The sequence below is a fragment of the Lutra lutra genome, chromosome 8 (assembly GCF_902655055.1).
Source record: "Lutra lutra chromosome 8, mLutLut1.2, whole genome shotgun sequence".
Classification (NCBI taxonomy): domain Eukaryota; kingdom Metazoa; phylum Chordata; class Mammalia; order Carnivora; family Mustelidae; genus Lutra; species Lutra lutra.
The window spans coordinates 109,513,231-109,657,409 of record NC_062285.1 but is presented as its reverse complement, the minus strand read 5'-3'; the positions used below and the strand labels follow the sequence as shown (position 1 = coordinate 109,657,409).

Here is a 144,179-nt window from a genome sequence, read left to right as displayed (position 1 = left end):
TAGTACTTAGAGCTTACATGTGTTCCTTCAAAATTGGAGGGAGAAGGGAATCCGTTTGTTAAAATTACCTATGCCATAATGTATATGCTCTGCTGTTTTTCACATTTACACTCAGGATTGCTCCAGTATGTTTTGATTGAACTTGCTTGAACTTTAAAACTCCAAGTGCCCTGTGACTTTTCATCCAGACACATGAAAGCTGAGAGTTGTCAGGAACACCTATATTTATGCGTAGCTTTCACAAGTAATTTCAAGTGGTCAGGTGAGAGCAGAGGTTAGCTTATTTAATATTTTCCATCGTATATACGTAAAAATACTCTTTGGATGTAGGCAGAATTGAACAAGCTATTATTGTTATTAGAATTAACTGCTGCCATTAAGAAGAAGATACATTTTGTGACTATAGATATATTGCAGAAACCAGGACATACTGTATTTTTAGAGCAAATGAAATGTTTCCTACATGTTTAGTTTCTGCTATTTTGGTATTTATAAGCATCTCATTCTTAATTTAACATCAGTGACTTTATTATACAATAAAAATTTATTAGCAAAAAGCTTTCAATGAAATCACTTATTTTTGGTCAAAAATGTCAAATAGCCAGCCAGCTGGATATTTTCTATTTTGACACCAATTAGTGTATTCTCAAAAGCAATAGTTTTTAAGAAGTTCAGATGACTCATTTCACCATGTTCATTGAAAAACATTAATTAATGAAAGACATATTATAAAGGAAATTTTCTTTTTAGTTTCAATTTGATTGGTCTTTTACCAATGAGTAATTATGTTGATGTTCTATATACCTCATGCTCTACAGTAATTGCGAATTATATTTTGACAGAATGGGAATCACTTGTCTTTTGAAGGCAGTGGGATGTAATAAAACAAGAAGTGATTTTAAAATAAGACATATCCCCTTTTTAAAATTTTTGTTTTATGAAAATATCAGTTCTCAAACTTTTATTTTTTATTTTTTTTTAAAGATTTTATTTATTTATTTGACAGAGAGAGATCACAAGAGGAAGGCAGAGAGAGAGAGAGAGAGGGAAGCAGGCTTCTTGCTGAGCAGAGAGCCCGATGTGGGACTCGATCCCAGGACCCTGAGATCATGACCTGAGCCGAAGGCAGCGGCTTAACCCACTGAGCCACCCAGGCGCCCAGTTCTCAAACTTTTAGTACCTGGTGACTTATCTATGAAATGGTCCTAATGTATGAGAATTTAAGATAAAAAAGATATACACTTCCAATGATAAGATAAGTACTAGCAAAGATGAAGTCTAACATGATGACGATAGTTAATACTACTGTATGATAGGTAGGAAAGTTGTTAAGAGAATAAATCCCAAGAGATGTCATCACAAGGAGAAATTTTCTTTCTCTTTTTTCTTTCTTTTTATTATACCTACAAGAAGGTGGCTATTAGCTAAACCTGTTGCAATCATTTCATTTTATATGTAAATCAAACCACCATGCTATATGCCTTAAACCTATACAATGATGTATGTCAATTATTTCTCAATAAAACTGGAAAAAAAATTAACGGGATTTTCTCACATTAAAAAATAATACTTTAAAATGTATTTAGTAGTATGTATTAAAAAATGCCTTTTCAAATTTATAGAAAAAACACTCAGAGGTGCAAAATCAAATCCATTTTAAATATTTGTCTTTAAATAATTCCTGTGGGCTCCTGGGTGGCTCAGTCAGTTAAGAGGCCAACTCTTGATTTTGGCTCAGGTTATGATCTCAGGGTCATGGGATCAAGCCCTGAGTGGGGCTCTCTGCTTGGCAAGGAGTCTGCTTGAAATTCTCTCTCTTTCTCTTACAAATAAATAAATACAATCTTAAAACAAAACAAAACAAAAAAACAAACTCTAAAAATTTTCAAAAATAAATAATTCCTGAATTCCTCCATGCTCTGTTTGGTGTCTGATTTCTCATCTGACTATATATGTCAGGAATCAAGGTTAGCTAGGTGTTCTGTAATGATCAGACCCATTAATTATTCAGGAAAGTCCTTTCTGTCATTTTACCTTGCAGGGTTCTCTTGTTCACTGAATTTCCATTTAAATATTAACTAAAGTGATATAATAAAAGCAGGCAATTCTTTGAGCATCTTCATGTACAACTGAATACTGGAGATATGAATACATCAAGGTTAAGAATTCTCTGAGTGTCTTTTCTCTTGTTTCAGTTTGGCTTACAATCTTTTCAGTTTTGCTGGGATATGTTTAAGTTATTTGGTCACCCATGATATATTTTTGTAAATAAATGGATGCTATTAAGTTTTTCTCTCTTTATGCTGTCTTTTGTTGTTAATTTGTAATCGAGGGAACAAATTTATGTCAGCATTACTCTAATTAATTCTGATTCTATAAAGTTTAGAGTAGAGATATAGAGTTTGTAAAAATTTTGAGATACACCTTTCCTTTGTTTCTTGTTTCTTTGTTTTCTTGTTCTGTTTTGTTTTAGTTTTGCTGGTTTTCGCTCATCTTTGCATTAGCCATGCTGACTTTTAAGCTTTTTTTTTTCTTTCCATAATCCCACTATTCCACTGAAACTCACTAAATCAATGTCACTAGTAAGTTCTATTTTGACAAATCCAACAATGAATCCCTTTGTCTGATTACCTGACCTCATAGCAACATTCTACATAGATAATCACTGCCCTCTTTAATATAGTTATGTAGAAGAAACACCTAATCATTACACTATCTGTGCTTTCCCTTTTCTGTAGTAATAAAGTTTTAGCTGGTCACATTGCCATTGCCTTAAAAACTACATTTCCAACTTCTGCAGGAACTAGGCAGGGATGTGAAATGAGGTACTTGCAATTAGGATGTGTGCAGAAGTGATGTGGGGCTCTTCTGTGCCATGGCCTTAAAGAAAGGAGTAAACTCCCTTTATCTTTTTTCTCTTTTCCTCCAGCTGGGAGATGATTGATTCAAAGAAGAGTAGACACATGGACCCAGCAATGGGAGCCACACTGAGAATGACAAAACCAAATGCCCTAACAGCCTTAACTGTTAACCCTTGGACATACATTAACATGATTTTTCTATTTAACCCAGTGTGTGTTTAGCTTTTTCTACCCTACATAACACAAAATTCTTTACTACATGTACAGGACAACTTATTATCCTAGTTTTTCTGTTATTTATTGGTCACTCTGTCCATGTTTCCTTCATACAACCTTCCCCCCTTTATATTTGCTAAAAGATTCAAGCTACCCAAAGTTCAGTATCCCGCCCCTTTCTCTACTTTATATAATCCTTGGCTCTAGGCTTTAAGTGCCATTTATATGCTAATATCATCTGTAGACTATTTCCTTCAAAATATCACTAAGTGATATGTTCACTTGAAAAACTGCCTACCAGGAATCTCAAATGAAACACATGTTATAAAAGAATCTTGATTTCCTCCCAGGTCTTCCTCACTAATGTCTCATCTTAGCATCTGGCAGTGCATCACCAACATGCTTACAGATCAGCCTTGTACCTCCATCTCTCACATCTAAGTCTAATCAGGAAGTCAAAGTGAATTTTTCATATTTCATTAACAAGCCCTTAACCCAGTTTCCACCTCTTTGACATTAATAAAAGTCATTATCTTCTCTCACCTTGACAATGTGGTCTTTTTTTTTTTTCCTTTCTTGCTATCCTGCAAAATTTTCTGTTCAGCAAACATCAGGATATTTCTAAAATGCCTATCAGGTTATACTATTTGCCTGCTCCAAATCCTCCAAAGTCTTCCTAAAATAAAATCTGAATTTTTCAGTACGTACTACTGGGTGGTATATCAGATGTTCCCTGGCAGTGATTTCATTTCCTCCCATTCATGGCCTTATCTTACTGACATTGTTAAATCCACACTGCATTATAGCCTATGGCTCTATTTTGATCATAGCTCTCATCACCACCAGATTTTACATTCTTTGCCTGCCTGTGTTATAGATTTGTGTATGTATGTACGTGAGTGTAGATGTGTCTCCACCCACTCCACTGTGAGGTCTGTGAGGACAAATCTTTATTCTGCTTAACACCATATTCTGAGAGTCAGATGCAGTGTCTTACAAATAGGTACAGGCCCTGTGTGATGAATGAATATGTCAATGAAGAAATAAAAAATAAGTAAGATGTAGCTGAGAAGGTGAAAGCTGAAACATACTGATATAGAAGAGTAGAGCGACAAATGCAGAAAGAGGCATATGCAAAGTGTAGAAGTGGATAGCACATTCAAGAAATTGTAAGTGCTTGAATATTGCTGGACACACATGATATTAGGTGGAGAGATGAAGAAGTCTCTGATGATGAAGAGATGTGATACATATTTAGGACAAGGGATTTTATTGTAGGGGAACTGGGAAGCCAGGTAAGGATTTTACAAAATGATTCTGAATTGAGTATCTATAATACTTAAGGCTTTATATGAGATATTTTACATATATTCAAATTTGCATTAAATTCACAAGGTACATATTCTGATTCTTATTTGATGGATGACATTGAACTCCTCAGATTCCAAGATTCCAAAATTAACCCCTAGTAAACTTAGGGTTCTAAAACATGTCAATCTGGCTATAATCTGAAATTATAAATCACATGCTTTTACTACTATATTTAGTCTTAAACATGCAAAAGAAGGTCTCACATTATTGCTTTGAAGATTTGAGAAGCATTTCATTTACATATGCACATTTTATGTATTTAATAATATTTAATAGTATAACATTAGTAATAAACAATTCCCTTTTAATTTAGAATAAAATGATTAGAAATTTCTTCGCAAAATCAAAATTATCCCTAATAACTAAGTAAATTGTGTGTGTGTGTGTATACGTATGTGTATATGTGGCTCTTAGAACTGGCTTTCTACTTTTTTCTTGCTGGTTGTTTTTCATGAGGAAGTATAGATCAAGTTTTTATACCTCAGGCCATTTGTGCTGTGAAAAAGAATCCATCTTCCCTTTGAAAGCCATTTTGTTCTTTATTACTAGGTATTATTTTATCCAGAAAGAAAGGCAAATCACTGTATGTGTATAGTTATTTATTTTCTTATAAAATTACTAGTTGATCAAGAATAATATTTCCTTGTGGCCACCTATATTTAAAAGAAAATATTCCAAAATAATATTAGATTTTAAATAGTACTTAATAATTTAATAGTAGTAATAAATGCCTCCAGCTAATTCTTTAAGGAAAAAATGCAAATCCCAAAGTTATACTATATAACATATGCGAGTCATTTGATTTTTTATTTATGCTGCTTATACTCTGTAGAGCTATTAAAAAGAAGATACTTGTCTCAATTCAGTTCTAAATTTCCTATATCTTTTCCATTGGTAATACCATATTTCTAACTTTCAATATTCATTTCACTTGGGTCTTGGATCTTTTGGATCAATCCTCTTCACCTCTTATATTTTTTCTCACGTATTCTCTTAATTTGAATTTTGCTTTTAAGTTCTTCAGTAATTTCTTAACTCTCATCTAAATCACTAAATTCTTAGAAATCATATATATTTAATTTCAAAGAATTTTCTCTTTAACTATTTGTCTCATGCTAGACAGTTGGGTTGCTTCCAGTTTGTAGTTATAATGAATAAAACTGCTTTCAACATTTTTTATGCAGGTCTTCCTATGGATATTTAATACATAGGGATAGAATTGTTAAGTGATAGAATTTTATCAGAAACTTGTATACAGTTTGCCACATGGTTGTTATCATTTTATACTGGCACAGTAGTATATAAAAGCATCAGTTTTTCCACATCCTCACCAACAGTCGATGTTATTAGTCTTTTTAATTTTAGTCATTGTATGAAATTGTAAAAAATAACTAACAGCAGTTTTAACTGGCATATCCCTGCTTATTGTTGATTTTGAGCACTTTACGTGTGTTTGTTGGTGATTTCTGAAATATCTGCTCAAGTTCTTTACCCATTTTATTTATTTTTCTTTTTTCTTTTGAGTTGTAGGAACTCTATATTCTGGATTAAGTCTTTAGTCAGATAGATGTATTGAAAGATTTTCTCTCACTATGTGGCCAGGCTAGCCACTTCCTTTTTTGCTTCCATATGTGATAAGCATATATGTTTTAATTTTTGATGATGTATTATTCAATACTTTTTACTCTTAAAGTGTAGCCAACCATGTATTTGTTTGTTTGTGCAATATTTCTTCAGAAGATCTCCATTTTGGATGATGTCTGAAGTTGTTCTGCTACATAATTTATTTGTCTATGTCAATATCATATATCATTCACAATTACTCTGTTTTTAGAATAAACTGTGATATCGGTAATGAAAGTATTTCAAATTTGTTTTTTCCAAAATTGTTGGACTTTTCTAGGTTCTTTGCATGGATATAGTTTAGAATCAGCTTTCAATTGCTTTAAAAATGTCTGCTGTGATTTCAATTGGTATTACATTTAATCTGCATATCACTTTGAGGGGAGGTAATGTCATAATGATATCTAGTCTTCCAATCCATGAACATGGTATACATTTATTTTTAAAGGTTCTTTTTCAATTTTATTGAGAAATAATTGACATACATAATTATATTAGTTTAATGATGGTTTCATTTACATATATTCTGAAATGATTACCACAAGAGATTAACATGCATCTTCTCATACAGGTATAATAAAAAGGAAAAAAAAAGAAAAAAGAAAAAAATATTCTTGTGATGAGTATTCCTAGGATTTGTTCTCTTAACATCTTTCCTATATAATGGCATTAGCAATTTAACTTAATCATTTTTATTCTTATACCATGTTTGTTAGTTTGTTTTTACTTTTCACTATGCACATTTGGTACATTTTTGCCTTCTGTTCTTTCTACATCCCTTGGTTATTGCATTTGATTCTATTTCCAAAACAATTTAAATTTCCTAAACAATTAAAATTAAATATTAAGATTTAATTTGGATAAATTTATAAAGACCTCTCTCCAAAGTCTAGATTAAATTATAAAGATACCTACACAAACTTCTCTTGAATAACTTCTATACATCTAAATCTCAACATGTCACAACTGACTTTTTGTTTATTCTTCCAAAATCTAATCTGAACATATCTCACCAATGCACTGTCATTATCCCAGACTGAGCCACTATCATTCTACACTCTAATACCCTGTTAAAAGGTCTTCCTGTTTCTATCATTTCCTGTAGTTTATTTCATTTATTTTCTTTTTTTAAAGGTTTATTTAAATTCCAGTTAGTTAACATACAGTGTAATATTAACTCCAGGTGTAGGATTTATGATTCAACATTTCCATACAACACCAGGTGCTCATCACAAGGACACTCCCTAACCCTCAATCATCTATTTAACCCATTGCTGTTGAGGTTAATGTAGAACATGAAGTCATCCATAATACCTGGCTTGCTAAAATGTAACACGGGCTCTTGGGGGCAGGGAAGGTTCCTGAGAAGGGTGTAGACCATTGGAAATGCTGAGGCCTATGCAACAACTCCGCTATAGGAATGCTGCAGGGAGCTGCTTTCTCCAAAACTTTCTTAACCCAAACAGCCAGCCTCTGATCTAAGAGATGTATGCATTGTCCCCTAGGCCATGTTTAGCAGAACTTGTAGAACATGCAGATTAGCATATCATATCTTTCCCGTAAACAGATCCTCCTAGTTCTAGTAAGACTCCTTGTCACACATCCAGTGTTTGAGAAACAGTGATAAATATCTATGATTATCCTGAAGAACCAATAAAGGTGGGAGCAAAGAAGAGCAAAGTGTCTTCATCTGTGAGGGTTGACCCCCTTGCCTTCTCTCTTTCACTGGGAAGTTTGGAGTAATCTTTATCCTTTGGTACAGGGAGTGCTGGCTATTCTCGGCACATTCCAAAACAATCTACACATTTAATACCATCCCTAGGAAAAATAACAACAACAACAACAACAGTATTTTTCACAGAACTAGAACAAACAATCTTAAAATTTGTATGGAACCACAAAAGAATTCAAATAGTCAAAGCAAGCTTGTAAAAGAAAAGCAAAGCTACAGGCATCACAATTCCAGACTTCAAATTATATTACAAAGATGTAGTGATCAATACAGTACAGTATTGGCACAAAAAATAGACACATAGATCAATAGAACAGAATAGAAAACCCAGAAATGAACCTACAGCTATATGGTCCATTAATCTTTGACAAAACAGGAAAGAATATCTACTGGGTAGAAGACAGTCTGTTCAACAAATGGTGTTGGGAAAACTGGACAGCCACATGCAAAAGAATGAAACTGGACCACTTTCTTACACCACACACAAAAATAAATTCAAAATGGATTAAAGATCTAACTGGACAGCCACATACAAATGAAACTGGACCACTTTCTTACACCATACATAAACATAAATTTAAAATGGATTAAGGACCTAACTGTGAGACTTGAAACCATTAAAATTCTTAAAGGAACACACAGGCAGTAACCTCTATGACATCAGCCATAGCAACTTCTTTCTGGATATCTCTCCTGAGGCAAGGGAAACAAAAGCAAAAATAAACTACTGGGACTCCATCAAAATGAAAAACTTCTGTACAGCAAAGGAAACAATCAACAAAACTATTTCATTTATTTTCAAAAGAGCAGAAATAGTAATCCTGTTAAAACCAAGTTAGATTATGCCCCTTTTCTGCTCTAAGCCCTGTAATGCTCTCTAATTTTTTTCAGAGTAAACAAACAAACAAAAAAAACAAAACTTCACCAGTCTACCAAACCCTATATAACCTGCCCACTCTTTCTCAGATTTTTATACTACTCTATTTTTCATTCTGCTCCAGTCACTTCAGTCTTCTTCTTCTTCCTCCAATACACCAGACACATTTTTGTTTTGCTCCAAATGTTCTCTTTGTTTTGTACATTCTTCTTTAACATATCCACTTCCATTGTCTCACACTTTGCAAGTCTTTGTCTAAACCTCAGCTTTTCAAAGATTACCCTGACCACCTCTTTTTTTTTAAGAAATATTTTATTTATTTATTTATCTATTTATTTATTTATGTGTTTGTTTGTTTACTTATTCTTTATACCCAATGAGGGGCTCAAATTAATGAGCCTGAGATCAAGAGTTGCATGCTCTACCAAGTGAGCCATTCAGACACCCCCTACCCTGACCATCTTATTTAATATTATACTGGTAGTATCTCTCATTTGTACTACTCAGCATTCCTCATTCTCTTCATCTTGTTTTCTTTTTCCCTTTCCAATCTTAATCACTATCTACCACCACATAAATTTTACTCACTTATAAAATTTATTGTTTATTTTCTGAAATTTAGCTTCATTATCTATTTCTCCCAATAAAATGAAAATTCCTTGAGAGCAGTCACCATTATTTTGTTGTTATTATTGTTTACTGATGTATCAGAAAAATTCTTGGCACTAGTGAGTTCTCATGAAATGTTGATTGAATAAATAAACAAATAAATAATGAGTAGTATATTTGTCTTTATCTGGTTATTACTCATATTTTTATGAGATTAATTCTTCTTGAACTAGCTATTTCCATGAAGTTCATATAGAGGTGAGCCAAGTACTTCTTTGAAGGAAGCATAAATTGTTTTTATAATAATGTGTATATATTGTGTATATATATACAAGCTAATTCCTAGTCCTTGTAACTAAATTCCACACTCATAATTTAGAACTCTTTCTCTATTCTACCCTGATTAATTACTCCATCTTGCATAAGTGATTTTCTGAATGGTTCCTAAACTAGACCCATACTTTAATTTCACACAATATCTCAGGATGTTCTCACTTCCAGCCCATTCAATTTTATCCCAGTTTCCCAAACTGAGTATTGTTTTATTTCTTTAGACTGTGCAACTTGAGAGAAAAAAATAAAATCAATAATAATAAAAGGAGCTAATATTCAAAAGCAGCAAGAGTAATAAAAAGAACATCTAACATTCCAATAACCCTTACATGTGACTGGCAAAATTCTAAGTGATATATGTATCTATGCAAATATACAGTAACTCTGCGTAGAATAGCTAATGAAATAGGTAATGCACTGAAGCCTATTTTAAGTTGAGATAAGCATTTTAGGTACATTTTCTGAAGTTCAAAAAGCTTTTAAATGTTAGAGATGGGATTTGTAATCCAGATGTAATGGCTGCAGAGCTAATGTTTTTGAATGTCATGGAGAGAAATATCCTCTGCCTTATTTTTATAGGGTGTACATCTTTGAATGTTCCCTCTTTCAACAACCAAAATAAAACAAGGAAAGTAATTTTATTCAAGTTATTGCAATAGGAAGAATACCTCAGATTTGAAAATGAGAGTGTCTTGGCAGGAGGATGCCCTCTTATACTTTTATAAGGAGCAGTAGATGAGTCATAGTTGGAGTGATCTACTATTGGAACTGAGTTTGTAATCAGGACATGTCTCAGTCAAATCAGCAAAACAGGGACTATTCATTTCTGTGTCCATCTACTTTAGACCTCAACTACTAATCATGGATGATACAAAGAATGGAAAGTTGGAGGGTCTGTATCTGGCCTTGTTAAGTTAAAGCAGCAGCTTAAAGATCTGTGTTTACCTTCTCAGAGGTAAACAAGTATGTCTTCTGTGAGTCTTATAGGAGTCATGAATGAGTGGACAGCAAGTCTAAGAAACTATACAGAGAAGGATGGTTCTTTGGGTAAGCCATTTTCTAGGACACAAGAGTTGTGTATGAGGTTTTATTTACCATTGCTACTCACAGAGCTTAGTTCAACATCGTCACTTCTTAGGGACCTTTCACATCTCTACTTAACCTTCATTGCATTTGGCTAGTTTTTTGTTTTGTTTATGTATTATGGTTTAGGGCTGCAGATGTGTCTTTTTTTTTTAAATTTTTTTAAAGACTTTATTTATTTATCTGACAGAGAGAGATCACAAGTAGGCAGAGAGGCAGGCAGAGAGAGAGGAGGAAGCAGGCTCCCTGCTGAGCAGAGAGTCCGATGCGGGGCTCGATCCCAGGACCCTGAGATCATGACCTGAGCCGAAGGAAGCGGGTTAACCCACTGAGCCACCCAGGCGCCCCGCAGATGTGTCTTAATAATACAAACCTTTCTGAGAAGAGAAGGTGGATATTTTTTCTTAATTGTGCTGCTTAAAACTGGAAAGTCTAAAAATAAATATTAGGTCCAAAACCACAGAAGAGATACTTAAAACAACAAAAGTATTTCCATAGCACATATGTTACCTATTTCTATTGCTTTTATATTGTTTCTTCCTTTGGCATTTTATTTTTTATTTCCTAGAAATTTGTCCTTATTCATGTAGAAATTTTATAGTCATATCAGTTATAATAATTTCATTTTATGCTCAAATAAAAATTCCTTTATGTAGATATCTTTCTATTCTGCTATTTCTTTAGAATTAAAACTAATAAAAACATTTCCAGATAACTATACGAAAATTTTATTACTGGAGTGAAAGTTCTTTAAAGTACTACCAAAAAAGGTTAGTATTTAATTTATTGTCTAAAACACAATGTAATAATAAGCTATGGAGTGAAGGACAGGACTGTGTGAATTGGCTGAGGCCGTTTATTTGATTATCATTGGGTAATATATTACAAATTTGTTAAATGGTATGCTTATCATTGTTTTTCATTACTTATAAGTAATATTTGGCTTCTTTATAGAATAAAGGCCTCGTAGCCAAAGAAAAGTCCAAAAAGGACTCCAAGATAATAATGATAACCTTACAAGGAAAACATAATGACTCCACTGACAATTTACCTTTCTCAAATTGATCTAAGATGCTTAGACTTTGCTAAAACCAATAAGAATGATATTGATTCTCTCATCAAAAGTTTTGTTATCATTAAAATAAATGTGATTCCATTTCAGGCTATATTATATATATTTCTTATATACCATTAGTGAAAAATAAGTGTGAAGCCTTTTAAAATACTATTGATCAATCATTCCAACCTCAAAGGAAAGCTAAATTGAGTGCATAATAATAATAATAATAACAATAATAATAGTGGGGGAATATAAGAAAAATGATATGTAATTACATCAATATGAAGCTTGACACACATTTTCCCACTTTGGAGGAATGGAGTGTAGCAGATTACCATAATTTATTTGAAACAATAAATGAATACCAATTAAGGTTACTATCAAGCATGCGTCTTAAATATTCAAAATGAATCTATTACCCAGAGAATATGGAAAAAATAACTGATATTGACCTAGTCATTATTTAAATAGCGTTCCCAAATTCAATGCCTCAAATTTAAAAAAAATAAAAAAAAATTAATTTGAACACTCAAGCTTCTATGGCAGCCAATACTTAAAACTCCCTGTTGTACCTTTATGAACGTGCTTAGTGCCCCTATAAGAAGAAATGCAAGAGAGATGATCACTTTCTGTCATGGGAGGACACAGCAAAGGCAGTCAGCTATAAGCCTGAAAGAAGGTCTTCTCCAGACCTCAAATCAGCCAGCACCTGACCTTAGACTTCCAAGTCTCCAGAAGTGTGAGAAATGAATGTTTGTCATCTAAGCTACCCAGTCTATAGTAATTTTAAGGCAGCCGAAACTGGCTAAGCCTCAGTGCTTCTTAGGGGCAGCCAAATGGATGAATGAGGAACATTTAAGCCCTTAAGAATAAAAGCTTGGAAACAATAAAAGTAATATTATAGGATACACAGAAACATCTAATGAATAAAAGTTAATGAATATTGTACATTATACTTAAGGCTGCACAGGAATTGCATTATTCAGATAGAGGGTCAGCTATACCTACTGTACTTATTTTCTTTCATTATGGAATCACATGCATCTCAAAAGAAATATTGCCAAATATAATTAATATTAACAAAGATAAAAAGAAAGAAAGAAAGAAAAAAACAACAGAGACAGCATAGTGGGGGAAAAAAGAGAGATGATTAAAAATAAAATTAAGATAATAGGTAAGACCTCAAAAATTGTTTGTGTGACTTTGATAAAATACAGCTAAGGAAAGAATCTAATAATAGCATACTATGCAGTGATGTCAATGATCTGTTCTATGGATAGATGAACACCTGTTCTCTCCTTGCTCTACAGCAAGACCTTAGAATTGAACTAAATTGCAACAGGAATGACTTGGGCTAAAAATTAGAAAATGCAGGAGCTATTACTCTAACCATTGTCTTAAAGTTTGTATCATTCTCTATAAAATGTCAAAGAAAGATCACATGGATTTTTAAAAGAAGGTCTATAATTAATTAGTCATTTAGTCTTTCTAAATCTAAGTTTCCTCATCTATACAAAATAGATATCTAAGTATATTTTTATAACAATTTATTCATTGTGTTCTTTCACCATCATTATCTCATTTTTCATCACTATGACAGCTGAATGAATTAGATGTGGCAAGAATCCATATTTCTACTTTACAGAAGACAAGAAGTTTCTGGAATTCTCAGGGATGTCAGCTTAGCTCCCAAGATTCTTAAAGCAGTTGTATTTCCCCTGAACCGTGCTCAATTGAATGCAGCTTATTCATCTTGCAATTTCATCTTTTAACTTTTATTGTATTATTGTATAATGAGCAGGGTCCAACATCAGACAGGAGAGCAATATAAAAGGCCAAGTTAGTATATCTCTCACAGTCACCTAATCTCTATTCATAGTCCCCCCCAAAAAAATACATAGTGACAAAATATTACTTGAAGTTAATAGAAAATAAAATAGAAAATAGAAATAATAGAAAATAAAAAGTATGCATCACAGAAAATAAATAGAAAATAGAAATAAATAGAAAATAAAAGGTATGCATCACATTGTAACATAATGATAAAAATGGAATTCAATGGCCCAAGGACTTATTTAATATCTTTAAATTTCAATACAAAATATGTGTTTTTATGCTTAATAAAACTTCATTTATTTTATTGATAAATTATCTAATATTTTAGAAAATTTTGATTGTTTCTATTGCACTAATGAATAGTTGATTAATTAATAGCAGCATAGTAATTACACTATATTGGTGAAAAAAACTGAAAATGTGGTATTATCTATAGGAAAAATGTTATGTAAAAATATAAAGCTTATTGTCTAAGCGGGAAATGTTGTTTGTGTTTGATATCTATCAAATACTGAGTTGAAACACCTAATATCAATTATCAACTTTAATGGATTTTAATACATTTTGATAGGCAGTAAAAATTTTATATCTGGTAAGCAATCTCTGTCCCAAGGAAAGCAATGGTAAAAAGATTCATTACTAGATTCACTTTTTAAAAAATTAAATAAATATATATGTTGAATTTTCACTAGTCTGTAAGGGAGCAAAAGATGAAATACATGCAAAAAACTAAAGTCAAAGAGATTTTCCAAGTAATATGGATACCAGTGAATAGAAAAGAAGACTTATTTATAAGATGACCACCATTAGAGTTCTCAAAAAAAAAAAAAAAAAAATTACCTGACCTTCTGCTGGACCTACTATTTGGTTAAACTGTATGAGACTGCATTTTCTTGCAGGTAAAAAAGGATCAGACGCTGGCAATTTCATATCACCCACCAGATAGAATTCTGGAGGGACCCTAAAGACATTGCTTTCTCTGTATAGCTTCTTGTCCTTACTCCAGTGAATTTTCTCTTTGAATCTGTCATTCTTGTGAGTGATGGATGCAAATTTTGTTTCCAAGAAATGCTAAAGAGCAACTAAATATTTTGAAAAGGAGGTAAGAAACTCATTTTAATACAAAATAATTAGCATTCTCATTCTATTCATATTTTATGTTTATCTGATATATTCTAGAGGTGTGGATATATTATATAAAGCAAACCCCTGTCTCCTTGGCAGTTACAGCATACTAAGGAAGGAAACCACAAAGAATGGGCTTTTTCTATAGCAAATAGGAAAGAAGGGTAGTAGGAATTGAGCAAAGCATAGACTTTGGAGATATAGAAACATGATTTCAGTTTGCTTTTCCTTGTTTGATCTTATCATTGCACCTTCTCACATGCTTTCCCATCTTAACAGGACCATCAGTAATACAAGCTAGAAATCTAGGAGACATTCTTATGTCCTTCCTTATTCCATATGTTTGATCTAAATACTTTCTATAGATTCTATAATTGATGAAGAAAAAAAATACTCAAATTATTAGAATATGAAATGAAAGTAAGGACATTAATAACAAGTTTACAGAAATAAAAATGAATATAAAAGAGTACTATGGGGGGTTCCTGGGTGGCTCAGTGGGTTAGGGCCTCTGCCTTCGGCTCAGGTCATGATCTCAGGGTCCTGGGATCGAGCCCCACATCGGGCTCTCTGCTCAGCAGGGAGCCTGCTTCCTCCCCTCTCTCTCTGCCTGCCTCTCTGTCTACTTGTGATCTCTCTCTGTCAAATAAATAAATAAAATCTTAAAGAAAAAAAAAGAGTACTATGGGCATCTGGGTGGCTCAGCCGGTTAAGTGTGTGTCTTCCACTCAGGTCATGATCCTGGGTTCCTGGAATCAAGCACCACATTGGGCTTCCTGTTCCATGGAAAGCCTGCTTCTCCCTCTTGCTCTGCCTACTTTTCCCTCTGCTTGTGCTCTTGCACTTTCTCTCAAATAAATAAATAAATAAATATTTTTTTAAAAAAAATTAAAAATAAGAGTATGAATAATTGTATATCAACAAATTAGTTAACTTAGGTGAAATGGAAAAATTCCTAGAAACACAAAATCTACCAAAACTGAATCATAAAGAAATAGAAAATTTGAACAGACATATAACTAGTAAAAAGAGACTGAGTCTGTATAAAAAACCTACCAGCAAACAAAAGTTCAAGACCACATGGCTTCACTGGTGAATTCTATCAAACATTTAAGAACTAATACCAATCCTTCTCAAATATTTCCAGAAAAAAAAAAAAAAAAAAACCCTGAAGAGAAAGGGATAATTCCTAACTCATTTCAAGGCCAAAGATACTACAATAAATGAAAATTACAGATCAATATCCCTTATGAACACTGATACAAAGATCCTCAACAAAACACTAGTAAACAAAATTCAGCAGCATATTAAAAGAATTTTACACCATGACCAATAGTATTTATTTGTGGAATTCAAGGATAGTTCAGCATCAATTAATCAAATTGATTAATTCAACATGCCACATCAACAGAATGAAGGAAACTAAAAAACCCACGTGGCTCAATCAATGTAGGAAAAGCATTTGACAAAATTCAACACAGTTTCATGATAAAAACACTCAACAAACCAGGAATAGAAGGAAGTCACTTCAACATAATAAAAGTCATATATTAAAAATGAACAGTGAATATCACACTCAATGGTGAAGAACTAAAAGTTATTTCCTCTAAGATCAGGAATAGGGCAAAATGCTCCCTTTTTCCACTTGTATTCAGCATACTACTAGAAGTTCTAGCCAGAACAATTAAACAATAAAAGACATTAAAGCATTAAAAGACATTAAAATTGTAAAGTAAGATATAAAATTACCAATGTTTGTAGATAAAATGATATCATATGTAGAAAACCCTAAAGAGTCTGAAAAAACAAACAAACAAACAAACAAAACTGTTAGAACTACTAAATAAATTCACCAAGGTAGCAGGATACAACAAAAATGAGTTGCATTTCTCTGTATAAAAAATCAACAATCTGAAAGAAATAACAAAAACAATTCCATTTATAATACTGTAAAAAAGAATAAAATACTTGGGAATTAGCTTAACCAAGGAGATAAAAGATTTAGGAAATGAAAACTATGAAACATTGTTACAAACTGCCCAAAAAATAAGAGTCCAGAACATGATAGATTCCCCGGGGAATTCTACCAAACATCCAAAGAAGAAATAACACCTATTCTCCTGAAGCTGTTTCAAAAAATAGAAACAGAAGGAAAACTTCCTCTTTCTATGAAGCCAGCATTACCTTGATTCCCCAAACCAGGCAAAGACCCCACCAAAAAGGAGAATTTCAGACCAATATTCCTGATGAATAGGGATGCCAAGACTTTCAACAAGATTATAGCTAACAGGATCCAAGAGAACATTTAAAAGATTATCCACTATGACCAGGTGGGATTTATCCCTGGGATGCAAGGGTGGTTCACATTCGCAAATCAATCATTGTGATAGAACAAATTAATAAGAGAAGAGGGAAGAAAGACATAGTCCTCTCAATTGTTGCAGAAAAAGCATTTGAAAAAATACAGCATCCTTTCCTGATTAAAACTCTTCAGAGTATAGGGATAGAGGAAACATTCCTCAACTTCATAAAATCCAGCTATGAAAAACCCACAGTGAATATCATTCTCAAAGGGGAAAAGCTGAGAGCCTTCCCGTTAAGATCAGGAACACAACCAGGATGTCCATTCTTGCCACTATTTTCAACATAGTACTAGAACTCCCAGCAATAGCAATCAGACACAAAAAGAAAAAAAAAATGTACTCAAATTGTCAAAAAAGTAGTCAAACTCTCTTCACAGATGACATGATACTTTATGTGGAGAACTCAAAAGACTCCTCCCTCAAATTACTACAACTCATACAGCAATTCAGTAATGTGGCAGGATACAAAAATCAATGTACAGAAATTAGTTGCTTTCTTATATACTAACAATGAAACTGTAGAAAGGGAAATTAGAGAATCTATTCCATTTACAATAGCACTAAAAACCATAAGATACCTTGGAATAAACCTAACCAAAGAGGTGAAGCATCTGTACTCAAGGACAGAACACTCATGAAAGAAATTGAAGACACAAAAAGATGGAAGACCATTCCATGATCATGGATCGGAAGAACAAACATTGTTAAATGTCTGTGCTGTCCTGAGCAATCTATACTTTCAATGCTATCCTGATCAAAATACCCTCAGTATTTTTCAAAGAGCTGGATTTTTCAAATCCTAACATTTGTATGGAACCAGAAAAGACCGTGCATTGGCAAGAAATGTTGAAAAAGAAAAACAAAACTTAGAGCATCACGTTGCCTGATTTCAAGCTTTATTACAAAGTTCTGATCACCAAGACAGAATGGTACTGGCACAAAAACAGACACATAGACCAATGGAACAGAGTGGAGAGCCAGATATGGACCCTCAACTCTATGGTCAAATAATGTTTGACAAAGCAGGAAAAAAAATATACAGTGGAAAAAAGACAGTCTCTCCAATAAATGGTGCTGGGAAAATTGGACAACTATGTACAGCAGAATGAAATTTGACCATTCTCTTACACCATACACAAAGATAAACTCAAAATGGATGAAAGACCTCAACATGAGGCAGTAATCCATCAAAATCCTAGAGGAAAACATAGGCAGTAACCTCTTTGACATCGGCCACAGCAACTTCTTTCAAGACATGTCTCCAAAGGCAAGGGAAACAAAAGTAAGAATGAACTTTTGGGACTTCATCAAGATCAAAAGCTTCTGCACAGCAAAGAAACAGTTGACAAAACAAAGAGGCAACCCATGGAATGGGAGAAGATATTCACAAATGACACTACAGACAAAAGGCTGATATCCAAGATCCATAAAAAACTTCTCAAACTCAACACCCAAAAAACAGATAATCAAGTCAAAAAATGAGCAGAAGACATGAACAGACACTTCTTCAATGAAGACATACAAATGGCTGGCAAACACATGAAACAATGTTTATTGTCATTAACCATCAGGGAGATTCAAATCAAAACCACACTGAGATACCACCTTACACCAGTTAGAATGGCCAAAATTAACAAGGCAGTAAACAACAAATGTTAGAGAGGATATGGGGAAAGGGGAACCCTCTTACATTGTTGGTGGGGATGCAAGTTGGTGTAGCCACTTTGGAAAACTGGAGATTTCTTAAGAAATTAAATGAAATGACCAGCAATTGCACTAATGGGTATTTGCCTTAAAGATACAGATGCAGTGAAAAGAAAGGCCATATGTAACCCAATGTACATAGCAGCAATGTCCACAATAGCCAAACTGTGGAAAGAGCTGAGATACCTTTCAACAGACAAATGGATAAAGACGATGTGGTCCGTACACATGATGGAATATTAGTCAGCCATCAGAAAGGATGAATACCCACCTTTTGCATCAACATACATGGGACTGGAGGAGATTATGTTGAGTGAAATAAGTCAAGCAGAGAAAGTCAATTATCTTACAGTTTCACTTGCTTGTGGAACATCAGGAATAACATGGAGGACATTAGGAGAATGAAGGGAAAAGTGAAGGGGGGAAAGTCAGAGGAGGAGATGAACCATGAGAAACTGTGGACTCTGAGAAACAAACTGAGGGTGTTTTGGGGGTTGGGAGGGTGGGTGAGCATGGTGGTGGGTATTAAGGAGGGCACCTATTGCATGGAGCACTGGGTGGGGTGCATAAACAATGAATCTTGGAACACTGAAAAAAATGGAATGAAATGAAATAAAATAAATAATAAAATAAATTAAAGAAGATATAAATAAATGGGAACACATCTCATGTTCATATTCATGGATTGTTTAAATATTAAATGTCAATTGCTAATATACCAAAGTGATCTACAGATTCAATGTAATCCCTAACATATTCATGCAGGGATAATTATTCTTATTTTAATGAGGATGAAACTAGGCAGTGGAAGATCAGGTTGATAATTGGATGCCACATGGACAAATGTAAAATGTGAATCAGCAGTGTAACCTGAATCTCTGCTCTTATATGACATTGCATTCCCTCCCATTGAATAAAACACTGGATAGAGAGTCCAGAGTCACAGGGTAAGAGAATTTTCAAAGCTATAAGTATATTTTGTCCATTTCATATGTGAAAGTGTTGTATTATTTTCTTATTCAGCTAGACTGTATCACTCAACATTTGCATCACGTGAAGTTCCATATGTTCAGTTCTGAGGAATATCACTCATGATTTTCTGTTTCTTTGGTTATTTTGTAATTTTGGATTTTTAATCATTTTTAGTAGGGTTTGTAGTCTAGTGAGACCTTCTTTAACTTTATCTATGGGAGTCCTTTGCATTTACTTTTTTTTTTTTAAAGATTTTATTTATTTATTTGACAGAGAGATCACAAGCAGGCAGAGAGGCAGGCAGAGAGAGAGGAGGAAGCAGGGTCCCTGCTGAGCAGAGAGCCCGATGCGGGGATCGATCCCAGGACTCTGAGATCATGACCTGAGCCGAAGGCAGCGGCTTAACCCACTGAGCCACCCAGGCGCCCCTGCATTTACTTTTTTTTTCCTTGGATTTTATTTATTTATTTGACAGAGAGAGAGATCACAAGTAGGCAGAGTGGCAGGCAAGAAAGAGAGGGAAGTAGGCTCCCCACTGAGCAGAGAGCCAGATGCAGGGATCGATCCCAGGACCAAGAGACCATGACCTGACCCGAAGGCAGAGGCTTAACCCACTGAGCCACCCAGGCACCCCTGCAATTACTTTTTGTTAGTTGTCCCTGGCTGCTACCAGACTTAGAACTATTTAATATCATTTTCTCTGTGTGAACTTCTTTGCATGTTATAAATGCCAAAACAAACAATTTTCCTTTTCAGCTACCTTTGTTAGTGTAGGGGATTTTTTTTTTGTCAACATTTTCACTGAGATCCTATACATTCTAGGGTCCAGCATTAAACACCAGTATTCTTAATGATAGCTAGTAAATGCTCCTACTGTGACTATAGCTTGAAAGTTAGCTTGCAACTTTTGGTTCAGATTTATTTATTTATTTTTAAATTTTTATTTTTTGAGCTCTGGGGACTTTTATAATTCTCCTCTAAGCATAGTATTGCATCAACAAATATTTTCTACATTTTCCAGTCATTTATAGCTGTTCTGTATCACAAATTTTCTCCAAACATCTGTCTTGGCTTATTAATGGAAAAGTAAGTCCAGGTACTCTCTGCTTTTCTGCTAATATTATAAACAATGCTCTTTGAGCTTTTAAGTGCCTAAAAGAAAATGTAAGGCTCTGAAAGGAGAAAGATATAAAAGTCCAAAAGTTTAAGAACAAGGAAAATTCTGTAGTATGGCCATAATTTCTTAGATCAATAAAAAGGTAACCAAAATATCTCACTCAAGTGAGAAAATTTGGGGGTCATTTATATCAAGGAGAAATTTTTATAACCAATAAAAGTTATTTTCTTTTTTAAATGTGCCACCATTTGTAACCTCTGAAATCATAATTGTTTTACTTTTACTATATAAAGAGTTTCATCATAAAGTACTATAGTAAAAACGTCTCATCATTTCTACAAAGTTGTGTTATGTATATGTTAAATAAATGAAGACACACTACAAAGGAACAACTATATTAAAGGCAATAATTTTTGCTCAAATATAAATACAAACTCAAAAGATTAGGAAATTGCTATCAAGATTGTTTAAAGTAAGATATACATTAACAATTATTGAAATGTTATAACTATTTCACTGCACATTGTCAAATACCTTCTCCAGATACACATTGCTTATATAAGCACAGGATTAAGTTGTCATCATTCTGTTATGTTTATGCCATATTGACCAAAATTCTTCATTTGGGTTGTTTAGTCTATGCTAGGTAGGTGTATCATATTGTTAATAAAATCTATACCATTAGTATATCTTATCTCATAGAAAATCTGCTTGAACTCCTGGGACCTAAATATTTTATGCCTTAATTATAATTTTATTATTCCAACTTTAAAAAGTATAAGCAAAAAAAAATTTAAAAAGAAATGTATTTACATATCTCATCTCTCCTATCAGACTTTAAATGTCCTAAAGATCAGTATGAGTAATTAGCAAATCAGTATATTTAAATGACTAAAAGAAATGTTCTAGCTCACAGAAAAGTTAGAAAATTTATAAAGTAAGCACAATCTGATATCAAAGCTGCCAGATATTATGAGTATAACATTATAAATTCACTTATATCAACTCTTTGCTTTATACATATATTTATACCTGGCTTCATATACAAGAATATAAACTTCAAGAGATCAGTAATTATCTGCTTTATTCACTTAACTTGGCTATAGTTATTGATTTAGGTCAGTCAGCATTCTCCGTGTTTATATTAATTCCTCTTGATATTCATTTGGGGAGCCATATCTTACCAATTCTCAATCCTTCCTTTTCTCATGAACAGCTCCAATTCCAGACTCAAGGGTGGAGTATGTGAGTTAGAACTGGCACACATCTCATTAACCTGCTACAGGGACTATTTCCAGAGATGGATCCTGCCTGAAGTTGGGCCAGTCAGTTTTCAGTCTCTATTTTGACTTGGTTGAAATTAATGGGTATCATTTCTCTTTTGCTGGATTAGTATTGGGAAGATAGGACACAGAAAATTATTCAGCTACTGTGTCAACACAGCTAAAGGACTTCTTTGAAAATGGCAAAACAAATAAATGAGGTAGAAAAATGATGTTTTATTATATTAATACATCTTATGCATTACAAAGTAACCTAAAAATGTCAAAATTATTTAAAAATATACAAAAAAGGAAAATAAAGCTATATACATGTATATATACATATGTATAACTTCTTTTTAAACTTATTTTATTTTACTTTTTAATTTAATTTCTTTTCGGTGTAACAGAATTCATTGTTTATGCACCACACCCAATGCTTCATGCAGTAAGTGCTCTCCATAATACCCACCACCAGGCTCCCCCAACCTCCCACTCCGCCCCTTCAAAACCCTCAGATTGTTTTTCAGAGTCCATAGTCTCTCATGGTTCATCTCCCTCTCCAATTTCCCTCAACTCCTTTCTCCTTTCCATCTCCCCATGTCCTCCGTTATTTGTTATGCTCCACAAATAAGTGAAATCATATGATAATTGACTCTCTCTGCTTGACTTATTGAATACCCAACTTTTGTATCAACATGGACGGGATTGGAAGAGATTATGCTGAGTGAAATAAGTCAAACATACGTATAATTTTTAAATGCAAATGATTATTAAAGTATAGGTATATTTAAATTGTTTTTTTATTTTAAAATAATTTAAGCAAATACATTTCTACATATATTTCTTTTTTTTTTAAAGATTTTATTTATTTATTTGTCAGAGAGAGAGAGAGAGTGAGCACAGGCAGATAGAGTGGCAGGCAGAGGCAGAGGGAGAAGCAGGTTCCCCACAGAACAAGGATCCCGATGTGGGACTCGATCCCAGGACGCTGGGATCATGACCTGAGCCGAAGGCAGCTGCCTAACCCACTGAGCCACCCAGGCGTCCCTCTACATATATTTCTACATATGTGTAGAGATATAAAGATAGATGGATCCAGAGGAAGAGAAAGCTTCTAATCCTGGCAGAGGTTGGGTAACATCTCCAGTCTAGCTGAATAAGTAAATGATACAAGCCTTTCCAATGTCAAATTGTCTAAACGTATCTACAGTCTTGGCAATTCACTTAGCCTTTGACCCTGGACAACTCCCAAGGCACGATGGTTTACTCAATGGGAAAGATTATAATATATACAAGACCAGAGATTCTAGTCAAACAGCCTATTCATATCCTGTATTCGTCCATAAGTTGTGTGACGTCCAATTACCTATATGATCATCCTGTGCTTGGTTCCCTCCTCATTAAAATAGGAATAATTACACCTGATCATGATGCTGTTTATATTATGGAAAAGTTAAGCCCCATTCTCCAAATATTAATCACAATTATTATCTGTAGAGAAAATGGTATTCAATCTCAACCTCCATAAAGGATAAGTATACAAACATAGAGTAATATTTTATTCATCTTTCAAATTGATAGTCAAATTCACTATATAGAAACAGACTTAAATTTATGATAAAATTATAGGTTAAATGAGATACAATTTTGTGTAGCTATTGTGGGCATAACTGTTAAGATATATTCAAGCATAAATTCACTCCCTCGGCATAGGATTATAGAGAAGAGTAAATAAATAAGAATATTATGTAGTATTTTGAAGTGCTTTGCTTTTCTCCTTGATTTTCTAGGGGTTCAGTAACTGCATTAGGAGCAAGATCACAGGCCCTGGAGCTCAGACTCTGGAGCCAGTTTCATCACACTAGCTGAGTCACTTCAGCCATTCCTTAAGAACAGTGTGGTTTAATTTTCTTACCCATAAAACAGGGATGTTAACAGATGCTACCTCATAGTGTATGATAGGGAGGTAACAACTAAGTTTGTTAAAAGAAGTGCATAGTAATGAAAAGAATTCATAGTAATGCTAGGCATGAATTAAATGGCATGAAAGTTTTCTTAACTAAAATAAATGAATAAAGCCCTTTATAAAAATAATTAGAAATTATAAAACATGCCTATTCTTTATAAAATTGTTTCTTCAAGCTAATTGCATATATTTTCTTGATAACATATCATGACTTCATACAGAATATACCCTTTTTCTTTACTAATATCAAGAACCACTTTTCTCCAGAAGAGAGAAGAAAAGCCTAAATTTGAGACAAAAACCACACTTCACAGGAAATCTGGAAATGAGGATATAAAGCTGTGAATAAAGACACTTTACAAACACCATATGTCCACAGATGGACATGATATTTTTCAAGAGTAAAGTGCTTTTTTTTCTATATAAAATGTTTGGAGTTATTAGTATTAATAAATGTAACAAAGTATAAATCATTTTTAAAACTCTAGTGTGCTATTTTATGTTGTTATGTAACCTTCTGACCCATTTAAAATGAACATGTAGGGAATCCATTTTAATAGCTTCTTCCTGTAGGCTTGAGGGATTCTATAGCTAGTACAATTCCTAAACCAAAAAATATAGTTGGGTCTTTCCACTCATTTAAAGATTTCTTTGCCAGAAAGTTTTGTGTTGAGTTGGCATCTTCTAGGAATACAAGTGAATAAACAACACAGAAAAGGGAAAGAGAAGAGAAATATTTGTTCAACACTCTGCATGTTGTAGCAACGTGCAACATCATTTATGACATGTTACTTCAGCCAAAAATGACATGATGTTATATATCACTAATTTCTCAATTTTGGAAAGGAAGTTGGAAATATGGGATAAGGTCATGTTCAGTTCAGGTCCTGAAAACCAAAAATGCACAGGTTGGAGTTTTTATAATGTTTTACCAAATCCCGGAGGAGGTTCAATATCACAGTTATTACTATTATTTTCCTCTTGGAAAAGAAAGGAAATGGAAAAATTCTTGCCCGATTTTTGAGGCATATAACATGACCTGGAAGCATTTTACATTTTATTTAATACTTACAAAATCCTGGCTATTTTTTATTTCATAAGCCAATATTTCAATAAATAAATATTAGTAAGTGTTTTAACATTCCCTACTTCCAGTAATATATTTTTCTTTGACTATATTGATCATCCTAAATTCATGCATGGTACATTTTATTTGAATCTGATAGTTCTAAATTTGTATTAGAATACATATAATATTAAAATATATATATTTTCACACACACATATATATATGCACACACATATACAGATATGTGTGTGCATAAATATATTATATGTATGTGTGAAAAAAAATATATATATATTTAATTCATGCCACAATGTTTTTAATGTTAGGATAGTCTAAGAAATATGACCCTAGGGAATCAAATGGCTAGTTTGAAACAAAGTCTGCTCTGCTAAAAGAATGAGAAATTCCTGTACTTTCAAAGACTTTCTCCTGTAATTGTGCCAGTGGGTTCTCTTTTACCCTCTATAAAACTTCTATTTCTTTCACTTGATCTATGTGGAAAGAATCACTCAAAGAACCACAGGTTAAGGATGAACTATCAAACAGAAGAAACGGAAAACTGTTATGTGTTTTGGAGGTTGTTTAATTACTTGGAAAAGTCCCCTGATTCTACAAAGTTCATCCAGCAGGCTAAGGATGGAGGTTGGCTCCCTTTTACAGCTCCTTTTAGAACTAATCTATCCCCTTTATGTTTTGTACTCCAGTAAACAGCACCAAGCCTGCTGAACGAGATTACTGCACATTTATTTTAGGATTTGTTATGTAAAACATATCCAAGATAAACATTATCATATAAGATTCTAGCTACACTTTTGATCCATCTACTCCACAAACATTCATTGCTTATTTCCTATATTTAAACCTTTTAAGCAGTTAAAATAGGGCAATGAAACTGACATGCTCTGCCTATAATGGAAATGACAGCCCGTGAAAGAGATGAATAAATTTAAAATGCAATAGAATGAAACAGGAGCCTTCATAAATATATACAAAAAGTGCAACAGGAGAAAGTGTGGCTTAGATGAAGGAGTCAGACAGATAGAGATTAATCTATCATCTTTATTTACGACAAAAGCTAGGTTGGAAGACATGGCTTGCTAACAGTGCATCGAAGAATTACACTTACTCACCCAGGTACAGACATAGCTGGAAAACCACAAACTTTCTCTATTGAACTTACCCTTATAAAATTTATGGCATGAAGAGACCCCTGACTCTAAAAGAGGAAAGAACTAAGCTGAGCATGTCCAGGCTCCTTTTTCTTAAATCTCTAATCTCCAACTCACTTCTTCCACAGAAAGAAATGGATAGCTGATGGGTAAAGAGCTTGAAGTGTTTTTCTAGTGAAGAGCTCCACATGGAAAGGTGAAGAGCTGTGACATAAACAGTTTACCACGGAGCTTGACTCTTAAGAATTGAGTGACTCTAAGGCAGACTCTGGGGACACTTGAGCCCTACCTGCCCCCATCCCATTTTCACAAACTCCCCACTGTAAGAATAAAGCAAAAATCTTGGAAAGCTTGGATCCTGATACTTCAACCTCCCCAGATCACTCCCAATACAGCATGGAATGAAATAGTATATATAATCCTCATAATGTGCAATATTCTGGGATTTTTGGCACCTATTAAAAATATTATTGGCCACAACAGAGTTTAAGTCATAATAATTGAGAATTTGCTATGTAACTTGAACATAAGAATGAAAGCACTGAATTGGAAAATAATTCTTCACATACAGTTTGCTTTATGAAGGGAATGTTTTAATTCACTCACACTCCTGAAGAAAGTGATTTAACTATATATTTAAACAAGTCAGTTAATGATATCATCTTTAGGCTTATAAAAGCTTATTTTGCCAAATAAGTATTCTCTTTCTGTCTTTCCTTTTTTCCTTTTTAGAAATGCAACTTAGAGAATTTTGGTTGAGATAATTATAACTGTTATTTTAAAATAATAAACAAATGGAAAATCAATCCTTTCTTCTCTTAATTTAGCTAATGCCATGGATATCCTCTCTTCTAGTTTTAAAGTGCACTTAAATCAAACTTTGTTTATTATTTCTTAGATTTTATAGCCATAATGGTCTTCTTTGGTGAAAGCTCAGAGAAGTTGTACTCTGGCCCCTGTTTAGCCCCACATCTAGAAAGGGGTAATTTTCTCTAGCTAAGTAGAAGTTTTCTTCTTTGAGAAGAATGATAGACATGGTTTTGCTGGTTACCCCCATTTCTATCATGGCATCTCTCCTTCAGTGGAGTGACAAAAACCTCTATTTTCTGCCTTGGAAAAAATTACCTGGAGCATTTAAATTAGGATGAAGATATTTTGTTGCTTTCTAACTATTGATTTCTGGAGAGACAAAACTTATTTTTAATCTCCTAAAAACACAATGGAAAATAAAATATTACAGAAATTTTAACTTGTTAGTATGTATTATGTGCTAAAGCTTACACATCTCAAAAGTAAATAATTGGTCAATATTGTTTATCTGCACTTTCTTCAAAGTTGAAAAATAGAAACCTGATTATTTACAGTATTTTTGACATGCTGACAATTGTTAACCCAACATGAGAAACTGCCTCAAATAAACTTCATTAAACAATCAAAACAAGCAATTGTCTTGCAGTTACTCTTCCTTCTGGCTTGTGACTGTATTATTAAGTCAGGGGTTCACTGAGATTTTTGAATCTACCGGTTAATATTGTCATCATATTTTTGGAAATTTTGACCAGTATTTCATCAAATACTTGTTATGTCATCCTTTACTTCACAAACTATAGTGACATATGTTATACATATTACATCTATTTTAGGTCGTGTGGAATTGTTTCATCACTTCCTGGTGCCCTGCTCTTACTTATTTTTTTGACTCTTTTCTGCATGTGTTTCATCTGGATGGATTTCTGGATGGTTTCTACTGCATGTCAACAGATCCAGTGTTGAAAGTACAATATTTACGATAATAGTTCATACAAGTATAATGGATGCCCGAAAAAGAAACCATTTAATTTAAAATAATTTAATTTTAGTATTTGTATTTTTGCTTGTCAAACTAATTGTTCACATGTATATAGAGTATTTACTGAATGGCCCTAGGATGTCATTTCAACAATTCAGAAATACTCAGTGGTTGTTGAGCCACTTATATGCCCATTATTGTCCTATGTATTTTCAGGTACAGTACTCAGTTGATTCTCACAGAAAATCTGAAGGATATATACTATTCTCATTCAACAGGAAAAAAGTTATCAGGGTTAGGGCAGAGAGACTACCATTATACTGGTAGACCTTATGGCTGAGGGTAGACTCTTACTTACTGAGATTCCAAAGTCCATGTTCTTTTTCCCATGAGTCATGACCTGGAGAGATTGCTCTTTAAAGTGAACAAATAAAAACTTTCTGGAGATGGCAAGTAGGTCATTGGGCTGTGACACATCACGCCAAATATTGTAAGATGAATTCATATTTAAGAAATTAAGAAATATATCTTTGTAACATCAATTCTAGAAATAAAAGTTAGACAAACTCAGCTCAGCTCTCAGGGCATGAGCAAAAATAAGGTTAAAAAATACTGTGCTAAAAATTCCCAATTACTATGAAAATTTCATAAAGGAAATAAAAAGGTCTAATTTTACATTCCATACTTCATATCAGTAGATACTTTTATATCTGTACTTACATTAGTGACAAAGGCTAAGCCAGTATTTTGGGGGAAAAATCAGTTTATATCTGCCAACCCTACCTCTCTGAAGCACCAAGATACCTATTCAGGTAACTGGGAACTAATCATTCACAATACTTACATGTTGGGTTGGTGTCATGGACATTTGTGTTACTAGGTAATAGGTTGGCATTTTCTATCAAAATTACAACTATTTACAGAAAAATCTGGGAAAACATCTCTGTTTCTAACTTTAGAAACAACAACTAATTGTGTAACTTTGAGTATACCCATGGAAAAAAATGAATGATATTGTGCAACAAATCTATCACCAGCAGACATATTTTTTACAATAATTATTTGCAGACCTTAGGTTATATATCTATTAAAAGAATATTTTTTTCTTAAATGGCAAGCTTCATGTTTCATAATATCTGATAATCACTACAAACAAAAGCAGATTTTTTACCTGGAGTATAAGGAATACATTCAAATAGGAAGTTCTTACACATTCATTTCTTCACATTTAATTTTACACAGTTGAAACATTTGAACCTTCTGTATGCATTATTCACTAAGGATTTTATGATATATATCAATTAAGTGGCAAAAAAAAAAATCAGATTTTTTTTTTTTTTTTTTTGCCGGATTCCATGTTCTTCCTCCTAATAATAAATTGTTAAAAAAAGAAGAAAACCTCACAATTATTCTCTTACTTTTTCTGGGCTATTTTTTCCCCCTAATATTCTTCATTTGTTATTTGAATGTCTTTTGATTTAGAATGTTAGCAAAAGAAAACCTGAAAAAAGTAAGTAAAAAAGTAAGAACAGGAACACATCATTTTTCCCTTGGCTCCCTTTGATTGTAATTTATGGTGTATAGAAAGTGACATTTTACTCTAATTTAAATGTATTGCTTGAATATAAACTGTGAATGAAACCCTTAGTAGAAGATCTTCTTGTGATTTTATTAACTCATCTATGTCAGATTTATAAAATATTGTAGCTTATTTTTTGCTGTTTTTTATAGTTTTAACAATTTTACAACTTCATATAAATAGAAAAGAGTACAATAAACAAATACAGATTATGTACCCTTCTGCCTTTTTCTGCTCAGCATAATTCTTGTGAGATCTATCCATGTTATGTATGTATCAGTAATTAGTTGCTAAGAACATTTGTATACAAATATTTTTGTGAATATATGCTATATTATTTTCTTTAGGTAACTACTTACAACTGGAATTTGTGGGTCATATGGTAATTGTATATTTATCTTTACTTAAAAGTGCCATACTCTTTTCCAAAGTGGTTGTAATCTTTCCACTTCCACTGGCAATGTAAGAGTCCAGTTGTTCCTCACCTTAGCCAAAACTTGGCATTGTCTGTTTAATTTATGCATACTTGTGGATGTGTTTTTGTAGTTTTAATTTGCAGTTCTCTTACGATAATGTTAGTGAGCATCTTTTATGTGTTTATTGGTCATTCATATGTATCCTTTGGTGAAGTTTATGTTCGAAAAGTTCTGGAAAAATCCTTTCCAGAGTTTTATATTATGTTGTGTGTCTTACGATTGAATTATAAATGTTCTTTTTTCTCCCAGTTTTATTGAGCTGTAATTGACATACAACATTATGTAAGTTTAAGGTGTACAAAGTGATGATTTAATATACATATATATGGTGAAGTGATTCTCACAATAAGGTTAGTTCATACATATATTATTTTTAAATTATATTTACTTATGTGTTCCAGAGAAATATGTTCATTTTCTTCAGAACAATAGCTGGTAAATTATTTTTGATTCCTAACATCAAGAAATGTTTGGAAATAGAGAAAATGTGGAATTGCCAACCGAAAGGATAAAAAACTTGAAATAGTTCCTAGTTCAAAGGAGTTTCTTCCTTTCTAAGATTAGGCCTGATACATGCTACTGGGCTCCAACTGGCTTTTTCTGTTCTAACATTACCCTATCTCCTTCACCTGCAGCATAACCTGACCCCATTGAGCCAGTCATGTCAGTCCTGTCTACACTTATGTGAGTCCGAGCTGTGTGCCTGAATCAAATTAAGCCAATTAGAAATCTGTAGTAGATTTTCCAACCTATGACAAGGAGCAGGAGAGTCCTTCTCTGGTGGTAGTCTTCATATATAAGTTTTGGAAGCTATCCTTGACCATATTTCTTGTGAAGAAGAGTGGAGAAATTGGGAGTTCATAGGCAAAAAATGAAAAGCAGGAGATGGAAGGGTGATCCATGGAAATGCTTCAGAACATTCTTGTTTCTCATAAATTTTCAAAAAATATTCCAATATTTTTCCGTTAGGTAGAAGCTGGACAAGAGCAATGGAAGGAATGACTCAAGGCAGAGTCCCAAGTCCTTGAAGGGGAAATGATAGAGACAGAAGCTGGGTGCGAGGAAGGTGATAAAACAACAATAACAAATAACTACACATTATAAGCCCGGGAGCTCAACATCCTGACCTGTAGCTTCCAAGACCTAGTGCCTGACAGATCAAGAGCCACAAGTTCAGAACAAGCACTCTCATCTTCCACCTCTGTCCCAGAGTAACCCCTTGACTCACTATAATTTATTTGCATTGCAGGAACAGCCCCCTCCCTCATTGGGAAAGGCTGCCATTGTGGTTCCTGTGCAAAATTTATAGGGTCAAAAACTCCCCCTCCCAAACTATGGGAAGAATTTCCCAAATGGTTTTGTAGCAGCCTCCATTAGAGTTCACCCCCCTGGCATCACATCTCCTCCCTGCTCAGAGAGATCCAATAATATCCAGTTCCAAAACAAGGAGACACTGGTTCCACCTCTGGGACCCTGTTAGCTCTCCCACCTGGAGCATGTACTTTTGCTTTAATAAACTGCTTTGCTTATGGCTGTCTTTATTCTGAGTGCAGATCCACACTTAAACCTTCTCCTGGGGAATCCAAGGACCCAGACTACCATTTACACAATGCAGACATTCTCTCTCCAATAGCTCTCACCTTTACTCTCAGAAGCTATATAAAATTTATTTTGACTTAAGTGTGTCCTGAGAAATAAACAACAGCAAATTCTCAATGTCAGGGACATTTATTCACTCTCTTTGTATAATAACTCATTCATTCCAAAAACATTTACATGACTTCAAGAATAAGAAGCAGACAATATTAATAGTCACAAATTCCCTGATGCCTACAAATAATCTAAGGGCAGGTAACTCTCAACAGCTTTTAATCCCAGAACATATTCTACATCAGGTGAAACTACTATTATTTTACATTCAATGGGGAAAGGAAAAGGTAAATGTTTTCCCCTCCCCTCAGGAATTTCAAATTTGGATTAGTTGCGTCAACTTCTTATTTTGAGATTTGATAATTTGAAGATTATTATGCCTCCTGTTATCCTCGGTTATGTATAACTATTAATTTATGCTTATAATTTTTCAATGACAAATATAAAACGAGTATTGAATTATTCTTCATCCTTTAATGAATTGAAGGGTGTACTTAATGAATATGCATATGTATCATCACATAAAATAAACCTATCTATATTAGGAATCAAGTAAACCTAATAGCTTTACATAAGTTCAAAAAATTTTAGTGATCAGGGGCACCTGGGTGGCTCAGTGGGTTAAAGCCTCTGCCTTCAGCCCAGGTCATGATCCCAGGGTCCTGGGATCGAGCCCCACATGGGGCTCTCTGCTCAGCGGGGAGCCTGCTTCCCTTCCTCTCTCTCTGCCTGCCTCTCTGCCTACTTGTGATCTCTGTCTGTCAAAAAAAAAAAAAAAAAAATTCAGTGATCAATTTGCCACCTTCTTTCCTGGTTAAATTATTTCCTGGAGAGGATATACTAGTTAACAATAAGATATTGCTCAAAATAAGTCAAAATTAGTTAAATCCAAACTGTTTTCCCCAAGATAAGTATACTGCATTGAAAATTTACTGCTAATACATGCTTTAAAAAGAGAAAAAAGATAGACACTGATTAAATGCATGCAGGAAGTTATAAATTAGGGACAATACAGGTTAGTAGGATAAAGTTAAGCTCACTGTGCAAAAAACACGACAATTGTTTCTATTTTTTGCATTTTAGATGAGTCCATGCTATATTTAGCAGTGACTTTTAAAGCTTGGATTGACAATATTTTTTCTGGCTGTGCACTTCTGCCCTGAGTGGGATAAGGAAACAGGAACACATCATTCTCATCCTCTTCAGACAATTCCCCTGAAGCTTTATTTATATTGGGATGGATTCAAAATTGCTCTCAACATTTTAAGGATTGTCTTGTTCCAGTATAACTTATGGATCTAAATTCCCTTTTCTAATTTCCTTAGCTCTATTCAAGGTCTGCTCTATAACCCATTTTCTCTCTTGGGTATTTATTTAATACTGATAATATAGTTTTGTTTTATTCTGCTCTAAGTGATAAATAAGCTTCATCCATCTAGGGACACAGCAAGTGGGTGGTATTTATGTAAGCGTTGTCTTCTACTCTCGTATTCTAAGAGGGACTTGATTTCCAGTTCCAGAAAGAGAGACTGGTAAATCAATTTTCAAAGTACCAAAACAAACATAGAAGTGACAGAAAGAAAAGAGAGGGAGAGAGAAAGAGAGAGAATGAATAAATACTAGTTTTTTTTAAAAATTTGTTTGATTTGTAATTTAATTATAATTAAACAGCTTCAAATTCTCTTTTCCATAGCCATATTAATATACTATGGATAGTAGACATGAGAGAGATCACAGATCCTGTTTATGACTGCATTCAAAACAATAAGATACTTAGAAATAAACTTAACCAAAGAGGCAAAAAACTGTTTTATGAAAACTATGAACACCAATGAAAGAAACCAATAACACAAAGAAAAAAAAAAAATCCAAGCTTATGGATTAAGAAAAACATTGCTAAAACACTTATACTACTCAAAGCAATCTATATATTTAATGCAATCTTTTTCAAAATGCCAACAGCATTTTTCACTGAACTAGAACAAACAATCCTAAAATTTGAATGGAACCACAAATAACCCCAAATAGCCAATGCAACCTTAAAAAAGAAAAGCAAAGCTGGAGGCATCACAATTCCAGACTTCAAGTTATATTGCAAAATCAATTAAAGACCCACATGTGAAACCCAAAACCATAAAAATCTTTGAAGATAACACAGGAAATAATCCCTCTAACATTGTCTGTAGTAAAATTTTTCTAGATATGTTCCTTCAAGGGAGGAAAAACAAAAGCAAAAATAAACTCTTGGGACTACATCAAAATAAGAAGTTTCTGCACAGCAAAGGAAACAATCAACAAAACTAAAAGGCAACCTACTGAATGGTAGAAGGTATTTGCAAATAGCATATCTGATAAAGGGTTAGTATCCATACTATATAAAGAACTAATAAAACTCAATACCCAAAAAAGAAATTATCCAATTTAAAAATGGGCTGAAGACATTAACAGAATTTTCTCCAAAGAAGACATTCAAATAGCCAACAGGGCATGAAAAGATGCTCAGTATCACTCATCATCAAGGAAAGGCAAATCAAAACTACAATGAGATATCACCTCACAACCCAGAATGGCTAAAATCAAAAACACAAGAAACAACTGTTGATGAGGATATGTAGAAAAATGAACACTCTTGCGCTGTTGGTTGGGATAAAAACTGGTGCAGCCACTGTGAAAAACAATATGGAGTTTCCTCAAAACTTTAAAAATAGAACTACCCTACAATCAAGCAATTGCACTACTTCGTAACACTGTAGGCAATTTGTGGTTGTGTTTCTGGATCTCACACCAACTTCTTTTTGTTTTAAAAGGTATTCTTAAAAAATTTTCCTAATTCTTGTAATGCAAGCAAAGCCTCAAAAAATGTGCCTTTTAGCATCTAATTGTTCTGTAGTGGATGGTCCCTTAAACTATTTCCCATACCCCATGGTTTAGGATTAAGCCCTAGAATCCACATTTCCACAAGCACACCATTTGGTGATTCTAGTTCAACTGGATTATGGAAAAGCCTCTCAGGGATACTTCTGTTAAAATTTAGAAATTTTATTTCAAAAGCCATTTAAAGGAACTTAAGAATATTAGTAACAGTTTAAAGTATTATATTTTAGAATGATCACTTTGGTATCACTCTATAGGGTGAAGGGAAGAGGTAGATTAGAGGGAAACGGAACTGAGTTTAATATCAAAGAAAGAAATTAGGAAGCTTTAGCTAAGGTAATCCTAGTGTGGAGAGAGAGAATTAAGTAGATTTAGGACTATGAAGTATAAAGTATGTGCTCTAAGGACTAAATTATGAGACTCTGGTAAATGGAAGAATCAGACTTAAACGTTTGTGTTTTGCTTCTCTTTGTGATGATGATTATATTACTAAAATAGGGAAGGTAAAATCTGATGAATTTCTTTGGGGTTTAGAGATAGAATAAATGACTTTAACTCTGGATGCTGTGAAATTTGTGCAAATATCTCTATGGAGATATTTTAGGAGGAAGTTGCATATAGATTTTGGAGTCAAGATACAGACATGAGTTTATTACATATATTTTGAAGATATCAGCATGTAAATGGTATTTGAAACCATGGAAATGAAGCATATGACCCAGGGTAATTGTTAAGAGAGGAAAGAGGATGAGACAAAGAATCATAGGGTAGACCAGTATTTAAATCAATCAACAGATAATTGGAACTAGTGAATATTGTCATGCTACTTTTATATCCAAACATAAAAACCATTCTAAGACAATATTTTGTATAAGGTTTCATTTTTTGAGTTTTAGGCAATCTGGACACTAGTCACTGAGTCTAGATAATGATTTAGAGTAGCAATTATCAGCTTTTATTGTGTATCATATTAACTTGGGAAGGTTGTAGAAGCAGAAATTCTTGGGCTTCCTCCTTAAAGAATTTTGATCAGAAGATTTTTGGTACACTGACATATTTACAAACCAAAGTTTTGTATTTATCCAAACATATTACGTGGGGTTAAAAATCAAAGACTTAACTGATATTAACCAATAATAATTTAATTTATGCATTGATGTGTATATGGAATACATATTACCATAAATTTTATACACACACACACACACACACACTCTCTGCTATTTACTTATTTTAGTCATCTTTATAGGCTGTTAATTATAAAAATTGTGCCAAGAATTTACCTATTGTCTCTCAGATTCTATTTAAACATTATCTACCTATAGAAAACTTAAAAAAAAACTTCCCAGACATACATTTTCTTCCTTTCTATTCTAATTTAATGTTTTTAAATTTTTAATTCTTTATTTCTCAAGTAAAATTCTATATATACTATATTACAGACACAGAGAAAGAATAGTGTTAACATACAGGAAGACTGGATTAGCATTTTTTTTGCATATGTTTCATATTATACATCCGTTATACTCAGGGGACATTTTTCAGTCAGAAATCCACTAGGTGGCATTACAAACTGTACTGTTTTAATAATTCATTGATTAAACACTTAATAAAATTGTGTAATAAAACACCTGTTCATAATTTATTTTAAATAATCTTTTAGGCTTTATACCTTTATTTTTGATATTAATAATATAAGACTTTTATTAAAATTAGTATTCATCAAAAGTTTTATTGAAAATCTATAAAGTTGTTTAAGTATGTATATAATACTGAGGACCTAGTTTGGGGACATTCTTACAATGTTGTAGTCTTATTCACCTGGGACACCTTTAAATTGTCCTAGGCTTTATATTTCAAAATCCCACCTGTTTAATGGATATTGTCTGAAAAAGGAAATAAAAACAATGAAAATAGCTTGGAGAGCAAAACTCTGAGAACATTTATTAATGAAAGTTGGCATGGTTAACTGGAGGCTGATCTGATCCAGGAAAATAATTTTATTCCCATTTCTACTTAAAACTGTCAGACATTCAGACTATGTCTGCTTGAAACCATAAGATTAAACTTTTGAATCACCTGAGGAGTAATTTTATTCTGATATCCAACTGAAGTAATTCTCCAACCCCAATAGGACTGAATTTTGGTTTAGGATTTCTGTAGAGAGATTATTTGTGTAATACACCCACAGCCCGGAGAATGAATGTGTAGTTTGTTAAAAATAATTAGAAAAATAGAGAAGAGAATTTTGGAAAAAAACACTAGAGGTGAATTGGAGAGAAACGTGGGAATATGTGTTATAAAATATAACCTTTTGAGAAATAAATGGAGGCTGCAGAATAGTACTTCCATGCCTTGTAATTGCATTTCTGTATCTGTAAAGGAGGTGGAAATAGATTTGAGGGAAGGCACACTGAGAGAGTCAAATCAAGTGCCAGCTATGTTTGCTCGCAAGAAGTTAAAGTGAAAAGAGTTGAATTGAAATCAGCTAGTGAATTGCGAAAGTGGTTTTAGAAATGCCACAGGGTATACATGAAAATGTTTTACTTAGTGATGCCAAACTATGTAAGTTATAAATGCTACCTAAATTTTTCATGTCTCATATGATCAAGAAATCTGCATTTACTGAGTAAGGAAAGGAGTTTGAGGCTGGAGTTAATCTTATGTTTAAAGCAATTGCCTTTCCTCAGTAAAATTAATCAACTTACTGTTGGTTTAATATAATTCTCCTATATCTGAGTGGAACATAGGAATCTAAAAGAAAGTATTAGGATGTATGGATGGCTGATAGATTAAAGAAGAAGGAGCAGGAGGAGGGGGAGGAAAGAAGGGAGGGGGAGGAATAATATAAAATAAGAAATGTCATGCATATGTGTTTCTCAATGATGAAGTAAATCTATTGCAACTTAGACCAAAATGTGAACGTTACTCCTCTGGATAAAATATACTGAAAGGGGAAAAGTAACAGAGGATCAAAACATAAAGTGCTAAAACAATTGGAAGATCATGAAACATTCATGTCCAAGAAAAATACTATATTATCAAGTGGACAGAGGGAAAAAATCATTCTCTCCCACACCAAAAAATGCATTTTTGCAGAATGTCTTCATGAGGATTGAAACGTGTGTGTGTGTGTGTGTGTGTTACTAACGTAACTAAATTTCTAATTTAACTGCCATCATGATCACCAAACCCTCTCCCAGCAACCAGCAGTGACCCTATCTCAGCTAACTCACATTCTATTTCTGGGGCCAAAAACTTTAAGGTAATCCTTAACTACTTGCTCTCACACCACACTCCAATCTGTCTGCAATGCCTAATTCTGTTTTCAAATTGTATTTAGAATCCAACCGTATCTTATCACTTTCACTGCTACCAATATGGTACCAGCACCCAGTATCTGTCATAATGTTACAACTATATCCTCCTATCAATATTCCTATATTCACCATTGCCACCTGCCCAGTCTATAAGAGGGCAGTTTGATAATACCTCTTCTGAAGCCTCTATTGCCTCCTTGTTTCAGTCAAAGTAAAAGCCAAAGTCGCTAAAATGGTCTGAAAATGCTTCAATTTTCCCTCCTTCACACACACATATATTATCTCTCTGTCCTGTTTCCTAATATTATAAATTTGTTCTAATAAAATGGACAAATCTTTGGTAACATTTGCCAGAAACAAACAAACCAGAAAAAAAGGCATTCATATTAGTGATGAGGGAGCAGGAGGCTGGCTGAAGACAAAGCAAAAGCTGGCACCTTGCACCCCCTCTCCACCCGCTCCCCTCAGTAATGTGTGTGACATTCCTCAGGCACCCCTGACTGCCATAAACGAGAAACAAATAGTTAACTTGCAGAGATCACCTCCTGCAAGACAGTCTCCCTTGGTTTACAAATGTCCTACAGATCTACAAAAAAGTTACCTTAACAATAGCACAATTTCCAGAGGCAAATAACTCAGTTCCTCAAGCCCAACGTCTCCTTCACCACCATAAACAAAACTGAAGGAGGCTGAGGTAGAAGGAAATGTAAATAAAGTTAAACTTCTTTTAAACCCAAATCTCACTAACAAAGACGTTTGATAGCAGAAATGTGAATGGCTTGCCAAAAGACACCACCGATCAAGCCGCAAGGCCTCCGGTACCCTGGCACCTTGTAGGCCCTCTTTAGCATATGAAAGCTCCGTTGAAACCTCCCTTCCCCTCACCTTCCCCCAACCGCAGGGTGCATAACCTGCCATCCCTCACAACCCCGAGCAGCAGCTCTTCCTGCCCACGGGTCCTGTCCCCGTGCTTTAATAAACCACCATTTTGCACCAAAGATGTCTCAAGGATTCTTTCTTGGTCATCGGCTCCGGACCACAGCCCACCGAACCTCACCTAGGTTCTAGAACTTCATCATTAGAATATAAAAATATTGGGATTTTAAAAAGTACATTGTCAATTTTATAAAAGTTAATTGAAAACTGAGAGGATGTGGCTAAATCTCTTCTAAAATTCAACATATCAAAACTGACTTAAGACTTCTTGTGTGCAGTCTGCTGTATAAGGAGCTAATCTATCCTAACAGCAAATAACAAGCTGAATAAACTGGAAAATTAGTAATTTTTCTTAGATCCATTAGAGAAGTGAGGCCACAGGGCAAACCACTGCCCCCAAAATTAGAAAGACAGACAGATGAATACAGAGAATTACAATTCACTGGATCAGAAATCCTAAGCAGAAACCTCCCTGGGAACTAGTACTATTCATAGGAAAACCCAAACTATAATTCATGAATTGCTGAAGGCTCAGTGTAGATAAGTCTTAGACTTAAAAGGTGAGGGGGTCCCCACACTTTTGTAAGTTTTACCTTTACTGGGTTCTCACAGTAAAATTCAGAGAAAAATCCCCTCAGGCTTTGGGCAGAGGGAGAGAAAAAATGATTTTAGAATAGTCTGAACATAGTATTTTTCTTAACAAGGCCTGCCCTTAAGAAAAACTATTTTTACCAGAACATAATCTATTAGGGTTATATCAGAGCTTAACTCACCTCTGGGAAAGGAAATACCCTATTCCAGTCCCTCTAGTCATCATGTCCCTACTAGGTGAGGGAGAAAATAAGTAGTTGTGAAATTCACAGCCCCAGGCATAAGCTCACTAAAAGACTGAGATCCTGTCATAGCGCTATAGAACACACACTTTACCAATACCTTAATGCCACATCACTAAAGATCTTTTTACCAGAGTTCCTTTTACTCAGTATATTGCAACTGACTTTCAACAAAAAACATTTATAAGGCATACTAAAAGAAAAAGAAAAAGAAACACTGACCAAACACGGGGAAAGCATCAGAACCAAAGATATGGCATAAATGTAGAAATGATCAGACTGTGAATTTAAAACTGCAATTAATATGCTAAGGACTACTAAGGAAAAGGTAGACAACATGCAAGAACAGATGGGTAATATAAGCAGGGAGATGGATATTCTCTATGTTCACAAATTTGATAAAGAAGATGAAATGGACCAATTCCTTGAAAGACATAATCTACTAAAACTCACCCAAGAAGAAACAGTCTGAATAAACCTATATCTATTAAAGATAGTGAATCAGCAATTTAAACTTTCCATAAGAAAGCAGCTGGCCCAGAAAGTTTCCCTGGTGAACTGCATCAAATATTTAAGGGAGAAACTCTACTAAGTGTCTATAATGTCTTCTAGAAGACAGAGGCTTTGGTGATACTCCTAAACTCATTCTATGAGACCAAAATCACCTTAATAACAAAACCAGATATAAAGACATTATAAGGGAAAAAAAAGACAACTATTGACCAATATCTCTCCTAAATATCAATGGAAAAGTCCTCAACAAATTATTAGCAAATTGAATATAGTAATGCACAAAAAAATTATACATCTTAATCAAGTAGGATTCCCAAATATGCAAGGCTGGTTCGACACTCAAAAACCAATTAATGTCATTCATTACATCAATGAGTTAAAAAAGAAAAATCAATGATTATATCAATAGATGCAGAAAAAACATTTTTGACAAAATCCAACACATATTTATGATTAAAAAATAATAGTAAAAATAAAAAAGCTCCTAGAAAACTATGAGTAGAAGGGAGCTTTGTCAACTTGACAAAGAACATTTATAAAAAACCTACAGCCAATATCATACTTAATGGTGAGAAACTAGAAGCTTCCCAATTGAGATCAGAAACAAGGCAGGGATGTCCCCCTTCCCCACTTCTTTGCAACATCATACTAGCAATCCTTCACAATAAGTCCTTATGCAATAGCACAAGGAAAAAAAGTATACAGACTGATGGAAGAAATAAACTGTCTTTATTTACAGATGACATAACTGTCTATATAGAAAATCCAAAATCTATGTAGAAATCTATGTAGGATTGACAAAAAAAATCTCCTGGAACGAATAAGTAATTATAGTAAGTACATATGCAGAATACCAGCTTAACATACAAAAGCCACTTTCTTATGTATGAACAATGAACAAAAGGACTTTAGAGTAAAAACACACTACCACTTAGCATTTCCTCTAAAGAAATACTTAGATATAAATCTAAAACATACACAAGGTCCGTATGTAGAAAACTACAAAACTTTGAAGAATGTAATATTGAATGTAAAACTAAATGAATGGAGAGATAATCCATGATCACGGGTAGAAAGACTCAGTATTGTTAATATGTCAATCCTCCCCAACTTGATCTGTAGATTCTACATATTTCCAGTAAAATAAGCAAATCACTTTGTGAGGATATCAGAAAACAATTCTACAGTTTTATATAGAGAAACAACCCCCCCCCCCCGAATTGCCAACACAATATTAAAGAAGTATAAAATCAGAAGACCAACAGTAGTTTACTTAAAGATTTACCAAAAATATACAGTAATCAAGGAAATGTGGAATAGACAAAAGAATAGACAACCTGCTCGATGAAACAGAAAAATAGTCCCAAAATTGATTTACATGAATGTATTAAACTGATCTTTGAGAAAGGAGCAAATACCATAGAGTTGAAAACGATAATATTTTCTACAAATGGTGCTAGAATAACTGAACAACCACATGAAAAAAAATGACAGAGACCTTACATTCTTCACAAAAATTAGCTCAAAATGAGTCAGAGACTTAAATGTAAAATGAAAAACCAAAAACTCTGGGAAAATAATAGGAGAAAATCTAGATGGCATTAGGTATGGTGATAACTTTTCAGATACAACACTAAACACATGATATATGAAAGAAATAATTGATAATCTGACTTTCACTAAAAGCAAAAAAAAAAAAAATTCTCTAGGAAATACACAGTTATGGGAATGAGAAGAACACCCCCAGACTGGGAGAAATTATTGTAAAACACCTATCTGATAAAGAAATGCTAGCCATTATATACAATATGTACTCTATCCAATACAAAGATCTCTTAAAACTCAACAATAAGAAAATAACTAAATCAACTGAAAAAGAACAAGGGACCTGCACAGACATCTCACCAAAAAACAATACAAAGGTGGCAAATAAAAATGTCCCCAAAATTAGAAAGACAAACAAATGGATACAGAGAAATACACACACACACACACACACACACCCCTCCACAAAAGTTGTGTCCCCAGGCATTAAGGAACAGAAAATTAGAATCAAGCATAAACACTTTCAAAGACCAGAACAATAAGGTTCATTTCCCAACTAATTTGTGAGACTAGGATCACTATTACTAAAAGCTAGTAGTAATAATGCAAGAAAAATAAACTTCAATCTAATCATATTTGTAACTATACATGTCAAAATCCTAAATAAAACATTAACAAATTAATCCAGAAAAGTATTAAATAAGGTAACCCATCATGGCCTTTTTTATTTTATCCTGGAGAGTCTAGGAATAAAATGTTGATTTAATTGTAAAGGTGATTAATGAAATTCAGCATATTAATAGGGAAACAACTATATGATAGTGTTGATTGATGAAAAAAACACATATTTGATAATTCTCACCATCCATTTATGTTTTTTTTCTAATCAAACCAGAAACAGTGAGGAGTTTGCTTAAGATTTTTAATGGCATTTAAATCTCTAGTCCTCTCATTAATATTTGCTAATTTGAATAAATCATCAAATCTTTTCTCAATGATTTTGTAATACATTATACTTTACAAGGCAGTTTAAATATACACTATATCACTTAACTTAATCCTTACAATAGTAATGGGTTATATAAAATGAAGCCTTTTTATTAGTGTAAACACTGACAGTAAGGCTGGGATACAGAGACACTGCAGTGAATGTCTGATCTTGAAGTTGAAAAGTGACAAAGCTTTGTTTATAATTTATATGTCATGACCCCTAGTTAAGAGCCCTTTGAGAGCCCAAATCTCATCTCTTCAGAATTACAACCATGGATTTTTATGAAGAGCTAAAAGTCATATCTCTATATATGACTTAATGTAAAAAGAAGCTACATTTATCCTTTGCATTGAGTCCAACTCCCCTCATGCCTAGAGGAAGAACAAAAGGAGAAAATATGCCTGAGTCCTTTCCCATATATCATCATTGCCTCTAGCATTGAACCTGTTACATGGTGACTGTGAACAAGGTTTGGAAAAGATAAAATAATGGAAATTTATACTGACAAAATTGAGGTCACTGATCATATTCTTTACCTCCTTTAGGCAAGGGATACAAGTATCAGTGTGGTACAAAGTATGTAGAATTTGACAGCTTCCTGGGAAAATGAAATGCCATAGGCGCATTTAAGCCTAGGAAACTCAGAAAACCAGGGAGAATTTATCCTCCTTTGGACTTCAATGTGCATTTTATATACATCGGTTAAGAGCATTTAGATGATTATATATGAGAGGCTAGATGTAAAGATGTTCTAAAACTTTTCTGAAAAAAGAAAAAAGCTTTCGTGTGTTATTTGCTGGTCAACGGCTTTAAAAACAATCTGAAAATTTTGTGGAAATTCTGTTTCCTTATCCAGCATTTTACCTTAGGTCAAAACATGGTTTGTTCATATATATTAAATAAATATTATATATATATATATTTATAGATATATATATAATATATATTAAACACAAGAAATAAATCTTGATTAGAATTCTACATAAATATGATTATGAAAGAACTATTAAACATTGTATTTAATGAATTATTTGAACACAGATCTATTACATACATTGTATATCCGATTTTAGAGCTTTTCACTACAAATTTTACCACCAAATTGTATGCATATCTAAAAACGAAAATCTATAGTATGAAAAAAAATGAAATATATTTGTGAAAAGAACATGAGCCTAAATATACACTAAAATTAAGTTCAGGGAACTGGATGTGAAGGATATTCTGGTATAACTATTTAAGTTATATATATTATTTTTTAACAGAATATGTAATCTTTTGTTATTTATGTATAATCAGTTCCTCACTTTGCCAGTAAGGTTTTACATTATCTTCAATTGTCACAGATACAGTCCTGATATTGAGACTTCTGTTCATTTCCTGATGGTCACATTTTGTCATTTATTGACAAAAATGTTTCAATTTTTTTACCGTACGAGTACAAAACTGACTTTAAGAACTTTGATTTCCAGAGACAGTAGTAAATACTTTCAGTGCAGCATGTGATACAACCTTCATAATAGCCACATAAGAGGGGTATTTTTGCTATTTCTTCTAGAGGAAGAAACTAAATTCTACAAAGACTTAGAGTATTGGCTCAAGGTTATACAATTTTTAAACGCATGACAAAATGCTGCCAAAATGTTACCTTTTTATGAGTATATGCAATTTTCAATATGCAATATGCAATTTTCAGAAGCCTAATTAAAAATGATTATCAAAAATAATGGTTATAGCTGGTGACAGACTCCAATCAATGAAAAACAATCTTTTTTTTTCCCCAAGATTTTATTTATTTATCAGAGAGAGAGAGAGCACAAGCAGGCAAAGTGGCAGGCAGAGGCAGAGAGAGAAGCAGGCTCCCCACTGAGCAAGGAGCCCAATGCAGAACTCGATCCCAGGACCCTGGGATCATGACCTGAGCCGAAGGCAGTGGCTTAACTGACTGAGCCAGGCGTCCTGAAAGATAATTTATTTCATGCTGTTAAGTATGGATTATGAAAGAGGGAGAATCTTAGATTAAATGTTAAATTATCTGTCAGGAAAATAATAGGAAAAATCATGTAGAAAGCATCATTCCATTTCTCCCTAGCTGGTTACTTGCTCTAAAGTCACAAAAATAAGAGATCACAAGGATATGGCATTTATTTTCTTTATGGTTTTTTCATACTGTTTCTGTGAAAGGAGGGTTGTGTTTACAAATGTCTTTTTCATTTGCTCCAATTTGGCAGCTGGGACTATATAGTTTAGAGAGTGTAAAATCATGTGGGTATGATGCCAGATCTGCCAAACCCACTCAAGAAATGAAAACCCAAGGAATGAAACCACCCAAGAAATGAAAAGATGTGAGAAAAAATTGTTAAGTCAAAATAAGATGATAGAGGTAGAACAGAAGGGCAGGATTTAGTAGAACTATAGGTCTAGCCAAGATTATACAAGTGGGCATTAGTGAGGACAATATCAATTGGCCTTGTAGTTTTCTTTAATAGTTCTGTTTCATTCTTTAAAATATTGTGATAAAATCACCTTATTGCATAATTATGGAGAAGAAAATACATTTCTGAGCTAAATGCACTCAATAGATTCCTAAAAATCCTGTGCATTATGATTCTTTGTGAATTGATAAAGCTAATTTCCCTTGAGCTAGAAAGCCAGATAACTTACATTGTTAAGTATCATATGAGAAGTAATGGTAATTGAAGTTTTTGAAAAAACCTGATAGAAAATTTGCCAAAATTTCTTTCTAGGGCCTCCTAATTAAAATGTAGAATATCAGTAGCTCTTATGTCTTTAAAGACATAGATTCTGGTCCCTACCCTAGATTTACTGAGTCAGGTGAAACTGAAAATATTTTAGCTCCTCAGATTATTCTTATGTACATTAAAATTGGAAACTACTCACCCAAGAAATACAGTACTTTAACACATGTGTTTTTACCTTTTTGACTACACTTTCCTACTTAGAATTGAGTCCCAAAAGGCTAAGTGTACCAGAAACCCTAACTCACATATCAATCTTTCACTTACTATTCTATCTTCCATTAAACAAACATCCCTTCAACACTTACTGTTTACTGATTAAGAATCTGTATTTAGCAATGAATCTTTGACAAAGTAGGAAAGAATATCCAATGGAAAAAAGACAGTCTCTTCAATAAATGGTGCTGAAAAACTTGGATGGCCACAAGCAGAAGAATGAAACTGGGCCATTCTCTTACACCATATAAAAAGATAAACTCAAAATGGGTGAAAAACCTCAATATGAGACAGGAATCCATCAAAATGCCAGAGAAAAACACAGATAGTGACTTCTTCAACCTCGGCCACAGCAACTTCTTGCAAGACATGTCTCTAAAAGCAAGGGAAAGAAAGGCAAAACTATTGGGACTTCATCAAGATAAAAATCTTTTACACAGCAATGGAAACATCCAACAAAACTAAACGGCAATCTACAGAATGGGAGAAGATATTTGCAAATGACATATCAGATAAAGGGCTGGTATCCAGGATCTATGAAGAAATTTTTCGAACTCAACACCCAAAAAACAAATAATCCCAGTCAATAAATGGGCAGAAGACATGAACCATCACTTCTCCAAAGAAGATACATAAATGGCTGACAGACCATGAAAAAATGCTCCACATCACTTGTCATCAGGGAAATAAAAATCAAAACCACAATGAGATACCATCTTACAGAAGTTAGACTGGCTAAAATTAATAAGACAGGGAATGACAAATGTTGGTGAGGATGTGGAAAAAGGGGAACACTTTTACACTGTTGGTGGGAATGTAAGCTGGTACAGCCACTCTGGAAAACAGTATGGAGGTTCCTTAAGACGATAAAAATAGAGCTACCCTACGACCCAGCAATTGCACTACTGGGTATTTACCCCAAAGATACAGATGTATTGAAAAGAAGGAGCACCTACAACCCAATATTCACAGCAGCAATGTCCACAATAGCTAAACTGTGGAAGGAGCTGAGATGTCCTTCCACAGATGAATGGGCAAAGAAGATGTGGTTCTTATATACAATGGAATATTACTCAGCCATCAGAAAGGATGAATCCCTACCATTTACATTGACATGGCTGGAACTGGAGGGTATTATGCCAAGTGAAATAAGTCAATCAGAGAAAGACAATTACCATATGGTTTCACTCATATATGGAACATAATAAAGAGCACAGAAGATCAGAGCAGAAGGGAGGAAAAACTGAACAGGAAGAAATCAGAGAGGGAGAAAAACTATGACAGATTCTTGACTCAGGGAAACAAACTGAGGGTTGCTGAAGGGGAGGTAGGTGGGGGGATGGGGTAACTGAGTGATGAGTATTAAGGATGGCATGTAATGTGACAAGCTCTGGGTGTTATATGCAACTAACAAGTCATTGAACACTACGTTAAAAACTGATGATGTACTACAGGTCAGATAATTGAATTTAAATAAATAAAAATAAGAATCTATTTAGTACTAGTGATATAATGATGGCAAGAATACGATATTTACTTTTGGGTAAGACAAAAACTAATAAAAGATATAGACATGGAAATCATTACATACAACCCACTGTGATATATTTTTCTAATTTTGGACTCATGTTTTAACTAACATACATTTTTTATCCAATAATATTTGGATAAATAATTGTGACTTTTAGCTAACCTGTAGCTAAAGCTTCACCTGTAACTTTATCAGGTAGTATACAGTATTTTAAATTTATTTAATGTTATAAATAATACATCCCTGCAACCAAAGAGTTTAAAAGCATACTAAAGTAAACAAAAAAGATTTTAAAGAAAATCAATATATTTGTCCTTATGTGTACCTTTCTTTGTACATAATTTTTTTACTTTAATTAAACAGCATACTCAAATATTTAAAACATATCTGCAATTTTTTCATCCTAACACTTTACCTAAACACAGACAGTTCATTTAAATAATAAATCCTTTAGTTGTTCATATTTATGGAAATGTTAATTCTTTGATGTTAGCTGTCTAGATGTTTCTTTCTGATTTTCAGACAGAAATCAAAGAAGATAAGCACAGTAATTATGTTTTGACCAACTGGAAAGTGAGCACCTTATAATGAAAGGATGAGTTACTCATGTTAACATATTCGTTTTCTTTGCTTGGCTGCTCTGCTCATTGATTTCTAAGAAGATCAAAATTCTCAATAATTATATTCATATATTAATTAATTCCTTCCACAAAGACTTACTGAATAATTCGTATGTATTCCTGTAGCTGTTATTAATACTCTCATGCAATTTATATTCTGGCAAAAGACAAGAATCAGTAGTAGATAGTAGAAATCAACAGATTAAGAGTAAGTGCATTGTATGATATAGTGAAAGGCAGTAATAACTTTCTGAAGAAAAGTGAAGCCAGATCAAAGGGCAGAGAATGATACAATGGGAGAAGGTTCTTATTTTAGTAATAGATTAAATGGTGAGGTCATGTTAAGAGCAGTGCTATTACCTGGGGGAATATTGTTTCCAGATAAACGAAATAGCGTGTGCAAAAGTCCTGGGTACAAAACATGTTGGTATGTTTGAATAATGGTAAAAAAGTCATTGAGGTTGAAATATATGCAAAGGGGGAGCTAGTGATAGAAAGTAAACTCAGAGGCTAAGGCCAAGTTATATTAAGTGTTTGTAAGCAAATAGTCAGCAGTTTAATTTTTATTCCAAGGTATCAAAGTCTGTTAGGCAATTAAATGTAGATATTTCAGAATCTTTTCTGCAGAATTTTATACCAAATGCTATTAGCTAGGCTGACTGATATAGATATTGTAAAAAATATAAATTTATTTTGTTCATTCATTTGAATTGCTCAAGATGTTTCTAATTGTGTATATTAACTGATACCATGAGGGAAGATGTATATAGTCATTCAGATGCTCAGACTTAGGAAGACTATGCCATCTTCAAAACATATCTTCTGAAGTTGCTAGATTATTTTCATCTAGTTGGCAAAAGAAGACAGAGGACCTCATACAGAGGTCTTTTTCATGAACCAGGCCTGGAATGGGCAAACAACACTGCTTTCGCAGTCCACAGCCAGAACTTATTCCCATAGCCATACCCAAGTTGACAAGAAACAGTCTGGCTATTTGTGGTAATGGAGAAAAAAACACATTTTAAAAAAAAAGTTTCTGCCACATCGGTATTTCTTATTTTTATAACATCTTATCATGAACACTATTTTCTGAAAATCGAGCTATATTTTGTTGAATATCAAAACTGTCCTAAACTGGATGAGCTATAACTGTATCCAGTAAAATCCACTAATTTTAAGTGTATAGTAGGGAAAGTTTTGAGAAATGTATGTACACCCATCTAACTACCATTTCAAAGAGCATTTCTCTTATCCCCCAAATTTTCCTCATGGTGTTTTGCAGCTAATCATCGCCATCCCCATCTGAGATAATCATCTGGTTTCTTTACTTAATTCACTTATTTTTAGAATTTCATATAAATATTACCATGCAATATGTACTCTTTTGTATCTGACTCCTTTCAGCATAATATCTTTGAGATCATCCAAGATGTTAGGTTTCACTAATTTGTTCTTTTATCACTGAGTGGTATCCCTCTGTATACCCAGAGCCATTCAGCTATTCTATTGAGGGACACCTGATTATTTTATTTTTTCTTGTATTATGAATTGTGCTGCATAAAACTTCATGTGTAAGATTTTGTATAGACATATATTTTAATTTTTGTTGGGTAAATATCTGGGTTTGCCCATGTGAAATAGCTGGGTAATATTACTCTTTCTAACATTTGATACTGGCACAATTTTTGTTTGTTTTGTTCTTAATTTTAGCTATTCTAGAGGATATGCAATCATATCACCGTGGTTTTAAATTGTATTTCCTTGATGGCTAAAGACATTTTATTAATGTTCCTCATATCAATCAATTATATAGGTTTCTATATTAGATGTTTCTTATTTCCTAATACAAATATTCAGTGTTATAAATTTCCCTCTGAGCACTTCGATTATAACACATAAATTATGATATATTATTATGTTTTTATTTTCTTTTTTCAAATATCTTATTGCTTATATCATATTTTTTTAAAGATTTTGTTTATTTATTTGACAGGCAGATATCACAAGTAGGCAGAGAAGCAGGCAGAGAGGGGGGGGAAGCAGGCTCCCCACTGAGCAGAGAGCCCAATGTGGGGCTTGATCCCAGGACTCTGGGATCATGACCGGCACTGAAGGCGGAGGCTTTAACCCACTGAGCCACCCAGGTGCCCCTCTTATATCATATTTTAGACTGTGACCTACATTCTACCTTGTATATATATATATATATATACATATATATATATATGAACTGATCATCTCAATATATAGATAGACAAATAGATTCTGATGAATTTATCATTTAGTTCTGCTATTTTAATTTCTGTATTTGAAGATGCTGGATAGAACCTATTCTGTTGGTGTTATGACCTACTAAGGATTACTAACACACTATGACAGGATGGAATAGTGAAGAAAATGAAAGCCTTGGACATGGAGTAAAATGTCCAAGTTCACAGGTTTTACTTACATTCTATCAATTGAGAAAGGCAAATTTATAATATTGAAAAAAAAAAACCCAACCTACAAAATGTTATTTCCTTCTTGTTCATGCTACCCCTCATTGCAACTTGGGGAGGGATTTCTGCTCTCTGGATAACTCAGGGAATCAAGCTAATAATGAAGCAGCAGCCACCTCACACCACCAGAGGAGAAGGAGAGTTCTGGGGGATGGATCTTAACTGTTTCTATAATGGCGAATACCGGAAATACTTTGCAAAAAGCACTAATGATTGTCATATTCATGCACTAGTTACCTCTTACTAGCAACTCTAGCAAAAGCAATTTGATTTTATTTTACTTTTTGCAAATATCAGAAAATATCTCCAAGAATGGGTTTCTAAATACGTGAGATACATCAACTCCTCTGTGGCTTTATCACATATTCCAAGAGCCAGGAATATATCTAATTATTTATATTCCCATTATAGGCTTCATATAATGAGATTATGTGATTATGTAATTATGCTTCATCTTTTTTGATTTCGTAATTTTTAGGAGACATCTTCTGGAAAAGATAATTCAGAAATGTTTATGAATTGGGAAATGACTGTATTTCTTTGTACAAACCTATCAAGAATAAAAAATTCCCTAATTTGGTTAGTTTCTTCCTTGGCAAGGAGGAAAGATCAGAAAATCACAAATTATATGCAGTGCAACTAAATTTCTATTACTAAAACTGTCAGTAAGAAATTGAGATTTCTCCCTTTATAAATAATTACTTTCTAATCAGAAATAAAGCTGGGTTATGCTTATTGAACTACTTCTTATGATTTCATTCATCATCTGTTGAATTGGCCAGACATGACAGAACTGATCTTTAGAATTAACCATTTGCCACAGATATGACAAAAGAGAAAGACTAAAAAATTTGCTGAGTCATATTTGAAATATCAAAGTAATCTGGTTTGACTTCGCTACTGACATTATTTGAGTTCAGATGAGCTAAATTCCCACTGAATTTAGTGAAAATAACACAACAGCTTACCAGAATATTTTAAAATTAATAAAAACCATAAGATATTTGCATAAACATGATGTTAGTTGCCAAGTAAAATTTTTAAAAATTACTAACGTAGTATTTATTCATTAACTTCCAATGATTAGCAATTTTTTATATACATGTTCGGTTTGATGTTTTCTATACATGCTGAAAGCTAAAGGTAAAAGATGGGTATCACTTTGTCCAATTTTAATTAGTTCTTAAAGTTCAAAAATAACTTTTATTTTTTATTGCTAGAGATAAAAGCAATTAAAATTGTGGTTTAGCTTTACAAAGAGACAAAAGGAACAAAGTGGCTCTGAAAAGAATAATTCAACTTCACATCAAAATACTATCTTAACTTGCTAAAGGATTATTTTCAATTATTTGGGCAAATTTTGACTCTAAATCTCAATTGTGTCAATATGTTTTCTAACCAAATTACATCAAAATAGTTTTTTTCCCCCCTGATTACAGGCTTCTTTGTTATGCCTATGAAATTGTTTTAGTTGCTGGGAAGGGGGGGGTGTTTTTCACTGTTAATAAAATGTTAGTAATTTAAAAATGAACAACAGTATTACATTATGAATAATATATGTAAATACACAAAGGTTTGTGAGTTTTATAGGCAATGAAATAATGAATTTGGTATCATTTTTTTCTGTAAAATTTAGTTATTTTTTAAAAAAATCATTGATTTTTCCCCATTTCTTCTTTTAATTATAAGCTATAAGTTATATATAAGAAATTACAAAACAATGGACACTTTTCCTCTTATTATTTTTTTTTAAATATTTATCCATTCATTTGAGAGAGAGAGAAATAGAGTGCACATGTCTGTAGTTTGAATGGGGGAAGGAGGAGAGAGAGAGGAAGAGGAGAGAGAGAATCTCAAGGAGACTCCCTGCTGAGCACAGAGCCTGCCTGGGGACTTGAATCCCAGACCAGGAGCTCATGACCTCAGGGAAGTCAACAGCTGGGCACAAGGCGTGAGCCACCCAAGTGTCCCTCCCTCTTGTTATTCTTTGGAAAACAGTCTTCCATATGAATAGTATACTCAAGAGGGAAAATTATTTCTTGATTTGTGTATATTTACATATGTATATATATTATATATAAATACACATACACACACTTGTTCACAATAAAAATAATTGTATTATTTTGGTGCTATATGTTTTATTATAAATATGTAGATCTCATATAATATTTTCATATATAACATATAATAATGCCATGAGTAATTATTAGAGAGTAATTTCATTCTATGGATTGGAGCATGTTAGAAAGAGATGATCACAATAATACTAGTAAGTCAATCTAATCCATTGCAAGAATTTTCTAGATGACTTCATCTGCTATTTTTAATACTTATTTAATGAAGCTCTATTTTTCATTTCTTAAGGAATCTCCACACTGTTTTCCAAAGTGGCTGCACCAACCTGCATTCCCACCAACAGTGTAAGAGGGTTCCCCTTTCTCCACATCCTCTTCAACACATGTTGTTTACTGTCTTGTTAATTTTGGCCATTCTGACTGGTGTAAGGTGGTATCTCAATGTGGTTTTGATTTGAATCTCCCTGATTGCTAATGATGATGAACATTTTTTCATGTATCTGTTAGCCATTTGTACATCTTCTTTGGAGAAGTGTCTGTTCATGTCATCTGCCATTTAATGAAAATGTTAATTATCATTTAGTGGTATAAATGTAAAGAAAACACCCATGAAGCAGCTCAAATAAAAGTTGTTTTAGGAATGTCAGAAGAAAGCCATTATTTCTCTGTTCACAGAACTAATTGCTGGTTAGCTTAAGAAGGCTGGATGAGTGTGGTGGTACCTAGGCAACCAGCTCTGCTAGTATTAGTATCTGACCTCTAGAGAAAACACAGCAGATCCCTGACATGAGCAAATATTAGCAATGATATTATAAAGCTTTCTTCAGAGTAGTTAAATTTTGTTTGTAGACACTGTGGCACAGATACATTACATCTACATTTCAAATGAGCCCATTCTTCATTGTGTAGATTAATTGGAGCTAAAAGTTTCCAGATGATTATAATTAATATTGTTCCACCTATTTTTTTAAATTGAGTAATAACATCTATTCATTTTAAGAATGTTATTTGGTAAGGTAGCACCACCAAATGTACTTTCTATGTCCAATGGTAAATAAAACTTAGATTATAACTATAAAATATTTGGCTTTAAGCTATAAATTGCATCTCCTTAAATAAGTACTAATTCATTCAAATAGAACATGTTTTAATTAATTATACACCAGTTTATACAATTGTTCAAAAGACATGCATGTGTCTATTATATGCCAGTCAGTTAAAATTGTTAGTTATGAAGATGAATTAACAAATCAATATGTTCTATCAAAGTAATATACCTCATCAAAGAAATGCAGGCATATAAATAGAGGCAACATGACATTATAGGATATAATATGGGGCAAAATATTATAATGGGTTATTTCCTATAGTGGTAAGTGGTAGCACCCAAAGTTTCATAGTCATGGGTTTGTAAAAAGCAAATATTTAAGGATGAATATCTGCTTTCTAAGACATTATTTTCAAATGTTTTTGAACATGAACCTAAGTTATAAGTACAGCATACATTGCAAAGCAGGATACATGCAGGGACACATGCATATGTATACATGAACAGACATTCACGATCATTACTGAAACTAAAGGCTCATGAAATAATACTATTCTTACTGCATTGGATATACTTAGATTTTCAATTCTGTACTACTTAATTTTTAACCCTAAATTAATTCTACAACCCCACTAATGGATCATGATCCACTATCTTAGTATCAAAAACAGTGCCCTAGAAGTAATCATATTGGTAACCTGTAGTAGCAGAGAGATTCTAAGTATTGGAATTGCAGGAATAAGAAAGCAGATTTTATGTTTCATTGGAAAGGTGAAATGAAGGGAAAAATATAGTCAGAAAAGGAGGTATGGTGTGTGTTTGTGTTTTTTTGTGTGTGTGTTTTCTCCCTTATCTCTCCATTCTTTATGGCTTCTTGACAGATTCTTCAAATTAGTAAATTCTGTGAGTCTCACTTTAGCCTCACTTTAGTCTGACTTTAGCCAGAGGAGATATAAATCCAGGTGAGTCTATTAATAATATAGTCTAGTGGAAAAAGGATAATCACTTAAAGTTATATACACAGCTAAATATTACTGGAAGAATAAGAACTATATACATTTAGGTTAGCCTTTTTAAGTTCTGGATCTTATCACTTCAAAACACATTTAGGAAATAGTTGTGGTAAACATGGGATTTAAAAAATCAATTCCCAGATAATCTGAAAGAATCACTTTAGGATTGGTAACAGTCAGTGAGAAGGTGTTAATTACATAATCAAAACATTGTACCTATTAATACATTTTCCTAAAACTGTGTCTTGGAATCATTAATTCCAGGTTATAGTTACAAAAGAAATTCTCTAGAATTTATCCTTATCTAACTACCCATAAGATACTGACAAATGATGAAATAATCTCTGTCCACTTAATCTCAAGTGATTTTATAATGTTGTCTCTAGTTTTGCTGTTTAAATTTTCAGAAATACTTTTTTCAATCATTGGGCACCTACAAGAGGCAGAAATCATAACGATGTCAAATTTAGTTCAGATATATAAGCAACCCACATACATCCTGTACAAAGATATAAACACCAGGACGTAATATATTTGTATCATTGAACATTAAATTAAATGAAAGAAATAAGAAACTTTTATTACATAAATTTGGTTGCTTCACCAAATAAACGTGGTCAACTTTGTCCCTGCTCACTTTCTTTCCTTTTTTCCCTCCTTATAATATGACAAGAACCACAGAAATAAGGCTTTACCTTTTCCAAGTCTAGGTTTCTTGAAAATACAGAATATAGCTGGCAGAACTACTTCAAATATGTATCACCATCCTAATACATTTGCAAGGAGACATTTGGTCCCTAGAAATTTCATTTCAAGGAACATGCCCTCGAGCAGTGCAAAGCAGAGAAGCCACATGCAAGAGATGATATGATTTGACAGAAGTTGCAAATCTCGCTGTACCAGCCCAGGCTTCTCTGCCCATTGCTGTGCATCAGGGCTTTATGGGAAAGGAAGAAGTGCCAAATGAACATATTATTTGCTCTCAGCCACCTGGTGTGATAACTTATCCTGACCGCACCATAGCCTTTAGACCAACTGAGAAGGCATTTACTTAGTTTTGAGCTTTCAGTGTGACACTGGGGACCAATGTGATTTAATATATAGCCACTCATCAGTCAATGATGTCTGCCATGAGAGTTATTCCATTCTTCTTATTCCATGCCTAAACTGATAAGATTACCTATACCTTGATTGATTATCTACAGACACAGAATGCTATAAGCTTCCTCTCTAGTGACTAAAATTGACACCTTCTTCTTTCAAATTTTCCCATTGTGTCCTTTGAAACTCCAGTCATTCTATGATTGATAAATTCTCTACCTCCTGTCCTTAGCTGCCAATATATTCTCCTTTGAGAATATCCATTTCCTACAGCTTACTTATTATCTCTCTCCTAACCCTGAGGCTGCTTCCAGAAAAATGGCTTTTCCTTTAATAAAACCCTGATTCGAAGCTTATTCCACTGATTTTTACTACTTTCTACTCTTTCTGTATTCCTCCAACCATTTGCTCTATCAACTCTTATTTTCTCCCTAATCAGTACTGTTTTCTGTCAAAACTTACCTTTCTTAAAGTCCAGACCCCATCAACTGTTTGTTCTCTTTTGGTTAAGTACCACATCCCACTCTCTTTTTTCTTACATAATCCTGGATCAAAAACAACTGTGTAGAAGTATAAATCCTGGTTATGTGCTTCTACTAGTTTGCTAGGAAGAAAACAAAACAAAACAAAACAAAACAAACAAAAAAAACCTCAACAAGTAAGTCTTTTTACCATAATAAATTGAGTCTTTGATAGTACTTCTGAATCCTACAACATCTTACTCCTCTGTTAAGTCAGGGAATCTTTGCAATAATTTCCCTCTAAGCTTTTAATATCTACTCAAATTCGTTGTCAAAAGGAAATGATTTCCTTTTAACAGACATGTATAGCTGAGAAATGACATAGGTTTCCTTTTTTAGCAATAATCGCGCCTCGGATAAACCTCATTGGCTACCATACTACCACTGCGCAAAGCTAGGTTTTCTTTTTTTTTAAGAAAATCTTAATTCTTCAATTTGGTTGGGCTTATTAATGATAGTCCTGTTTGTGTGTTAAATATGATGGTAGCTTCTTGTTTATTTTTTAAAGTTGTTTTTTTTTTTTTTAATTTAATTGACAGAGAGAGCACAAGCAGGAGGAGCAGCAGAGAGATAGGGAGAAGCAGGATCCCTGCTGAAGAAGGAGTCCAACATGGGGCTTGATCCCAGGACTCTGGGAAGGCAGATGCTTAATGCTTCACTGACGGAGCCACCCAGGCACCCCTAGCTTCTTGTTTAGAAATAAAGTATTTTATACACCACTTGCGAATAAAAATTTAAAAATGATATGAGAATAAATGTTGATCTAAGTGCTTCCTTTAAGCTCTTACTATCAAGAACAAAAGGTGAAAAAATTTCTCTTGATAATTGTGAAGAAATGACAACTATAATGAAAATAGATTGAATTCAGGGTATGATAAGAATTCTGAGTTTGGTAACAGATACTCTACTGTAACTTCCACAGTGTTTTTATAGACATTTTAGGAGTCTTTGGTTTTTATTTCTAGCATTTTTGCTTTAAATTAAGGTTGAACATCTGGGGCACCTGGGTGGCTTAGTTAGCTGAGCGTCTGACTCTTGGTTTCAGCTCAGGTTGTGATTTCACAGTCCTGGGATGAGCCCTATGTGGGGCTTCACACTCAGCATAGAGTCTGCTTGTGCCTCTCTGCTCCTTGACTCATTCCCATTGGTCTCCTCATATAGGGGTATATGAGTTTGAGTTTCTAGGAGGTAACATCCTGGCTATTTATCTGAGTGTTGCTGAAGTATATTTGATATACAGAGAAACATTTTTGCCTGTGAAATAATTGATTTCTTTTTTTTTTTTAAGATTTTATTTACATGAGAGAGAGAAAATGAGAGAGCATGAGAGGGGAGAGAGTCAGAGGGAGAAGCAGACTCCCTGTTGAGCAGGGCGCTGGATGCAGGACTTAATCCTGGGACTCCAGGATCATGACCTAAGCTGAAGGCAGTCACTTAACCAACTGAGCCACCCAGGTGCCTGAAATAATTGATTTCTAATTGAATTCAGCAAGACAGGGATCTTTGAGTTTGTGGTCCTCTACTTTTTTTTTTTTTTTTTAATTTTTTATTTTTTTTCAGCATAACAGTATTCATTATTTTTGCACCACACCCAGTGCTCCATGCAATCCGTGCCCTCTACAATACCCACCACCTGGTGCCCCCAACCTCCCACCCCCCACCCCTTCAAAATTCTCAGATCGTTTTTCAGAGTCCATAGTCTCTCATGGTTCACCTCCCCAATGTGGTCCTCTACTTTTAAGGGTGGATGTTACACAGCTTGAAGCTGAAAAGGCTAATTCATGAATAACCATTTAGGGATATAAAAACCCTTCCTTAATTAAAGCATAAATATATCTATGACAATTTGCTAAAGCTTACATTTTCTTCAATGTCTTTTAAAATAGATAGACTGGTAAACTGTGGGAAAAATACAATAAGAATGCAATGGGGTAAAAATTATTTATACCAATTAGAAAAACTAGGAAGTATAGATATACTAAAATTAGATACTCATAATTTATAGTCTCATAAACACTGCTATTAAATATAAAGTTTAGCTAATAAAAAGAGCATAAGAAAAATAATAACAATAATCATAGTAAAAAGGATGAATTATATACACAAATACTAAAGGAATAAAAATACAAATATTTTGACATAATCTATAATGAATATGAAAAATTTAATTAAGTGGATATATTTAAAAAATAGTTAAAAGGAAGACACTAAATGTATACCAATAGTCTATAATTCTGTGGCTTACATGAAGTTTAGCTCCATCCCCCCAACTACACTGGACATTAACTGGAGCTGTCCTCCAGGTTTTCTGCCTACAACAACCTGAAAAAAATAGTGTTGGATTAAGAGGAGGGTTTAAAGCGAACAAGCCCCAGTCTGTATTGAATGAAGGTATTCTGGAAGCTATATAGAGTGGAAAAGTGTTTTTAATTTATTTTTTAAACAAATGATTTCTCTAATGTTGAAGAGACTATTAATACTTTCCAATCAGTAAAAAATGGTTCCATTTACCAACCCTGACATTTAAGTAACTCTTAGCAACAAAATATACAAATAAACAAATAACAGTAACAACACAAAAACAAACTTTCAATGTGTTCATAACAAAAGAACATGGTGCTGGGGGGAATGAGGAAGCAAACTGACAGAATAAGCTCTTATTGTAGACTATATGGAAAATAAGTAGCAAAAAGGAATCAGCTCTTTTTCTTTCACATGGGGGAACTCTCTCTTTAAGACTATATCAACATGGAGGGGACTAGAAGTGAAATAAATCAAGTAGAGAGAGTCAATTACACAGTTTCACTTGTAGAGAATAAGGAATAACACGGAGGACATTGGGAGATCTAGAGGAGGAGTGAGTTGGGGGAAATTGGAGGGAGAGACAAACCACAAGAGACTGTGGACTCTGAGAAACAAACTGAGGGTTTTGGAGGGGAGGGAGATGGGGAGTTGGGTGAGCCTGGTGGTGGGTATTATGGAGGGCAGGTATTGAATGGAGCACTGGGGGTAGTGCATAAACAATAAATTTTGTAACACTGGGGGAAAAAAAAGACTAATCTTTGGCAAAATCTCATCCAAAATGGCTTTTTATCCTTTAATCTACACTAAGGACCATAGTCACTTTCTAATATAGCAGTAATTATTGTTTGCAATAATCCCTTAATTCTCTCTCTCTTTTTTTTAGTAGACTAAAAGAAACTTCAAGACAAAAAAATGTGTCTTTTAATTTTTCTACAATGTATCTGTTGCAGTACTTTGACAGTAGATTATGGATAAACACTGATGAACTTAGTGTATGAATCAGTGACCAGGATATAGAAAGCTCTCAAAATAATATGTTTTCAACTGAATTGACCACATCTATCCTACTGAAAATTAGAATGAACTCTTATTTCTCTTCACCTCTGTTAAACATGAGGTCCTATATTCTATTTCTCCTCTTGTTGGTATTTTCTCTTAGCATCAATATTCATTCCATTCCCATTTTATTACACTGAATGCCATGTCACTAATGACCATGGTTTAATTTATATTACTAAAAAGAAACATTGTTTTAAAATGTATAGGACATACTTTTTTAAACATTTATTTTTAATTTTTTGTAATTTTACTTTATTTTTTTCAATGTTCCAAGATTCATTGTTTATGCACCACACTCAGTACTCGATGCAATACATGCCCTCCATATTACGCACCACCAGGCTCACCCAACCCCCACCCCAAATCCTCTGTTTCTTAGAGTCCACAGTTTCTCGTGGTTTGTCTCATTCTCTGATTTATCCATTCATCTTTTGAAGGGCATCTTGGTTCTTTCCACAGTTTGGTGACTGTGACCATTGCTGCTATGAACATTGGGGCACATATGACCCTTCTTTTCATTACATCTGTATCTTTGGGGTAAATACCCAGTAGTGCAATTGCAGGGTCATAGGGTAGCTCTATTTATAATTTCTTAAGGAATCTCCACACTGTTTTCCAAAGTGGCTGTACCAGCTTGCATTCCCACCAACAATGTAAGAAGGTTCCCCTTTCTCCACATCTTCTCCAACACTTGTTGTTTACTATTTTGTTGATTTTGGCCATTCTAACTCATGTAAGGTGGTATCTCAATGTGGTTTTGATTTGAATCTCCCTGATGGCTAATGATGATGATTATTTTTTTCATGTGTCTGCTAGCCATTTGTATGTCTTCTTTGGAGAAGTGTCTGTTCATGTCTTCTGCTCATTTTTTGACATGATTATCTGTTTTGTGTGTGTTGAGTTTGAGAGTTCTTTATAGATCTTGGATATCAGCCCTTTGTCTGTAGTGTCATTTGCGAATATCTTCTTCCATTCCATGGGTTGACTCTGTTTTGTTGACTGTTTGTTTTGCTGTGAAGAAGCTTCTACTACAGCACCAATAACGACAAGATACCTGGGAATGAACCTAACCAAAGAAGTAAAGGCTCTGTACTCAAGGAACTATAGAATACTCATGAAAGAAATTGAAGAAGACACAAAAAGATGGAAAAGCATTCCATGCTTATGGATCAGAGGAATAAACATTGTTAAAATGTCTATACTGCCTAGAGGAATATATACTTTCAATGACATCCTGATCAAAATTCTACTGGTATTTTTCAAAGTGCTGGAACAAGCAATCCTAAAATTTATATGGAACCAGAAAAGACCTCAAATTGCCAAGGAAATGTTGAAAAAGGAAAACAAAACTGGGGGCATCATGTTGCCTGATTTCAAGCTTTCCTAAAAAGTTGTGATCACCAAGACAGCATGGTACTGACACAAACACACACACACAGACCGGTGGAACAGAGAGCTCAGATATGGACCCTCAACTCTATGGTCAAATAATCTTTGACAAAGCATGAAAAAATATCCAGTGGAAAAAAGACAGTCTCTTCAATAAACGATGCTGGGAAAATTGGACAGCTCTGTATAGAAGAATGAAATTCAACCATTTTCTTACACCATAAACAAAGATAAACTCTAAATGGATAAAAGACCTCAACGTGAAGCAGGAATCTATCAAAATCTTAGAGGAGAACATAGGCAGTAACCTCTTCAACATCAGCCACAGCAACTTCTTTCAAGACATGGCTCCAAAGGCAAAGGAAACAAAAGCAGAAATGAACTTTGGGGACCTCGCCAAGATCAGGACATACTTTTAAAAAAACCTCCTGCACAATGTTGTTAGTGTCATTCTCAATTGGTTTAAAACTTGGTCAGTGAAAAAAGGAGTGGACCCCCCAAAAGTGTCAATATTTTGGGGACTGAATCAAGACTTTGAAGGGGAGGTAGAGGGTAGAACGTGGGAAACAAAATACATGCAATAATTAATAATAATAATAATAATAATAATAAGGCTTAGTGTCCAAAACACAGGGCTTTAAAATTTGAAGACACTGTAATAAACATGGACTGTGAAGTTTTGATGCTTTCAGTTGTGTGACAGGCTTTGAATGTCAAAGATTGAGAAATAGTGGAATGCCTGGGTGGCACAGTCAGTTAAGCATCAGACTCCTGGACTCAGGCTGTGAGACTGTTGATGCCCAGCTCCAAGATCAGCATGGAGTCTGTTTAAGATTCTCTTCTCCCTCTGCCTCTCTCTCTCTCGAATATATATATATATATATTATATATATATATATTTAATTGAGAAATAGAGAGCAGGTTTACATTTTATTTCAGATAGATATTGGCCTTGGAATGCCTACTAGATCTTGTAGGTTCTTACTCCACAGACCAGGGCAAACATACTAAGTTGGGGCTCCTGGGTGGCTCAGTGGGTTAAGCCTCTGCCTTTGGCTCAGGTCATGATCTCAGGGTCCTGGGATTGAGTCCCCCATTGGGCTCTCTGCTCGGCAGGGAGCCTGCTTCCTTCTCTTTCTCTCTCTCTGCCTGCCTCTCTGCCTACTTGTGATCTCTCTCTGTCAAATAAATAAATAAAATCTTAAAAAAATAATAATGACAAGTCAGAAGGTTTCAGCATGATGACCTAGCAATCAAAAGCTTTCCTACAGAAGATTTATCAAGAAGAAGGATGCTAGACATCAGCATTAAGGACTTGAGCTTAAGTAAAAACATCAAAAGAATTAAGAATAATAATTATGGGACACTATCATTATTGTCTATAATATTCTTCTATATAAACTTTTTTTTACTGTTTTTGAATAGAAAGGGTAACTCTAAAGCTAATGTCACCTCTATGACAAAGTTACGCTTACATACAACTCTTTTCTGTGTTTGAAAGCATTGTTCAGTTTAAGATAGGATTCTCTTAACTATTTATGAGTCACAAATTTGTGATTTAAATCATGAATTTTAAACAATAATAAAATAAGTTAGCATCCAATGAGACATTTCCTGGTGATGGTGAGACATTAGAAGCAAGTTAGATAGCAAAGAAAAGTCATATTTTAACATAAACTGTTTAGGAAAATCTGTATTCTAGATACTGTATTTTCTGGCAATCAAAGGATGACTATACTTGAAACAGCACTCAAAGAATGGTTTAAGTTTAGATGTGTTTATATTTGGTAATATACAGAGATTCCTATAAAACTGACTTGATTAAATGGTTGTAAAAATAATTTCCTATTAAATCAGTCATTTCATTTTTAATCACGTAACCTCATTCTGGAGAAAATATTTGAATATCTATAATCATTTCTTAGTCATTACTTAGAAAATGAATGTAGCTTATAGATTTTAGTGCTTTCCAGAAAATGCAATTTTAAAGCACGTAAAAAAGCTCACGGCTTTAAGAAATAAAAGGTTTTGCATGACTATTTACCAAAAAATACGAGCTATTACTTTGTAAAATCAAATGAATTCAGATGTAAGATTTTGTATCCTTAATTCTGATTTTTAAAAAAATCTGTCTATAAAATATTACAGTACATTTTGGCTGAGGTAAAATTTCAAATCTCAAAGGTATACTTTTTTTCACATTACTTTTTTATTTATTCAATCACCATGACTACTCACATTCAACTCTTCGCACCTGCAGGTGAATCAAAGCCAAGTTCTAAGATGTTTTGGCATCTTACTTCTTCATAGGGGAAAAGAGAAAGTCAAACTCTGGTTTTTGCTGACCTTAAATTATAGTGTACATGAAAAGCAGCAGATACATATTATTTTTTTCCCTTGGTCTGTTTTAATCTCAGTGACTGTTGTTTTCATGAGAACCTACTTATGAGTTGGATATACAATAAAGGGAAATAATTTTGCTTGTGCTTCAGGACCCATTGGCTGATCTAACTGTAATAAATTGTGATATATCTTTTATGATTACTTATAGTAGATGACTGAATAATGCCTTCATCATATATTCCTGAACTGTTTAAGTAATCATGTCTGCTATTGTAAGCTTTATCTGAGACTAATGGACTGCAATGTGAGTTATGAGTCCTCAACTGAAGCTCTTAGTATAATATGATACTTAACTTTCTTGCCACAAAGGTTACATGATATGTGAACATCATGAAAATATGTGTGCATGAACATATGACTATTGACTGATAATTTTTGCTTTTTTTTTCTGCATAAGTAATGAAAAAGTACTTCATGTATTAACAACTAAGTTTATGTGTTACCCATCCACAAAAGAAAACATTTTTTTTAGAAAATATATGTAGTTTAATTGATGAGATGAGATTAGAAGGTTATAATTGTTGGTATAAATTTATAATTATATACATATTTATTTATCCAAGTCCTGAACTATTACTCATTCTTTTGCATCTTTTTTAGGTGCCTGAAAAATGGGATTTTTTGTTAAATTTCCTATACTATTTTGTTAAAAACAGATTTATTAGCAATAGTAGCAATAAAATAGTATAAAACAGCATAAAAACAGTATAAAACAGTAACAGATTAATAGCAATAAAACAGTATGATTTGAAGCTACAGTATCTTAGGGGACTTGATTTTTCTTTTTATCAACTGTTAAAGCAAGTTCATGTGTAAGGAAATTTGTTTCTAGTAACTATATAGCAAAATGAAGTTAAACAGATAATAAATTTCACTTTCATTAGATATAGTCACTCTGAGTGAAATTTATATTGTTTGATGTCTGGACACTTAGATGACCTTATAGAAAACCTTTGTAGACATTCTGTTGTAACTGACTGTAAAATTCAAAGACCACAGATAACAAATCACAGTGAGGGTGGAGGAAGATGTGCTAATTGGAATACTTGAATATATTATGTTATCCTAAAAACAGAAAAACAAAACAAAACAAAACAAAAAACCCTACATATTTCTTACATAAAGGGCTGCAGTTGAAGAGGGTATAGGGATAGTCTCCTAAAAGAAAAAAAAAAAAGGGAAAAATATAATAAGATATTATAAGATGATGGCTTTTCTGAATTATGTATGTTTTAGGAGATGCAGTCAGGAAGATACTAATAGTGACATAATAAATTGTTTTTGAGAGTGGCTTCCTATATAAAATTGATCATCATAAGGAAATACCACTTCCGGGGGTGTGTGGGTGCTCGTTAAGCATCTGCCTTCGGCTAGGTCATGATCTTGGAGTTCTGGGATCAAGCCCCGCATCGGGCTCCCTGCTTGAAGGGAAGCCTGCTTCTCCCTCTCCCATTCCCTCTGCTTGTGTTCTCTCTCTCACTTTGTCCCTCTCTGTCAAATAAATAAAATCTTAAAAAAAAAATACCACTTCTGAACAAAAACCAGCTGAATAAATATGTTAGGCAGATGTTGAGGATAAATTTATCTTAATCTAAAAAAAGATGTTTAATTTGCATATTTAATATATTTAATATATTATTCTTTCAATTAGTTTTAACATAAAAATTGTGCCTAAAATATCTTGCAGAGGAAAGCTATTTATATATTTTCTTCTTGTGAGGCAGGTTGAGGTCTTTTACATGTATTAATCATAGAATGAACACATCACTTTTCACCATTCTAGGGAGACTATAAAGCATTCTCATATCATTGAAATTGAAAAAGAGATTCCTATGCCAATTAGCTGATTTGTCTTTCATTTAACTTCTCTGATGTTCAAAAGTGTGGATTTCACTGAGGACTATAAATAGTAAGGAAATTGAAAATACTCATCTACTTTTAAACTTTGAGATTGAACCCATGACATGCATAAAATAATTATAAATTTAATGTTTGATTTAGCAGTAAAACTAAAAAACATTTGTCTTGGAAGACTGTATCATCATTCTTAGGGGAAACTGTTGGGGATCTATAATGTTAATAATTAGATCTATATTCTAACTCTATTTTTATACCACACTACGTGCTGTACTATTCATATTAATTAAATGTCTATATTTGGATGAAAACTTTAAAACTTCACTCAATTCTATTAGAACTAAGAGTTTTTATTAAACACATTAAACAATGAACAGAGATGCTGTCATGTTTTGTTTTTCTTTGTAAATCTCAGATTATTTTCATATGGGTAATGCTACCTTATTTAACAATTAGTCATGATTCTTTTGCCTTTATAATAAATTTATTTTATTTTACCTTGAGGTAATTCTATCTTCTTTAATTCTCCTGTAATTCCTGCCTTTTATTAGTATTGCCACTCTGAAGTTTTATGTTTTTATTTACTTGACTGTTAATGACACATATTTGAATTTGAGTTTTAATGTAATCCCCAAATCTTTGTTTTAGTGTGTTGGTTTAACTCATTGATATTAATTTTGATAAATTATAGGTTGGACCTTATTTCTCTCACCCTTTGGGTATTTTTCATGTTTTCATGCCAAATTTGTTTTATCTTTTTTCCCCCGTTGGCTTTTTCTATATTTCAAAATTTGCACTTTTTTCTGAATATATTTAACATACATATACTATTTTCACTTAAACACAGACACATATACATATGTGTAAACTTTTCATGCTAATAATACCAAAGCAATAAGATGATGCATTTCATTCCTTTTTCTACCCCATCACTCATTCAATAGTTGTGACTATAATATATAATTAAGATACATGTCATTACTAATTGCAGCTTATTTTCATTTCCTTTTTATGACTGATGAATCTTACATGTGCTTTCATTATCATGATGGTAGTAACGATTACTTATCATTAAATATAAGTTTTCATAGCTTTATTGATATGTTCTTTCTCTTGCTTTTTATTTTTTTCATTTTTTAATGGGTTTAGAAAAATTCTGGGTAAATCAAATTTTGAATAATTTTCCAGGAGATTTTATGGGTGTCTTATTTCCTCCATCTTTATTTATCTGATATTTTATTGTTTTTGATTTTACACAGGGATAATAGTATATTTGGTTAAAATACTCAAAGTATTTATTCCTTTAAATTCTATTTACTCAATAATACTTTTTATTGCTTGGAACTAATGTCAAGCTCCCACCCTACTCCACTATGAAAACCTTTTTTTTTTCTTCTTATATGCTCTAGTCACATTACTTTTTCTTCAAAGTACACTTAAAGTATCAGGATATATCTTGAGAGAGGTCAAATTTTGTACACTTGTTATTTAGACAATGAGATATTAAGGAAAATTTTCTTCTCACTCTGGTTTCTTCTTTTGTTACTGTGTGTCCCATCATACCCTGTTCTCTAATTCTAGAATATTTATCCTTATAAAGCATTCCTTCTTTATTCTGTTTTCCATTATTTATATTTTTTGTAATTGAATCATTATTTACCCTTGTCTAAAGGACAGTAATATTCTGATATTATATTGAAGTATTTGGATGTTATCAAAAAAATACATGCATACATGTTTTAAAAAATTTGTCTATAAGCTCTTTCCTTTCTCTCTCCTGTCCATTTTGGCGGCTGCTCTTGGTTGGGGCTGTCCCGTACCTAAGGCAGGAAGATGGTGGCCGCAAAGAAGACGAAAAACTCGCTGGAGTCGATCAACTGTAGGCTCGAGCTTGCTTTGAAAAGTGTAAAGTGTGTTCTAGGGTACAAGCAGACTCTGAAAATGATCAGACATGGCAAAGCGAAGCTGGTCATCCTCTCTAACAACTGCTCGGCCTTGAGGAAATCTGAAATAGAATACTACACTATGTTGGCCAAAACTGGTGTCCATCACTACAGTGGCAATAATATTGAATTGGGTACAGCCTGTGGGAAATACTACAGAGTGTGCACGCTGGCTATCATTGATCCAGGTGATTCTGATATCAGAAGAAGCATGCTGGAACAGACTGGTGAAAAGTAAATCACGTAGAATTTTTCTTTAATAAAACTGGCCACAGCTTGTTTCAAACACACACACACACACACACACACACACACACACACACACACACACAATTTGTCTATATGATCATTCTTGACAGAGAGCTTTGAACAACTCTTCGGAATTGATAAAATGCTTGGATCTGGCAACTATACAAAGAAGCAACACAGATGCAGTGGATGAAAGCATTGTCACCAGAGTCAGGCAGCCGAGGAGACTGTGCCATTCTTTACCAGATACGTGACCTCAGACAAGTAACTTAAATTTTTTTGTTTAATCTCTATTTATTTATCTATAAATGGAGATAATAGACCTGCCTACCAAGTGAATAAAAATAGCTCAGGGTAATTTTTTTAGAGACCCTCTAAAGAAGAGTATTACATATCAGAAAATACTACTTGCTAGATTTTTCTCTGAATTTTTAAATTAGTTTTCTCTGAAGGACTTTTCTCCTGTCTAAAAGTACTACCACTAAAAGAAAAAAAAAAGGGGGGGGGGAGTCCTCCTTATTTAATCCAATACAAAATCTGAATTAAATTCCTTTATAATTACATTTATTTCAACTTTTTAAAAATCATATACGCACAAAGAAATGATTAATAAAAATAGAAAGTGTGACTCAAATATGTATGAGATAAGATGAATAAAATATTGGCAAAAATTAGTGAGCTTTCCTTCCTAAAATTATTTTCTAATGCTGTATTTTTTTCCTATTATTATGATAAACATACTAGGAAAAGTCAATCCTGCTAACCGTGGGCATAATGCAAATCAGACCCTGCAAATATTTTTGTTTTCCTTCTTTCATCTTAGGAAATAATTTCCCAGAATTTTTTTCATAGAGGAGTTCAAGCAGGATTCCTCATCCTAATTTGATGATGATTATCAATCTAAAAAATGCATCAATAAAAAGGCAATATATAATAGTTATAACTAAACTTTGGGTTTTTCCAAGAGCAAAACTCATCACTATACAGCAATAGAGACTTGGGCTTTTGTTCTTGTAGTAAAGAATTGATCTAAACTCCACATCCTTCACTGGATTCGTTCAGTATTTTCTTTGGCACTTACGTTTTGAAATGTGGCAGAGTAGTTTTAAACTCGGTATCTGATGGAAACTGTTGAGTGCCAAAGGACCCACAATTTGAACTGACAGTGCTCCCATTAAGGAGGTCAAGAGTTAAAATTTCATAATGTTTTTTAAATAAGAGAGATTGACAGAGTACTGACCCATACAATTAGAAATTTGGCATAGAAAAAAGTGAGGCAGACAAGCTGGAAAAGAACCTAAAATACTGATCCTAAAGAAGAGAAAGAAAGGTAGATTACTTTCCAGAAAGCAAAGACTTTAAATTTATTGAGACAGTGTTTCCTCCTAATATCCTTTTTTATTTTTAAATGCTATATTGTTACTGTTATTCTGTCAAATATATTAGAAAAGTCATTGCTGCCATTCTGCAAATATTTTTGCTTTCCATCATCATCTTAGGAAATTACTGTTTGGAATTTTTTTCATAGAGAAGTTTAAACAGGGTTCCTCATCTCAAGTTGATGATTACTATTACTCAAAAACAAAACAAAACAAAACAAAACAAAAAAACAAACCCACAAAAAACCTTTTGCATCAAGAGAAACACAATACACAATAGCGATATTGTTATAATATGCTAGTTGTACATTGTTGTCATTACTGTTGTAAATACTGCTGTATGACTGTGATAATAAGTAGTGAAATCTAGATTTTCCAAGTTAAAAACTTCTAAGGAAAAGAGAATGGTGAACATAATGGAGATGAAGTTTACAAGTGATTAGTGTGCAAAGGATGTTCTTTGATAGTTTTGTATTTAGTAACTTTAATCTTCAACAGAAAAATTGGGGTAGTTGTTAACCTAGTATAAGGCAAGTTTTACAATTATTTTTCATGTTTTACCTTTCTCTTTTTTCTCCTTCAAAATTGTTTCCCTTTTCCTCATATTTTCTTCAATGATCTATTATTTATAAGAGTCTAAGTAATCAATTTAGAATGTTTCTAGATTAAGTTAAAAATTTATTTTAGGAATATGGTATAGAGGATTTGATCAAGGTTATAAAACTGAGTTTAAAATATTAAATAAACTTGCCTAAAACTCCAAATTATATAATTTACTAGGAAGTAACATAATATAAAAAGGGATAATGTTTTACAATACAAAATAATGATTTTTTTTAAAAGATTTTATTTATTTATTTAACAGAGAGAGATCACAAGTAGACGGAGAGGCAGGCAGAGAGAGAGAGAGGGAAGCAGGCTTCTTGCTGAGCAGAGAGCCCAATGTGGGACTCGATCCCAGGACCCTGAGATCATGACCTGAGCCGAAGGCAGCGGCTTAACCCCACTGAGCCACCCAGGCGCCCCAAAATAATGATTTTATTGCACTGTGATTTTTTTATATTTCCCAATGAGTTTATGTATATTTTTAGGTTAGATAACATATGATACACATATAATAGGTTCTCTAATAGTTAATGATGTTTTCCTTTTTCTATAATTTGGCAATCCAACCCAACTAGCTGCTATTTACATGACTCCTGTGGATAAATTATTTTATTATAAAAGCATTAAAATAAATCATACTTTGATATAGAAAAAATTGCTAATGTAATTAATAATTGAAAGTAAAATGAAATGACGTGTATGGAGAAAGGATGATGATGTATTTGGTATGCCATATTTTCTTAACATGCTGTTTCCATCCTAGTTTTTATATTGTTTTCCTGAATAATCCAAGGTCTCAACATTCTAAAATTATCAAAAATAAGTTATTTCATAAATTAGATGCCTAAAAAAGTTTTTTTTTCAGATTTTCATCTTTAAGGTATCTATTTTTCTTTAACAATTATAAATAATTCTATTTTTAAATTCTGATTTACAACTATTTTAACTCCATTGTTGAAGATGCACTGTCATTAAAAACAGCCCATGTGGGAATGTTTCTAAACCCTGGAAAGATTATGTTCTGAACATAAATTAGTGTGTAATTGAGGTTAAGATTAAACTGCTTCTCTGCAAACCTTTTCTCTTAAGGTGTCATGTTATCTTTCAGTTTTTCTTCTTAAAAATAGAGCCCTTCATTTCTCTATTGCCATATTTCACTTACTGTTACGTGGTCATGAACTGAAACTAAAATATAAATGGAATAAAACCTCATATTCTTCTTGTTCATTAACAATCCTCTAATACATGTTTTATTCAAATTATTCCAAGCTGATTAACACCCTCATTATATAGGATTTGATCTGGCAGTTCAAAAGATACTATAGTTACTTCTCTTTAGCTATTTTTTCACATGATAATACACTAATGGTAAATTTCAGTAGGAAAACCAGTTTTTACACACAGCAGGACAAATCACAGAATCCTCCCAATTGTAACAGCTTGAAAGTTAAAGATGAAATTTTTAATGGTTTTGTTGTTGTCCAAAGAAAAGGAACAAAATAATCTATTCAGTTATTAAAGTTACTCCTTAAAGCTTGACAAAGGATTTCCCACCTATATTTTGTGTGTACCTGCTCTAAGCATAGAAGTAATAATCCTTTCATAATATTATTTGATTTTATTCTTCATTTAAATCGAAGACTGATATGGAGTAATCATTGAATATTTTCCCCATCAGTTTCCTTATCTGTAAAAGCTCATACAGATGTTGTTTATTATCTAATGAAAATGTTAAAGTTGTACATTGTAACTTTTCCCTGTGTTGTGGAATCATCATCATTGTCATCATCATTTGATTTTGCTTTTTGTATTTTCCAAAGTTTCATCAGTTACAATGTATACACTTTTATACACTTTGCAAAATTTTGAATATAATTGATTATACTGCATGTGTTATTTTCATTCTGTTCTTGTTCATTGAATCCTTCCTATCCATTTCATGTTTTCTCTCATTCTAGATCAGAGGAGAATTACTATGTTACATCTAATACATTTTTTAATTGTAATATTATGAACCATAATAAGTTATCAGTCAGGTGGTAACAGGGATTGTGAAATTAGATTCTGGCAATTAGAATCTGAACTATATAATTTATTAGTGTATTACCTGGACAACTAATCTAACTCTGCTTAAGGTTTCTCACCTATTAAAGTGTGAAAAGTAGCACTGTCCACTGCATGTGGGTGTTCTGAGGATTAAAGTAAGTAATCCAATCAAAGTCCTTAGCATATAGCAAATATTTAATAGTTCTAGCTCTTCTTCTCTCTCTCCTTTGTCAATTACTACTATTGCTACGACTACGGCTATTCTCAGGTGAACTGCTATTACAATACCAATGCCATCTTTTAACACTAAATTTAATACTATATTCTAATGAGCAGAAAGTCAGATTTTTCTCAGTATAATAGCCTACAGTTTCATCCATGTTGCTGCAAATGGCAGAATTTCTTTCTGTTTTTTTTAAGACTGAATAACATTTTATTGTGTACACATACCAAATTTTCTTTATCCATTTATCCATTGATGGACATTTATGAGGCTTCTGTGTCTTGGCTGTTGTGAATATTGTTGCAATGAACATGAGGGTACAGATATCTCTGATATCCTGATTTCATTCCTTTGGGTATGTACCCAGAGATGGGATTGCTGAATCATATAGTAGTTTTATTTTTTTATTTCCTAAGGAATCTACATACTGTTTTCCGTACTGGCCATGAATATACATTCCAGCCAACAGCGTACAAAGCTCCCTTTTCTCCACATCCTCATCAACAATTGTTTTCTTTTTTTAATTTAAAAAAAGTACTTGAGGACAACTAACCTATTTGGTGTAAAGTGATAGGTTATTACGGGATTTGTATTTCCCTGATGATTAGTGATGTTGAGTGAGTCCTTTCCATTTACCTATGCCATTTGTATATCTTTATAGAAATGTCTATTCAAGTATTTTGCCTTTTAAAAATCACATTACTTGGGGGACTTGCTATTGAGTTCCCTACACATTTTGGACTACATGATACCACTTATATAAGAAATAGGAAATAGTCAACTCATAGAAATAGGAGAATGGCAGTTGCCAGAACCTAGGGGTAGAGAGAAATGTATTATTAGTCAAAGGGCACAAAATTTTAGTTATGCAAGATGAATAAGTTCTTTTATTTTTTAAAGATTTTAAAAATTTATTTATTTGACAGAGATCACAGAGAGAAAGGAGGAAGCAGGCTCCCTGATGAGCAAGGAGCCCGATGCGGGGCTCAATCCCACGACCCTGGGATCATGACCTGGCCGAAGGCAGAGGCTTAACTCACTGAGCCACCCAGATGCTCCAAAATGAATAAGTTCTAAAGAGCTGCTATAGTACAGTGCCTAGTTACAATAATGTACTGTATACATACAAGATGGTTAAGAGGACAGATATTATGTTGTGTTCTTATCATAAATTAATAGTGATAATAATGATAGAAATAATAATGATAAAGAGGACAGGAAAAAAAACTTTGGGAAGTAATGGATAGGTTTATGGCACTGATTATGGTGATGATATTTCACAGATGTATACTTATCTCCAAACTCATCAAGTTGTACACATTAAGAATATACAACTTTTTCCATGTCACTATTAAGCAACTCTTTTTTTGTAAAACTTTTTATTTTTTAAAATATTTTATTTATTTGACAGAGAGATCACAAGTAGGCAGAGAGGCAGGCAGAGAGAGAGGAGGAAGCAGGCTCCCCGTGGAGCAGAGAGCCCAATGCGGGGCTCCATCCCAGGACCCCGAGATCATGACCTGAGCCAAAGGCAGAGTCTTTAACCCACTGAGCCACCCAGGCGCCCTACTATTAAGCAACTCTTACAGTAAATTTCAATAAAACTAAATAAATGAAAACTTCCATAAAAAAAATGACAAAGACAAAAGCTGTCAAATTTTATAGTCAAACTTAGATAAAATCTTAATAGGCTTTTACCGACTGTGAGGATCAGGGAAAGAACATAATCCCTCTGAATCCCAGACTTCTCAGTTCTAAATGCAGGAATAATGATGCAGCTACAAAGCTGTCACTTTTTATGCATATTAATAATATGTCTTGCAAAGCCTGGCACACATCAGGCTTTGGGTAAATATTAGTCCCTGTTTCCTTTTCCAATTTTCCCTAATGTAATTCAATTTTCGGAGTCTGATTTTGTTCCAAATTTGTATAATAATCATCAACACATTCCATAATTTATGCTTACCATTTAGTGAGGAAAAATAGGAATTGCTGATGTTCCAGATATTCAGAATATTAGGAGAAACAAAAGAAGGAAACACTAAAAATTTTGTCAGTGTTGTGAAACGATTTCAATGTTTCTATACCTAAAAAGTTTCAATAGCTGAAACAGGAAAATTTGAAAGCATAGAATATTTATGTTTAACATATTTTAGTGTTCATATTTTCTCTTAAGAAAATGTGTTATACAAAAAAAAACAAGAAAAAAAAAAAGAAAATGTTATCAATCTATGAGATAGGAATCTCTCATTATGTTAAATTGCAAAGGATTGATCTTCATGTAGAGTTGTAATTTATGTAGGATTTTTTTTTCAAAATAAAGCCCTAAAAAGAAGTTAGTTGTTAACTAAAAAGTGCAGTCCTTTTCCATGGGATTAAAGATGTCTTCATCAAGAATTATAGTAATTTTTAATATTGTAATACTAAGCTAAACTAGTTATTGTGACCCTTTAACAATTAAAAATAACTTATTAAAAATAACTTATTTGAAAAGTGCTTTCTTTTTTTAAAGATTATTTATTTATTTATTTGATAGAGAGAGACACAGTGAGAGAGGGAACACAAGCAAGAGAAGTGGGAGAGGGAGAAGCAGGCTTTGCTGAGTAGGGAGCCCAATGAGGGTCTGATCCCAGGACCCCAGGATTATGCCCAGAGGGAAAACAGACCCACCCAGGTGCCTGGAGGAGTGTTCTTTTTATTTATTTATTTATTTATTTATTTATTTATTTATAAAATAGTTTTATTTATTTATTTGTCAGAGAGAGAGAGGAGCGAGAGTGAGCACAGGCAGACAGAGTGACAGGCAGAGGCAGAGGGAGAAGCAGGCTGCCTGCCATGCAAGGAGACAGATGTGGGACTTGATCCCAGGACGCTGGGATCATGACATGAGCAAAGGCAGATGCTTAACCAACTGAGCCACCCAGGTGTCCCAGGAGTGTTCTTTTTATTTTTTATTTATTTATTTATTTTTTAGGAGTGTTCTTTTTAAATAACATGTTTATAATCACAATGAAGGTGCTAGAAATGACGTCAGTATTTGCAGAAATCTGCTTCTTTTATATATAGTCATTAACAATTCCATACATCATCATCCAGTACTTACCAAATTGTTTTTTAACAAAATACAATTAAAACTAACATCTATTCAATCAAAACTCTCCCCTAGTTATCCAAATCTCCTTTTAAGACATCCTGATGCATCAAGGATTTTATCAGTTTTACTCCCTAAAATTCTCTCTCCTAACTCCAGTTGGGACTAATTATCCTATATGCCTGAGACATCTATCTCATTAAGTAGAACAGGAGTTCTTTGACTATTTAAACTTAAATTCATCTTTGTAAGGTAATTTATTATACAGTATGTACTCATAATAAGAATTTTAAATATTAACAAATAGAACATTAAGTATTTTTTCTCATCATTTATTTTACATTTTAATATGTTGAAAATGATCTGAATAAATATTTTATAATGATTACATACCTATGTGGTCTATAAGCTGCCCACATTAAAGACGTCATTCCATCCTGATCCATCAGATCTACATCCTGATAGAATAAAAAGAAAAAAGTCAGACAGTAAAAATTTCTAAGTTCCTGCCAAATATACTTGGAAAAATCGAATTACATAACACAGGAGAAGCCAATATAACACTCGTCTCAATCAAGGCCGGTTTATTAAAATTTTTCTTTTTTAACTTTTAAAATTAAACTATTTATTGTCACTAAATATTTTAATTAATGGGCATATATTTATTGACTATACATTAAATATGTATTTAATTAACATATATTATAGATTTCATTTTTCAGATGCTTTAATTACCCTTTCAATGTTTTGCATTTAAAGATCTTGACATATTCTTCATCTTTCATCCACAGATCAATATATGAAATTCTTCTTTCTGAAATGTTGTTTTTATATTTGATAGCTATAAGATCAAAATAATGACATTCAATATATGTAAGAAAAAAAGATCCAGAGATCACAAACTCACCAGTTTATGATAAAATGAATTATCTTATTAACTAATTTTTATGAAGTACTATCAACTATGGTTTTGTTTGAATATCATTATATATTTTTCTATACTCCTAAATAGATATTTGGTCCATTAACTTTCTATTTCAAACATTTTGGTGGGTATATATCTTTATAATGTAAGCTCTTTATTCTTCTGCAAAGCAATAGATACAGGCTATTGCTGACATTACAATAATTCCAACTAGCCCCACATTCCAGTACTTTAGATATTGATGACATAAATGTAAGATATATTTTAAAATCTCAATATGAGAAAACTAATACTTTAATATAGAAGAAAAAAAAGCTAATGGACATTATTTAGACTTGAAAAGGCAAACATAAATAGGAAAATGATGTAATTAAAGTCTAAGCTTCCAAATAAAAATGACATATTGATTTTTCTGTATTTGGTATAGTATACCTAATTATTCAGAAATACTCACTTTTTAAAAATAGCACAAAAAGTGACTGCTTGGGATTTCAGTTATGCACAATAGTACTAGTTACATAGTGAGAAGACTAGCAAAGCGTTTGGGAATTGGAAAAGATTTATTTTTCAATTTAGGAAGAAAATCTATTTTCCTAATAGACAATTTGGTGAATTTTTCATTTCCAAGAAAGCAGAAACTAACTTTAGAGATCAAAGCCAATAGACAAAGCTGGATCACTTCCTTAATAAAACTGGGACACTTTAAGAAAAGATACATTAGATATCTGTATTTCTGAGAAAGTCATTGCTAGTTTCTGATATTCATATTCCTGTACTTCATTTGCAAGGTTTCTCAGCAGTGGCACTATGATATTTTGCTGAGTAATATTTTGTTTGAGTAATATTTTGTTATATAGAAGGTATCCTGTGCATTTTAGAATGTTTAACAAGACCTCTATCTGGCCTCTACTCACTTGTCCAATATCTACCTGAATTATGACAGTTAAAAAAAAAACAAAAACTCTGCATTTTAATGATACTTCCCAGGGAGACAACATTGCTTCAGCTGACTTTTTAATCTATATTTGGAACATAACACATAGTTTATCTATTATTTTCGGGTATTTTAAGTTTTTTTTCCAATGTTTGGCAATTATGAGTAATGCTTTTTGAGACATCATTTACAAATCTTCCTACGGATAAAGGTTTTTATTTCTCCTTGGTATACCTAGCAAAATTACAGGGAGCTATTTTGTCTGGGACACCATCTTTCCACACTGGTTTCTCTGAGTGCTTCTCATTCTTATGTGGTCTGCAGTTTAGGTCTACAGTTTACTACAAAATTGTCTTATTGTCAACCTTTTGACTCCTTTGCATTTGGCACTCTGTTTCAACTACTTCTGGGTTTCTCTTAAGAATGGGAGTAATTTTTGTCATAGCTCTTCCAGGCTAAGCTGTGGGAAAGACAGTGGGTTTCCTCAGATCAGTTCATGTCACACTCAGGCAGATGGAATATTCCTGTTCCTCCTTTAGAATGTTGACACATAAGAACTTCACTTGGCTCACTAGCCCCTTTCCTTCTATGCTCCATTGATATCTTGCATTCTCCACTGATTCTACCCAGGAAGCAAAAAATCAAAGGCAAACCCTCTAGATGCACACTCAACAAATGTGTCTGAAGCCCTTCTGTTGTTCCACTACACCGGGTCCTTTTCCAGATAATTTTCTGGACCCAGAAATAAGATATCTACAATAGCTCTTCTCTCAGTGCTGCACTGACTTCCCATCCTCACCAAGAAGCCAAATAACAGGTACATTAATCTGTGATCCAGTGATTAAAAGGTCAAAAGTCCCTGCCATGACAACAGATTCTTCTCATCCACAAAACTGGGAAGTGGACATTGGAAAGTACTATATGAGAGTCTTGTATTATCTGACCTGGATTGCCAGACACAGCAGCCACGGCTTCCAGGAAAATGATCTCCATGCCACTGTTCTCTACCAAGACTGGCACAAAGACATCTAATTGTCCAGGGGGTAGGGGGAAAGAAGAAGAAAAAGAAAAACATCCAGAACCCTGGCTTCAAGGGAATCTCCATAATACATGTTTTAGCTTTCCAATTCTCTAGACATGGGGAGGGAGGAACATATTAAAATCAATGCAAATATCACTCTACTAAAGCAGATTTACTAAATTATTTAGTGAGGGAGAGATAAGCTCTAACACCTCTCTTGTATAGATTTCAATGAATACTGGTTTGTAGGATGCAGAATGTTCCAAGGGAGGAGGAAAAATCAAGTTGCCTACAGGCAGCATTAAAGAATGAGCGTTCGTGGTAAAATGCCAAAAGATATCTCAGGAAAAAGTGGTGTGAATCTCTACAGCACATGTGGAGGAAAAATCACTGTTACGCCTAGTTTTGTATTTATAATATTATATTATTTATAATGTTGTTTTATTATATAATATTATGTTACTATAAATTTCTCTCCAATTTTATGTTTAAGGTGCCACAAAATCTGTTTTTGCTCCTGCTTTGTGTAGATTCTACTAACACTGAAATAGCGATCGCCTGGAGTTTAAGAAATAAGTATGGGCTGGTGATATATATACATGGGAATTGTCAGCATACAGAGGGAATTTAAAGTTATGAATCAGAATGGATTACCAAGGGAGTAAGTACAGATAGAAAAGAGGTTCAAAGAATGATCCCTCAGGCACACCCAAAATGTAGAGGCCCTGAAGAATCCAATGTTAGAGACATTGCAACTGGATGAAAAAAGGCCAACAAAGGATACAGAAAAAGAACAGTGTATTAAGAAAATAAAGAAATGTGGTGGTTTGGACATCAAGTGAAAATAAATGTTTCTTTCTTTCTTTTTTTTTAAGATTTTCTTTATTTGTCCGAGAGAGCACAAGCAAGGGGAACGGGCAGAGGGAGAGGGACAAGCAGGCCTCCTGCTGGGCCAGGGGCCTGAGATGGGGTGGGGGCCGATCTCAAGACCCTGAGAGAATGACCTGAGTGGAAGGCAGATGCTCAACCCACTGAGCCAGCCAGGTGTCCGGAAAGTAAATGTTTCTAAAAGGAAGTGTTCAACAAGGCCACGATGGCTGATACGTTAATATCCAAGATAAAGATAGTAACAACAACAAAAACAATAGGTAACACGTATCACACTTACCTTATGCCAGGGAGTGTTCTGAGTACTCCAGGTCTGTGAAAACTCAATCGTCACAACAATTCCATGAGACAAGTGTTAGCATATTTCCAAATTTGCAAATGACAACTCTGAGACCCCAATGGTGAAGTGACACATCCAAGATCATACAGGTAGCAAGGAGAGGGATCAGGATTTGCACTCAGGCTACCTGCCTCCTGAGTCCACATGCTTAAGCATCTTTTACATAACCATGTCTTCCTCAGTGTCTGAGAACAACTACACACATCTGTATCTTCTTTCCATGAGTTTTGCTAATGACTACTTCAGACTTGAATGTGTTCATTGTCTAGGAAGTCTGCTTATTTAGTACAATTATGGGTAATTTATTTCTGTCTTACAAATTAATATCTTATATGAATTCAAAAAGCAACTCCATTATATATGGTTTTAAATCCTAGAATTTATTTCCTAAAATCACCTTTTTCCCTGACTTCATACTCCCTTCTATTATAGTCAGATATCTGCATTTTTTGGTCGAATTGTCAAACATGAACACACCACCAAAACGTAAAGAAGGACAGAAATTGAGCTGTTGGTGAAGGATTCAGCGCACCTGTTTCTAATTAAGACCTGGCAGTGGCTGCTAAGTCCCTCTTCCGTATATCTGGACAGAGGCTCCTGAGACCATGTTGTCTCTTTATCCTCTGAGTTACTCCAGAACCAGTCCAGCAGGGAGGGTCTTCATCCCTGCTGTAAGAGATGCTCCCCACAGGGAGTCACACCCTCCAGCAAAGCTCAAACTATAATTGAGATTTCCTGGCAAATTCCATGGGAGGAGAATCAAACCCTAAAGAGCCTTGCAGGAAAGACTTTCCATTGATTTCAGCTCTGCCTAGTTCACCACAGAACTTTCACAGACGGTAATAAATTGGTTAGTGTTTTAAGACAGATTCTTCTACTATAGGGAACAAAAGAAGAAAAAAAAAGGAAGGGAACAGATGAAATCAGATGAAATGTGTTTTCTCTGAAGGTGAAAAGAAATTTCTGCCCTTGATTTCATTTTGGATACCCATGACTAAACAGAGACGGACATGACCAAGGGGTGGATAGAATTCATGTTTGCTGTGAATTTTATTTCAGTGTAGCAAAGATGATCATCTTCAGCTTATAAAACAGTCACAGAAAGAATGAGAATCAGACACCTTAAAATTATTCAGTGGCAACTGTGTGATATGGTGTGACAGAGTGTCACTAATACCTGTGGCATAATCTGTATTTATAAACAGAGACTGCTACTAGTCACAAATCCCAAAACAAATACATTTGTTGTACTGTGATGCCCTTAGGAAGAATTGCATTTGATCATCTGGCTTGGTCTTCTCCGAATGATTTTAACTGAACTAAAAGAACTGCAGTAATATCTGAACTAAAGGTCCCACTGAATTGATAAAAGAGAGTGTCAAAAACCTATTTCTTTGAAAAAATTGGAAAGATCCCCAGTGGGGTTGAGGTTATGTGGAAATCCTGCCTCAAATAAAATGAGGGAGAAATCTCACACTTCCTTGCAACAAGAAAAAACAAGAATAACAATAACTTTATTAAAATGATGTATAGAGCATATTCAACAAACAGAAAAACATAACCAAATTTATCTGAGAATTTCATCAAGAATAGAGTACAACATCTGGATGCTATAGTTTTGGTGTTTATGTTCCAAAAAAGCTTGTTTTTGCCATCAGTTTTGCTTAATATAAAGGTGCCCATATGTGTACCAAATTCATGAAGAGTTCTTTACTGGAGCTGTTTACTATTATGTTTCTTTAAGTTGTTTATTAAATAGCCATTCCAATAACCTAAAGAACTATTTTCCTTAAAAAGTGTATGACAAATTTTATTTTGAAATATCTTATACTTTCAGTCCAGTTCACATGTAATTATATTCATGATCACTCTCTTTCTTAATTAATAGTATGAATGTTGGTGTACTGAAACATTTCAAATTACAAATAGCGTAAAGGGGGATCAATAGCTGAGAATGGACAGGAAATAATTATTTTGTTTGCTTTTCTTTGTTGGGTTGAAATAGGGATTGTTTATTGAGAATGAACATCATAAAACCATATATATATATGGTTTTATGATATTCTATGACACCTAATATATATATTAGGTGTCATAGATGGAGAACAGATATGAAAATGGGACTTTCACATACTGATAAAATCTCATCAGATAAAAGGTGTTATCTGTGTTATGTCTTTATTTCCTGACTGTGGAGTTATGGACTACCCACTTATAAATTTGAGTCTCTTCCTTGCCAGTTGAGTGACATTGGACTTGTTAGTAGTCTTAAATGTATAATTGGGATACTAATATAATTTACTTAATACAGCAATTACTGGGAAAAATGGAATAATATATATATATAATATATATAACATATATATAATATATATATATAAAGAGCAAGAAAAAGCATCTCCTCCATAACAAGTACTCAATATATGGTAGCTATTTTTCTCCTCCTTATTAAATTATATAGTTTAATATTATAAAGACAATAACTTTTTTGATATACATAAATTGTAGAAGTTTATATTTCAAATACAGATGACCTGAATATTTAGATCCTAATAGCCATTTTCCTCATTTTTCTTTTGTTTTTATAATATTTTATTTATTTATTTGACAGAGAGAGAGATCACAAGTAGGCAGAGAGGCAGGCAGAGAGAGAGGGGGAAGCAGGCTCCTCGCTGGGCAGAGAGCCCAATGCGGGGCTCGATCCCAGGACCCTGAGATCATGACCTGAGCTGAAGACAGAGGCTTAACCCATGGAACCACACAAGTGCCCCTCCTCATTTTTCTATGTATTATAGTTTTTAACTGAGTTGAGTAATCTTAATAATTGAATGTCTTTATCAACTAGAGTGTACAAAACTATGATTGATTATCAAAAACAATTGCTCCCAAAAGGAGCCGAACTTCTAGGATGCTTTGGCCAACAGATAGTTATCAAGTTGATAATTTTAAGGTGGCTATACAATTTGTATCATTATTGTTATTTTTAAAACTGTGATTATGAATATCTCTTTTGTTCAAATGAAGAGTATCACCTACTGATATAAAAGCTTTAGTGAAGATTAACAGTTCTCCACAAAATTTCTTTGAGGTGTGACATTCTATCTCACTACATTAATTACTTCAAGATACAGTCAATTCTTATAATTTATCATAGTTATATTCTGTAACGTGGCTACAAATGCTCAGTTAATTAGTACTGAATCATTTCTCCTAAGAAAAATACAGGGTTAAGTTCCTGTGAGTCTCTGGTCACATTTTCAGAAATTGATCATTAGATGACTTGTTTTATGCATTTACTTAATACATCATTGATTCATTAATATTGAACTCAGTGAACTCAGTAGAAGTCAACTGCACTGTAACTCCTACCTAATGGAAGCTTATCTAACACACGTATTTTTTCCCTAAGGCACATCACAGCCTGCTTGTACTTAGGAACAGGAAACCCACTACAACACTATGCATGGGTGTCATTTTAAACCAAAACCACCAACAGAAAGCACAAAAATTTAAGTGTAGCATGAAATAGACCACAGAAAGAACACTAATTTACAATATAACAGGAAACTGAAAAATTTTGGAAAAAAAAAAATGAAAGAAGAAGAGAAAAATCTTAGCTGAGAACACGTGAGTGAGGTAACTCAAATTTTTTGCTTCTCTACTTATGTCTATAAATGACTATCAAAGTGTCACGAGTTTTCATTTGGAGATCACAAATACATTTTACTGAGTAGGCAAATTTGAAAAAACAGAATCCATGAATACAGAGGGTTGATTGTATTTATGGTGAAATTCTGTCTTCAATGGATTAGTCTAGTGGAACTGCATCCTATTTTTCAAGTTGTCATATATTAATCATAACCTTCATGTCCTAGGAAGAATGTGAATCAACCAATTCCCTCCCTAAAATATTATATCCTTTTTTGTCTTCCCTGTGAGAGTTGGGGAAAATTTGTGTCATAATGAATACTGATCTATTCAATGTACTTTAAGATCTAATTTAAAAAAAAAAAGGAATTTTTACCATAAAAAAGATTTTCCTTGTAACACAATACCCTACATTTCTGAGCAATAATGATAACAACAATAGTACCAAAAGTGCAGCTTTTCTTTTTAAAATTTTCTTGATTTAGGGATGCAAATTACTACCCTAAAAGTCTACATACATCCTAGAAGTAAATACAATTAAATATATTCTTGTGGCTTTACCGGCCTCATTATGTAGTCTCCAGCTTTACTCCAGGGAACAATGGTATATGTGAGACCACATTTTGTAGCTCCTTAGGTCATGGAAGAAAAACAGCACAGATGTTGCCAAACTCAAAACTAACATAAAGGCAGAAGGTTCTCTGACTAGTTGATAAAGAAGTATGTCCCCAGAGAGAAAATATTGACTTGCTAAACACCTTTTTGTTTACTTATTATCTCAACTTTTTTTCACAAGGTTTAAGATGGGCATCTCAATCATAATCTAATCTACCCAAGATCTGTTTGTTTTGTTTTGTTTTTGGTCTTTTAAAAGTTATCCAAATGGGGAAATTGGTCAAGCAGATCAATTTTGACATTTTCTAAATTCACTGAAAGATGAAAAAGAGTGACCTGAGAGGCACTTGGGTGGCTCAGTGGGCTAAAGCCTCTGCCTTCGGCTTAGGTCATGATCTCAGGGTTCTGGGATTGAGCCCCTCATTGGGTTCTCTGCTCAGTAGGGAGCCTGCTTCTCCCTCTCTCTGCCTGCCTCTCTGCCTACTTGAGATCTCTCTCTCTGTCAATAAATAAATAAAACCTAAAAAAAAAAAAAGAGTGACTAGAAAATTTCTAAAGAGCATTTTCAGTTTAACGAAAACCATGACTCCTAAAAATATTAATTCAAACTTGAATATTCAAACAGTAAAATATATTTTGAAGCTATTCTTCATTATTTCTATCATGCTATGAAAATCAAACAAAAGTAATTCTTTACTAATAATCACACTTTTTAATCAATGACTTCTATAATTACTAGAGAAAAATAATATATTTAAAGAAAGAAAGAAATGTGTACTTTCAAAACAGAGAACCAGATGACTGTGTCGCTAAATGTGCAAGGGTTAGATGATATTCAGGGATTTGCAGTCTAATTTTTAGTAATCAGTTATTCAAACACACACACATAGGGGCGCCTGGGTGGCTCAGTGGGTTAAGCCTCTGCCTTCGGCTCAGGTCATGATCTCAGAGTCCTGTGTTGGGCTCTCTGCTCAGTGGGGAGCCTGCTTCCCCCTCTTTCTCTGCCATTCTCTCTGCCTACTTGTGACCTCTGTCTATCAAATAAATAAATAAAATCTTTAATAAAAAATAAACCAAAACACACACACACACATAAACAACCTTTTAATGTATAGTGCTTTCCAATCTTCATTGTGTAAATATTGCAGCCATGGTTGATTTCTAACTACCAACATGTCAGGAAAGATGGAACACAGAGATGGGAAGTAACAGGAACGTTCAGCTCTCATAAGCTGGTAAAAGCTGACTCCAGCACAGCGCCAGTTATATCTCTGAACAATTTTTTTTCATAAATATGATTTTTTTAACTAATCAACCGATAAAATTACATTCCTTAAGAATACAGCTTATTTTGCATTATATGTACCTCTTAGGGCAAAACATGTCAATATTCCTGAAGCTTGATTGACCTTACTGATTTTTTTCTCAAAATTTTACATACTACTGAAATACTGTTATTAGCATGTATTTTAAAAGACAAAAATTATCATTTATAAATACCTATTTTGTATATAAATGATTATTTCTTATAAATATTTAGATTGACATGGTTAGACTGAAAACCAATTTTGAATTTCATCTGGCATCCTTCCTAATGCCTAAAAGTGCAATTCATGAGTGTATGTGTTTGTGAGTGTGGGTGTGTTTGTGGATGACTATGAAGATGAATGTGAATGTTTTTGTGAGAAGGAAGGAAAAAGACAGTACAGAGAGAGAATTTTCTTAAATACTGTTAAGATATTACCAGTAAACTTAATTGTCAAGAAAATATTGTATAATTTACTGCATGGCTAGGAAATTATTTATGACAAGGTGTCTCGTGAATATATCAATATATTGAAAGGATCAAGGTGGGGTTTTTTTCCAGTTAAATTTATAGTGTCTGTTTTTCTTTTTATTTAACATTTTTTTTTTACTCTAAAATTATGATTCCAAAATAGCATTACTTTTTCTTCCTTTTTGTGTTTGGTATTTATAATAGGGTTTGAATCATCAAAGTCTGCTTTCAGGTATTTGAAGCAGTAGTAGATGAGAAAATGTGAATCACAGGTTAGGAACATTGATATAGATTCCTATTCAAATTTTAGACTATAATTGCATCATTTTGCATAAACTCATATTTAAAGCACATTTAGATTCCATGCACCATCAAATTGATGTGTAAGTTTTCACAATCACTTCTATAGCAAACGATTTTTTTCAAGAATATAAAGTTTTCACTTAAATTTTATTTCTTGTCTCTTTTTGTTCTAACTGAATCAAGATCAGTTAAGCCCTTAACTATTGCTATTTTGCTAACGCTCATTTAATGCAGCAAGTTGGTTGAAGTGTAGTTTCAAAGGTTAAAACTATGACTTTTATGCAACCATGAAGTGAGCATATGCCAAATGTTTTATTCAACTCATTATTTAATTACAGAACAATAAGATGGTAAAATTAGTTGACAGTATTTGATGACCTTATATTTACAGTTTAATGAATGAAAATTAGGTTTTAATTGCAATATTAGATACTAAATGAGTATGTCTTATCTGATAAAAATAAACTTCCACTAAAGATAAATTATTTACATGTTTAGGTACAATTATCTACATCTTAACATGTAAAATACACTAAGTTTGTGGCCTTTAATAAATAATCTTAACAGTACAGTTTCCTGATTTTCTTTTATTTTTCAAATCCTATTAAAAGAATTGCCTAAATTGCTCTATTTTATATTTATTTATTTATTTTTATTTATTTTTTTTTTTTTTAAGATTTTTTATTTATTTGACAGAGAGAGATCACAAGTGGGAGGAGAGGCAGGCAGAGAGAGAGAGAGAGGAGGAAGCAGGCTCCCTGCAGAGCAGAGAGCCCGATGTGGGACTCGATCCCAGAACCCTGAGATCATGATCTGAGCCGAAGGCAGAGGCTCAACCACTGAGCCACCCAGGTGCCCACTCTCTATTTTATATTTAAACATAATTTGAGATATTTAATGTTTGATGAGATGAAAGCTAAAATGTATTTAGATCTTAAATTTTTCTTGCAAATATCCATACCTTTTCAACAAATATTTTTAACTCCCGCCTTTGTGTTAGATATTGCTCTGTATGCTATATATACAGTAATGGTCAAAGTAAAAATCCCTGCATTCATAAAACTTAAATTTTAGGGGCGGAGAAAACAGACATTAAAACTACTCATGGTATACCTGGATGGCTCAGTTAATTAAGCATCTGCCTTCAGCTCCAGTCATGATCCCAGGGTCCTGGGATCAAGTTTTTCATTGGGCTCCTTGCTCAGTGGGGAACCTGCTTCTCCCTCTGGCTACCTCTCTCCCTGCTTGTGTGCTCTCTCTTTTTCTCTCTTTAACAAACAAAATCTTTAGGGGGAAAAAAAAAGAGCTACTCAGAAAAATATAAGTAAAATCTATAACTTTTTAAAATAATTATTTATTTTAGAGAAAGGGGAGGGGCAGAGGCAGAGAAAGAGTCTTAAGCAGAAACTTCACTGAGCATAGAACCTGACTAGGGTCTTGCTCTCATGACTCTGATATCAGGACCTGAGCTGAAACCTAGAGTCAACACTTAACTGTGCCACCCAGGTGCCCCAATTCTATAACATTTTTGAATGTGCTATGAAAGAGGAAACACTGTAAAAAGATAATGGGAATCTTTTTCCTGTAGCAGCTTGCATGGAGTTAGCTTCTGGGTCTGGGAGATCCGAAAATTGAGATAATCTTTGCTCCCCGACAGCTGCACCCGACAGCTCTGCAGCCCTCACCGTGCCACAAAATGAATATATTGAGTTACACTGGAAGCGCTATGGCTATCCTTTGGATTACCATGAGAAAAAGAGAAAGAAAGAAGGTCGAGAGGCTCATGAACATTCAAAGAAGGCAAAAAAGGTGATTGGTCTGAAAGCTAAGCTCTACCATAAACAGCACCATGCTGAGAAAATACAAATGAAAAAGACTATCAAGATGCATGAAAAGAGAAACACCAAACAAAACAATGATGAAAAGACCCCACAAGGAGCAGTACCTGTGTACCTACTGGACAGGAAGGGACAGTCCCGAGCTAAAGTACTTTCCAATATGATTAAACAAAAAGGAAAAGAGAAAGTGGGAAAATGGGAAGTTCCTTTACTCAAAAGTTCGCGCCCAGGGAGAAACAGAAGTATTAAGAACAGGAACGAGAAAGAAGAAAGCATGGAAGAGAATGGTCGCTAAAGTCTGCTTTGTTGGAGATGGCTTTACTCGAAAACCACCTAAATATGAAAGATTCATTAGGCCAATGGACTTACATTTCAAAAAGGCCCATGTAACATATCCTGAATTGAAAGTCACCTTTTGCCTGCCAACCCTTGGTGTTTAAAAAAAAAAAAAAAAAAAAAAAATCCTTCACCCGCAATATATAAACTTTGTGTGTTATTACCAAAGGTACTGTAATTGAGGTGATTGTGAGCTAGTTGGGCCTTGTGACACAAGGAGGTAAAGTTATTTGGGGAAAATATGCCCAGGTTACCAACAATCCTGAAAATGATGGATGCATAAATGCAGTCCTGCTGGTTTGACAGCAGTTTCAGACAAGTAATTCCTTATAATGACTGAAGACTATACAACAATCAGGAAGACGACCATTACTGTGGTGGTTCTGAAAACTACCAAACAGCCCTACAATATCTGCAGTCATCAAGAGAAGCATTTATTCTATTGTGAAAAACATTAAAATAGACATTTATTTAAAAAAAAAAAGATAATGGGAATTTGTAATGGAGGTTGGGGGAGAGGAAGATTTCACCATGAAACTGGGTAGTGAGGGTAGTCTCATTAAAACGATGAGATAACGAGCAAAAAGAGAGCCTAATCCACACATAGTTTTAAGTTAGAAAGTAAATAAGTAAAATGAAATGATGAGATTTACCCCAGTAGGAAAAAACACACCTGGTGTCAAGATCTCAGCTTCTATGTACCATTCTCCTATAAAAGGAACCAAGGATCCTTAAGTAAATGGCTGATTTTAGGACTGGGATAGTGAAAGTGCAAGGTAATCCTGCAGCATCTTATAGGACCAGGAACTTAGGTGCAGAAAAAACCAAAAAGCTGGGGCTGGTGAAAGGGATACAGGAGCCAACATTAAAGGACTCCCAATGGCCTAAGCTGGAACAATTTGAGCAATAAAATAAGTAGCATAGTACTAAATCATAACCCAAATATATAAAATAAATATTCATAAGGTCATATGATATAAATGGATGATATATATAAATATCCATTGATATAAATGGATGATTATATAAATACAGAAGAATGAAAAAAATCTTCTTTACAGAATTCTAATGTATATTAGATACACCCTCCTGTAGATGAAGCTTAATCTCACTCTCTCTAGATGGTGGGCTCAATTTAGTGATTTGTGTCCAAGTAAGAGAATACAGAAAGGGAAAAATTATAACTATACAATAGAGAAACCTGCCAAACACTACCCTAACCAAGCGATCAAGGATAGCATCCTCAGTTATGTCATGCAGATATCATTTATCTCCTAATATAATGTGATGAAAAGAGCATGTGACCACTGTGATAGTCTTTCCAAAAACCCTTAGTCACAGTCCAATCATGAGACAAAAGAACTCTAACTTAAAGTGCATTCTGTGAATTATCTGACTAGTACTCTCCCAAACTGTGAAAATCATGAAAAATAAAGACAGAGTGAGGAACTACCATACAAGAAGAAAGGAAGGGGACACAACTACATGCATTATGATATAATGAATAGGATCTTCCAAAGGAAAAAAATAAAAGACTTTAGTGGAAATCCAAAACGTGTGGTGTTTAGTTGATAATGTGCCAATATGGGTTTTCAGTTTTGACAAATATACTACAGGGTACTATAAAATGATAATATCAGGGAAAACTGAAATTAATGGAGGGATACACAGGAACTCTACATATTATCTTTGGAAGTTTTCTGTAAAACTAAAATTATCCCAAAATAGAATGTAAATTCTTTTTAAAGATTTTATTTATTTTTTTGACACAGAGAGAGAGAAATCACAAGTAGGCAGAGAGGCAGGCAGTCTTCCCGCTGAGCAGAGAGCCCGATGCGGGGCTCCATCCCAGGATCCTGAGACCATGATCTAAGCCGAAGGCTGAGGCTTAACCCACTGAGCCATCCAGGTGCCCCTAAAATGTTAATTTTAATTTTAATTTTTTAAAAAGATTTTATTTATTTGAGAGAGAGAGAGAGGTTGTGTGTGCCCGCATGCAAGTGGGGCGAGGGGCACAGGGAGAGAGAGAAGGAGACTGCCCACTGAGCATGGAATTTGCCCTGGGGCTCAATCCCACGCCCTGAGATCATGACCTGAGTTGAAGGCAGACCTTAACCAACTGAGCCACCCAGGTTCCCCGTAAAATGTAAGTTTTTAAATAAAGGTGATATTTGAGGAAATATTTGACTGAAGTAAGAAAGTGGCCCTTGAGAACATTAAAGCTGAGGGCATGAATAGAATTATGCCAGATAAAGGCAGTAAAGGTTGGTTAAGTGCCTGGGTGGTCAAGGAACAACAAGGTGGTAAGAGTGTCTTTCTAAAACTGAGTGAGGGATCAGTAAGAGAAGGGAAGCTATTTCTTAAGGGGGGTAAGACTGCGTGTGTGTATCTGTGTGTGTGTGTACTTGTGGGTGTACACATATGTGTGTTAACATACATGTGCATGCTTGTGTTTGTAGGAATCTCTGCCAACATTTGCAAGATTTCAGATTGTTTTTCTCACTATTTACATCAGCTACTTTTTTTTTTTTTTGTTATTTTCCTATCTCCTAACTACAAATACATTGTCAACTTTATTTCTTGGGAGGAGGATTATTTCCCAGTGAAATCAAGGACAATAGAAGAAGTAATATAGGGTGTATTTCCATATATTTTTTAAAGATTTTATTTATTCATTTGACAGAGAGATCACAAGTAGGCAGAGAGGAAGACAGAGAGAGAGGGGGAAGCAGGCCCCCTGCTGAGCAGAGAGCCCGATGCGGCCGGGATCCCAGGACCCTGAGATCATGGCCAGAGCCGCAGAGGCTTAATCCACTGACCCACCCAGGTGCCACTCCATATTTATTTTTATGTGGAATTTTAGTTCAGTTTTCTACCAAGTACAAAATAAAAATATTTCATAGCACTTTCTAAAATGTTCCAGACTGGACTTTATTACACTAGTATTAATAATAATTATCTTGGCTATGATTATAGTTCCCAATCTAATAGAAACATTTACTTACAAACTGGTATTATTTGCTTTGTTTTTATTTGCCTTGTGTATAATTGAATCATCACTTCACCATATCTTTTTTTTTTCACTTCATCATATCTTATGCATGAAAAAAGTACCCTTCTCTTGCATTAAAATTTCCTGACAATTCTGACATATCTATGTTATCAAGCAAAATGACCACTACAATCATTGTAAAACTACAGGTAGAATCTGAAAATATTTTTGGAGTTGCAGAGTCTTAAAGTTTTTCCTTCCCTTGGTATTTGTGATACAATTAGTCATAAATTCATCTGCTTGTGCTGGTGTTAAAACAGAACCTTCCTCAGCCTCTTTTAGAGGTTTGTTTTCCAACTAAAGATCTGCTTTAGCTAGGTGGAACTAGTATGACTTTATACTGTGCCAAAAAACTACAGTGAAACATCTCCTTAACTACATAATACATTCAAGCCATCTGTTTCTTACTGTATTATGTTTCTAAACTATCAGATTATTGTTTCATCCATAGAATTATGTCTCCAGAAAAAAAGAACAACAAAAAGGAAAGTCAAAATTTGAATGTCATTATATAACATATGTGTGTGTGTATATATACCAAAAATGTAATTAAAATATTTTACCTGTCGCAATTTTATCAGTGTTGAAAGGATGGTCCTTGGAGATCTTGTAAGCCTAAATTTCTACCAACTCTAGCATCATTTTTTCCTGGTAACTATGAGACATTGTCAGTTTATTCTTCTTTCAGGCATGTGTAGGATAAGGGATGCACTACTTCATGAAGCAGGTAGCATATTTAGAGGTAGATATATTGTATTTATAAAATTCTACCTCACTGACTAAAAACATGCATCACAAACTTTTTCCAAATTGTCTGGGCTCTGTACTCTCCAGCTACATAAATCAAATCCCTCTATCCCAGGGCACGCTTTCAAACACTGAAGACACATCCTCTCTTGTCTTTTCTAAATTGTCTTTTCTGTAAGTTAAACATCCTCTCATTCTTTCCTAAGACTAATTCAAGCTACTGGCTGAGGAAAGCACATGTCATAAAGCTGCAGGTTTCCTTGATTTCCAGGCACCGTCTCAGATACAATTTTAATCTTTATGCCATGCTTTACAGTACTTTCTTTAACACTGACCTTGCATCCATTCAAACTTATGACACAGACTCTCAAAAATTTTTCAACTTCAAACATAAATTTATGGTATCTGCATATGAAATATGTCTGAAGATTTTTTGAATCTCTAATAAGAGACCTACTCCTGAAGAGACACTGTATAGGAAGCATCTTTGTTCTCAGCCCCAGAAGGGATGTCTCACTGTTAGTAACACTCAACATATTAACCGTCAGCTTCGAGCCTTGGCCATCTCATTGTTGCTCATTCTTTTCACTTCTGTGTATTTTCTTTTCCTCCATCACTTTTCTCTTTTTTTTAAGGCATTGCTCTAGTTCTCTTTTTTTTAAGGCATTGCTCTAGCTTCTGGGGCCAGATCTTGAACCATATGGCATATTAAACACTCATCTAGTCACTCAGCTGAACAAAAGGATATTTTTTTGACATAATCTACCATTCCAAGAATGAGGGGTATATATGTGTGTTCCACTGAAATATAGTTGTCTTAACATGTCAGCTATCTGGTCAGTCTCCAATATTTATAGATACTTGTTATATTGTGTATGTGGTTTTTTTTTTAACTAACTCATATGTACAAATACAATTCTAAGCACTTTAATTTTACTGCATTATTTAACTATCTCAATATCCCAGTATGTTATGTTCTTTTGAAATCCCCATATAAATGAGGAAACTGGGGGAAAGGGAAGTTTGGGAGTTTTTCTGGTGAAAGGTCAGTCTCTTAACTATAATTACATACCAAATTTTTATTAAAATGTGGCAGCTAAACAAATCATAAATGATACCCAAGGCAGGATAGGCTGAGTCTAGCCTCTTTGATATTTTGACTCTTAAATTGTATTTATGAAATTGATTGTGTTGCAAAATTTTAGTACATTATGTCAAAGTGTTGCATTACATTGAACTTGAATTGAGGTTGTTTTTTTCCCCTTAGTAAGACTAATTTTGGTCACTTTTCTCTGAGATTATTTATCCCTAAGTGGGGTACATTTATCCATTTCATCCAACCCTTTTTATTTTGGAATTAATGTCAATTTTTTAGAAATTTTTTGTCCTTTTTTCCCCTTTATACTACAGAATTAATATTATTCAAATAAAAGTGTGTTAGAGGCATGCTGCAGTTATTGAAATTGTAATAGAATTTATTCTTGAACAATGTCTCAGTATTTTTTTCTCATTGAATAAAATGTAGAAGCAATAGACTTGGTAATAAAATGCAAAAAAGAATGTGTTCAATATATTTCTGGACAAAATAAAGAAATTATTGTACATATGACTTAAATTTCACTGTGATTCACATTCATATCCAGAAAGCAGTTTTGCAAAATCAGTCTCCAAATTAGCTGTTTCCTTGGACCTCAATACAAATAGGATTCTTTGTCTTTCTGATCTATGTAGATTTTTTGGGTTTTATAAGAAATTTGCATTTGTTTGAAACTTTATATAGGTAATACTTTACCATTCTATATAAGTAGTGTTTCTCTTGGGAAAGGATATATATATCTCTATAGATAGATGATATAGATATATATATAAATACAGACACACAGACACACACACACACACACCTATGAAACAAGTTTTCTTTGGGGATTGGGGATAGAAAAGCTAAATTATCACAAATATACTTATTAAAAATGTAATTTTTCTGGTTTCAATTCAATTTCAGTTAAGTTCAATACATAAATTCTAGAGGGGAAGCTTATCAATTTCATTGACTACAAAATTTCTTTAAGAGAAAATTAGCATGATATACTCATATGGATTCATACAATTGTGGTATGGTGATAGGTTTACATAAACTGCTACTGTTGATCTCCAGGACAAGGTTCAGCAAAAAACATGGTAGGAAAGGATCCAGGGTATAACTGAATATACTAATAATATAAATGTCTGCAATAATACTCAAAGACTAACTGGAAACCATTCAATTTGCTTCCTCTTTGTTCATGTGCATTTTATCAGCTGGTTAGACAAGCAAGAAATTTTCCAAAAGGGCTATCCATGTTATTTACTTGGATCTCAAAGGATGAGACAAACCCTCCAAACTAAAATTTAATTCCATATTTGATTGGATACCAAGTTTTAGTGACATACTTCATGTTGAATTATGAGTTTACTACATTGTAAATAAAGACATTAAATAGACTATCATTAAATAATATTACAAAAATATAGTTTGTTACTTAAAAGTAGATTAATTCTATTCAGTTTAGTTTGTTCTAGATTGAGGTTTCAAAAAGAAATGCTGCAAACACTAGGCAGGTGATATACAAGAGTGAAAAAGACTGCATGAAGACTGAAGTAGACAGGAAAGTCACAGCTTATTTAAAGGGAATAGCTGCCACCAGTTTCTGGTTAATTGTGACTATGAGAGACTTCACAGCTAGTGTTGCCAAATCTACCAGTTTTTCAAGCTAAATCAACACTATCTGTGAGGAGTCAAATAGCATGGAACCTGTGAGTTGCTAGTTTTCAAATTGTGGTTTAGGAAACGCATTCCATTCTGTACTTTATTTTTCAGAGTCCGCCTGCACTTCCGCCACCATTTCCATAATCCTAGTAAAAATTACTTATATTCATTCTGTACCATCTATGTTCAAGGCAAATTCAAAACATTTTACAATGCATATTAATTTAAAAAAATTTGTCTTCACTGTACAGGGAAGTAAACTGTCCCTTAGGCAAGCAGCAGCAAATCAGGTAATCAAGCACTATTTGAAACTGTACACCATACCTGCTAATCCGTCACACTATGTTGCCTCTTCACAAATGTGCCAGTCACAAAGTAGACTGACTACCACCATTTGTAGAACTAAATATTTCTGTTGACTTGTAACCTGTCTACCACTTTGTTCTTAAATGATTTTAACCCACTGACATTTTTTGCTTAATAGTGTTGAGTATGATTGAAGGTTAATTGGCGTTTTGACTTCTCAAATTGTTGTCCATTATATTGTCGGTATTTGGTTCTGAGCATAGAGAAGGAGCTATGACAGAATAAATGATATTTAAGTAATTAATTTTAATTACCAATTTTTATGTTTTTAATAGAATTTAATATTTGAGCAGTTTCAAGTCCACAGCAAAACTGTGCAGAAAGTAGAGCTCCCATAGGCCATCTGCCCCACACATACATATCCTCCCCACTGTCAACCTCCTGTCACAGAGAGATACCTTTATTAAAATTAATAAACCTACAGTGACCCATCATTATTACCCAAAGTCCATAGTTTATACAGGGTTCTCTCTTGGTGTATATTCAATGTTTTTTGACAAATGTATCATGGCATGTATCCACCAGTATAGTGCCATACAGAAAAATCTCATTGCCCTAAAAATCCTCTGTGTTCTGTTGTTTCATCTTTCTTTCCTCCTGCCCCCCTGGAATCCACTGGTTTTTTTAATTCTTTCCATTATTTTACCTTTTCCAAAATGTCATGTAGTTGAAATTACACAGCATGGAGACTTTTTACTAGCTGCTTTCACTTAGTATGAATTTAAGGTTCCTCCCTAATTTTTTTTTAAATGGCTTCATAACTCATTTCTTTTTAGCATTTAATAATATTCCACTGTCTGGATATGCCACAGTTTATCCAGATATTCACCTACTGAAGGACATCATGGTTGCTTCCAAGTTTTTGTAATTATAAATAAAGCTGCAATGAACGTTCATGTGCAGACTTTTATGTGGATATTAGTTTTCTAATCACTTGGAAGCACAATTGTTGGATCATGTCATAAGAGTATGTTTAGCTTAGGAAACCACAACATTGCAGATTGCCTGGGTGTCTCAGTTGATTAAGCATTTGACTCTTGATTTCAGCTCAGGTCATGATCTGAGGTCAAGAGATTGAGCCCAGGTCACGTTCTGCCATGGGAATGGAATCTGCTTAAGATTCTCTCTCTCCCTCTTCCTTTGCCCCTCCCCCCAACTCTCTCTCTCTCTTTTAAAAGAAAAATTGAGAAATCTGTCACACTGTTTTCCAAAGTGGTACACCACTTAAGAATGAATGAGAGTTCCTATTGTTGTACATCCTCACCAGTGTTTAATATTAATATTTAAGATTTCAGTTATTCAAGGGGTATCTGGTGGCTCATTTGGTTAAGCCATTGTCTTCATCTCAGGTCATGATCTTGGGGTCCTGGGATCCAGCCTCATATCAGGCTTCCTGCTCAGCAGGGAGTCTGCTTCTCTTTCTTCCTCTGTACTCTCTCTCTCTCACTCTCTCTCAAGTGGATAAATAAAATCTAAAAAAAAAAAAATCAGCTATTTTAATAGGTGTATGGTATCTCATCATTTTAATTTGTAATTCCCTAATGACCTATTATGTGTAACATCTTTTCATCTGCTTATTTTTCATTAGCATATCTTCTTTATTTTTAAATCAAATTGTTTTATTACTGTTGAGTTTTAAGTGTTCTTTGTACATTTTGGAATACAGTACTTTATCAGATATGTTTTTGCAAATAATTTCTTTTAATCTGTGGCTAGTCTTCTCATTCTCTTAACAGTATCTTTCACAGAGCAGAAGTTTCTAATTTTGATGAAGACCAACCTTTCAATTCTTTCTTTTATGGATCACGCCTTCAGTGTTATATCTGAGTAGTCAATTCTAAACCCAAGACCATCTAGCTTTTTCCTGTTTTCTGGAAGTTTTATAGTCTTGCGTTTTACATTTAGATTTATGAAACATTCTGACAATGCTTGTGAAGGGTGTAAAATCTACGTCTAGATTACTTTTTATTCTTTTACGTTTGGATGTCAAGTTGTTGTGGCATCATTTGTTGAAAAGATTTTCTTTGATCCTTTGTCAAAGATTGGTTGACTATTTCAGGGCTCTATTTCTGTTCAATTGGTCTATTTGTCTATTCTTTCATCAATACCACACTGCTTTGATTCCTATATCTTTGTAGCAAGCCTTAAAGTCAAGTAATGTCGATCTTTTAACTTGGTTCTCCTTCAATATTGTATTGGCTATTCTACATCTTTGAATGCAAGATGTAAGATTTAGAATCAATTTTTCAATATCCAGATTACTCGCCAGAATTTTGATTTGAAATGCATTAAGTCTATATAGATCAATTTGCAAATAACTGACATCTTGACAATGCTGAATCTGAACCATGAACATGGAATTTTTCATTTCTTTGTTTCCTTGTTTTTTTTCCTCAGGATTTTATCATTTTCCTCACATAGATCTTATATACATTTTTTTTAGATTTATGCCTATTTGACATTGTGTGTACTAATGTAAAAGTATTATGCTTTTAATTTCAAATTCCAATTGACCATTACTGGTAATTTAGGATAATGGTTGACTTTTATATATTAACCTTGTATTTTACAACTTTACTATAACTTCTTATGAGTTACAAGTGATTAGGTGATTTATTTTTATATTTCAGAATAAAGTTTAAAGATACTGAAACAAGAAACACCTCGTGTGCAGGCAAATAAATACAAACAACCAAGGGGAGAAGGACTGCATATAGTAGTATCTATTCTGATAACCAACAAAATGTTTTATGTACTATTCCCTGGCTCCTAATAGTTCTCTTTAAATATTGTATCTCTTCTAGCTACTTCATGGTATCTTGAATTATGCAATCTCTGGATTAGTGAGAGAAACAGGATGGCCCTGTAAAGCATGAACAGACCTCCTAACTGAAACTTATTATCCAGTTCTAACAATGGTTGATAATTCAACAAAGTAGGAAACGGCTAAGTGTTTACAGCTGTTTCATGAGTGCAATTATAGATAACTATAGACTACTGCCTTCTGACTTTTGTTCTCACTGTATTATTTTTTTAAAAAAAGGTTTAGATTTTTTAAAATTTTATTTTCATGTCTTCCTTTTGTCAGTGTTTGTGTAATATCCTGGCAAGTATCACCACATTCAAGAACTCATCAGAAATGGCAGCCTACTAACTTACAAATGGATTTTGCTGAGCCAGTGTTATAGTGATAAAGTCCTTGTTATGACAAGAATAAAGATATTTGCAAAAGACACATATTTCCTATCAAATCTGTAAAACATCTGTGCTGCTTACTTAATATTCTGTAATCAAGTTTATAGCACATTTTTGGCTTAACTCAGTATTTTTTCTTTCTTATCTTATATTTGTGCTGCTGGCCATTGATGGGGAAAAGTCATAGTACCATGCAAATTGTTTTTAGGACAAATTCATAGCCTTTGACATAATACAGACTTATAATGATAACAAGAAATACTTCTAATGTTCAGCTTGGTCACAGGTCGATTTCTCCAGAAAGCAGACTCTGAGACTGAGATTTGCATGAATAAATTTACTAGGGAATACTCTAAAAACTATAACTCTGAGAGGTTTGCCTTTCTGGAGCTGCACAGGGTCTTCAGAGCTGATGGCAGAAAATAGTAAGACCTTCATGTTTTCATTCATATGTCATCTTTTCTTCTGCCATCCCCTACTGAGAAATTTTCATTCTTTTTATAACTTCCTAAAATCCAGCTGTACAATGACAAGATGAGTCACTGGTGTCAGATACTAATTCTAACTCTACCATTACCTACCCATAAAATTACTTTATGTCTCTTGGATTGAATTCTGTCATCTGTAAAATTAAGGGATGTAAATAATGATTTTATGGAAGCTAAAATGTTCTAAACAATCACAGATGAAATGAAATAATATGACTCTTGTTAATATAATATTTGGGGTAAAAAAGGTATATAAAAGGGAGATGATTGATTCATGGTATTTTACTGCTAAAAGCCTTGTATCTTGTTCATGTTCAAAACATGCAGGAGTAAAATATACATGAAAATGATATGATTCTAAAAGTTTGCTTCCTACATTTTTTTAATAAAAATACAGTCAAGAGATACTATAAAACCAAAAGATAAGAGATCATTTCTCAGTTTACTTTCTAATCCATATTTTCTGTCATATGAGTATGTACAATACATACAGACACACCCCAAAAGTACAATATGAACATCCCAAGAATTTCGAGTTTTCCTAATTACGAAAATCTAGATTTTTTTTTTTAATTATTGAAAAGTAATACTGTGTCACTTTCTCACCTTTTCAAAAATAGCACTATGGCTTTATACTCACAAGTGAGAAGACTCTATCCAGGCCATTAAACGTGTATTGATTTCTATGTTTATTCTAGTTATTTATGATTACCTTAAACCCAAGCATTGTCCTTGTAAATGTGGTGCTATATTTAAGTGTAAATGGAAATAATAAATCACATGTTCATTTTGGTACTCTTTTTGAAAGCATTTCTATAATCTTTGGCTCTAGTACCTACTGCATAAAATGCCTTATCTTCATTATTAGTATAAAATTTATTACTATCAATTTCCTCTTTGAATTTCTTAAGAATTCAGATTTTAACATATCTTTTAATTTAATTATTTTTAAGCAATCAGCACAGCATTTGGCATAGAACAATTACAATAAATTCTTTTTATTTTTTTAAGATTTTATTTATTTATTTGACAGAGAGAGCATAAGTACAGGGAGTAGCAGGCAGAGGGAGAAGGAGAAGAATGGGGCTTGATCCCAGGACCCTGGGCTCATGACCTGAACCAAAGGCAGGTGCTTAACTGACAGGGCCATGCTAGGACCCCTACAATAAATTCCTATTAAAAGTGAGTTTAACTCCATTTTATTTCTCTCCCTCTCTTTTTTTTTTTTCTCTTACCTTTTCCTCTGATCACTTATTTTTTCTTACAAAAGAACTAGTGTTGTGCTATTTTGTCACTTCTGAAAAATAGCATACCATGGCTCTATAAAACATAGGTTTGAATACTTTTTCCAGGACATTAAGCTTTTATTGACTTCTAGGTCTAAATTAGTAAATTATGATGTCCTTAAAGCACTATCTTTCTCCTGCGCTTATCCTCACTTTTGATCTGCATTTGGTTTTTCTTTTTCTTTTTCAAGGTGGTCTTTTATCATTACTTGACAGCAAGGTTCAATACATAACAGAGAAAAATTTTTTATCGCCTGGAGAATGGGAAGTTTAATGATTACTATAAAAGAAAAGAATAACACCTTTTAATATGGAAAACAAGCTAGTGAAGTGTGACATAAAAATAAACATATCTTCAATAGGTATCATTTTATATAAATTTTATCTAACATTAAGTAAAATTGATTATCTCCTGCTCATATGTGTGAATACACTTTCTAATTTTCCCAGTGACTTTTTGAAGGTCTTGATTAACTTATCAAAATAATGTGTAGACTGTTGTAGAGTTCAATAAGAACATTAAAAAATAATACATTTTCACTTTAGTAATAAATTACTATTTGAATCTGTTATGCAGGGAAGCAATGGCTACTAGAAAAATAAGAAAGTGTCAGGATGCCTGGGTGGCTCAGTTGGTTAAGCCACTGCCTTTGACTCAGTCCTGGGATCAAGTCCTGCATCCGGCTTCTTGCTCAGTGGGGAGCCTGCTTCTCTCTCTGCCTCTACCTGCCACTCTGCCTGCTTGGGCTCTCTCTCTCTCTGACGAATAAATAAATAAATAAAACCTTAAAAAGGTAATAGAAATAAATGATTCTTGTATCATAATGAACAGCATGGTGTCACATTTATGCTTCTTACATACACTTAATTGTTTTAGGCTCTCTGGGCTGCTGGAATACCATAAGTTGGGGTGCTTATAAACAACAGAAGTATATTTCTCATGGTTATGAAGGCTGAAAGTCTAAGATCAGTGTGACAGAGATTCATTGTCTGGTGAGAGGCTGCTTCCTGGCTCACAGAGAGCTATCTTCTTGCTGTGTCCTCACATGTTAGAAGAACAAGAAAACTCTGGGGTTTCTTCTATAAGAGCACTACTTCCATTCATGTGAACTCTACCCTCATGACCTCATCAGTTACTAAAGGTCCCACCTACACCATCACCTTAGTGGTTAGGATTTCAGCATAAGAATGGGGGGAGCCCAAACATTGAGTCCATAACACTTAACTATAAAGCAGATGGTCAGAAAGATGTTTGTGTTGTTCCCTCACCCTTCATGAGAAAACATTAAGATAACTGAGATAGTGAATGTAATTAGGGCAGGAGACTGTGTAAAAAGCTGTGAAAGTTTATCATTGACAACACATCTAGCTCTCATCCTGACAGGCTCCTTTTCTCCTATACCTGCCTATCTATCATCTATCTATCTATCTATTTATCTATCTATCTATCTATCTATCATCTATCTATATCTATCTACCTATCTATCATCTATCACCTATCTAAGCTTTCTCCACAAATGTTCATTACACTGTAGTATTCATGAAAGAAATACCATGTGTTTTTTTAAACCTCATTATACAGCAAATGCATATAAATCAGAGAAAAAATTATATTAATTTCTCATATGTATCTTGTCAGGTGGATAAGAAAACACAACCTATTAGAGATTTGACTCATGACAATTCAAATGTATATAAGTTTTCTATTCTAAAAGACCTTCCAAACATCATGATATCTAGAGAGGAAAGCGACATTATAATGAGTGGAAGTATAGAATTGATTGTTTAAGATTTGAATAGTTTTACATAAAGCACACTAAAAACATGGGGCGCCTGGGTGGCTCAATGGGTTAAAGCCTCTGCCTTCAGCTCAGGTCCTGATCCCAGGGTCCTAGTGGATCAAGCCCTGCATTGGGCTTTCTGCTCAGCACAGAGCCTGCTTCCCCCTCTCTCTCTGCCTGCCTCTCTGCCTACTTGTGATCTCTGTCTGTGAGGTAAATAAATAAAATCTTAAAAAAAAAAAAAAAACCCGAAACATACTAAGAACAGTGATCTAAACCACACTCTGGTATTTTTTCAAGCAAACATTATTACAATATTATTGACTATATTCATTTATGCTGTACTCTTCATCTTGACTTATTTATTTTATAAATGGAAGTTTATACCTCTTACTCCCCTTTAATCTATTTCACCCAACAACATCCCCCACCACCTCCTCTCTGGAAAGAACCAGTTGTTCTCTATATTTAAAAGTCCTGATTTTTTGCTTATTTGTTTGCTTTGTTTTTTGATTCTAAATATAAGTGAAATCATCTAGTATTTGTCTTTCTGGAAGACTTACTTCACTTAACATCAGACCCTCTAGGTCCACCCATGTTGTTGCAAGTGGCAAGATCTCATTCTTTTTTATGGATAATATTATGTCCATTATACACACACACTTGTTCTTTATCCATTGATCTGTTGATAGACACTAGGGTTGCTTTCATTATCTAACCTATTATAAATAATGCTGTTATAGGGGCACCTGGGTGGCTCAGTGGGTTAAGCCACTGCCTTCGGCTCAGGTCATAATCTCAGAGTCCTGGGATTGAGTCCCACATTGGGCTCTCTGCTCAGCAGGGAGTCTGCTTCCCTCTCTCTCTCTCTCTCTCTCTGCCTGCCTCTCTGTCTACTTGTGATCTCTCTCTGTCAAATAAATAAATAAAATCTTAAAAAAAAATAAATAATGCTGCTATAAATAGGGGTGCATATACCTTTTTGAATTAGTTTTTTCATTTTCATTGGGTAAATGCCTAGTAATGGAATTACTGGATCATGTGGTATTTCTATTTTTAAATTTTTGAGGAACTTCTTTACTGTTTTCCACAGTGACTGCATCAATTTATATTTCTACTGAGAGTGTACAAGGGTTCTTTTTTCTCCTCATCCTTGGAAACACTTATTTCTTGTGGTTTGTTTTTTTTTTTTTTTCTAGCCATTCTGACATTTTTAAATAAAATTATTTGGACCTTTTTTTTTTTTTTGGTGTTAAGTATTTTTTATTTTTTTTTATTTTTTTTTAATTTTTTTATTTTTTCAGCATAACAGTATTCATTATTTTTGCACCACACCCAGTGCTCCATGCAATCCGTGCCCTCTACAATACCCACCACCTGGTGCCCCCAACCTCCCACCCCCCGCCCCTTCAAAATTCTCAGATCGTTTTTCAGAGTCCATAGTCTCTCATGGTTCACCTCCCCTTCCAATTTCCCTCAACTCCCTTCTCCTCTCCATCTCCCCTTGTCCTCCATGCTATTTTTTATGCTCCACAAATAAGTGAAACCATATGATAATTGACTCTCTCTGCTTGACTTATTTCACTCAGCATAATCTCTCCCAGTCCCATCCATGTTGCTACAAAACTGGGTATTCATCCTTTCTTTTTTCTTTCTTTCTTTTTTTTTTTTCTTTTACAGCTTTATAAACATATATTTTTATCCCCAGGGGTACAGGTCTGCGAATCACCAGGTTTACACACTTCACAGCACTCACCATAGCACATACCCTCCCCAATATCCATAACCCCACCCGCCTCTCCTAACCCCCTCCCCCCATCAACCATCAGTTTGTTTTGTGAGATTAAGAGTCACTTATGGTTTGTCTCCCTCCCAATCCCATCTTGTTTCATTTACTCTTCTCCTACCCCCTCAACCCCCCATGTTGCATCTCCTCTCCCTCATATCAGGGAGATCATATGATAGTTGTCTTTCTCCGATTGACTTATTTCACTAAGCATGATACCCTCTAGTTCCATCCACGTCGTCGCAAATGGCAAGATTTCATTTCTTTTGATGGCTGCATAGTATTCCATTGTGTATATATACCACATCTTCTTTATCCATTCGTCTGTTGATGGAAATCTAGGTTCTTTCCATAGTTTGGCTATTGTAAACATTGCTGCTATAAACATTCGGGTGCACATGCCCCTTCGGATCACTACGTTTGCATCTTTAGGGTAAATACCCAGCAGTGCAATTGCAGGGTCATAGGGTAGTTCTATTTTCAATATTTTGAGGAACCTCCATGCTGTTTTCCAGAGTGGTTGCACCAGGTTGCATTCCCACCAACAGTGTAGGAGGGTTCCCCTTTCTCCACATCCTCGCCAGCATCTGTCATTTCCTGACTTGTTAATTTTAGCCATTCTGACTGGTGTGAGGTGATATCTCATGGTGGTTTTGATTTGTATTTCCCTGATGCCGAGTGATATGGAGCACTTTTTCATGTGTCTGTTGGCCATCTGGATGTCTTCTTTGCAGAAATGTCTGTTCATGTCCTCTGCCCATTTCTTGACTGGATTATTTGTTCTTTGGGTGTTGAGTTTGCTAAGTTCTTTATAGATTTTGGACACTAGCCCTTTATCTGATATGTCATTTGCAAATATCTTCTCCCATTCTGTCAGTTGTCTTTTGGTTTTGTTCACTGTTTCCTTTGCTGTGCAAAAGCTTTTGATCTTGATAAAATCCCAAAAGTTCATTTTTGCCCTTGCTTCCCTTGCCTTTGGTGATGTTCCTAGGAAGATGTTGCTGCGGCTGAGGTCGAAGAGGTTGCTGCCTGTGTTCTCCTCAAGGATTTTGATGGATTCCTTTCTCACATTGAGATCCTTCATCCATTTTTAGTCTATTTTCGTGTGTGGTGAAAGGAAATGATCCAATTTCATTTTTCTGCATGTGGCTGTCCAATTTTCCCAACACCATTTATTGAAGAGGCTGTCTTTTTTCCATTGGACATTCTTTCCTGCTTTGTCGAAGATGAGTTGACCATAGAGTTGAGGGTCCATTTCTGGGCTCTCTATTCTGTTCCATTGATCTATGTGTCTGTTTTTGTGCCAGTACCATGCTGTCTTGATGATGACAGCTTTGTAATAGAGCTTGAAGTCCGGAATTGTGATGCCACCAACTTTGGCTTTCTTTTCAGTATTCCTTTGGCTATTCGACGTCTTTTCTGGTTCCATATAAATTTTAGGATTATTTGTTCCATTTCTTTGAAAAAAAGGGATGGTACTTTGATAGGAATTGCATTAAATGTGTAGATTGCTTTAGGTAGCATAGACATTTTCACAATATTTATTCTTCCAATCCAGGAGCATGGAACATTTTTCCATTTCTTTGTGTCTTCCTCAAATTCTTTCATGAGTACTTTATAGTTTTCTGAGTATAGATTCTTAGTCTCTTTGGTTAGGTTTATTCCTAGGTATCTTATAGTTTTGGGTGCCATTGTAAATGGGATGGACTCCTTAATTTCTCTTTCTTCTGTCTTGTTGTTGGTGTAGAGAAATGCAACTGATTTCTGTGCATTGATTTTATATCCTGACACTTTACTGAATTCCTGTACAAGTTCTAGCAGTTTTGGAGTGGAGTCTTTTGGGTTTTCCACATATAGTATCATATCATCTGCAAAGAGTGATAGTTTGACTTCTTCTTTGCCGATTTGGATGCCTTTAATTTCCTTTTGTTGTCTGATTGCTGAGGCTAGGACTTCTAGTACTATGTCGAATAGCAGTGGTGATAACGGACATCCCTGCCGTGTTCCTGACCTTAGAGGAAAAGCTTTCAGTTTTTCTCCATTGAGAAGGATATTTGCGGTGGGTTTTTCATAGATGGCTTTGATAATATTGAGGTATGTGCCGTCTATCCCTACACTTTGAAGAGTTTTGATCAGGAAGGGATGCTGTACTTTGTCAAATGCTTTTCCAGCATCTATGGAGAGTATCATATGGTTCTTGTTCTTTCTTTTATTAATGTGTTGTATCACATTGATTGATTTGCGGATGTTGAACCAACCTTGCAGCCCTGGAATAAATCCCACTTGGTCGTGGTGAATAATCCTTTTAATGTACTGTTGAATCCTATTGGCTAGTATTTTGGCGAGAATTTTTGCATCTGTGTTCATCAAGGATATTGGTCTGTAGTTCTCTTTTTTGTTGGGATCCTTGTCTGGTTTTGGGATCAAGGTGATGCTGGCCTCATAAAATGAGTTTGGAAGTTTTCCTTCTATTTCTATTTTTTGGAAGAGTTTCAGGAGAATAGGAATTAGTTCTTCTTTAAATGTTTGGTAGAATTCCCCTGGGAAGCCGTCTGGCCCTGGGCTTTTGTTTGTTTGGAGATTTTTGATGACTGTTTCAATCTCCTTACTGGTTATGGGTCTGTTCAGGCTTTCTATTTCTTCCTGGTTCATTTGTGGTAGTTTATATGTCTCTAGGAATGCATCCATTTCTTCCAGATTGTCAAATTTGTTGGCGTAGAGTTGCTCATAGTATGTTCTTATAATTGTCTGTATTTCTTTGGTGTTCATTGTGATCTCTCCTCTTTCATTCATGATTTTATTTATTTGGGTCCTTTCTCTTTTCTTTTTGATAAGTCTGGCCAGGGGTTTATCAATCTTATTAATTCTTTCAAAGAACCAGCTCCTAGTTTCGTTGATTTGTTCTATTGTTTTTTTTTTTTTTTGGTTTCTATTTCATTGATTTCTGTTCTAATCTTTATGATTTCTCTTCTCCTGCTGGGTTTAGGGTTTCTTTCTTGTTCTTTCTCCAGCTCCTTTAGGTGTAGGGTTAGGTTGTGTACCTGAGACCTTTCTTGTTTCTTGAGAAAGGCTTGTACAGCTATATATTTTCCTCTCAGGACTGCCTTTATTGTGTCCCACAGATTCTGAACCGTTGTGTTTTCATTATCATTTGTTTCCATAAATTTTTTCAATTCTTCTTTAATTTCCTGGTTGACCCATTCATTCTTTAGAAGGATGCTGTTTAGTCTCCATGTATTTGGGTTCTTTCCAAATTTCCTCTTGTTATTGAGTTCTAGCTTTAGAGCATTGTGGTCTGAAAATATGCAGGGAATGATCCCAATCTTTTGATACCGGTTGAGACTTGATTTAGGACCAAGAATGTGATCTATTCTGGAGAATGTTCCATGTGCACTAGAGAAGAATGTGTATTCTGTTGCTTTGGGATGAAATGTTCTGAATATATCTGTGATGTCCATCTGGTCCAGTGTGTCATTTAAGGCCTTGATTTCCTTGCTGATCTTTTGCTTGGATGATCTGTCCATTTCAGTGAGGGGAGTGTTAAAATCCCCTACTATTATTGTATTCTTGTCGATGTGTTTCTTTGATTTTGTTATTAATTGGTTTATATAGTTGGCTGCTCCCACGTTAGGGGCATAGATATTTAAAATTGTTAGATCTTCTTGTTGGACAGTTCCTTTGATTATGACATAGTGTCCTTCCTCATCTCTTATTATAGTCTTTGGCTTAAAATCTAATTGATCTGATATAAGGATTGCCACTCCTGCTTTCTTCTGATGTCCATTAGCATGGTAAATTCTTTTCCACCCCCTCACTTTAAACCTGGAGGTGTCTTCGGGTTTAAGATGAGTTTCTTGTAGGCAAGATATAGATGGGTTTTGTTTTTTTATCCATTCTGATACCCTGTGTCTTTTGATTGGGGCATTTAGCCCATTAACATTCAGGGTAAGTATTGAGAGATATGAATTTAGTGCCATTGTATTGCCTGTAAGGTGACTGTTATTGTATATTGTCTCTGTTTCTTTCTGATCTACTACTTTTAGGGTCTCTCTTTGCTTAGAGGACCCCTTTCAATATTTCCTGTAGAGCTGGTTTGGTATTTGCAAATTCTTTCAGTTTTTGTTTGTCCTGGAAGCTTTTAATCTCTCCTTCTATTTTCAATGATAGCCTAGCTGGATATAGTATTCTTGGCTGCATGTTTTTCTCATTTAGTACTCTGAATATATCATGCCAGCTCTTTCTGGCCTGCCAGGTCTCTGTGGATAAGTCTGCTGCCAATCTAATATTTTTACCATTGTACGTTATAGACTTCTTTTCCCGGGCTGCTTTCAGGATCTTTTCTTTGTCACTAAGACTTGTCAATTTTACTATTAGGTGACAGGGTGTGAACCTATTCTTATTTATTTTGAGGGGGGTTCTCTGAACCTCTTGAATTTTGATGCTTGTTCCCTTTGCCATATTGGGGAAATTCTCTCCAATAATTCTCTCCAATATACCTTCTGCTCCCCTCTCCGTTTCCTCTTCTTCTGGAATCCCAATTATTCTAATGTTGTTTCGTCTTATGGTGTCACTTATCTCTCGAATTCTCCCCTCGTGGTCCAGTAGCTGTTTGTCCCTCTTTTGCTCAGCTTCTTTATTCTCTGTCATTTGGTCTTCTATATCGCTAATTCTTTCTTCTGCCTCATTTATCCTAGCCGTCAGAGCCTCCATTTTTGTTTGCACCTCATTAATAGCTTTTTTGATTTCAACTTGGTTAGATTTTAGTTCTTTTATTTCTCCAGAAAGGGCTTTTATATCTCCCGAGATGGTTTCTCTAATATCTTCCATGCCTTTTCAAGCCCGGCTAGAACCTTGAGAATCGTCATTCTGAACTCTGGATCTGACATATTACCAATGTCTGTATTGATTAGGTACTGCCTCTTGTTCTTTTTTTTGTGGTGAATTTTTCCGCCTTGTCATTTTGTCCAGATAAGAGTTTATGAAGGAGCAAGTAAAATACTAAAAGTGTGGCAACAACCCCAGGAAAATATGCTTTAGCCAAATCAGAAGAGATCCCAAATTGTGAGGGGGGAGAAAGGGGATCAAAATGGGTTCAAAAAGAAAAAAAAAAAAAGAAACTATTTAAAAAAAGAAAGCCGATAAAGAAAAAATATAAAAAGAGGAAAAAAATATGTATATATTAGATAAACTATTTAAAAAATGTTAAAAAAGAAAACGGTAAAAGTTAAAAAAAATTTAGCAGAAGAAGAGAAAAAGAAAAAAAATTGAAAAAGAAAAAAAAATTAAATTAACTGCAAGGCTAAAAAATCATGGGGAGAAAGCCATGAGTTCCGTGCTTTGCTTTCTTCTCCTCTGGAATTCCGCCGCTCTCCTTGGTATTGAAACTGCACTCCTCGGTAGGTTAACTTGGTCCTGGCTGGGTTTCCCATTGATCTTCTGGGGTAGGGGCCTGTTGTAGTGATTCTCAAGCATCTTTGCCCCAGGCGGAGTTGCACTGCCCTTACCCGGGGCCGCGCTGAGTAATCCGCTCGGGTTTGCTTTCGGGAGCATTTGTTCCCTGAGCGCTTTCCGTAGAGTTCCGGAGGACAGGAATGAAGATGGCGGCCTCCCTGTCTCCGGCCCGGAGGAGCCAAGAGCCCGGGGCCCCACTCCTCAGTGCGCCCTCAGAGAACAGCGCCCAATGACTCCCGTCACCCTGGCCTCCGGCCGCGCTCTGAGCTGACCGAGCTGCGACCGGTTCAAGGCAACCCCGAGCTGAGAGTCACTCCTCGGCTCTGTCTCTGTAGCTGGCTTCCCCGCTCCAATACCGGTAAGCTCTGCGACACTCAGACACCCCCGATCCTTCTGCAACCCTGCGGGACCTGAGGCCGCGCTGACCCCGCCTGGGCTTCACCCCGGTTAAGTTCTGGAGTGATATCCCTCAGCGGAACAGACTTTTAAAAGTCCTGATTTTGTGCTCCGTTGCTCCGCCGCTCGCCGGGAGCTGGCCCCTCCCCCCGCGGTCTATCTTCCCGTCGCTTTGGATTAACTTTTCCACCAGTCCTACCTTTCAGATAGTGGTTGATTTTCTGTTTCTAGAATTGCTGTTCTTCTTCTCTTCAATCTCCCGTTGGATTTGTAGGTGTTTGCAATCTTTAGATAAGCTATTTAGCTGATCTCCCGCTACCCGAAGTAGTCTCAGCCTGTTACTTCTCCGCCATCTTGACTCCTCCCTCTCTGGTGTTAAGTATTTTTTAAACAGGAAGTTGTCTCATACATTCATACATTGGTATTTAAGAATTATCAATGACATTTTGTGACAAACACATTTCTTTACTAAAAGTCAGTGTCATCTCTTTGAAAATGCAAATCTTACTGGGGCTTTCTAATTTAAGCTCTGTTTTTATAAATACCTCATTTTGACAGTGACCCAAATACCAATTCCTTTAGGCAACACATATATAATATGTTGAAAGACTATGCTAGGTGAAGGACATGTAAATATATACACAAAACACATTTTCTCTGTTCTTAGAGAATATATAAACTGAAAATAAGAGCAGACATATCCAGTACAGTAAGAAAGGATACGTAATAATGTATGACAGGATACAGACAGTGCTCCAAAGTATTCTGGGAATTGAGAAGACCAGATTAATTCTGGCTAAAGGAAAATTTTCATGGCAGCAGAGAAATTTGAGTTGAGATTTCCATCCTGGAAAAGATGGATTTAAGGAGGATTAATATTCTAGGGGAAAGGGATTATATAAATCCAAAACATTAAATAAGGATTATGAAAGACATATGTGGGGGATTTTGTTCAGTTTGATTAAAACTAAAATTCAGTGAGAAGAAAGACAGTTACATTGGAGTAGAGCATTTGAAGGAATTTTAATAGGCAAGATAAGAATTTCCAGTTTAAGCACTGAGATAGGAATTGACATTAGGAGAAGGAAGGGAAAAGTGAAAGGGGGAAATAGGAAGGGGAGGATACAAACCATGAGACACTGTGGACTCTGAGAAACAAACTGAGGGTTTTAGAGGGGAGGGGAATGGGCGATGGATGAGCCTGATGGTGGGTATTAAGGAGGACATGTACTGCATGGAGCCCTAGGTGTTACACACAATGAATCTTGCAACACTGCATCAAAAACTAATGATGTATGTTAGTCACATAACATAATAAAAAAAAAGAAGTGTTATTGTATGTAAAGATAAATAACTACAGTTAAATGTATAACTTTGATGTATAAAGGTAGAAATACAGATTTTGATTGTGACAAATGTTTACACAGACTATAAAATTCTGACTTTATATATCTAATGCTAATTTTTTTATTGTTATCCTACATGAAAATTCACTTGATTTATTTGCTGCAGGTTTGAGTCTTTGGCAAAGTTGCTGAATATATTTGACTTGTTACTGTGTTGCATTAGACTTGACCATTTTGTTGGCATTTAAAACAAACCCCTAGTACTTGGGGACACTGAGATGGTTTTGGCTACAAAAGGGTCCCTTGGAACTTCTCTGTTGGACCGTTTGTATGTCAATTGCAATGAATGTCCTCAGGATGTGGTTTAGGAGATACTATGATAAATTGCTATAAAATTTAACTGCCACTATACTTCAGAAAAGGATTGATGGGGTTATTGAAAAAGAAACACAAAAATGTAACTATAGTAATTGTTCTGGTATAATCTCACTGACAAGTAATTTCACTGGAGTCATCCTAGTTACCCACTGAGTCATCTCTCTGTTGCTACCAAATTTCGTCTAAAAGGATCTTTCTGAAAATTCTGCTTAAGAATCTCACTTTTTAGCTTTTTCTAGGACTCTACAGCACAGTGATCTCAGAAAGAGAATTCAAATATCTTATTCATAAGAAATAATAGTTTTTTTTTAACATACTCTAAAACTACTTCATCCAAAATGTTGTTTCTCAGGAACTTCATTAGATATAGCCTAAAGAGTTTCCCCATATGTTACTTTTGACAATGCCAAAACCAGAGAATTTCATTAAAAGTTTCAATCAAGCTTTTCAAAATTCTACATTCACTGAATTTACTTCCAAGGCAAATGTGACAAAGAATTTTAATATATGTTATTTAGCATAAAAATGCACCAATGCACAATAAAGTATGAGAAATAATATCATGTTTAGTACAAATTTATTTGAAAAATAACCAGAAAAGAAGACTATAATGTTGATATTGGTTCTAAAACATTAGATAACTAATAGTATGTAGGAAGATAAAATACTCACTACTCACTAGCTTCTCTTTAATGAGCATTCTCTTGAAATAAGGTAATTCCCAATCTTAGCTCTCACTCCTATCCCTCCTGCCTTTCCCTCCATATCCTACTTTTTAAGGAGAAAATGACATATATATCTCTCTATCTATCTATCTATCTATCTATCTATAAAGACAGACTACAGAGGGAATTATAATTATTTTTTAATCTGGAAAATAGAACATATTTATATCACTGAATCAAACATATTTCTTTTTTTCATTTTGTCTTTGTGTTGTGGTCCTTAATGCAAAAAATGGTAGAATCAAGAAATCAGGTAGAAATATGATTATTTTTACTAGATAGAATCTTAGTGACCATTGGGATTTTGCTTGGAAATACGTCCTACCTAAAACAAAAAGAAGAAAAAAAAACCTTTAAAATAAAAAACCAGTTTGGAGAACAGTTTGAAACAGGTTGAGGGACACCTGGTGGCTCAGTGGGTTAAGCATCCAACTTGTGATTTTGACTCAGGTCATGATCTCAGGGTCATGAGAAAGCCCCGCACTGGGCTCTGTTCTCAGTGTGGAGTCTGCTTGAGATTCTCTTTCTCCCTCCCCTTCCATCTGCTTGCATTCTCTCTCTCTCTCTCAAATAAATAAATGAAATCTTGAAAAAAAGAAACAGGTTGAAAAAAATATGGGTTTGAAATAATCGAAATATATATCAACTTATTATCTTCTTACTAGGTGAGAAATAAACTGAAACACTATTTTATTGTTAAATATTAATTTATTTCTTTAATCCTTATATTCAAATATAGGATTTATGTTTGGCAAATGAATAAAATGTCAACATAATCAATTGAAGAGTAAATTGTTCATCCAGCACTTTGTAAGAAACCTAACAAAAATGGTGTGTCAACCCAGGACACATTGTAGTTTAAGACCTAAACTTTATATAAACACATGCACAATTACAGAATAAGACAGAGATAGTAAGCAAAGAAGGAGAGTGAGAAAGAGAAAAGAAATGGATGAGTAAATTTTTTTTTTAGTGACTTAATCTTTGCCTAAAAACTTAATTTAAAGAAAAGCCATGTCTAGGGGCGCCTGGGTGGCTCAGTGGGTTAAAGCCTCTGCCTTCGGCTCAGGTCATGATCCCAGGGTCCTGGGATCAAGCCCCGCATCGGGCTCTCTGCTCAGCAGGGAGCTTGCTTCCCTCTCTCTCTCTGCCTGCCTCTCTGCCTGCTTATGATCTCTGTCTGTCAAATAAATAAATAAAATATTAAAAAAAAAAAAGCCATGTCTATGACATATCATAGTCCTTTGATAAAATATTAGTCCCTCTTATTGTTGTTGTTGTTGTTACAATTACCTTAACACCTTTGACCTGTCTGTCCTTTGGCATGTAACTTGAGACCACTCTCAAGCTCTAAAATAATATAATATATAGACCTAAAATATTTATTAGCCCTATTTGATACAACATACTTTATTTCTGAAGTTTTGTTAAAATATTATTTTCAGTCCAATGGGACAAAAGATATTTAAACAATTTTTTCAAAATTGTTGTTGTTATAATCCATAATTATATGATAGCTATCAGTTTAATCGTGTGATTCTTTGGAGACTCATTGGCTTTTATTCTTTCTTGATAAGCACTGTACAATTAATAGTGTGGTTTACTGTCAATATTCTATGGGGATTATTCACAAACATTCAATTAGTTGACTCATACAAAGGGATGAAATTAAATTTGATAATTATCTTGTTTTGCTAATTGTTTTCTAGACTTCCAGATTGGATTTTGATAAGCCTTTTCATTTCAATTCCATCAGCTTTTTTGAGCAACTACAGTTTGTGTAAAGAGAAAGCTACTTAGGTCCTGATAAAAGAGAATACTTTTACAGAACAAAATTCTTTAAACATTTTAATGGAAGGCAGGCAAACAGAGCTGTGAAGAACTCCCTCAGGTGTTATAAAGCAAACATCCATAACACCCTCTTGAAATTTAAGGCAGGGGAAAAAAAATCAGGGCATCAAAATACACCTATGGGAGTTGTCAGTAGTTTCTTGGAGATTAGCCATTCAAGAGGTAAGATTACAATCTTATTATATAATTTTTATTATAATCTTACAATACAAGATGTAATAGCATTTGCTGACTACTGAATAAAGAGAAAATGGTAACTTTATTTGGAAAACAAATGCATAAATCTATTTAAATAAAATATTTATAATACTTTTTGTTAAGTACAGTGGAGAAAATTGCTATATAATAACTTTAACCTATGAATGCCATTTGTAACTGACATTTAGGGAATTTTTCCTGAATGTATCTATATGTTTTATCTTTTTTTGGGGGGGAACAAATATATGTTTTGTCTTTTTATTACCATATGATTTTTGTAAAAATATGCATATGCCTAATTATTAGAATAACAGATTATCTTATCAATTGGTATTGACAAGCATAGTACATCAGTAAAATTTCTTACTCCAAAGATATTACGACACAGAAGTATAAGGGCCAACTTAATTAAAGGCTGTGATATCCCTATCAAGGCTGAAGTGACACTGAGTCACAATACATAATTAAATCTTCTTTATGGTGATCTTGACATGAGAATTGTTGTAGACCACTTTCAATGATGCTTTTAACTGTGCATTTAAAAATATAGCTTCAGATTCTGTTGGTTTTTAGAGATAGGGCACTGCAGTCACCTACTTAAAATAAAATAATTCCCATATAAATATACTTCAGTGTACTTAACCATAGTTGTAAAAGCAGCTATGTTGACAAATATTTTAAATCATATTAAAATATTCTACTTAAAAAACATTCCTTATCAGTTGCAAAAATCACACAGAGATACAAAAAAGATAAGTGTGTGTGTGTTTGTGTGTGTGTGTGTGTGTGTGTTTTAGGGGCTGCCTTGTTTTTATTTATTCATTTACTTAATTTTAATTCAAGTATAGTTAACATAAAGTGTTAAATTAGTTTCAGGTGTACAATATAGTGATTCAACAGCTCTATACGTTACTCAGTGCTCATCATGATTTAAGTGTACTCTTAATCCCCTTCATCTATTTCATCCATCCCCCCACCTACTACCCATCTGGTAACCACCATTTTGTTCTTTATAACTCAGAGTATATTTTTTTGGTTTGCCAAAAATGATTATTTTCTGAATGAATGGATCAAACTTAGAAACACAGTGAATACAATAGTGTATTCATCGACAAGATTCCAAAAGCAGAATTTAACAAAGATTTACTTTTGTTAATTTTTATGCTCTGATTTTTTTAATGGTTCTTGACTCACCTTAAAATACCCAAGTACTGGGATATTAGAAGTTCCACAATTTATATCTAACTGCAAATACAATTGGCTAAAATCCCCGAAGTCACACTATCTTTCTTATGATTTTTTTTTTCTTTTAATGAAGAGGGAGCCAAGATTTTCCCCTCTGAATTATTTGACTGATTTTGCAACCTCTTATTTTAAGAAAGGAGGATAACAGGGCTATTTCCCATGAGTGACTCCATCACTTCACTCATGACTAAACTATTTTTATAGCTTGGCCATAATCCAGAAACCTAAAAGCAAGAATACTGACAAACTCTTGGTGCATTTAGAACTGCCTGGCTGCACTCAAACCTTTAAAATTCACCAAAGGATGGATTGATATGTGAAAAAAAAAAAAAATGGTGTTTTGGGTCATCAGGCCCCTCAATGTTTCATATGCTCTGGTTTCAATAAGATCTCAAAGATTTCCCAAACCTTTGAAGTCTTATTTTAAAGAGTGTGCACATACATGTACACACACATCCAATGTAACATAATGTGAATTTCTGAATCATCAACATGGAAAGCAATAACCTAGGCAGTATTTTGGCAATATGCAGGGACAGACATTTGAAATTGCTTTAACTATGGCCACAGCAGCTAACTATATAGTTTATAACCTGAGAGGAACATGCTAAGTAAATATGTGTATTCTTTCATGAAATACTCCCATAACCTTGTGAAGTATTTTAGAAATTACTGGACTATAATTTTAGAATATAGAAGTAGAATTAATAAAAATATAGAAATTATTATATCATTTAAATGGATGTCATAGATAAATAAAGAGAAAAATTTAAGTAACCCAAAGTCAAAGACATAGAAGAGTGGTTATATTAACTTGGGTAGTCTGATTTCAGAAACTGTACTTTTTTAACAACTATATTATTCAGTTTCCCTTCTCTTATCCATGAGGCCATTTGTTAACAAAATATTTCATGTATGTTAAGAAAAAAGGTCACAAATGTTAATGATTCTGATGTCAAAGTACGGTAACTCACAGATGCTTATTCTATTTACTTTTAAAAATACTGTATATCCTTTCTAAACAGGATGTATGGCCCAGCTACAGATGTATAATTATTCATTCTTCTTAAGCATTCTAAGGAAAGTTGTTTATTTTTTACAGGAGTAAGTATGTTTTTTGAAGATTTTATTTATTTATTTGACAGAGAGAGAGATCATAAGTAGGCAGAGGCAGGCAGAGATAGAGAGGAGGAAGCAGGCCCCCTGCTGAGCAGAGACCCCCCAATGCAGGGCTTGATCCCAGGACCCTGAGATCATGACCTGAGCCGAAGGCAGAGGCTTTAACCCACTGAGCCACCCAGGTGCCCCAGAAGTAAGTATTTTTTTTATTTAAATGTTCAAACCAGTTAAAATGTTTGTATCAAGTGAGTTTAAGTAATTAAATAAACTTCATAAAGCTTATCTAACTTTCAAAATTTAATGTTATGACTCATTTTCTAAATTGTGCTACATTCAAGGATAAAGGGAAGACTTTTTTTCCAATAAAGACCACATTTAACTTAGAAGTTCTATACATCTTATATTAATTTTATTAAGCTGGTTTTAACTCAGAAAATTAATAGGGGAATTAATGTAGGCCCATTTCAAAATGTTTTATCTCTAACATAAACACATTGTGGTTTATCATCTGTCATTATATGTACATTTCTGGTAGGATTATTTTATATACTTTGTTTTATGTTTACTGCACAAAATTTGATTCATGTTATTTTTGTCTGAGCTATGCTTTCTTATGTTTGTGTGACTAGAGTTACTGCTATTATGTATCTAATACCTTTTGTCACCTTGTGGTAGTAAACTCTGAATGATCAAGTTAAAATATAGTTAGTTTTCAAAGTCTTATTACAATTTCCATAGAATTAAAAAGTCAATTAAAATAATGATAAAAGTATATTCTTGAAAAGGGTATTAAAATTGCAATCACCTGGGACGCCTGGGTACTCAGTGGGTTAAGCCGCTGCCTTCGGCTCAGGTCATGATCCCAGCATCCTGGGATCGAGTCCCACATTGGGCTCCTTGTTCTGTGGGGAGCCTGCTTCTCCCTCTGCCTCTGCCTGCCACTCTATCTGCCTGTGCTCTCTCTCTCTCTCTCTCTCTGACAAATAAATAAATAAAATCTTTAAAAAAAATTGCAATGACCTACTTCTTGAAGATGTAAAAGAATAACCTATGTCCTACAAAGAGAAGTTTTCAGAAATACTAAGTTAAGTGACTCTTAGAAAGCATTGGGACTCAAAGAATATGTCAACTTCTGTAAGACAGATATAGAAGTAATGCCTAGAATTACATAAAAGCATTAATTTTTATCTACTGACAATGACTCAAAAGTTTTTCTCATCTTTTGAACAACTGTACTTATACAATAGTGTGTAAATTGTTGTATAACTGCATATTTTTGTAAAATCCGTAGGATTAATTAACTTTATATTAATGTTATTCATATTAGTGTTAAACACAATATGCAAGCTCTGAAGAAGATACTAGAAATTATTTTACTTGGAGTAAAGTCAAAAGTTATTGATTGTATTCTAATTTTGATTTTGTCTGAATCATTTTGGGCAAGTTAATGGATTTCTTTGAAAATAATTTTTTATCTGCCAAATTAGAAAAATGACATATGTCTTAACCTTAAAATCTGACATTTGATCTAAATATCACTCAAAAAAGAGAGATTGACAAAATAGATTTCAAAAAATAACCCAATCTTAGGGCTCACTGCTGGTGCTATACATTTTATAAGTTTGGACAAATGTATGCCGTATATCCATCATTATGTCATGCAAAGTAGTTTCACTGCTCTAATATAATTGTTTTTGATAGTCTTCATTTCTTTGAAGATACTCTCCTTCTGCTCATTCATTGTTTCCATCTTTTCTTCCAGGTCATAATTGGCTAATTCCAATATCTAGGTCATAAAGTGGTTCTGCATTCATATCTTTATGAGTTCCATTTGCTTGATTTTCATTTGTTTAAGTATGGAATGCTTACCATAAGTTAGGAATAGATTAACAGTAGGAACTGATACATACCATTATTTTACTTTCTTCACTATTTTGCTCATGCTTGAAAAGTCTGTTCCTTCTTATGTCTACTGACTGAACTTAGGAGATGATCATTCACACTTTACCAAGTGCAGGTTGATCTGGAAGTGGGCCATAGGTTTTAATAATTGAGCACACCTGCTATGATGTTGCCGCAGCTGCCAATGTCAGTGTATTTGATCACATCAGTGTTGAATCCAGGGGTAGGGCCGGAATGTGCCTGCAAATTCATTAAGAATGGGCTCTAGTTTCAGAGAATGTTGCAATACACAAATACTATGATAACCTTTCTGACTTGCAGTCTCAACTTCCCTGAACAAACAAAAAAAAAAGTGGAAAAATGGAAAAGATTGAGGTACTGCAAGATTTGGCTGGTGAAAACTCCTAAAACAATTTTTAAAAATTAAAGTTATCCTTAACTGTAACAACACCTCTATGTAAAAATCATTTTTGAATAGCAGTTACCAGAGTAAAGTAGTACTTTGCAATTGAAATTACAGGGTTAGATGAGTATGAGTTATAGATATTCCTCTAATATAACAAAATGTTATAGAGTGAAACTGTGTTTTCCCAAATGTTCTTGGTTTTTAAAAGGGGCAGTAACTTTTTACATTCTCCTAGAAAACAATAATTCATCTTTTCACTGATAAGGGGAAAATCTTTGCCACTTTTTTTTTTTTTTTGGCCTTGATTTCTCCTCTTCTAAGAACTAGCAAATTAGTTTTTAATCTGAAATCCAGTTCAGTCATGATACTTTCTTTCTGCCAGTAAGCTTGTCTTGTCTCGTTTTGTTTTTTTAACCCTTGAACAACGTTTAGTTACGTACATAAAATAATAAACCTTAAAGATTATGAACACTAAAATTCTGTGTAAAGAGAAAAGTTATTTGGAAAACTAATAATTATGCCAGATCCTGTGGTTGATTTTATTCTTATTGACTTTATCAATTATTATTTTATATTTTTCAAAAAGTCATTTTACATATTTTCTTATTGTTGCTATTTACCAAAATACATTTTGAAGAACCGTATGAGCTGCAAAGCTGTTAAAACTGTATGATTATAATTACATAAAGATTTTATGTATGAATACATGTATATCTTTAGTTAAGGACAGAAAGAGCACTAATGACAAAGTCTTCAGTCCTCATATTTCTAATCCCTATTTCTATGATTAAAAAAAAAATGATGTAATTCTATACACAGAGGGATAGATAAACTATATATTCCAATATGCACAAGATACTGTGGTTTTAAAAATTATCAAACTTTAATCCTATTGATATATTTTATGTAATCTGCAGACACAAAATTATATTTTTCTAATACACAATGAAATATATCTAGTATTTTGAAAAGAACCTGAAATTTGTAGTTTAAGGAAGTTGAATTTGGAATCCAGCTCTGCACTAGCTTGTGATAACTTGTCTTATTTAAAATATGGATAATAAACTTTATTGTTCAGTATTCTTAGGAAAAATACATGAGATATGCATGCAATATGAAGGGTGCATATTAATTAATTAAGATCCCATGAGTACTAGTTTTCTTGCCAATATGATTTTCAGCAAGTTCTATGATCCACAGTTAAACAAAACCTTTGTTAATACAAATAATTGTGTTAGAAAAATCAGAGGAGTGTTCTGAATACATTCAGGAATACAAAATATTAAAAGGTGCAATTTTTACTCTGGCATTGACTTTCTGTCTGCTTCTCAGTTTCTCCATGACAACTCCGGAAATATTTAACCATCCCACAGAGTTTTCATGTGGATTAACCAGTAGTAGGCGGCTTTATGTTACTCTATTAAGTATACTCAGGTGGTGAGTCTCCTATCTTACTAAGAAAATGATGTGATGCTCATTTAAGAAGATGCAACATCCACAGTCACCACAGGCATTTTGAACTGCCTACCTATAATGATAATTTATTTATTTAGCACCATGCATGCACCTGATGCCTCTTGTACTTGGTAACTTTCATATCTGGGAATAAATTTTCAGCAAGTGACCACAGTACATAAAACAGAGAAAAGGGTTTTCAGTTTTTCCTATGAGTCAAGCTGTTTGAAAGCTTCCCTTGTTCTTATTTTAAAAAGGGGTTTCCTTTCATTAATCCAGTTTATAGTGTGTGCACATGGTTTTATTGAAACAGAGTGCACTACTCATGAAAATGTCTATTAGACAAACAAATTCTTTTTTGTTTTTGGTCTTTTTTCACTGTGGAAAACTGAAGGAAAAGAAGAATTCTTTACAGAAGGACTTATGTAAAGTCCCCTGTAATTAGAAGACATGAGGCTGTTTAGAAGGTAGTTTGATGGAAAAAAATAAATAAATTTCTAAAGTTTAACCAAAAGAATAATTAACGTATTCTGGCATTGCAAAATCAGATATGACAATGCCTATGATTTGTATGCTATCCTATTTATTTACATTACAGTAGACTTCAAAAAAATAAAAAGTTATATATATTTTTTGCTGCCATATAGTCATATATTTAGAAAAACTCCTGTCTTAATCACCTGGGCCAAAGATAATAAGCACCAATAATTTGTGTTTATTTGCCAAAGCAACCCTAGTTATTTGGTTGTTTTTCATTAGTTGGTTCCATTGAGGGAAACTTAAGAGTCCATTTTTTCTAAACCATCCCTTTTATCACATCTTAGAGCAATTCATCCTGCTTGAGTATTTCTTAGAGGGTAGCTCATTAATTTTCATGACATCTTTTATTGCTGAGTAGCTCTCATTTAAAACAGAATAAAACAAAACCATCAATATTTTAAAATTTTTCCAAAACATACTTCCTTGTCATTTTTTCTAAATCAATCTATTATCTATCATCTATCTATAAGAATATATAGATACTTATATCTGTGTTTATGTAGCTATATTTATATATTGTATCTATATCTTCATATAATGTAATTGTGAGGCTGTCAGATTACTTACATGAAAATTTATACACCAAAGAGGAAGGCAGAATCTCAAGTCCAATAAGTGAATATTTGACTGAATGAGTGACACATGAGACAGTTGATGAATTAGATTTTGACAGGCTTATGGCAGCTACTTGCTAAATTTACCATTGTTTAACTGTGGATCATAGTACTTGCTGAAAATCATACTGGCAAGAAAACTAGTACTCATGTGATCTTAAAACATCTAAGAACATAATAGTAAAATCAATGATTTCTGTTGAATAGAAACATTCTGTGTGTGGTATGGACTCAGAGACTCTGGGCTGATTCTACCTGTTAACAGAGTCTATGTTTCCATATTGTCTGGGTGTCTTCCAGGTTAAATTGGCTGAGCCTGGACTATGTTAGTGGTTCTATAGTAGCAAAATTGCATCTGGAGACCATACGCACACTTTCTTTCTTACCAATTTTCACTTGGTTCTATTTATTGAACTTATAGAAGTGCTGAGTGAGTCATGGCAAGCTGCCTGTCAAGTGAAAGGTGCCATCCAGCCTGGCTGAAGTCAGCAAAGGGACTCAATATCTTTGTACTAAGTGACTGGTGGGCAACAGCTTCGCAATTTCACAACTGCATATGTAAGCAATAAAATCACTTTTATTAGATGTACAAAATTTCAGTTGTTAGGGATTTTTGGTCATTTTATTTAATGGGAATGCTTTCCATCTAACCTTCCACTGAGATGTCCATTCAGACTCTGAATGTTTCCTATACAAGGCTACATTAGTCAAACACTTCCATTGCTTAGGTGTTCAAATTGTTGGCTCTTTCTTAAATTTTTAATTCTAGATTAAAAAAAAAAAGTAGGAAAAAACTAGCCTATCTGCCAAAGTTAAAAAGAGGACTTAGATACATCCATGGGTTCTAGATACAGGTGAATTTTTTTTTTTAATCAAATTAGAAATTTTGTGGAATAAACTTAAAACAGCTTTCAGCTGTGATCTTATCATTCTATAACACTGCATGTTTCTGAAAAATAACATTTCCAATCTTTTTATGTGATATCTGTCTCTTGTGCTTCCCAGACATTGAACTCAGATCTTTACTCTAAACCGATGACTCTCATGTGGGGGGTGAGGGGTGCAATTTTGCTGTTCAGGAGACTTTGCAATGTCTGGAGATATTTTTGGTTGACATAACTGAGGATAATGAGTGCTACTGGTATGTAGTGTGTAGGGCCCAGTGATGCTGATGAACATCTTACAATAAACAGCGTGACCCCATAACAAATAATTTCCTGACTCAAATTGTCAATTGTCCCAAGGCTGAGAAATAGTGATCGAAGGCAACACAGAATTAATCTAATTATTTTAACATATATACCTTTAAATAGATAATATATAACATATATAATACATATATACCTTTAAATATTATCTTCATTTATAAGAGTGTATTAAGAAACAGGAAAATGACTTGAGAAGTGTCAGAGCTAGAAAATATCCCCTAGTTGAATCCAGATTTCACTGGATTCATAGCCAGTGCTTTACCTGCTTTATTCGTTGGTATGTAAGACAATGCTTGCGTCTCATGCCAAAGCCACCAAGAATTCAGAACTAAATCTTGACTCTCCTTGCTGCTAATTGGTTCCAAGACAGTCAACCAGAATGAGAATAATTTTGGAAAGCCCTTCACCATATTTTTACCTCTCTAGCTATAGAATATATATAGCTATAAATGCTGTACTTATAATAATTATTGCTAAAAATAATTCAATATTTCCTTGCTTTTCTACTTTATAGGATGTCTGTCAATGACTTCTTATCTTCATTCTTTTTTAGATGGGAGGAGGGAATGAGAAGTGAAAACTATGAGTCTCCTGTAGTTTACTTAAGTCTGTGTCTAGCAAATGTTCATTCCTTGTTTTAAGTATTAATGAACCATTCCTTTATATATGTATTTAATAGATCATTTATTACAAATTTGCACAAGAAATAAGACATAATGCTACAGGCCTATGGTGAATTTATACTCACAACTGTTAACTTTTCTTTAACTTAGTAAGTAAAGAATCTTTTTTCTTTTTTTAATAACTCAGCAAAGTAACAGAGCAGAATAGCTAAGCATCGTTAAATATCACTGACATTATCTGTGATAGTAAAGAAGCATTAAAGACAAAAGTGGGATGCGCGTCAACTTCAATTTCTAGGGGGTATGGAAATTTCTGTAGGAAAAAGCTATGCTAGAAACTCAAAATCAGAAATGCAAATTGTCAAACATAAGCTAACCAGTCTACTTTGGTTTGCAGTGTAATGTAAAAAATGGATTTTTTATTAGTAGAAAACAATCCATGAGAATTTTGGTAGAGTCAACTCATAGTGACTCTTTAATCATAACTTCTCCACCAGGTTTGCGTTCTGTTTGCATACACAAACATGCCAAAGTTTTAAAATTATTGTAAATAGGGGCGCCTGGGTGGCTCAGTGGGTTAAGCCACTGCCTTCGGCTCAGGTCATGATCCCGGGGTCGTGGGATCGAGTCCCGCGTCGGGCTCGCTGCTCAGCAGGAAGCCTGCTTCCCTTCCTCTCTCTCTGCCTGCCTCTCTGCCTACTTGTGATCTCTCTCTGTCAAATAAATAAATAAAATCTTTAAAAAAAAATAAAATAAATAAAATTATTGTAAATATATTTCTTACTCTTCAGTATTTAATACTTTGTTCATGGAGACTGAAAGTTGTATTAAAATACTTCTATATTTTTAAAAAATAGTCTGAAATTTCTTGTAAAATATCTCTTTTGTTTGATAAAAATTTATTGTTTTGAAGATCAGTGTAACTCTTCAGGTATTTCCAGTAGTCTGTGTTCCCCTCACTCTTACTCTCACTCTTACTCCCCTCACTCTATTCTCCCCCAGCGCAGAGAACGCAGGCCGACGAGCCGCAGCCCTCCCGCAGCAGACCAGCGCGGACACCGGCGGCTGGACACGGTGGTGCGCAGGGGCCTCGTCGGGGTCGGTGGCGTAAGCTGGAGTCTCCCTCACGGCAGAGCTTGCAGGGGTGTTCGGTGTCTGTGCGGATACAAACAAGACCGTGTGGGCACACCAAAGCGGGAGGTCCTTTCTGAGCACACGGGCCACGCTGGAGAGCCAACCTTCTCCCTGATTCAGCTCAGCCACAGTCATGTCCAGGAAGAATAATTTTTTTTTTAAATGCTGGCAACAAAAGTGAGAATAAAAAGTAGCTGAGGTGGAGGCTATTTGGCAGCAAATACAAGAAGTGTAATGTGCTTTGCGGAAAATATAAGGAGCTCACCATAAGAAAGGTAGCTACCCTGAAGCAGGGAGTAACAGTAGTTTTCCAGAAGAGGGTTTAGGTTCAGAGTCACAGCTCTTGAATTTGCTCTACTCAAACTTGTCCCTTCAGGCTGCTGTGATCCGGAAAACTGAATTCCCTTCTGTCAGCATTATGAATGGTGCCTTCGTACTAATGCTAGAAGACAATGCCCGAAGGCAAGTATTATTTGGCAATATAATTCAACATCTAACAACAAGTCATTTTCCCAACTCTCTTTTCTTTATCTCCCTCAGGGAAAAAAATCTCTGGTAACAAAGAAATTAAATTTAATCTTTGATTTTTTAAAAAATCTCTATTTCTACACATTTTTCAAAATATATCTTACTCATTTTTCAAAATATTTACTCTATTGTTCTAACAACCACAATGGTGTTATTTGATCACTGATCACATGTTTTTTTCTACTGATAATAGGATATGCTCTACACATATCTCAAAACACCATAATATACATCGATAACCTTTAATATAGTTTGCATAAGATTTTTTAATTTTGAAAAAAAAAAATGCTCCTTTTAAGTTATTTTTAAATTCATATCTAATCTGTGAGTGGTCTATGAAAAAACAAATACTCATTGCTACAACAAACACACAGTGATAATCTACATATCATCCTACACTTGCCTTAATCAAGAGATCAAATAACTATTTATTGAGCATCCACAAAATTGCCTGGGGATGTGGTAAGAACAGAAGATGAAGAGACAAACAGTACAACATGTCTGCACTTAGAAAGATTATATACTCTTGTGGGAAACACCAAAAGCAACAACTACAACACAATGCATATACAGAACATACATATGCATAAAATATTCTGTGAGCACAATAAAAGAATATATTTAATTTTAGCTGTGTGGGAAAGGAAAGACTCTACAAGTACAGAAAAAAAACAATCTTGCTTTTCCAGAAAAATTTGAAACCATCCTAAAAGCCTAACAAACTACAATCTTACTTCTTTGGTTTAATAACAACTTTGATATTATTAAGTAGACTGTTCAACTAAAATTATACAATCTTGGATAGGTAAAGTATCATTGCTTTGTGTTGGTGTTCAGAAAACAAATAAAAAACACTAATTAAATGAAAAAGCTGGTGTTTTCAATCATTTTCATGTCAAATTCAATGAAAAATCCATCAATACAACCAGAGTCTTGTCTTGTTTGTATGTGGGGCTATTATAGCAGAAGCCCATAATATGAGTATAGAATTCACTATCTTACTTTTTTGTACAGACTATTGTCTCTCAAAACAACTCATTTCATTTTGAGATAGCTGTAATTTTCAGTCCAGAGGCTTTTATAATTTTATTAAATTATAATATGATGAGTCCAAATAAAATTGCACTTTAATTGTTTTTAATTTAATTTCAACAGATCCAAAACCAAGTTTAAAATAATATGTTTTCTATGGTCTTTTATATAATGGCTTACTCATATTTGTATCCGTTCAGATCTAATTCAGTATCTAGCCAAAATCAAGCATTAGATATATGGTTATTTAAGCTTTTATAGTTTGTGAAAAATGAGAAATTGAGCATTTCAAGAAATTCACAATTTACAATGAAAAATGTTAAGATGGAGGTTTATATTCATGCACATAATTTTAAATTGAAAATGGATAAGAAACAGCATTTCTCATTTGAATTTTATAAAGACAAACCCATAGCAAGGCTCAGGTACACAATCTTCAGGAGTACTACATAATTTGTTCAAACTTTTTTTTTTTTTCCAACTTCTTCTCAGATTAAACAGACTTCTTCTTTATCTATTGCATCAATGTATTCATTGGCTGTCCAGACTAATCAGAAGTTGACTTTACTAATTCACTAATTTACCTAACTAATCAGTGACTCCTTGAAATTAACAGACTCCCCTGTCTTATGTAATCTGGAATTAATTTGGTGATATGTAAACAGTAAATGGAAACTGAAATAGTTCAACAAAATTTAAAATAAAATGTTACCTTTATTGTCATAATTGACCTAATTTCTTTAACCTCTCAAGTCATTATTTCAAATGAAAGAAGAAATACTTTTTTATTTCAAATGATTAAAAGTCAAACTGATGAAATATCAAAAGGCTTTTAGAATGTATTAATACTTGATGGTCTTAAATGCAATACTAATGTCTTTAAGCTCAAATTATTTTTATTCATTATATATGTATATATGTTATTTTTATTTAAGGTCTTGGGTTTTAAAATAACTTCTTAAATTGTTTTTGCACTATCTTCTATTAAATTTCTTTTAGTCTTTTCTTACACAACCTCTTATTTGGAATTTGGTTGTCATGGATTGCTTAAATATCTGCTAAACTAACTTCTCTAATTTTGGGGACAGTGGGTGGATGGGTTGTGATCTTTGTTTTTCCTATTTAATTTGTATTTTCTTCAATCTCCTGAATATTACCTTTTTCCTCAAGAGCCAATTTTTGCTTTGTTTAGAAATTATTTGATTATGGGGCACTTGGGTAGCTCAGCTGGTTAAGTGACCAACTATTGATTTCAGCTCAGGTCATGATCTCAGGGTCTGGAGATGGAGCCCCTTGTTGGGCTCTGTGCTCAACACAGAGTCTGCTTGGGATTCTCTCTCTCCCTCTCTCTCTGCCCCTCCCCTACTCGCACTTGCATGCACTCTGTCTCACAAATAAATAAATAAACAAAATCTTTTGAAAACATAAATAAAATATTGTATTAATTATATTATTATATCAATATTAATATTATATTAATTATATCATATAATATATTTATAATCAAGCAAAAAGATTATGTTAGTATTCAAGCAATTATATTAATAATCAAGCAAAAGAGAATAACTACTATACATTCTTCATTCATAGGTAACACTTGGCAAATGATACTCTTCATTCTAGGATGAGGTAGTGAACAGTCTTCCATTTTACTGAGCATTCCCAAATGCCAAAGTCCAAATGATTTATTCTGGGCTACCATTCCAGCTATTCTTGTCCTTCCCAGTCACATAATTATATTTGTTGATATGTATTTACCTAGGAGGTAGATGCTTGCCTTCTAATCATCCTGTGTTCAGAAATGAGGAAGGGACGTATTTTACTATATGTATCAGTGCACCCTCCATATCAGTCCAGAGATCCCCTGGGGTTTAAAACAGGCAAATCAGTTCTCTCTCCTTCCTCAGCCTTTACTGAGCATGCCATTCACCATGGCTTCCACTGCCCTGCTTTATAAGTCAACATACTTCTGTTCTCCTAGGTATTTGTTACAACCATTTTCCTAGCAATGCGCCCCCCCATAATGATGTTCTTTTTGTTGATGTGGATATGACCCTTAAAATAATTTTAATGAGGTTCCAGAAGGTCAAGTAGATAAACTGAGTTTGTAATCTTGAACCAGAATCCCTAATTACCAATTTAATGCTTGTTATTTTCATTTGTCTGTATCCTTGGCAAGAGGATCCTACTCATCTTTTCTCAGTACTTGGCATAGTGTTTGGCTCAGAGCTGGCATAAAATGATATTCATTTGAGGAATTAATATTTAACTGCAAAATGCTCCTTTACATTCTTACTGTTCTTAAGACCACAAAAGAAAGACAGTCTCTATCTATAGGTGTATATTTGAATTCCTGTTCTTCTATAATTCCCTAATGGGGCATTCAAGAAAATGCCACCAAACTTCCTCTATTTAATCCCAATTTTGTTAAAACACATTTCATATTATGGACTTTGGAAGGGGAGTAAATTATGAATACCAAAATGAAAGTTTTTTTAATGTGATTGAATTATTAAATGTTCCTAAATGAATTATCTAAGTGATCAAGAAATTGTTTAGAATTATGTAAGTGATCAACAAATTGTTTAGAATTCCAAACAATTTGACTTTGAGTTTTCTTTTTTTTAAGATTTTATTTATTTATTTGACAGAGAGAGAGAGAGAAAGCGAGCACACATGTGCACAAGCAGAGAGACTGGCAGTGGGAGACGGAGAAGCTAAGCACGGAGCCCTACCTAGGAGCTTGATCCCAGGACAGTGGCATCAGGATCTGATCCAAAGGCAGATGCTTAACTGACTGAGCCACCCAGGTGCCACTTGAAAGAGGTTGAGAAGGAATCAGATATTGTGGGCAAAAATGAACAGATCAAAATTAAAGGCAAAATTAAGGCAAAATCATCATTAGTACAACTTAATATTTGTGCTAAAAGATATATTAGTGTATTTTCCTTAGTTTATCCTAAACTCCAAAACATATATATTTATATGGAGTATATATTGGAGTGTAGGAGATATATATATAACTCCTAAACTCCAAATATATATATATATATATATATATATAGAGAGAGAGAGAGAGAGACAGAGACAGAGAGACAGAGAGAGAGAGAGAGAGAGAAACATATTTTGAAAACAGAATTATAATGACTATCATTCTGGTGATAAAATAGTTCAGGAGGACGTTTGATTTTGTATTTATATTATAAAAGGAATTAAAGACATCAAAGACAACCAAGACTCTGCTATTCACAAAAGGTAATTCTTACAAATTTAAAATGGTCATAGAAACAAGCACTCAGGGGCGCCTGGGTGGCTCAGTGGGTTAAAGCCTCTGCTTTCGGCTCAGGTCATGATCCCAGGGTCCTGGGATGGAGCCCCGAATGGGGCTCTCTGCTCAGCAGGGAGCCTGCTTCTTCCTCTCTCTCTGCCTGCCTCTCTGCCTACTTGTGATCTCTGTCTGTCAAATAAATAAATAAAATCTTAAAAAAAAAAACAAGCACTCATAAACTCGTCTAAGTTTAAGCTGAACTTTGAAACTGCAAAGTTGCAGTTCCAAAAGATCCTGAGTTACCCTTAGAAATTATTAAGAGTAAAACTGATAAGCAAATTCAAAGTAAAAGGAGTCTTAAGAACAATAGCATAGCAACAGCTTTATACTACAGAGGTGACTATTTTGCTTTGGTCCCCAAATAATATTCTTTAGCAGTATAACCTCTATTGGCCATTTAGTTACAGCTATTTAGTATTTGGTGATAGCTCTAAAATTTGCTGCGTACTGTATTGTTCTTTCCTACTATAAGGATTAACACTTCCTCTATTAAACTTCAATTCTGGTAGAGAGCCAAGACTATATTCATCTGTGTTCCTTGGGAGGGATCAGCTATCTCAGCTCCTTTCATCAGAATCAGGAGTTTGTGGGCCAACTGAGCAACAGCATTTAATATGAAATGTTCAATGGTGAACATCCAATGGATATCCAGAAGTATTTTAAAATAAACTTTTCCATTATTTTTCTTTCAATTATATTTAGTTACTTTAACCTTGTTGGATAACAGAAGGGATATAGTTTATGGAAGCAGACTGTCCTGGATTTCAACCCTGGCTCCATAATTTCTGTTATCCTGGAAAATTTAACTTAACACCTTTGATATTCAATTTCCACTTTGTGAAGGGCTTATACAATGACTGAATGATAGTAGAGTATTTAACACAATGATTTGATTGGCATAGTAGGCTCATAAAACTTGCTATTTCTCTCCAGAATACCTAAAGGCAGCATTTAACAACGACAACAACAAACGCCTTGTTTTAATAGTCATTATCTCTGCTCAGGTGGGGAAGCATTTCCTGTCAAAAAGACATTTTGTAATGCAAACAACCAAACAACCCATAATATATTTGCCACTTAAAACTCTTTCACTTCCTTTACCATAACTCAGCGAAGTCAGTTCTAGAGGGAGGCTGAGCTCTCACTGGTTTAAAACTGAGAAAATAGTCTTAAATGCAAGGAAATCAGGAAATGTCTTAGTTTTGGAGCTAGCTCCTGAAAAAGCTAGTCGTTAAGACTTTCCAAAGGACTTGCTTTAAACTAAATACATAACCAGGAATATCTGAGAAAGAAACTTTGCTCCACTATAGAGAGACTTTGGTTTCTCTAACTGGAGAAACTAAGCAAGTTGCTTAACATTTGTAATGTGTGACTATAAGGGATATAATTGATGTGGGAAACAGAGGCAGAAGAAAAATTATTAAATTTCCTTACCCACTGACAAGCCTTTGAAAAAGGCAGAGTGACATTCCCCTAGGGACTGAACTGTCTCCACCTTAAGGCTTTGCTAAGGGTAAAGGGCAATCCTAGCCTGACTGACCCCTACGCCCAACCAGGATCCAGTAAGTCTACTTTAACAATTCCTCCGGAAACTTTCTTTATCTCTAAACCCTCCAAGATAGTGTTGACAATCATTCCCAAGCCTATGGCCACCTGATATACAAAGAAAGGGTCTCAGACAAAGGTTTTATTACCAGTAATGAATAACCTTTTCCCAACAATAGCTAGCCTCTCAAGGACCTGGAAACCTTGCTTCCAAAATTCCTTAGAGATTTATGCCATCCCTAACCCCCTCCTATCTTGCAAGCATACAATGGACCACTCCTCACAGCCCCGGGACAGCAGCTCTTTCTGTCCATGGGTCCTGTCCCCATGCTTTAATAAACCACTATTTTGCACCAAAGACATCTCAAGAATTCTTTCTTGGTCATCGGCTTCGGACCTCACCCCACCGAACCTCAGTTATATCCTAAGACTTCATCATATATATATAAATCTGTCTAAACATACTTATGTACAAATATGTATATTATATATAATATGTATATAATCTCTCTACATACACCTATGTATACATTTACAAAGGAAGAGGGAAAGAGGAAGAGAGGTGTCAATGCCTATCATCACCATTATGTTGCACTCAATAACTAATAAAGGATAAAAAAAAAATCAAAGCAGATGAAGTCATAGGAGCAGGCAAACCACAAAGTGTCAGAACTAGCAGCAGGTTTGATGTTTTTGGAAGATTTACCCACTGAGAATGAAGATACTATTGAGATGAAAATTCTATTATTGAATCCAAAGAGGATACTAGAAAATAGGAAAATAAAGTGAGAAAATAAAGTTGAATTTTAATGTAACGGTGTTTTTTATATTTATAAAATCTATGTATTTGATTTTTGGAGCAGTTTTAGGTTTACAGAAAAATTGAGAGAAGGTACCAAGACTTCCCATGTAGCTCCTGCCCAATCCATGCACAGCCCCCATTACCAACATCCCCTACCAGAGTGGTACATTGGCTACAATGAATGAAAAGCTATGTATTTTTATTGCTTAAAATTTAAAAATCATAAACCTTTGAACATTAGAGAAAAAGAGTACAAAGGAGAAGACAAAAATCACCTATAATGCCATGTTGCTAAAAAAGATGAAAATGTCAGTGTTTTCAATATGTGTGTGTACATATATGTGTGTATTTTATATATATATATTTCTTCATCTGAAATTATTTATATATATATTCTTTTATAAAATTGAGAAAATTACAGATAACTTTTTAAAAAAATTTTTATTAACATATAACTTATTATTATTAGCCCCAGGGGTACAGGTCTGTGAATTGTCAGGCCTACACACTTCACAGCACTCACCATAACATATACCCTCCCCAAAGTCCATAACCCAACCACGCTCTCCCTACTACAGATAACTTTTAATCTTTTTTTTTCACTTGAGATCTGTATTATGAACATTATCTTAGTTAAATTCTCTTCTAGAACACCATTTTTAATGACTTACTAGTATTTTATCGTCTGTCTGCAAAATAACTTATCTAACTTATATCTTTGCCTTTATTTCCATTTGGGATTAATTTTTGTCAATGAGATTATTCTCAAATACTTGCTATCTTATAATAGGATTACTGATAACAATTTATTGTCATGTGACTTTGCATTGACTCTCAGTAAAGAAATTTGAATATAGGCTCCTTGCCCCTTCCTTCCATTAACTTGGACTATAGTTTTGGGACTTATTTTGAAAAATGGAATATAGGCAAAAGTGTGATAATGCTTCCGTTTCCAGAAAATACTTTAAGTGGTGTCTAGTTTTAAGCTCACTTCTCTGTCATTGATATTGGAGTTTCTTCAGACTAATATCAGATGAGATGACACATCAAATCCAAAAGCAGCTCCTAGAGGCACAGCTGGCCTGTAGCCTCATGTGCATTATATAAATGCTTGTTTTTACAAATGAGATTTTGAGGTTTTTTGTTTTTTTTTTTTTAACCAGGTAAAAGTTGATGAATGAAATTATTATATAAAATGTTGTAGTGACACTCTTTTGTAGACTTACCTTTCTGTGCATTTCTTGTTTCATTGTTAAGTTTACATTCCAATAATCTAAACTGAAGCTTTAAAAGATACTTATATTTTTAAGGTCTTTAATTTGACTTGCTAAAATATATTCAGATATACATTAATCATCTTACTTCATCAAAATATTTGAGAATATTCATTCTGCTGCATCTTAAAAAGGGGAGGGGGGATTAACATAAGTGCATATAACATGATCTATTTACTGATGATGGCATCTTTAACAAAAATTAAAGTATACACCTGCAATATTTTATAATTTTCATTTTTCCTTAATTAGGCACTTGTGTTTCAGAATATTCCTTGGGAAAAGATTGTATTTGACACAGATGGTCAGATTTTATTGTCCCATTGCTGATTCATTCCCAGTTTGAAGGACCCAAAAACTTTAGGAAATATCAAAATGACTTTCTTATCCTTGCATGAAGTAACTGAAACATGACTCGTATTCTTAGCATGAAGGCATGTAATTGAACACTTTGTACATCAGAGGATGCATCCTTTGCTAAAGATCCCAAGAACATCATTAGAGGGTTAACTAAGAGTGTTATATCACTAGTAAATGTCATTAGTTCTTCACTTGTGCCAGTTTCAAAGTTAGGCCATTCTCTGTTTGATATACCTTAAGTACCATGTACAGTGTAAATAGAGTAAGAAATTATGCAGCCACAGACCATAACACAGCTGCTAAACCGGGGGTAAGTGGTCTTATTCTCGGTTTCAATCCAAATGACTCAGGCACAGCATGGTAAACAACAAAAAAGACATTGATTAAGTAAACGTTATTTGTCAGCTGCTATGCCACGTGTTTTACAAATATTGACATAGCTTTTGTTCTCTCCCTCTAAAGATTCTCCTTCCCTGTATAAGAGAGATTAAAACACATCACTCTACTAATAACATTTCTTACAGCTAGATGTGACCATTTAGTCATTAGCATCTGAGCTTATGCAATGTCCACAATTTCCATATCATGTTTTTGTATCAGAAAAGCACTTGCCTTACACCTCTTTCATTCTTCCCATGTGGTGAAATGAAGTCATGGTGTTGTGAGCAGCAATAACCATGTAGGTAATAGAGGCTATCAAAGAAAAAGAAGAGAAGGAAGTTAAATAGTTGAATCTTGAATACCTTTAGAACAAAGTAGAGACCCACTGTCAACCACTTGCCCATCTATGAATACTTACTATGAGAAAACAAACAAACAAACAAACAAAAAAACAAAACAAAAAAAACTAACCTGGTTTAAAACACTTTATTTTGGAATTTTTTTCTTAGTAGTATGGTTTAATATTACTAATTATTCTAAAAACTAATCTCTTGCCATTTTTTAAAAATATCTGAAATATGTAGTACTGACTTAGAACTTGGGAGGACAGGAGGAGGTATTGCAGACCAAGGAGCTGGTGAGTCTCATTATATTATGGTAAACATTTGGTTAAACTGCTATTGTTCATTAATCTTGAAGGCAGACCACATGCCCACTGAGACTACAGCTATAAAAGAAATGAATGAATATTCAATAACTTGAAGTCTTTCATAGGTTGGGAAGAACTATTCAAATGTAATTAGCAGGAGATATTACTCTTGTTCAGATATTTTCTCTGAGATCTCTTATTAAGAATTTCAGCCAGATTTTGCGAGTCAGACCCACAGCAAAGATTAGTCTAAGGGAGGTGTTTCAGATGGCTTATTGCTTCACATGTCATCATTAAATCCATGATAGATAGATGATCTAAGCACTGAATTCAGTAAACAAAAGAAGAGAATTAGTAGGCTTCAGTACAATGTGAAGAATAAACTTTGGGTTTGATTACTCAACAGTGGAAGTTTTTCTAAATAATCAAGTTTTGAAACCTGCTACATAATTTTACTGCCAAAGAAACAAGACTGGATTACAAAACTGTCTGTGTTTCATTCCTATAAGGGCCCCCAGACTCCCAAACCAGCCCCAGCAGGAAGTAAACTCCAAAAGCTCACCATCTCCTGGAAAAGACACACATTCCAATACTAACTTTAATTTGGCTACATGGAAAATGATGCATCAGTCAGTGTAGATTGACTTTTGTTGCAAAATCAAAATCTCTATAGCATACACCACCACCACTACCACCACCACCAACAAAAAGTTTTATTTCTTGGACCTAAAATGTCTGATATGAAATTAGGCTTTCTCCAGGGCAGATGGTCCCCATGTCAACAGATGTTTCCACCATCATAAAGATGCTTCCATATATTTCACTGGCCCAAGAAAGTTATGTGTCTACCTCAAAAAGTCATGGACAAACAATTTTCTTTCTGCCTATAAACAGAAGTATGCTCATTAGTATTGCATATTAATAATATCTACCCTAAATAAATAAGAAAATATCTCTCCAAGAGCAAAACCAAGAGACATAGAGAAGAAGGTACAAAGATTTCCAGAGATAAGAATCCTGTACAGCCAGATGGGCTAACAGAAGAATTTGTTCTATGGATAAACAGGATTCTCCTTGATTCCTCCCTAAAAGAAATTGCTAATTGAATGTGTTTCCATTCTTCCTTTTTCCTAGGTCAATTTCAGAATTATATGCAAAGTGATGGAAGAGATATCACATTGTTCAGAGATCCTGGATTTTGAAATGGATGAAGCAACTGTGTAGGATTTTATATTTTCTTCATTAGAGAGGGAATAAATGTACCTCTGTAATGGGGAAAATTATGTGAATAAATATTTAGTGGAACAAAATTGAGACATTTACAGGAAAAGCTAAATGCAACCTTCTTCTTGTGTGCCCTAATCTCTAAGATTTTAGCTAAGTACATGACCACCTATACTATTATGGGTCCTCTGAGTTGCATAAGATGGGGCAGAATTAGAGGTGAAGGAGATATGACCCCCATATAATTGGAAATGGTTTAAAATCTGGCAAGGAATACCTTTAGAGTATAATATAGTGTGCCATTTGTGAAAGGAAGAACGGAAGGTAAAATGACTCGGGTAATAAGAGTCAGAGCTGAGTGCACCATTGAGAAAATCTATGCCAAGCCAACAAGAAGCACCCCGACTCTCCAAGTGATCACCCATTAGAGAAGTTCCAAATTAAGCAGAAATGGACTAGCCACAGTAACCCAACAAGTATAATCACTGGCTTGGTACAGGCCAAGGAAATCATGACCCTGACTAGATTGCTATAGTGAATCCAAGTACATCAACTCAGGTGTTGTGAGTTAATTACATTCCTCATAGTATTGTCTATTAAAGGGAGATCTGAGTCATGCATTTCCATAGCTGACACATTACTTAATTACAAACTATCATTAACAGCCTCTCTTGAAGCTTGGCTGGGCCATGACTGATTTGGTCAATGGAATAAAAGAAGTGATTTATGCAACTTAAATATAGCATTTTATAAGGCAATTTCTTGCTTCTCATTTCCTCATTTCCCTCATTACAAAGGTTAAAATTTGGATGATAACATGTGAAATAAGGTAAGACCTTAGATGATGATAAATCAAAAAGATAAAAGAAAGCTGGATCTCTTTAAGATCTTCAGGTGGGCTATTGCCATGCTAGTTTAGCTGTGTATTCCTAAATCAACTGCCCATCTCTAGACATTACTTGAGAGACAATTAAGTTTCTATCTTACCTGGGGCAGAGATCTTGGAGTCTCTTTGTAATAGCAATTAAAGCTATCTAATACAAAACCCCCCCAATAATAACAATGCTCTAATGCCTCATGCAAATACTATCCCCATATAAAAGCAGAGGTAACCAAATTGAGATATTAATTCTCAAGTTTCCATCACTAGTAATCAACAGAACTTTTGCTCAAATTCAAACTGTAGAACAAGCCCTAACCAGAAATATGATTAATGCTTAAAATTCCTTCCTAGATTCAGACAACTGGAATTCAAATTCTGGCTCTACTAGTACTAGTTGTATGATCTTTGATAAGTCATTTAACCTTTCTAAGCCTCAAGTTCCTATCTCTACTTTGGCATGGTAATTATTATTGCATATATTTCATGAGACTATGAAGATTAATTAACTAAGAGGACAATATTCCTGATAAATATAATGTAATATTAATCATAATTATTCAGTATTATTAGCATTTTCTTCTGCTACTCCTGCCATTACTCTCTTGTTCCCTAACTGTTCAAACCCCACATTATCTATAGATTCACAAATATGGTTGCTAATATTTTTAGATAACCCCAGTTATAATTCCAAATGGAATAGTATTTTTCTATCTATATTTATTTATTTATATGAAACATGAGTGTATTTTATTAATTTAAAATGAACCAAAGTGACAGGAAAGTTAAAGGGGTATGGAGACATGTCAGAAAAGAAAGTTTAAAGTATTTAGGGTACAATTAAAAATGTGACTAACAATGAACTAGCTATCAATAACCATAGAGGTCTGTTAACAAAATATGACAACTGACTCAGAAAAGCCATTAGGAAACACAAAGTATGTCAAAACTGTTTGCTGGTGTGTGAGAAAAATATTATCCATGAGGGGAAAAAATAGATATGTTAGAAAAGTAAGGGTTTTTGTTTGAGCGATTGTTCAAACATATTTTTAAGAATATAGAAATGGGAAGAAATCATAAATAGCTTCCATAGGAGACCAATTAATCACTCATATCTGTTAAAATCAGATGTGTTTTAAATATATTTTAATCAGATGTGTTTTAATATATTTCTTTATGTAAAAGACTGAATTCTGAGGATACTGATACAGGGAAAGGAGGCAATTAAATGCATATATAGCTTATGAAAATGAGTTTCTGAAAGAATGTCTTTCAAAAAACCCTAGTTTTAATGGGGACATTGGGTTAAAAGTACATTTAGCATCTTAAGAAAAGGACTGAAATTAATTTGAGGTGTTTTTACTTAGAGGAATCATGGTCTGGTACAGACTCATACACACCCACTACGATTAAGTACACAAATGCCTATGCTCTATGAAAGGTTAACTAGACTCTCTCAATCTACATTATTTTCCTTTAAATTATTGCTCTAATTTTTTTTAACCACCTGAACATTTAAATTCTTTTTTTTTTTTTTTTTTTGTCTTCCATTAAAGATAAACCTTAAGATCTACATTGGTTCTGTTTTGAGCAGAATGTGGCTATTATGATCAAAAACTTATAACATTTTCTTGTTTAGTTATATAAGGTGTTGCAAAATAGATTAAACTGACTCAACATCTTTGCTTCTTTTTCTCAAGTAGAAGTAGAAATATCCATTCCACTCCCCCCCACACCCCGAGTAAGACTAATCCCACCATCTCTACACTGTATCCTATTACTTCCTCTCTATGCTTTGTACTGTCTTTCTCATCATTTAATCATACACTAAATTTTTAAAAGAAACCCTCTCCCTTAAATCCACATGCCTGTTGAATATAAAGACAGTCCCTGACTGTAAGGTTGCTTCAATTTATGATGGTTCAACTTATAATTTCCAACATTATGATGGTGCAAAAGCAATACTTATTCAGAAAGAACTATACTTCAAATTTTGAATTTTGATCTTTTCCCAGGCTACTGATAAGTGGTACAAGTACTCCTTCACAATGTTGGGCAGTGGCAGCAAGCCACTGCTCCCTGTCAGTCATATAATCACTTCTAATACAACTGCTCTGTACCCATACAACAATTTTGTTTTTCACTTTCCATACCCAATTCAATAATTACATGACATTCAACATTGTATTATAGATTTCATGTTAGATGAGTTTGCCCAACTGTAGGTTAATGTGAGTGTTCTGAGCATGTTTAAAGCAACCTAGCCTAAGCTATGATGTTTGGTAGCTTAGGTGTCTCAAATGCATTTTCAACTTACGTTGAGATTATCAGGACATAATTCCAGAGTAAGTAATTCTTTCTTTCATTCACACCTAGGTGACCAACTGCCTCTTTCATTCCCATGAAATCTTGTTTCCAACTATTCATCAGTTTATTCCTCAAACTCTTGCAACCCGGTATCTACACTCAAGTCTTAAACTGAAACAAGTCAGGTTAAAGGTGTGAAGGATCACTTTGTAAAAAAATTGACTTTTCAGTTGCTGTCTTTCTTGGTTTCTCTTTGACTCAACACTATCAACCACCTTCCTTCTTCATGTGCTTTCTTGCCTTGAAATTTGGAATAACATGTTCCCACATCTCATCCTACATACATAGTGTAGTGAATGGGGGGAGGAGCAGAGGGAGAAGGAGAGAGAATCTCAAGCAGCTTCTCTCTTAAGCACAAATCCCAATGTGGGGCTCAATCTCATGACCCTGAAATCAAGACATGGGCCAAAATCAGGAGTCAAGACACTTATCTGATTGAGCCACCCAGGCTCTCCAAAATATTACCTCATTTACCACAGAATCCCTTCCTTTTCTGGTGTTACTGGTAAAAGATATTGTGTACTAGCCAGTGTCTACAGCCAGAAATCTAATTTCAGTTGTAAGTATACTCTCCCTTTCATCCCTGCATCCAAGGATGGAAGTCCTCTCCTATTTCCTTGAATCCCTTGACACTCATTTTACAAGACTGTCACCTCCCACCAGATTAATTCCACAGCCTCTAACTATTCTTTGTTTTTCCTATATATTCCTTTTGTCCATTCTTCTCCATTCTATACATTGTTGTCCCAATGTTCTTTCTACCAATATAATCATATCACTCCCTCTCATAGTTCCTTATTGATGAAAGGATCAATAATAACACAAAATAAACTAGAAAATTTTAGGAAGAGCACATTACCATAGGTTAAATAAATAACTGTGTCAAATTAATAGAATTATAAGAAAACTAGGTAAGAAGAGAGAAATAAAATTCCCCCATATGATCCTAGAACATATCTTGTGTCACAATAGCAATTTCTATTGAAACTGCAGACAAATAGTTTTAGTGTAATGCAATGGGAACTGGGTTGGAGGTATAAAGAATCCAGTGAAAACTTTAATCATGTTCCTGTTTCAAAGCATTGCTATAAAAGTAGAATATGAAAAGGTAAAAGCATTTTGCACTCTATATAAATAGTTTTAAATATAAATGTCACTTTAATTCACATTTCTCTACCTCCTTACACTAACTTACTATGGTTATGGTTTCCTTGTTTCTTCTATCCCTACTCTTTGCTGTAATTAAAACCTGATTCTCTCCCAAAATCTTTAGATAATCTTAAAAATCACTGTTCAGGATTATTTAAGACTTCCTAGAATATAACAACAGCTGTTTCACATTTTCTCCCTGTCAATCCCCTGCTATTGTGTTAGCAACCTGACAACACATTATTTTAACTGTTCAGAATCTAGGACCATCAAGTCATTTAATGCCTATCCAGACATCATCTTTCTTGCCACATTAGGAACTAATATTGCATATCAAACACCAACAAAGGATCTTTAATTCATGTATAACACCTGCTTCTCTCAAGTCATCATTCATTTTACATTTGTTCAGATCCAATTTCTACTCTAGAATCAGTTGTCATATAGTATGACACCAAATATGTATTATTGAATGAAGTCAAATCAAGAAGTGCATTGAGCCCCTGTTATGTGCTCTGCTTGTGGTGTGTGTTATAACTAAAATAGGGATAACTGAGTCAAGACTATGGAGAGGTTAACATAACAATACAGAGAATATGTATATTTTAAGGAAATTAGCACTAACTTGGAAAAATAAGATATAGATTAGAAAGGAGATAGATGGTAGGAGAAACAGAAATAAGATTATATTCTACAAAATATAAGACCAGAAAGAAATGAGATTTTAAAAATTTTGCTCATTGTTCATTTTGTATGATTTTTAAAAATTCCTTTATTTTTTCTCACTGGTTAGAAGAATACCTAGCACATATTGGACACTGATTTTTTTTTTTTAATAAATTGTTTCCCCTAGAGATGAAAGACAAGTCTTTTTTTTTTTTTTAAAGATTTTATTTATTTATTTGTCAGAGAGAGAGAGGGAGAGAGAGCGAGCACAGGCAGACAGAATGGCAGGCAGAGGCAGAGGGAGAAGCAGGCTCCCCGCCGAGCAAGGAGCCCGATGCAGGACTCCATCCCAGGACGTTGGGATCATGACCTGAGCCGAAGGCAGCTGCTTAACCAACTGAGCCACCCAGGCATCCCGAAAGACAAGTCTTTAAAGAGGATATGAAATCTGAAAAAAATGAATAAAATCCTAAAATTTTGATAATTAGATATAGAAAATGAGAAAATTCTAGGTTCATAAAAAGATGCTCTCCTACTAGTCCCTCATCCTACCACAGAAGAAAAGCAGCACTGGATAAAGAAATCCATTTCTTCCCCTTTGTTATGGAAATATGGATGGTAGGAAAGTCAGAAATACAATTTGCTACCCAAGCTTTGGAATGCAGATTGAAGACTCTCTACCTATTCAGATAGCAAGGGAAAATAGTAATGATTTTCAAAGCAAAGTAAGATCACAGGTTGAATTATATTTTCACGGGATAATTATATGAGGAATCTGCAGATGTGAGGGGAGAAATATGTAGAGGGAGAAACCATTAGCGAAACATATCGAAATATATTTTTTTCTATCTCAGAGATAGTTTAGAATAAAAAAGGTCAAGATAAACTATGAATCCAAATAACCATACTTTCTAAATAAGTTGCCAAACCGTCTATGCAGGATATGCTTAAACAATATGAAATGGTTCCACTAGCATTAGTTTTCCACCCTCCACCAGGCAACACAGGAAAGGCAAAAATTCATGAGTCATTTGATGAAACTAGAGAGTGAATCTTCTTCACAAAAGAGCTGTTAGTGTATTACATAATATGTGGATTATTTCCACCAACTTCCAGTCCAAAAAGAGGTTAAAGAACAAATTTTAATAATGCTTGATCATTCAATAGGGTTGAAGCTATGGTTGTAATTCCTCATCAGTCTCATGTTTTTCTTTCCTCTTCAGAGTTAAATATTACTGCATATGTTTTTATTATTTATTCCTTATGCACATGCCCATTTATGCACATATCTACATAAATATATCTTATATTCATACATGTACAAACAGCAATAAAACATTTTTGTGACTTTACTGTTTGCATTTGATTATAATGATACTTGTGTCATTATACATATTTCCTAAAATGTTTAAGCTCTGTTTCTGTACTTTCTATTTTATTGTATTAATCTGTTTGCCTATCCTTGGTCCAACATCAAAAGTCTTGAATTTTATAGATTTAATTTGTGTCTTAGACCTTTATAGGTCATATATTTCCTCAAGGCTCTATATTATAGTGTCTGGGCTATCCATGGCCTTTAAAATTTCACATGTACTTAAAGAAGGGTTTTAAATTTTAATGAAAAGAAACTTTGGAGTTTTGATTCCATTGTTTTGAATTTATAGGCTAATATATAGAAAATTGACATCTTTGAAATATTGAGCATCCTCATTCATGAATATATTTTTCCATGTAATTGTCTTATTTTAAAGCATTCATTAAAAGATTATATATACCCATATATCCTGCCTTTTTTGGTTTATTCCTATGTAGTGAAAAATGCTATTACTATGATAAATGAGATATTTTTAAATTATACTTTCTAATTTGTTGTTGCTAGCATATAAAACATTTTTATACAAGTGTATACCCATCAACTTGCTGGGCTTAGTAATCAAAAATTTGTTTTTTAGAATTTCTATTGAAAATAAGTATATTATCAATAAATGAAGAAAATTAATAATTCCTAATATGTGTATCACCATTATTATTACTATTATTACTACAACTACTACTTTATCTAGGACTGCCTTTGTAATAGCTAAAGAAGTAAAAGCATTGATATTTTAATTTTTATTGATAATAAAGGAAATATTTCTCATATCTCTCCATTTACTAAAATGTGGGCAGTAAGGTACCTGGCTTGCTCAGTTGGTGGAGCATAGGACTCTTGATCTCAGGGTTGAGTGTGAGCCTCATGTTTAGTGTAGAGATTACTTAAATAAAAAAAAAAAAACTTTTTTTTTTGAAGATTTTCTTTATTTATTTGTCAGAGACAGAGAGAGCCAGCACAAGCACAGGAACAGAATAGAATGAGGGAGAAGCAGACTCCCTGCTGAGCAAGGGGCCCCATGCGGGACTAGTTCTCAGGACCCTGGGATCATGACCTGAGCTGAAGGCAGAGCTGATTGCGCCAACCGGCATCCCAAAATTAAAAAAAAACAAACAACAAAACAAAAAACTTTAAAAAAATAAAAACAAATAAGTCAAATAAATAAAATGTATTCAGATTTTCTTTCGTTAGTCTAATTACGGAGATTTGCATCTATTCCTTCTTTGTAAAAATTATGAATTCAATAATAAGTATGCAGTATTTATCAAATGACTTTTTGCGTGTGTTTAAAAATTATCAAGTTCTTATATTTTAATTTGATAATAAGGTATATTTTACTACCAAAATAAAGATTCTAGTGTTAAATATTCATCCCATTACTGGTTTCCCAAAATATATGCACCTTCTTTGTGTGTGACTCTGACTACTTCATTCTCATTCATACTTCTGAGTTTCTATCATTGAATGGAATTTATTTTTTTCCTCCTCTAAAGACTTGGAAGACTATATCACTTCACCTCAATTACAAAATCTTTTCTCAGACACTTAGAATCCATGCCAGTGCCAAGTTTTCTTAATTGATATTGCCTTTACAATCATTATACCATGTAACTTTTTAACTTACATAGCCTCTTCTTTAAGTTAATAATAAACTGCTTGAAGGAACAAATCTTGTCTTAGATTCCTAAGGATCTCTTCCATTTCTAGCCTACTGTGGTATGAGCTGAATAATAAACATTGCATGGGGGGGCCTACGTGGTTCAGTTGGTTAAGTGTCTGCCTTCGTCTCAGGTCATGAGCCCAGGGTCCTGGGATGGAGCCCCACATTGGGCTCCCTGCTCAGTGGAGCCTGCTTCTCCTCCCTCTGCTGCTTGTGTGTGCTCTCTCTCTGTCAAATAAATGAAAAAAAAATCTTAAAACAAAAACAAAACCCAAAAACATTGCATTGGTTTGATTAAAAGAGAACAGAGATAGTGATAAAATATGTAAATGAGGAGAGGCACACATACAGAAAGTTATGTATTCGAGAGAAAGGAACAAAAGCAGGAATGAAATGTTAAAATGTTTTAAAAAATATCTTAATAACCAAGACAAAAAGATAAAGAGTAGAATACTTAGTGGATATTGTTGGAAATTATTTTGGGAAAATTTAATTTTCTATTAAATTATCATTGCCATTTGTCCACTAAAAGAAAAAAAAAAAAGAGTTCACAACTCAATAGCTCTTTTCTCAATGTGAGGCAATGAATAGGGTACTAAATAGATATAAAGAGGTACATTTCAAACAAATTTCTGTCTTTAATTATTTGTTTGAATCACTTGAGTAAAGCACCAAATAGATTATCTCTTCATCGTTTTTTTTGATTGGAGCGAGATTTAGAGTTTACCAATAGCAACATTTCTTAAAGTGTGTTCTTTAGAAAAGCAGTCCCATAAAATATTCCTCAATAAAATGTGTATGTATGCAGACGATAGATAATTATATATATATATGTGTGTGTGTGTGTGTGTGTGTGTGTGTGTGTATGGATGTATATATACATACATATAAAATTCACACACACCTGAATATGTTATATAAGACCTGAGAATTTCTACTGTAAAGATATTTTGACCATTTGTTCCAACATTTTGAAAAGGTACTTGCAAAATACTGAACAATGATATTTTCAAGATGATCATTTTATCATTATTGTTCTTATTTGATAATTCTACTCTAAGCAAACTATTTTGAGGGAGAATAATTATTAAGCTGCAGAAACAATACCCCACATAAAAATCTCACTGGCTGTCATTACCATGACACATATTCCCAGGCCAAAGTTTCTTAATATATAAGATAGACAATTAAATTGAATATAAGAATATCTAAAGTTATCATGGCTGAAATTAAAAAAAAAAAAGTCTTGGGCTCGATTATCACATTAAGAAATAATCAAAGGGGAAGCTTGGGTGGCTCAGTGCGTTAAGTGTTTGCCTTAGGCTCAGTTCATGATTCCAGGGTCCTGGGACCTAGGCCTGCATCCAGCTCCTTGCTCAGAGGGAAGTTTGCTTCTCCCTCTGCCTGCTGCTCCCCTTGCTTTTGCACTCACTTTCTCTTTTTCTCTGACAAATAAACAAATAAAATCTTAAAAAGAAAGAAAGAAAGAAAGAATCAAGGTTCATTTG

At 33.9% G+C, this 144,179-nt stretch overlaps 2 protein-coding genes and 1 pseudogene across 2 annotated transcripts; 2 read left to right on the top strand and 1 right to left on the bottom strand.

Annotated features, from left to right (window-relative positions):
- The first annotated feature begins 43,199 nt into the window (after positions 1-43,199).
- On the top strand, positions 43,200-67,479 carry LOC125107248 (60S ribosomal protein L30-like). The gene is made up of 3 exons (XM_047742154.1): positions 43,200-43,210; positions 47,155-47,159; positions 67,014-67,479. Exon 3 carries the CDS (start codon positions 67,088-67,090, stop codon positions 67,433-67,435), a length of 348 nt encoding a protein of 115 aa, XP_047598110.1. The 5' UTR covers positions 43,200-43,210; positions 47,155-47,159; positions 67,014-67,087; the 3' UTR covers positions 67,436-67,479.
- On the bottom strand, positions 56,485-56,638 carry LOC125108030 (uncharacterized; annotated as a pseudogene).
- An 11,285-nt stretch (positions 67,480-78,764) lies between the features above and the next one.
- Positions 78,765-87,754, top strand: LOC125106989 (ribosome biogenesis protein NSA2 homolog). Its single transcript, XM_047741541.1, is given in 4 exon segments — positions 78,765-78,819; positions 86,900-87,291; positions 87,293-87,441; positions 87,651-87,754. Coding segments are annotated over 4 exon segments (645 nt in total). The 3' UTR covers positions 87,700-87,754.
- Positions 87,755-144,179: the final 56,425 nt, after the last annotated feature.

Coding starts and splice junctions, on each gene's coding strand:
- LOC125107248 (XM_047742154.1), top strand. CDS start 67,088: ATGGTGGCCGCAAAGAAGACGAAAAACTCGCTGGAGTCGATCAACTGT.